This window comes from Homo sapiens, chromosome 1 (genome assembly GCF_000001405.40).
Source record: "Homo sapiens chromosome 1, GRCh38.p14 Primary Assembly".
Taxonomy (NCBI): domain Eukaryota; kingdom Metazoa; phylum Chordata; class Mammalia; order Primates; family Hominidae; genus Homo; species Homo sapiens.
In genome coordinates this window covers 37399201-37520401 of record NC_000001.11, presented here as the reverse complement: position 1 = coordinate 37520401, position 121201 = coordinate 37399201, and the positions used below count along the sequence as shown (strand labels likewise).

The 121201-nt window shown below is 48.6% G+C and overlaps 2 protein-coding genes, 1 long non-coding RNA gene and 2 other non-coding genes across 18 annotated transcripts, besides 20 other annotated features; 3 read left to right on the top strand and 2 right to left on the bottom strand.

Moving 5' to 3' along the window:
* Positions 1441–1940: an enhancer, noted in NCBI's record as "H3K4me1 hESC enhancer chr1:37984063-37984562 (GRCh37/hg19 assembly coordinates)". NCBI's record gives its function as "activates a minimal SCP1, AML or CMV promoter by ChIP-STARR-seq in naive H9 embryonic stem cells {active_cell/tissue: H9 hESC(naive)}" and the evidence as "EXISTENCE:reporter gene assay evidence [ECO:0000049][PMID:30033119]".
* Positions 5452–6051: a silencer, noted in NCBI's record as "silent region_672". NCBI's record gives its function as "represses an Ori minimal core promoter by ATAC-STARR-seq in GM12878 lymphoblastoid cells {active_cell/tissue: GM12878}" and the evidence as "EXISTENCE:reporter gene assay evidence [ECO:0000049][PMID:35858748]".
* On the top strand, positions 5636–30409 carry MEAF6 (MYST/Esa1 associated factor 6). 8 transcript variants are annotated; one of them, NR_073090.3, is made up of 9 exons: positions 5636–5745; positions 6864–6979; positions 10860–10947; positions 11079–11124; positions 18406–18598; positions 23666–23695; positions 23798–23855; positions 24484–24517; positions 26295–30409. NR_073090.3 is itself a non-coding variant. In NM_022756.7 (8 exons), the coding sequence occupies exons 1-8, from the start codon at positions 5656–5658 to the stop codon at positions 26301–26303; spliced, it is 606 nt and encodes a 201-aa protein (NP_073593.2). In that variant the 5' UTR covers positions 5636–5655; the 3' UTR covers positions 26304–30409. The 8 variants fall into 8 exon arrangements, 5 of the variants coding, with proteins under 5 accessions (NP_073593.2, XP_047283998.1, NP_001257804.1 ...); NR_073092.3 differs by lacking the exon at positions 23798–23855 and adding an exon at positions 15181–15269; NR_073091.3 differs by lacking the exon at positions 23666–23695.
* Positions 19408–19467, top strand: MIR5581 (microRNA 5581). Its single transcript, NR_049844.1, has one exon. It is a non-coding gene; the product is annotated as a microRNA 5581 (primary transcript).
* Positions 35935–36064: an enhancer, noted in NCBI's record as "active region_769". NCBI's record gives its function as "activates an Ori minimal core promoter by ATAC-STARR-seq in GM12878 lymphoblastoid cells {active_cell/tissue: GM12878}" and the evidence as "EXISTENCE:reporter gene assay evidence [ECO:0000049][PMID:35858748]".
* Positions 36025–45822, bottom strand: ZC3H12A (zinc finger CCCH-type containing 12A). Of its 7 annotated transcripts, none has more exons than NM_001323551.2 (6): positions 45773–45822; positions 44463–44943; positions 39973–40112; positions 38567–38801; positions 37862–38052; positions 36025–37665 (listed from the first exon to the last, which is right to left on the bottom strand). In NM_001323551.2, the coding sequence occupies exons 5-6, from the start codon at positions 37962–37964 to the stop codon at positions 36791–36793; spliced, it is 978 nt and encodes a 325-aa protein (NP_001310480.1). In that variant the 5' UTR covers positions 37965–38052; positions 38567–38801; positions 39973–40112; positions 44463–44943; positions 45773–45822; the 3' UTR covers positions 36025–36790. The 7 variants fall into 7 exon arrangements, with proteins under 7 accessions (NP_001310480.1, XP_011540500.1, NP_079355.2 ...); XM_011542198.3 differs by having other exon boundaries at positions 37862–38048; NM_025079.3 differs by having other exon boundaries at positions 37862–37968.
* Positions 39824–40650: an enhancer, noted in NCBI's record as "H3K4me1 hESC enhancer chr1:37945353-37946179 (GRCh37/hg19 assembly coordinates)". NCBI's record gives its function as "activates a minimal SCP1, AML or CMV promoter by ChIP-STARR-seq in primed H9 embryonic stem cells {active_cell/tissue: H9 hESC(primed)}" and the evidence as "EXISTENCE:reporter gene assay evidence [ECO:0000049][PMID:30033119]".
* Positions 39824–41477: a biological region, named in NCBI's record as "H3K4me1 hESC enhancers GRCh37_chr1:37944526-37945352 and GRCh37_chr1:37945353-37946179".
* Positions 40113–40172, bottom strand: MIR6732 (microRNA 6732). Its single transcript, NR_106790.1, has one exon. It is a non-coding gene; the product is annotated as a microRNA 6732 (primary transcript).
* Positions 40420–40714: an enhancer, noted in NCBI's record as "tiled region #4732; HepG2 Activating DNase unmatched - State 1:Tss, and K562 Activating DNase matched - State 5:Enh". NCBI's record gives its function as "activates a minimal TATA promoter and a strong SV40 promoter by Sharpr-MPRA in HepG2 and K562 cells {active_cell/tissue: HepG2 | K562}" and the evidence as "EXISTENCE:reporter gene assay evidence [ECO:0000049][PMID:27701403]".
* Positions 40488–41027: an enhancer, noted in NCBI's record as "active region_768". NCBI's record gives its function as "activates an Ori minimal core promoter by ATAC-STARR-seq in GM12878 lymphoblastoid cells {active_cell/tissue: GM12878}" and the evidence as "EXISTENCE:reporter gene assay evidence [ECO:0000049][PMID:35858748]".
* Positions 40651–41477: an enhancer, noted in NCBI's record as "H3K4me1 hESC enhancer chr1:37944526-37945352 (GRCh37/hg19 assembly coordinates)". NCBI's record gives its function as "activates a minimal SCP1, AML or CMV promoter by ChIP-STARR-seq in primed H9 embryonic stem cells {active_cell/tissue: H9 hESC(primed)}" and the evidence as "EXISTENCE:reporter gene assay evidence [ECO:0000049][PMID:30033119]".
* Positions 42868–43167: an enhancer, noted in NCBI's record as "active region_767". NCBI's record gives its function as "activates an Ori minimal core promoter by ATAC-STARR-seq in GM12878 lymphoblastoid cells {active_cell/tissue: GM12878}" and the evidence as "EXISTENCE:reporter gene assay evidence [ECO:0000049][PMID:35858748]".
* Positions 44878–44977: an enhancer, noted in NCBI's record as "active region_766". NCBI's record gives its function as "activates an Ori minimal core promoter by ATAC-STARR-seq in GM12878 lymphoblastoid cells {active_cell/tissue: GM12878}" and the evidence as "EXISTENCE:reporter gene assay evidence [ECO:0000049][PMID:35858748]".
* Positions 45628–46087: a silencer, noted in NCBI's record as "silent region_671". NCBI's record gives its function as "represses an Ori minimal core promoter by ATAC-STARR-seq in GM12878 lymphoblastoid cells {active_cell/tissue: GM12878}" and the evidence as "EXISTENCE:reporter gene assay evidence [ECO:0000049][PMID:35858748]".
* On the top strand, positions 45959–65523 carry LITATS1 (lncRNA induced by TGF-beta and antagonizes TGF-beta signaling 1). The gene is made up of 3 exons (NR_038842.1): positions 45959–46258; positions 63943–64035; positions 64490–65523. It is a non-coding gene; the product is annotated as a lncRNA induced by TGF-beta and antagonizes TGF-beta signaling 1 (long non-coding RNA).
* Positions 46548–46647: a silencer, noted in NCBI's record as "silent region_670". NCBI's record gives its function as "represses an Ori minimal core promoter by ATAC-STARR-seq in GM12878 lymphoblastoid cells {active_cell/tissue: GM12878}" and the evidence as "EXISTENCE:reporter gene assay evidence [ECO:0000049][PMID:35858748]".
* Positions 64455–65654: an enhancer, noted in NCBI's record as "MED14-independent group 3 enhancer chr1:37920349-37921548 (GRCh37/hg19 assembly coordinates)". NCBI's record gives its function as "activates an origin of replication core promoter dependent on BRD2, BRD4, P300/CBP and CDK7 cofactors, and independent of MED14, by STARR-seq in HCT116 cells {active_cell/tissue: HCT116}" and the evidence as "EXISTENCE:reporter gene assay evidence [ECO:0000049][PMID:35650434]".
* Positions 64563–65084: an enhancer, noted in NCBI's record as "H3K27ac-H3K4me1 hESC enhancer chr1:37920919-37921440 (GRCh37/hg19 assembly coordinates)". NCBI's record gives its function as "activates a minimal SCP1, AML or CMV promoter by ChIP-STARR-seq in naive H9 embryonic stem cells {active_cell/tissue: H9 hESC(naive)}" and the evidence as "EXISTENCE:reporter gene assay evidence [ECO:0000049][PMID:30033119]".
* Positions 65085–65606: an enhancer, noted in NCBI's record as "H3K27ac-H3K4me1 hESC enhancer chr1:37920397-37920918 (GRCh37/hg19 assembly coordinates)". NCBI's record gives its function as "activates a minimal SCP1, AML or CMV promoter by ChIP-STARR-seq in naive H9 embryonic stem cells {active_cell/tissue: H9 hESC(naive)}" and the evidence as "EXISTENCE:reporter gene assay evidence [ECO:0000049][PMID:30033119]".
* Positions 67652–68442: an enhancer, noted in NCBI's record as "H3K27ac-H3K4me1 hESC enhancer chr1:37917561-37918351 (GRCh37/hg19 assembly coordinates)". NCBI's record gives its function as "activates a minimal SCP1, AML or CMV promoter by ChIP-STARR-seq in naive H9 embryonic stem cells {active_cell/tissue: H9 hESC(naive)}" and the evidence as "EXISTENCE:reporter gene assay evidence [ECO:0000049][PMID:30033119]".
* Positions 67652–69044: a biological region, named in NCBI's record as "P300/CBP strongly-dependent group 1 enhancer GRCh37_chr1:37916959-37918158".
* Positions 67845–69044: an enhancer, noted in NCBI's record as "P300/CBP strongly-dependent group 1 enhancer chr1:37916959-37918158 (GRCh37/hg19 assembly coordinates)". NCBI's record gives its function as "activates an origin of replication core promoter dependent on BRD2, BRD4, P300/CBP, MED14 and CDK7 cofactors, with strong dependence on P300/CBP, by STARR-seq in HCT116 cells {active_cell/tissue: HCT116}" and the evidence as "EXISTENCE:reporter gene assay evidence [ECO:0000049][PMID:35650434]".
* Positions 108772–109272: an enhancer, noted in NCBI's record as "H3K4me1 hESC enhancer chr1:37876731-37877231 (GRCh37/hg19 assembly coordinates)". NCBI's record gives its function as "activates a minimal SCP1, AML or CMV promoter by ChIP-STARR-seq in primed H9 embryonic stem cells {active_cell/tissue: H9 hESC(primed)}" and the evidence as "EXISTENCE:reporter gene assay evidence [ECO:0000049][PMID:30033119]".
* Positions 109273–109773: an enhancer, noted in NCBI's record as "H3K4me1 hESC enhancer chr1:37876230-37876730 (GRCh37/hg19 assembly coordinates)". NCBI's record gives its function as "activates a minimal SCP1, AML or CMV promoter by ChIP-STARR-seq in primed H9 embryonic stem cells {active_cell/tissue: H9 hESC(primed)}" and the evidence as "EXISTENCE:reporter gene assay evidence [ECO:0000049][PMID:30033119]".

Below are 121201 nucleotides of genomic sequence, written 5' to 3'. Positions count from 1 at the left end.
GCCCAGGCTGGTCTTGAACTGACATCAGGTGATCTGCTTACCTCGGTCTCCCAAAGTGTTGGGATTACAGGCGCTACAGGCACGAACCACCGCGCCTAGCCTCTTTTTTTTTTCTCTGTCGCCCAGGCTGGAGTGCAGTGATGCAATCTCAGCTCACTGCAACCTTTACCTCCTGGGTTCAAGCGATTCTCCTGCCTCAGCCTCCCAAGTAGCTGGGATTACAGGTGCCCACGACCCTGCCCTACTAATTTTCGTATTTTTAGTAGAGAGAGGGTTTCACCCTGGTGACGGGTCTGATCTCAAACTCCTGATCTCAGGTAATCCACTCACCTCAGCCTCCCAAAGTACTGGGATTACAGGTGTGGACCACCGTGCCCAGCCTATGCACATTAATTTAACTTAGATGAATGGACCAATTCTTTGAAAACTATAAACTACCTTGTTATGGCTTGGATGTTTTGTCTCCAAATCTCATGTTGAAAGTGATCCCCAGTGTTGGAGGTGGGGCCTGGTGGGAGGGATTTAGGTTATGGGGGTGGATTCCTCATGAGGGGCTTGGTGCTTTCCCCACAGTAATGAGTTCCTGCAAGAGCTGGTTGTTAAAAAGAGCCTGGAACTTTCTCTTCTCTCTCTTGCCATGTGACACACTGGCTCCCCTTCACCATTGGCCATGGTTGTAAACTTCCTGAGGCCCTCACCTAGAAGCCTGCACAACTATGAGCCAAATACATCTCTTTATAACAGTCTCAGGTATTCCTTTATAGCAATGCAGAACAAACTAATACAGGAAGTTGGGATGGAGGAGTGGGGGATTGCTATAAAGATACCTGAAGATGTGGAAGTGTGTCCGGAATTGGTGGGTTCTTGCTCTCACTGACTTCAAGAATGAAGCCACGGACCCTCGCGGTGAGTGTTACAGCTCTTAAGGTGGCGCGTCTGGAGTCTGCCCCTTCTGATGTTCAGATGTGTTTGGAGTTTCTTCCTTCTGGTGGGTTCGTGGTCTCGCTGGCTGAGGAGTGAAGCTACAGACCTTCACGGTTAGTGTTACAGCCCTTAAGGCAGCGCGTCTGGAGTCTTTCGTTCCTCCCGGTGGGCTCGTGGGCTCACTGGCTCCAGGAGTGAAGCTGCAGACCTTCACGGTGAGTGTTACAGCTCTTAAGGTAGCACGTCTGGAGTTGTTTGTTTCTCCCGGTGGGCTCGTGGTCTTGCTGGGTTCAGGAGTGAAACTGCAGATCTTCGCGGTGAGTGTTACAGCTCATAAAAGCAGCGTGGACCCAAAGACTGAGCAGTAGCAAGATTTACTGCAAAGAGCGAAAGAACAAAGCAGCCACAATGCGGAAGGAGACCCCAGCAGGTTGCCAATGCGCCTTCTGGCAGGCTGCTTTTATTCTCTTATCTGGCCCCACCCACATCCTGCTGATTGGTAGAGCCCAGTGGCCTGTTTTGTCAGGGCGCTGATTGGTGCGTTTACAATCCCTGAGCTAGATAGAAAGGTTCTCCACGTCCCCATCAGATTAGTTAGATACAGAGTTTGGACACACAGGTTCTCCAAGGCCCCACCAGAGCAGCTAGATACAGAGTGTCGATTGGTGCACTCACAAACCTTGAGCTCAACACAGGGTGCTGATTGGTGTATTTACAATCCCTGAGCTAGATATAAAGACTCTCCACGTCCCCACCAGACTCAGGAGCCCAGCTGGCTTCACCTAGTGGATCCCGCACCGGGGCTGCAGGTGGAGCTGCCTGCCAGTCCTGCGCCATGCGCTCGCATTCCTCAGCCCTTGGGTGGTCGATGGGACTGGGCACCGTGGAGTAGGGGGTGGTGCTCGTCAGGGAGGCTCGGGCCGCACAGGAGCCTATGGAGTGGGTGGGAAGCTCAGGCATGGCGGGCTGCAGGTCCCGAGCCCTGCCCCGTGGGAAGGCAGCTAAGGCCCGGCGAGAAATCGAGCGCGGCGCCGGTGGGCCAGCACTGCTGGGGGACTCAGTACACCCTCTGCAGCCACTGGCCCGGGTGCTAAGTCCCCCATTGCCCGGGGCCAGCAGGGCTGGCTGGCTGCGCCGAGTGCGGGGCCCACCAAGCCCACGCCCACCCGGAACTCCAGCTGGCCCGCAAGCGCCGCACGCAGCCCGGGTTCCCGCTCGTGCCTCTTCCTCCACACCTCCCTGCAAGCTGAGGGAGTGGGCTCCGGCCTTGGCCAGCCCAGAAAGGGGCTCCCACAGTGCAGTGGGGGGCTGAAGGGCTCCTCAAATGCCACCAAAGTGGGAGCCCAGGCGGGGGAGGTGCCGAGAGCAAGCGAGGGCTCTGAGGACTGCCAGCACGCTGTCACCTCTCAGAAGCGGCTTTGGAACTGGGTAACAGAGAGAGTTTGGAAGAGTTTGAAGGGCTCAGAAGACAGGAACACAAAGAAAAGTTGGGAACTTTGAATGGTGGGTACTGGTTGCAGTGAGCTGAGATTGTGCCATTGTACTCCGTGACAAGAGAGAAATTCTGTCTCAAAAAAAAAAAAAAAGAAAAATAAATATTGTAAAGAAATGAATAGGCAGTTTGGCAATTCTTTTTTAATATAGTTAAGCACAAAGCTGGATTTAGTGTGGAGCCAAATTTCACATCCATGCTTGTATTGCTTCACACTATGTTTACTGTTTTGCATGGATAGTGCTGGCACTGGAGTACTTATTGGTCATGTGCCTAGAGTGAATTTCTTGATTTTGCAGGATGTATGGTGATATTGGTGGACTTAAGGATATTGAATTGTGTATTAGGAATAAAATATTATGTGGAGTTTTGGGGGCTCTGGGTAACACTGTAGCCTCCAGGGTAGATTGAGTAGGAAAAATTTAGAGTTGGTTTCCTGTTTATTTGTTTTTGTTTCTAATTTTCATTCGTTTGCTGTTTATTCTCCTCTGGGCCTTGCTTGTGTATGCATATATATATCGCTTCTTGGCCTTTTGGCTAAGATCAAGTGTGTATTCATATATATAAAACCATGATTTTTTTTTTTTTTAGTTTCTATTGGAAGGCTTTTATGTGGTTCTGTGAATAGTTATTTTGTTTCCCATGCGTTTCTAGCAGGTCATCATTTGTTCCATTTATCTGGAATTCCCAGGCTACCTTTGTCGGGCCTCCGGGAATTGATGGAGCACACCAACTTTTTTTTTTTTAAGATGGAGTTTCACTCTTGTTGCCCAGGCTGGAGTGCAATGGCGCAATCTCGGCTCACTGCAACCTCCACTTCCCGGGTTCAAGCTATTTTCATGCCTCAGCCTCCTGAGTACAGGGATTACAGGTGCCTGTCACCACGCCCGGCTAATTTTTTATATTGTTAGTAGAGACGGGGTTTCACCATGTTAGTCAGGCTGGTCTCCAACTCCTGACCTCAGGTGATCCACCTGTCTTGGCCTCCCAAAATGCTGGGATTATAGGCGTGAGCCACCTCGCCCAGCCAGCTTTTTGTTTTGTTTTGTTTTGTTTTTGAGACAGAGTCTCACTCTCTCACCCAGGCTGGAGTGCAGTGGCGATCTCGGCTCACTGTATCCTCTGCCTCCCCGGTTCAAGCGATTCTCCTGCCTCAGCCTCCTGAGTAGACGGGATTATAGGCGCACACCACCACACCTGGCTAATTTTTTGTATTTTTAGTAGAGATGGGGTTTCACCATGTTGGTCAGGCTGGTCTTGAACTCCTGACCTCGTGATCCGCCCGCCTCGGCCTCCCAAAGTGGTGGGATTTAGCCACCGCACCCAGTGGCTTAAAAGTTTTTTTACTTGTTTGTTTTTTGGTTTACACTAGGAATATAGAGGTACTTCCTCACCTTGAAAAACAGCATCTACAAAACTCCCACAACTAATGTCATACTTAATGGTGAGAGACTGAATGCATTCGCCACCCCCCCTTTTTTTTTTTGAGACGGAGTCTCGCTCTTGCCCAGGCTGGAGTGCAGTGGCGGGATCTTGGCTCACTGCAAGCTCCGCCTCCCGGGTTCACGCCATTCTCCTGCCTCAGCCTTCCGAGTAGCTGCGACTACAGGCGCCCACCACCACGCCCGGCTAATTTTTTTTGTATTTTTTAATAAAGACGAGGTTTCACTGTGTTAGCCAGGATGGTCTTGATCTCCCGACCTTGTGATTCACCCGCCTCGGCCTCCCAAAGTGCTGGGATTACAGGCGTGAGCCACCGCGCCCGGCCTGCATTCCCCTTAAAACAGGGAACAAGGCAAGGATGTCTAATGTTATCACTTTTATTTAACAGACTACTGGAAATCTGCACAATAAGGAAGAAAAAGAAAAAGCACTCAGCTTAGAAAAAAAAAAACTCCCTATTTATTTGCAGATGAAATTATTATCTATGTAAAAATTCCAAGGAATCTATACAACCCCCCCTAAAATTAGTAAGGGAGTTCAGCAAGATGGCAGGTTACAAGATCCGCACACGAAACCAGTTATTCAGAATGCAGCACAGAGGGACAAAAAGATGGAAAATATAGACGGTAGGTTAAAAAGCTTCTTATGTTCGAGTTCCAGAAGGAGAGAGAAATGAGACAGGCATCTGAAGAAAAATGACTGCGATTTCCCAAAACTGGTGGAAGATACCAACCCACATATTATAGAAATCCAAAGACTTCCAAGCAAGAAACAAAACAAAAGGAAGAAAAAATATCCCACTTAGACTTATGATAGCGAAACTGCAGAACAGTGAAAGATGGAGAGCTGAGGACGGAGAAATCCACAGGGGCCAAGTGAAAACAACGTTTACACCTTGGACTTAACGATAAAAGCGAACTCGTACTTGCACAGTCATTGGCGCCTGCCAAACCCCTTACACATATTAGGTGATTTACTCCTCACAGCAAATGTATTAGGTAGATTCTATTACTGCTTGTATTTTACAGATGAGGGAGTTGAGATTTGGTTATTTGCCCAAAGGAGCACACTTTATCGATGTAGCGATAGGATTTTGAACAAGGTAGTTCTCGCTCCAGTTTTGTGCCCTTAACCACTACACATACTTGTTTCTCCAAAGGGCACTGGGAAAATGGGAAGCCACTGAAAGACTTTAAACCGGGGAGTGATAACATTTGTTTCTGGAAGATCCTGGCACCACTGTGGATAGTGGATTAAGTGGGGCTAAAGGTGGAAATAAGCCGCTGGAATAATGTAGCCCCAAACAGGGAGGGCCTGAATGAACTAGTGAGGTGGCAGAAGGCGCAGGCACAAGCAAATGGATTCGCGAGCTCTTCCGGAGTCGAGTCCATAGAGCTTGACCTGGGATCGCGTTTTACTCCAGGTGCAGAGTGAGGAAAACCGCGTTTCTGACGCAGGCAATTCGGTGGATAGTGAAAGTCATTCACTGAAGTGGACTGAAGCGGGGCGCACAGGAGACTCGGAGGCCTGAGGACGAGCTAGGCTTTGGACGCGGTGGATTTGTGGCGTCTGTAAAGCCGGCGGCCAGCCGAGGGGCAGGAAACGGCAGAAAGCAGAAGCCGCATCTCTAGAGCTCTCCGAGAAGGACCTTCGAGAGCCCCGGCCTTAGCGAAGCTCGGCACGGCGCTGCACGCGTCTCCGGAAGCCGCGCGCGCAGGCGCAGAGCGGGGGGGCGCCCCCTGGCGGCGCAGGGACCGCCCCCAACCTCGCGCCGCCGCCGCCCGCCTCAGCCCAACATGGCGATGCACAACAAGGCGGCGCCGCCGCAGATCCCGGACACCCGGCGGGAGCTGGCGGAGCTCGTGAAGCGGAAGCAGGAGCTGGCGGTGAGGGGCTAGGACAGGGGTTGCACGGCATGGGGCTCCGCGCCCGCCCCGCCTCCAGGCCCCAAGCCCGGCCGCGCTAGGCCGTTTGTTACTCCGGGGGCGCGGCGCGGCGGGCCGGGTGCTCGGCGGCCTGAGGCCGGGTGCGCATTCTGCGGCCCGCCGGCGGTTCAGCTTCCCGGCTGTGCGAATCCGGAGCCGGGAGAGAGCCGGGAGCGCGGGAGGGGGAGGGGAAGCGGCAGCCGCAGGAGGGGGCGTGGAGGGAGGACGGTGCCGGGGCCCGGGGAGAGGGCGCTAGGAAGGGCGAGCGTCAGTGAGCCGCGGGGGTGGGCGAGGCGGGCTAGTCCGTGATCTTTGCGGGGAGGGGGTGGGGAAGGAGGCTAGTGTGGGAGGGGGACCCAGTCACCCCGTCTGGACTTTGGAGGCTGGTGGGGAGCGTGTTCTTTTTGGTACTGGGAGTAGATCCGTTGAATGGAGGTTTTTGATAGACAGGGTTGTGATGTGTTTGGGAACATCTAGAAGGTGACAGGCGAGGGAGAAGAACACATTCCGGAGAATTCAGAATTGTGACAGGCACCCAAGGCCCAATGCACTCTGGTGGCTAAGCTCTTCCTGCCCCCGCGTCTCGGCTTGGGCACCCGGGAGGCCCCTCTCACCTGAAGCTGCCCTTCTAGGTTTCCATAGCAACTGGCAGCCCGGTGTCGGCGGCCTCTCTTGAGCCTGCGGGGAGGGGAGCGAGTTGACGCTGAAAGGCTGCTCACCTTTCCCTCTCCTGGTAGCGATACCTTTTGTGCGTGGGAGTGGACATCGCCCAAGTTCTGCGTTAGCCTGGGCTCTTGACTCATGGTTTCCGTGAATCCTCTAAAGTATATGCAAAATTTCGCGTGTGTGTGTATTTTTCTGGAGACATGCTTTATACATTCAGGGGTCCATCACCCCCAAAGGTCTAGACTGTCTTAGTCCTAAACGGCTCCTCCTCCCCGTATCTTCCATCTCTCCACAGGGTGGTTTAGTGTGGGCAAGCTTGCGTTTACGAGTCTAATATCAGGATTTCATTTTGGCCAGACTTAAGTGTTTGCATTTAAAAGGTATCATTCATGTCCTTGTTTTTCATCTCTCAGGAAACATTGGCAAATTTGGAGCGACAGATCTATGCTTTTGAGGGAAGCTACCTGGAAGACACTCAGATGTATGGCAATATTATTCGTGGCTGGGATCGGTATCTGACCAACCAAAAGTGAGTGTCGAAAGCCTGTAGTGTTCCTATTGTGCCCTAGTAACGTTTGTTTTTAGGACTGTATGCTCTTAGTGGCAACTTTGCTGGAGGCAGTAGTAAAGTAGTGGTGTGATCTGGACTTGAACTCTTGGACTCTGGCTCAGGCACTGCCTCACCGAATAATCTTAGACAAGGCTCACATCTGTAAAATAGCGAAAGTTGGGCCTATGGCACAGGGTTGTGTGAGGCTTAAATACAGTATCTTTATACAATAGCATTCTATTAAATTTTTTACACATTTTAATCAGTCATGAGTTCTACCCTCACAGTATTTTTCTTTTCTTTTTTTCTTTTTCCTCCTGAGTAGCTGGGATTACAGGTGCGTGCCACCATGCCTGGCTAATTTTTTTATTTTTAGTAGAGACGAGGTTTCTCCATGTTGGCCTGGCTGGTCTCGAACTCCTGACCTCAGGTGATCTGCTGCCTTGGCCTCCCAAAGTGTTGGGATTACAGGTGTGAGCCACCACGCCTGGCCACTTTTCTTTTTTCTAAGAGACAGGGTCTCACGCTGTTGTCCAGGCTGGAGTGCAGTAGCACGAACTTAGCTCACTGCAGCCTCAGACTCCTGGGCTGAAGTGATCCTCCCACCTCAGCCTCCCAATTAGCTGGGACTACAGGCACACCATACTGTACCTGACTAATTAAAAACTTTTTTTTGTAGAAGTGGGATCTCACTTTGTTGCTCAGGCAGGCCTGGAACTCCTGGTTTCAAGCAGTCCTCCTGCCTCAGCTTCTCAAAGTGTTGGAATTAAAGGGGTGAGCCACCACGCCCAACTGACCCTCACAATTTTTGCCATACCTGTGTGCCAGCTGTACCACTGCTTACTTAGTAATATTATTTTTAAAAAATTTCTAAACTTTTAGAAAATCTTCAAATTATAGGAAAATGGGAAGAATAGTATATGAACACTTGATACCCTCCTACCTATATTCACAAATTGTTAATGTGTTGTGACATTTGCTTTCTCTTACTTTCTATAATATATATTAATATAAGCACACATCTATATTTACATTTCACATTTTTAAATTGTGAAATAATTATAGATTCATAGGGAGTTGGCAGAATGGTCTCTTGTACCCTTCATCTGGTTTTCCCCAATGGTTGTGTTTTATGTAGCTATAATACAGTATCAAAGCCAGAAAATTGACATTGGTACAATGTATATATATAGTTCTGTGTCACTTTATCTTGTGTGTAGATTCATGTAACCACAATGAAGTTACTGAACTATTCCATTACCACAAAGATCTTCCTCATGCCACTCCTTTGTAGTTATATCTCCCAGTCCCCCTACCTTTTTTTCCCACTTAACGGTTTGAAAGTTAGATGCAGGTAAATGACACTTTGCACCTAAATGTGTCAGTAATTACCTCCTGAGTATAGGGCCATTTCTTCTACCTAACCAGTTATTATACCTAGAAAATCAATACTGCATTAATAGTATCTAATACATAGTCTTTATTAAAATTTCCTCAATTGTCCCCAAAAATTCTTTGCTAATTTGTTTTGATCCAGGATTCAGTAAGCATTCATGCATGCATTTGGCTATTATGTCTTAAGATTGAGGAGAGTCACCCTTTTGGTGGTGGTTGTGGTGGTATTCATGACATTGCCTTGTAGAATGTTGCAGTTTCCTGAGATTTTCTGAGGGCAAAACTCATGACTGATTAAAAGGGTCCTGAAAGATCCTTTAAACATTTTTGCAAAAATCTTACATAGGCAATTGGTGTATCCTTTGTTATCTATCTCTAGTTTATCAGGAGGCACATAATGTCACATTGTCCTATTATTTGTTGCTGCTAAGTTTGATCATATGATTTATCTGCTATAAAAGTTCATTTTTTCCCATTGTGATTAACAAGTAATTTTGGATGTTATGCTTTGAGACATTATGAATATACTGCTCCCTCTAAATTTGTATTCAGTTGTTTAGTATACACCGTTGATTCTTATCTGAATCCGTTAGTACACTGGAAGTTGTAAAATAGTGATTCTCTAATTGTATTATTCCCTTTATATTTATTACTGGCATTCTGAAAAAGAGTCTTCCTTTTTTGACTTCTGTTTCTTTCATTCTCCCACATTTGTCCCAGCTGTGGTCAGAGGGAGCCTCCTCAAGCTGGCTTGTTTGTCGTTTCAACATGACCCTATTACTTTTGGAGTACTCCATTGCTTTCTGGCCTAAGAGATGTCCCATACTTACCTTTTGCATTTTTTGTCCCAGACCTGGTATCAGCCATTCCTCTAAGGAACCCTGGTTCTTTCTTTAAATTTGAGAATTAAGTTTATTTAAGAGACACTTCATATCACTAATCTGTTCTCCACTTTTTAAATAATAAGCATTAAAATAAATATATATTGGCCGGGCATAGTGGCTCACGCCTGTAATCTCAGCACTTTGGGAGGCCGAGGCGAGTGGATCACCTGAGGTTGGGAGTTCAAGACTAGCCTGACCAACATGGAGAAACTGTCTCTACTAAAAGTACAAAATTAGCCGGACGTGGTGGCACATGCCTGTAATCCCAGCTACTTGGGAGGCTGAGGCAGGAGAATCGCTTGAACTCGGGAGGCAGAGGTTGCAGTGAGCCGAGCTCGCGCCATTGCAGTCCAGCCTGGGCAACAAGAGTGAAACTCCGTCTCAAAAAAATATATAAATAAGTAAATAAGGTAAAATAGATACGTATTAAAATGAAAGTGTGGCCAGGCACAGTGGCTCACACCTGTAATCCCAGCACTTTGGAAGGCCAAGGTGAGTGTATCACTTGAGGTCTGGAGTTTGAGACCAGCCTGGCCAATATGGTGAAACCCTGTCTCTACTAAAAATACAAAAATTAGCCGGGCATGGTGGGGTGCGCCTGTAGTCCCAGCTACTTCAGAGGCTGAGGCAGGATAATCACTTGAACGCAGAAGGTGGAGATTGCAGTGACCCTGGATCGCACCACTGCACTCCAGTCTGGGAGACAGAGTGAGACTCTCAAAAAAAAAAAAAAAAAAAAAATGGCTAGGTGCAGTGGCTCATGCCTGTAATCCCAGCACTTTGGTAGGCTGAGGTGGGCAGATCATGAGGTCAGGAGTTCGAGACCAGCCAGGCCAATTTGGTGAAATCCCGTCTCTACTAAAGATACAAAAAAAGAATTAGCTGGGTGTGGTGGCACGTGCCTGTAATCCCAGGCTACTCTGGAGGCTGAGGCAGGAGAATCGTCTGAACCTGGGAGGTAGAGGTTGCAGCGAGCTGAGATTTCCCATTGTACTGCAGCCTGGGTGACAGGGCGAGACTGCGTCTCAAAAAAAAAAAAAAAAAATGTCTGGGCGCGGTGGCTCATGCCTGTAATCCCAGCATTTTAGGAGGCTGATGTGGGTAGATCACCTGAGGTCAGGAGTTCAAGACCAGCCTGACCAACATGGCAAAACCCCGTCTCTACTAAAAATACAAAAATTTGCCAGGTATGGTGGTGGGCACCTGTAATCCTGGCTACTTGGGAGGCTGAGGCAGGAGAATCGCTTCAACCCAAGGGGCAGAGGTTGCAATGAGCTGAGATTCTGCCATTGCACTCCAGCGTAGGCGACAGAGCAAGACTCCGTCTCAATAAATAAATAAATAAGTAAATAAATAAATAAATTTAAAAAATGAACATGTGAAGCAACTAAATCTCATGTCTCACAGTGGGACATGTACCATATATTGGAAAACGTTGCTTTCTGTGTTCAGCATAAAGGTCGTTTGGGCCAGTCTGAGTGACATGGAAGCTTCCTGCATGGAACATGAGTCCTGGGGCATCCCCAGCTTGAGCCATAGACATAGCTTGGTGCTCATAATGAGTTTCTTCTGTGTTTTAGAAACTCCAATAGCAAAAATGATCGAAGGAACCGGAAGTTTAAGGAAGCTGAGCGGCTCTTCAGTAAATCCTCGGTTACCTCAGCAGCTGTAAGTAGTGGTGGTGGGGGAATCTTTCTTTGGCCTGTTGTTGGGGAATGTGTTTTTTCTTTACCTTCCTCTGGGAGTGCTCTTCTGAGGTCTGTGGTCACTTTTCTAGTAACTGGTGGCTTTTCTTTTAGGCAGTAAGTGCATTGGCAGGAGTTCAGGACCAGCTCATTGAAAAGAGTAAGTTGATGTTTTTATGTTTCTCATCAGTTTATTTTTAAGCTACCATCACCCTTACACTTAATTCATCCAATTGTGTATCTGAGGACTGCATTTCTTATGCTCTTCCCTTTTCCCTCTTCTTCCTGGAAGTTTTGAAACTTTTAGGGTATCCTTAATCATGTTTTTCTCCACTCCCCGACCCAGACAAGGTCTCACTATAGCCCAAGCTGGAGTACAGTGGCATGATCATAGTTCGCTGCAGCCTCAAACTCCTAGGCTCAAGCAGTCCTCCTGCCTCGGCCTCCCAAGTAGCTAGGACCACAGGCATCTGTCACCACACCTGGCTAATTTTTAAATTTTTTAAAGAGACAGAGTCTCACTATGTTGCCCAGGCTAGTCCATAATTCCTGGCATCAAATAATCCTCCCACTTGAGCCTCCCAAAGTGTTGGGAGTAGAGGTGTGAGCCACCATTTGTGAACAATCGTATTTTTTCCTTTTGAGGAAGAAATTACTGTACTCTTCTTGCCTCTTCTGTCACATGAAGATTGGCTTTAGCATCTCAAAGAGACAAAGATATATTTCATTACTGATAAATCTTATAAATTCTTAGGGAATTAAAGTTAAAACAATAACTTTTATGGAAAATTTCAAATATATCTTATAAATCCCCATGTACCCAATTTAATAATTCTTAGAAAATGTTCATCTTGGCCCAGTGCAGTGGCTCACACCTGTAATCCCTGCACTTTGGAATGGAGAGGTGGGAGGATTGCTTGAGCCCACAAGTTCAAGTTCAAGACCAGCCTAGTCAACAAAGCAAGACTCTGTCTCTACAAAAAATTAAAAAATTAGCCAGGCTTGGTGGCATATGCCTGTAGTCCCAGCTATTAGAGAGGCTGAGGTGAGAGGATCACTTTAGCCCAGGAAGTTGAGGCTGCAATGAGCCATGATCGTGTCACTGCTCCAGCCTGGGTGACAAAGTGAGACCATGCCAAAAAAAAAAAAAAAAAAAAAAAAAAGAAATGCTCATCCTGTAAATAGGATGTACCTGTATGTTCTTAAGTATAAAATGGAAAATAGTGCTATTTACTCTGTAAACGAATTATATCTTATTTTTTATACATAAGCCATACAGTCTAATTTCCAGGGATGGGTTATAGATTTGTGCATTTATCTTTCTGAGTCAGACTCAGTGTAACCATATTGGATGTTCTCTCTGTGTATTTCATCACCTTGAAATACGACCTGTTCTCGGTATTACTGTGTACTTCTTTCAGAAGGTATATCTTGTTGTTGGATCTAGTTCTTTTGTTGGCATTGGTACAATGATATGAGGAAAAGGGATTTTAGTAGTTTGGGAATTAGAAGTATTTAATTATTATCTCTATGTACAGATTTCTAAATTTGTTTCTCTGCCCTTAACCTCTTTCCTGGCTTTACTTCTGCATTTCGTCTTTTTTTTTTTTTTTAAGACGGAGTCTCGCTCTGTTGCCTAGGCTGGAGTGCAGTGGCACGATTTTGACTCACTGCAACCTCCGCTTTCTAGGGGCCTCCCAAAGTGCTGGGATTACAGGCATGAGCCACTGCGCCCGGCCTGAATCCTGCATTTCCTTCTAGACATTTCCACTCATAATCACTCAAATATTTGATCTAAAACAGAATTGTTCTGTTTCCTTCAGAATTTGTCTTCACAGATTTTTTGTGATGGTACTTCACTTCTCCCTTATTCAGAACTCTGTAGACGTCTTTGACTCCTTTCTGCCAGCCTCATCAATTATACCAAGTCCTTTTGATTTTTCTTTTACTATGACTCTCCACTAAATCTTTTTTTTTTTTTTTTAAATCTTACTTCTTTTTAATTAATGCCACTCTAGAATGTAGAGCTAAACTGGTTAAGGAACACCCTGGACCTCACTCCTGTGAGTTGAGATGGAATGATATCTGACTTAGTTTTCTTTCTTTTTTTTTTTTTTGAGGCAGAGTTTTGCTTTTGTTACCCAGGCTGGAGTGCAATGGCGTGATCTCGGCTCACTGCCACCTCCGCCTCCCAAGTTCAAGCAATTCTCCTGCCTCAGCCTCCCAAGTAGCTGGGATTACAGGTGTGCATCACCATGCCCAGCTAATTTTTGTATTATTGGCAGAGATGGGGTCTCACAATGTTGGCCAGGCTGATCTTGAACTCCTGACCTCAGGTGATCCATCTGCCTTTGCCTCCCAAATTGCTGGGATTACAGGCGTGAGCCACAGGGCCCGGCCCTGACTTAGTTTTCACATGAGCCTGTAATCTTGCCCTGGCTTAGCTGATCATTCAGTATATGGCTGTTTACCTGTCTACCTGCAAGAATAAGCTGCACCCAGGTACTTGTCAGGGAAAGACTCAAGTTACTGCTTTCAGAAGCTTGGCTAAGACAAACACTTATGTATTAAAGATTTTTGGCTGAGTGCAGTGGCTGGCTCATACTTTTGGGAAGCCAATAGTCCCAGCTACTCAGGAGGCTGAGATGGGAGGATTGCTTGAGCCCAGGAGTTCAAGGCTGTAGTGAGCCATGACACTCCAGCCTGAGTGACAGAGTGAGACCTTGTCAAAACAAAACAAAACAAAAACCTGAAAAGGCTGGCGAGATGGCTCACACTTAAAATTCCAGCACTTTGGGAGGCCGAGGTGAGAGGATCTCTTGAGCCCTGGAGTTCAAGACCAGACTAGGGAACATAGTGGACCCTATCTCTACCAAAAACAAAACAAAACAAAACAAAAGTAGCTGGACGTGGTGGCACACACCTGTAGCCCCAGTGATTCAGGAGGCTGAGGGAGAAGGATCACTTGAACCCAGGAGGTCAAGGCTGCAGTGATTGTGCCACTGCTCTGTACTCTAGCCTGGGCGACAGTAAGACCCTATCTCAAAAAAATAAAAATTAAAAAAATTATAGTCCAATTTATATATTTGTTTTTGTTAGATTTTCTTTTTTGGTCATATCTGAGAAACCATTGCCTAACCTAGTGGCATCTAAGTTTTTTTTTTTTTGAGACGGAGTCTCGCTTTATTGCCCAGGCTGGAGTGCAGTGGCACTATCTTGGCTCACCACAACCTCCACCTCCTGGGTTCAAGAGATTCTCTTGCCTCAGCCTCTCGAGTAGCTGGGACGACAGGCACGCGCCACCATGCCCAGCTAATTTTTGTATTTTTAGTAGAGAATGGGTTTCACTCTGTTAGCCAGGCTGGTCTTGAACTCCTGACCTCGTGATCCGCCCACCTTGGCCTCCCAAAGTGCTGGGATTACAGGCTTGAGCCACTGCGCCCGGCCAGGCATCTAAGATTTTTAGTTTTAGCTCTTACATTTATGTCTGTGATCCATTTTGAGTTAATTTTTGTGTATGTTGTGAGATGGGGGTACAGCTTCATTGTTTTGCATGTGAATATCTAGTTGTTCCAGCACCATTTGTTGAAAAGACTTTCTTTCTTCATTGAATTGTCTTGTCACCCTTGTTGAAAATCAGTTGACTGTAAATATAAGGGTTCATCCTGGGACTCTGAATTCTAGTCCCCTGATTTATACGTTGATACCAGTACCACACAGTGTTGATTACTGCAGCTTTGTGTAGCATGTTGTTTTTTTAGTGTGAAATCAGTTTTCTTGAACATCAGAAGGGCAGTATTGGCCAGTATACTTTTTGTATAATAGCTTCATAGCTCTAGGCAGGGAGTCCAATCTTTTGGTTTCTCTGGGCCACATTGGAAGAAGAATTTTCTAGGGCCACACATAAAATATACTAACACTATAGCTGATGAGCTAAGAACAAAAAATCACAAAAAAATCTCACAGTGTTTTAAGAAAGTTTACAAATTTGTGTTGGGCCATATTCAAAGCCGTCCTGGGCTGCTTGCGGCCCATGGGCCTTGGGTGGGACATGCTTGCTCTAGAGTTTCCTTTTCTGTTGCTTTCCTAAAATGTGTTCAAATTAGGGTTTCATGTTTTCTGAGATTTGGCTATTTCTCTCTTCTGCTTTTTTGGAACTGTCTCTTTCCTTTACTTCTTGTACCCGTATGCTACTCAATTTAAATTCTCTTCCTAGCAGATTATAATATGAAGACCATAGAAAGAAGAAAACTGGGCCAGATACGGTGGCTCATGCCTATAATCCCAGAACTTTGGGAGCCCAAGGTGGGTGGATCACCTGAGGTCAGGAGTTTGAGACTAGCCTGGCCAACATGGCAAAACCCCGTCTTTACTAAAAATACAAAAATGAGCCGGGCATGGTGGTGGGTGCCTGTAATCCCAGTTACTTGGGAGGCTGAGGCAGGGGAACCGTTTGAACCAGGGAGGTGGAGATGGCAGTGAGCCAAGATCGCGCCACTGTACTCCAGCCTGGGCGTGACACAGCAAGACTCTGTCTCAAAAAAGAAGAAAACTGGTCCCTTGGTTCTGCTACCACATGACCTTTTTTGACAAGTTTTAGAAATAGATAATGTGTGTGTGTGTGTGTGTGTGTGTGTATATAAATTTTTTTTTTTTTTTTTTTTTGAGATGGAGTCTTGCTCTTGTTGCCCAGGCTGGAGTGCAGTGGCGCCATCTTGGCTCACTGCAACCTCCACCTCCCGGGTTCAAGTGATTCTTCTGTCTCAGCCTCCCAAGTAGCTGGGATTACAAGTGCTCACCACCATGCCCGGCTAATTTTTTGTATTTTTAGTAGAGGTGGGGTCTTACCATGTTGGCCAGGCTGGTCTCCGACTCCTGACCTCAGATGATCCACTTGTGTCGGCTTTCCAGAGTGCTGGGATTACAGACATGAGCCACTGTGCTCGGCCAGATAATGTATATATTTAGGATCCTTCAACAGTTGAGTAAAGTGAAAGTCTTCCCTCACTCATCCTTACCTATTAAAAGTTTAAAGAAATTCCTTTCAGGAAAAATAAGTATATATATAAAGGAAATACAAATATACCTGTATTAATCTGTTTTCACACTGCTATAAAGAAATATCTGAGACTGGGTAATTTATAAAGGAAAGATGTTTAATTGACTCACAGTTCTACATGGCTGGGGAGGCCTCAGGAAACTTACAATCATGGAGGAAGGTGAAGGGGAAGCAAGCACCTTCTTCACAAGGCAGTAGGAGAGAGAACACGCATGAAGGAAGAACTTCTAAACACTTCTAAAACCATCAGTTCTTGTGAGAACTCCCTCACTATCACAGGAATAGCATGGGGAAAACCACCCCCATGATCCAGTCACCTCCCACCAGCTCTCTCCCTCAACATGTGAGGATTACAATTCGAGTTGAGATTTAGGTAGGGACACAGAGCCAAACCATACCAATAACTATATTCTTTTTTTTGAGATGGAGTCTCGTTCTGTCACCCAGAGCGATCTCGGCTTATGCAATCTTGGCTCATGCAATCTCCACTTCCTGGGTTCAAGCAATTCTCCCTGCCTCAGCCTTGAATAGCTGGGATTACAGGCGCCTGCCGCCACACCTGGTTAATTTTTGTGTTAGTAGAGATGAGGTTTTGCCGTGCTGACCAGGCTGGTCTTGAACTCCTGACCTCAGGTGATCCACCCACCTCGGCCTCCCAAAGTGCTGGGATTACAGGCATGAGCCACTGTGTGCAGCCTTTTTTTTTTTTTTTTTTTTTTTGAGACAGTCTTGCTCTGTTGCCCAGGCTAGAGTGCATTGCAGTGGTAAGATCATAGCTCACTGCAGCCTCAAACTTATGGGCTGAAGTGATCCTCCCACCTCAGCTTCCTGAACAGCTGAGACTCCAGGCATGTGCCACCATGTCTGGCTAATTTTTAATTTTTGTTTTTATAGAGATGAGGGTCTGGCTGTGTTGTCCAAGCTGGTCTTGAACATTTGGCCTCAAGCCATCCTCCTGCCTCAGCCTCCCAGAGCACTGGGATTGCAGGCATGAGATACTGTGCCTAATCTATAGTCTTAAAAATATATATGTTTATACAAGTTGTTATTGAGCTTGCTTTTATTAAGGTAATCTACAGTGATGTTTTAAAATTGAGAATATGTGTCAGCTGAAGATTATTACTGCATTTTAAAAGTATTCTTAGCAGAATGCGTGGCTCATGCCTGTAATCTCAGCAGTTTGGGAGGTTGAAGCAGGAGGACTGCTTAAGCCCAGGAGTTTGAGACCAGCCTGGGCAACATAGTAAGACCCCATCTTTAAAAAAAAAAGTATCCAAGTGTGGTGGCATGTGCCGGTAGTTCCAGCTACTGGGGAGGCTGAGATGGGAGGATAATTTGAACCCAGGAGTTTGAGGCTGCCATGAGCTATGATCACACCAGTTCACACCAGTGCACTCTAGCCTGGGTGACAGAGTGAGATCTTGTCTCGAAATAAAATGAAATAAAATAAAACTTACCAGGCTGGGTGTGGTGGCTCATGCCTGTAATCTCAGCACTTTGGAAGGCTGAGGCAGGTGGATCTCTTGAGCCTAGGAGTTCAAGACCAGCCTGGGCAACATGGCAAAACCACATCTCTACAAAAAATAGAAAAATTAGCAGGGCTTATGCTTATGGGCACCTGCAGTCCCAGCTACTTGGGAGGCTGAGGTGTAAGGATCATCTGAGCCCAGGAACTGAAGGCTGCTGTGAACAGAGATTCCACCACTGCACTCCAGCCTAGGTGACAGAGTGAGACCCTGTCTTAAAAAAAAAAAAAAAAAAAAGACTTACGAGGTTCAAGTTCAACAGAGCTTAAAGGTTAAACAAACAAACAAAAAAAAAACAAGAAAAAACAATGGAAAACTTATCAGAGTAATTCAGGAATGGGCTGTCTTCTCCCTCTTTGGCCCCCCCTTTTTTTTTGTACAGTCACTGTAGTTTTTTTTGTACATCACTGTAGATTACATTTAATAAAAGCAAACTCAATAACAACTTGTGTAAACATATATATTTTTAAGACTATAGATCAGGCACAGTATCTCATGCCTGTGATCCCAGTGCTCTGGGAGGCTGAGGCAGGAGGATGGTTTGAGGCCAAGTGTTCAAGACCAGCTTGGACAACACAGCCAGACTCTCATCTCTATAAAAACAAAAACTGCCCTTAGAGCTGTTCTCTCTGGTTACATTGTTTCAGATTACATGCTTTTTCAGGACCTTTGGTCACTTGGATCCTTTGTATGTATCTTCTCTGTCAACATGTATCTTCTCTGTCAACATGTATCTTCTCTGTCAATTAGAGGATAGGGAATGGTTTTTTTCTACCTATTAGTGTTCATGTTGATGGACAGATTGCCTGAGGAGTACTGATGATGCATTTGGAAACTTGTGTTTTATTTCCTTCAGGGGAGCCAGGAAGTGGGACGGAAAGTGACACTTCTCCAGACTTCCACAATCAGGAAAATGAGCCCAGCCAGGAGGACCCTGAGGATCTGGATGGATCTGTGCAGGGAGTGAAACCTCAGAAGGCTGCTTCTTCTACTTCCTCAGGGAGTCACCACAGCAGCCATAAAAAGCGAAAGAATAAAAACCGGCACAGGTCAGTGGCAGGGATCCCACCCCCGCAGCTCCCATGACCATTGCTGTGAAGGGAATTGCCTAGAATAAAAACTCTTTAGGATTGCTGCAGACTCTTTCTGTTGCTGATGGCAAGAAAGTCATTAGGTCCAAGTGAACGGGCTAATTTGCTCAAAGGGAGGAATTGGTGGGCATTAGAGTAACCCTCAAGGAAGACTCCAGGACATTCTTCTCACTGTTTCTAGTGTAGAATAGTTTTATTCCATAAAAACCTTGTTTCATATGGTGAATATGGAATACTTTTAGAAGAGGAAAAGGAGAAATAGAAATGGAATCTGTGTAATAGTATTTGAAAAATGCCACTGGTACTTATTGGGAAGCTGTAAAGTGGGATAAAGTCTTCTGCTGGTAATTCTGATCTTTGCCTACTCTTATTTCTTTGTGGATGGAGAGAACTGATTTGACATGCCTTTTTTTCTCTTTAAATACAAGTTTTTTTTATTGCTTGTGATTTTTCTGTTTCTGTATTTCTCAGCAATATGCTGACTTCAGATACTGGAGGAACAGTATAAAGCCTGTAAAATATGAGAGTGTCTTCATAGGTAACGTGTAACATTGGTGCACCATGTTTTTTTGCAGTACATAATGAGATAGGAATGACGTCAGTGGACAGAGAGGCCAGGTGTCACCCAGAGAGGGTTTCAGCATTCACTCTGCCTGGGGTTTGTATGATCATGCTGGGGATTGTTAACTCAGATAATTGGAAATTATGCAGCTTGACCTAAAGAGTATAATGTCCGGTTTCTAGAGTAAGGAGTTTTGCTGGCCTCAAGCCTTCCAGGAGAAATGGAGACCCTATACATACCTGTTTCCATGCCTCCTAGAAGTTCCGAAGCCAGGGTAAGAGTTCTCATTCTAGAAACTGTACATTCGTTCTACTCCTCCTGGAAGACTGCGTGCTGAGCAGGTGAAAGGGGGCAATGCAAGGGATGGGTGGCATTCCCTGTTCTCCAGTTTGCTTCTGGATTTGGTTTACAAATCTGTAGGGTATTCCTTCATGCACCCAAGGTATTAAACTTGTTAGCTTCATGGATATGACAGTGCCTGGGGGTAATGTAGGATTAACTCTACCTGATTTGAACCTCCTTGATTGGCGTCAGCTGGTTCTTCAATTATTTTAAGAGTTTTTCTTGTTGATGGTAATGGTGTTTTCTAGACTGCAGAAATAGTATTTCCTTCAAATAATGACTGAGGACTGCTGCTTAACATTTTTCTGCAAACCAGAAGTCACCATCCTAATCGCATAACTGTAGTAAGAATTAGCAAAAATTGTATATCTACCTCTTCATATATTTTTGAAAGGCTATAGGTTATTTGACCAACTGTAGTAAGACTGGTGCTAGCTTATCACGAATAACAGAGAAATATATTCTTAAAAATTTTTTTAATTGTCAAGATAATTAAATGTCATGCTCTGTATTGCTTTTATTAAATTTACTCCAGTGTCATTTTTTTTTAATTTTTTATTTTTTTCAGACAGTCTTGCTCTGTCACCCAGGCTGGAGTGCAGTGGCACGATCTCAGCCCCTGCAGCCTCTGCTTCCTGGGTTCAAACGATTCTCCTGCCTCAGCCTCCTGAGTAGCTGGGATTACAGGCGTGCACCACTGTGCCCAGCTAATTTTTGTATTTTTAGTAGAGACACGTTTCACTGTGTTGGTGTGAACTACTGGCCTCAGGTGATCCACCTGCCTCGGCCTCCCAAAGTGCTGGGATTACTGGCATGAGCCACGGTGTCTGGCCTAGTGTCATTTTAAAGTAGTGATTATTTTCTTATTTCATAGTGTCTAGAGTAGGGAGGAAACTCTTTGAAAGTTTCGGGGACTTTTTCCCATTACTGATTAATAGTCTGTAGATAGCTGTTTATTTCAGGTAGTTCTTCATTTCCACTAATGATGTTATTAGCTGGTGACTGATAAAAAGGAGTTAAAGAGGAGCTAAACTTCATTTTCTTCTTGCAAGTTTCTAGCACATTTCCATAGGAACAATACTTCTTCCTATCCTAGGAGCTATCTCCTTCCAGAAAAATAGTAGTAGTTGTAAAAATCTTCGATATTAGTTACTGCTTCGCAAATAGTGTTTTCTGTTTGGAAAGCAGAATCCTGCTTTTTATTGCTGTCCTTTTGTCTTCCCTCTGATTTAATATCTGGCTGATCTCCCTTGGCCTTAGGCACTCATCTGCCCCAAGAAAGGAGAGTGAAGCTGATTTGTTTCCTTTCTAGGGAAGCAAAATTCAGTGTGCCTGAATGGCACACGAGCGGTCAGTTAAGGCTCTTGGACTCCTGCCATCTTTAGTCAGGAATTGTGTCTGCTCCAAGTCCCTTACTACTGCTGACTGATATCTCAGTAGGGCTGGCAGATTGGGGTGGGGACAGAGCATGGTGTCTATGTACATTGTTAAGTTTGTACCCAGTATAGTACATGTTTATCCTCCAGTGTGCCATACCCCATATAGTGAGATGAGTCAATAATAAATTATTTCAGCAAATGTTTGAGTACTTACTGTGTGCCAGACACTGTTTAGTGGTGAGCAAAGGTGGAAATAAATATGGCACTTAAGCAAAAGGAAATAACTTGAATTTGCCCTCTTCAGGAATATGAAATTTTTTTTTTTCTTGAAACAAGGTCTTGCTGGATTGCCCAGGCTGGAGTGCAGTGGTGAGATCATGGGTCATTGCAGCTTTGACCTCCTGGGCTCAGGCAATCCTCCCACCTCATCCTCCTAAGTAGCTGGGAGTACAGGCATGTGCCACCATGCCTAGCTAGTTTCTGTATTGTTTTGTAGAGATGGGGTTTTGCCATGCTGCACAGGCTGGTCTTGAACTCCTAGGCTTGATCCTCCTGCCTCGGCCTCCCAAAGTGCTGGGTTTACAGGCATGAACCACACCACACCCCGCCAGAATATAAAAATTTATCAAATAATTTTTAGCATCCATAAGTGATCACATTGTTCTGAATTCTTATATTTTACATGATACCTGAACAGTATGTCATTCCTGGTATCTTTAAAGAAAAAGTTGAAATAATACCATATAGTGGCCAGGTGCTGTGGCTCATACCTGTAATTCCAGCAATTTGGGAGGCTGAGGTGGAGGGATCACTTGAGTCTAGGAGTTCGAGACCAGCCGGGGGCAACATGGCGAGACTCCCGTCTCTACAAAAAAACACAGTAATTAACTGGACGTGATGGCATGCCTGTAGTCTCAGCTACTTGGAAAGATGAGATGAGGCTGGAGGATTGCTTGAGCCCAGGAGGTTGAAGCTTCAGTGAGCTACTGCACTTCATCCTGGGTGACAGAGGAAGACCCTGTCTCAGTAATAGTAATAATAATAATAATAATAATAATAATAATAATAAAAAATAACATAGCTACTCTTATAAGTTTCTGTTACTATAAAAAATTACTTTAGATAGTCTGTAAAGTTTTGATTAACTAGATACAGTCTATTTTGATTTGTGAACAAAGTCAAGTCAGGCTGAAAGTGAAATATTTGATAATTCCTAGTTTCATACACCTACTGTATACTCTCCCAAATGTCTAAAGTGAAACTATTTTGTGAGAGATATTGACATTAAGCTTTCTTCCAGCTTTACTCTTGCAAACATTGTCTAGGAGGAAATGTAGCCATTTGCATATTGTTTTAGCACCTAAATGTAGCCATTTGCTTATTGTTTTAGTCTGGAAGGTGTTGGAGCCGGTGAAGGAGCAGGTGTCATGCTCCAGGTTAATGTTTGCTTTGGAGGCCTGCCCAGATCATGGCCTGCTAGTGGTGATGGCACAAAATGGTCTCCTTCTCTGTACTGCTCCTTCCAGATCCCTGAGACTTGGGTGCTTGTGGATGGCAGCTTTCCCTTGTTTTAATAGGGGTGCTGCAGGCTGGGTGCAGTGGCTCATGCCTGTAATCCCAGCACTTTAGGGGGCCGAGGCAGATGGATCACCTGAGGTCAGGAGTTCGAGACCAGCTTGGCCAACATGGTGAAACCCTGTCTCTACTAAAAATACAAAAATTAGCTGGACCTAGTGGCAGGCGCCTGTAATCCCAGCTGCTAGGGAGGCTGAGACAGGAGAATCGTTTGAACCCAGGAGGCGGAGGTTACAGTGAGCCAAGATTGCGCCATTGCACTCCAGCCTGGGTGACAAGAGCAAAACTCTGTCTCAAAAAATAAATAAATAAATAAATAAATAAATACGGGTGCTGCAGACTTTTGTGTTTCTTAATTATAGCCCTGATATAGACAGTTAATTGCCATCACCTACTTAGGTGGCAGAGCAATACTGTTCTTCATTTTCTGGAACAAGGTTCCACCACTGAAGTTTATTCATTCAACTTTGGGCTTTTAGGATGAATGCTGTAGAAAAGGAGCATGGTGTTCCCTGGACATGTTTAGAACATATAACTTGAGGGAGGCTGAGGCAGGAGAATGGCGTGAACCCGGGAGGCAGAGCTTGCAGTGAGCCAAGATCGCCGCCCCTGCACTCCAGCCTGGGTGCCAGAGCGAGACTCCGTTTCAAACAAACAAACAAACAAACAAACAAACCCATATAACTTGAGTAAAAATTTGTGAAATGTTTTCCTTTTTTAAAGTTTAGACTGTGTTGTAGTTTTTTATTTTAGTGAAAGTATATTATGCTGAGTTGTTAGCACTCTCTTCAAAGTGCCTTTCATTATATAACTAAACCTTTCTTTCTCTGTTTCTTCTAATGCCCTAATTATATTTTTCAATACAATTAAATATTTTAAAAGTTCTAACTCCGAATTTGGCAGCTAATAAAAGGGCTCCAGGTGTCTGAGTTTTCTAATGAAATAACTTTTTCTTTCATAGTCTAGTCTTCTGATATGAAATCCATTGAAGGAAGGGAATCTTCTGACCACAAAATCTTTGGTGCTTTGATGTTTGATACTTTGTTGCTTAAGATTCTTAAAGCTGATTTTGTTTCTACAATTCTTGCTAGGGTGGCTAATCGACTAATTTATTCAATTAGTATATTAATTTCTATTGCTTTCTTCCTTTCAAATGCTGCCCCTCAGCCCGTCTGGCATGTTTGATTATGACTTTGAGTAAGTTTGATTTGAATTAGTATTTGTGCTGTGTTTAGTGTGTAGACACCAGTATGCCTTTTTGAGACCTTTCTAACCCATAGTTTATCTGTTTAATTGTAGGTATGTATATTAGGTTAGGCTGGGAAGTTTTTTTTAAAAACAGAAAAACGTGATGGAGGTAACATTTTATTTAATAACTTAAGCAAAATTAAGTAAACTTCACTTTTATGCATTTTAATTTCTTTTAAAATAGATAACCTTTACTTTAACTCATATTTAAATTGATTTTCTGGCTTTGCTTCATAAGGAGAATAATAGCTTAAGATCTTGATATTTTGCTTTGGAAAGATTTAAAAATTGAAATTAATTTAATTTATTTTGTGTTTCGTGTTCAGAAATACAAACTCCTAGTCTCTTTCCTGTTGTTAATCACCATGTGTCTCAGTAATTTTCAGTGATATAGTTACAGAACTAACACATTAACATAGAGCATGCCCTCTTACTTCAGTCTTTTTAACATGTAGTTTTGGAATTGTTTTAAAATTATATGGCTTTTGTAGCTGCTGTATACATTTCTTTTTAGAGTCAGCTAAGTTTGCCTTAGGGCAAAAATGTGTGCTCATAATTTTTAATACTTGCTTGATAATATCTGGGTAAACAACTAAATATGACATAGTCTAATGAAGAATGTGGATTTTTCTTAACCAAATAGTCTTTGTTATAGCTTATGCCCTATGCAGTAGCTGATTGTGGGACCCATTTTCTGTAAATTAAAATGGAAATATCTTTTATCTTTTCTGTCACAGGATTGATCTGAAGTTAAACAAAAAACCACGAGCTGTAAGTATCAGCCGGACCACTTCAGAGAGGCTGGCAATTTTGTAGATGATTAGAAAAATGTATTTGTCTTCAGAGCTTGAGTGTTCCTAACCTGGAGTCATAACTCTTGATTTAAAGTCTGGGGTGTCCATCTGGATATACTTCAACTTTTAGGTGGTTTTTTTGTTTTTTTTTTTTTTTGTTTTTTGTTTTTTTTTTTTGAGAGACAGTTTCTTGCTCTTTCACCTAGGCTAGAGTGCAGTATCATCACAGTCACAGTTCACTGTGGCCTTGACCTCCTGTGCTTGGCCTCCCGAGTAGCTGGGAATACAGGTACATGCCACCTTGCCTGGCTAATTTTTGTATTTTTTGTAGATATGGGGTTTCACCATGATGTCCAGTCTGGAACTCCTGGACTTAAGCAATCCTCCTACCCCAGCCTCCCAAAGTGTTGGGATTACAGGTGTGAGCCAACGTGCCTGGCCTATGGTTTTTGTATTTTAAGGAGAGAAAGAGGTCACATACTTTATTTATTTATTTATTTATTTATTTATTTATTTATTTATTTATTTTTTGAGACGGAGTCTTGCTCTGTTGCCCAGGCTGGAGTGCAGTGGTGCAATCTTGGCTCACTGCAACCTCCGCCTCCCAGGTTCAAGTGATTCTCCTGCTTCAGCCTCCTGAGTAGCTGGGATTACAGTGCGTGCCACCATGCCCAGCTAGTTTTTGTATTTTAGTAGAGACAGGGTTTCACCATGTTGGTCATGCTGGTCTCAAACTCCTGACCTCGTGATCCACCCGCCTCAGCCTCCCAAAGTGCTGGGATTACAGGCGTGAGCCACCGCACCCGGCCGGTCACATACATTTTTAATGATGAAAAATTCCCTTTAATTAAATAATAAATTGTTAATACTAGCTCTTTTTTTTTTTGGACTGGTGAATTCAGGTGCTCTAATAAGAGCAAAATTGATGTTTCAATCCCTTTATGGACTCAGAAGGCAGACCATTTTCAGATGTGAAATATTGTACATTATATTTGGAATAGAATCTTTTTTTAAATTTTTTTTTTGTGTGTGTGACAGGGTCTGGCTCTGTCACCCAGGCTAGAGTGCAATGGTGTGATCTTGGCTCACTGCAACCTCTGCCTCCCAGGCTCAAGCCGTCCTCCCACCTCAGACTCCTGGGTAGCTGAGACCACAGGCATGAGCCACCACACCTGGCTAATTTTTGTGTTTTTTGTAGAGACATGGTCTTAATTTGTTACCCAGGCTGGTCTCGAGCTCCTGACCTCAAGTGATCTGCCCGCCTGGGCCTCCCTAAGTGCTGGGATTATAGGCCTGAGCCACCACGCCTGGCCTGAAATACAATCTTTTTTTTTTTTTTTTTTTTTGAAACAGAGTTTCACTCTTGTCACCCAGGCTGGAGTGCAATGGCGCGATCTTGGCTCACTGCAACCTCCGCCTTCCAGGTTCAAGCGATTCTCCCACCTCAGCCTCCTGAGTAGCTGGAATTACAGGTGCCCACCACCATGTCTGGCCAATGTTTTGTATTTTTAGTAGAGACGGGGTTTCACTATGCTGGCCAGGCTGGTCTCGAACTCCTGACCTCGTGATCTCCCTGCCTCGGCTTCCCAAAGTGCTGGGATTACAGGTGTGAGCCACTGTGCCTGGCCTGAAATATAATCTTTAGCTATAGAGCAGTCCCCTAGTAGAGTTGTTTATGAGATTTTTTTTTTCCTTTAGGGTCAAACAACTGTTCTGCCGAGAGTAAGTTGGGACTTTTGTTTTTCTTTCTTTAGGACTATTAGAAGACACATTAGTGCAGAAGCTTCCAGGCTGTAGAGCCCTGCTTCCCTTCTCTGACCTCACAAAGATAAACATCCTTCACCTGAGTTCGTGGCCATCCACCTCTGCTCTCCCAGACCCAGTGCCTGTGACTTTGAGTAGTTTGTTCTAAATGTGGTGACAAACAAGTCATTTCTGTAAGACATTGGGTCTTACTTTATGTCATTTTTAGTAACAGAACTGCAGGAAGATGAAGACAATGTTGTAATCCCAGCAAGTTGCTAACTGTGCGTTTCTCCCTTCTTAGAATGAATGTCTCCCCCAAAACTGGCTGGCACCAGCTTCATCTGTGATACCCTTCAAGAAATGTTCTCTGGTTTTGTTTTATGCTGAAAGTAGAACACAAGTCACATTTCAGATGGAGGCTGTAAATATCTGGCATTTTCTTATATTGTTTTATGTTTTCTTGTTTTTCTCTTGTTGTTTTTATCTTATTTTCTTTGGGGTTTTTTTGTAATGCCTTTGTACAGCTCATACTTTCCTGCTGACATATCTGATCATCTCTTTCATGCAGTTGCCAATATTCATAACTGAAAATAATCTGGTTTATCATAAGTAAAATGGGAAACTTGCCTCTGTTTTTTGCAAGGGGAGGTAAAGAGTGTTTAGTAATTACCTATCTTAAATCTTTCTGAGTTGGTAGTAGATTCATGTTCAAGGAACAGGAAAAATGGAAAAACATAAGTTTAAATCAGTTCTTTTTAAATAACTTTTTATTCTTTTGTATAAATAAAATTTCACAGGCTTCAAATTCTCATGCTTTACTTTTAAACCCGAGATTGTTTTTTCACTTATTTATTCATATCATGCCTTATGGAAATTTCTTTTTCTGTATTTTCTCTCTTTGCTGGTATTCACCTGATTAAATATTGCTCTAAAAATCACCATGGCATATGGAAAGTCTCAAAATTATACCAAAAGTGATAACTTATGTCGTTCTTAAGTGGAGTGAAAGGATAGCATCAGTGAGAGCCAGTGTTGCCCACCAGGTCTCCCTTTCTTGGAGGGCTTGTTGGGGCTGAGGAATCTGCTAGTAATCGTTACCTGCCTCTAGTGCTGTGGTGAACTTGCGACAGGGTCTGGCTGCACATTGGAATCACCTGAGAAGCTTTAAAATACTCATGCCTGGATCCCATCCCTAGAGACTGGGGTACAGCCTAGTTATTGGGAATTTCTTTAAAAGAGTTCCTGGGATTCTGATAAGAAGCCAGGTTGAGAACCACTACATTAGAAGACTGAATGGTTTAATTTACATCCTATGTTATGATTGGTCTAAGGGATAAGATTTGGGGTCTAACCTTTCCTTTCACTCTAGTTAGTCATAGTCCTTGACTTATGCCTATATCTTTGTAAGAAATAGTATGTTTCATTTGTGATAGTATTGGTAGGGCTGAATATGGATGGCATCTACTGTAAAACAAGTCTACCTTGTCAGATGTGCAAAAGCTTTCACTCTTGTTCTCAAATAAACTTTTGTGGGTTTTTTTTTTTTTTTTTTTTTGACTCTGGCTATTTAGATCTTTGACTGTGTCTTTGGTAGCAGAACTCCAGTGTCAGGATTTTTAAGGAAATAGTTTCTTATATTTAGATTATTCCTTAAAAAAAAAAATCCTAGAAGCATTCTGTATTTTTTGTCTGTTGGTCTCCTTTGCTGGGAGGGAGGAGTGGGATGCCTACAGTTTCCTTCCTTTTGGGGAAAGCACACAGCAGACCTTAAAATATTTTTGACTCTTGGGCTGGGTGCGGTGGCTCACACCTGTAATCCCAGCACTTTGGGAGGCCGAAGCGGGCGGATCACGAGGTCAGGAGATCGAGACCATCCTGGCGAACACAGTGAAACCCCATCTCTACTAAAAATGCAAAAAATTAGCTGAGCGTGGTGGCGGGTGCCGGTAGTCCCAGCTACTCGGGAGGCTGAGGCAGGAGAATGGCATGAACCTGGGAGGCGGAGCTTACAGTGAGCTGAGATAGTGCCACTGCACTCCAGCCTGGGCGACAGAGCGAGACTCCATCTCAAAAAAAAAAAATATTTTTGACTCTTAACAGTTTGAGATTGCTAGAGATGGAATAGTACTGCTCTGTTGCGCCACTGCACTCCAGCAGCCTGGGCGACAGAGCGAGACTCTGTCAAAAAAAAAAAAAAAAAGAAAGAATAGTACTGCTCTTAAAAAGATTATTTACGTATTTATGAAACTGCAGTGGGATGCCTAGTTTCCTTCCCTCTGAGGAAAGCACACAGCAGACCTTAAAATATTTTTGACTCTCATAGTTTGACATTGCTGGAGACAGAATAGTACTGCTCTTAAAAAGATTATTTAAGTATTTATATATTTTATTTATTTATTTATTTATTTATTTATTTATTGACAGGATCTTGCTCTGTCACCCAGGCTGGAGTGCAGCGGCCTGATCAAAGCTCAGTGCAGCCTCGAACTTCTGGGGTCAAGCCATCTTCCTGCTTCAGCCTTACTAGTACCTGGGACTATAGGTGCATGCCACCATTCCCAGCTAATTTAAAACATTTTTATTTTGTAATGATGGCTTCTTGCTATGTTGCCCAGGCTGGCCTCAAGCAGTCCTCCTGGCCTCAAGCAGTCCTTCTGCCTTGGCCTCCCAAAGTGCTGGGATTATAGGTATCAAGCAATTCTCCTGCCTCAGCCTCCCCAGTAGCTGGGACTACAGGCATGCACCACCATGCCCATCTAAGTTTTGTATTTTTAGTGGAGATGGGGTTTTGCCATGATGGGCAGGCTGGTCTCGAACTCCTGACCTCAGGTAATCCACCCACCTCAGCCTCCCAAAGTGCTGGGATTACAGGCATGAGCCCTGGCACCTGGCAATATAGAGTATTCTTGACATCTTGACCTGTGCAGTAAAGAAGATAATTAAAATGAGCGATAAATAGTCTAAGCTTGAAAGTTAAAGAGCCTAAGCTTGAAACACTCTGTGACTTAGTTTTTGCATTTATTCTGTCTTCTATGCCCCCCAACCTTACTCCAAATTAATGAGGCATTATTTTATTTATTTATTTTTTTGAGACAGAGTCTTGCTCTGTCGTCCAGGCTGGAGTGCAGTGGCACAATCTTGGCTCACTGCTACCTCCGCCTCCAGGGTTCAAGCAATTATTCCGCCTCAGCCTCTCGAGTAGCTGAGACTACAGGCGCGTGCTACCACACCCAGCTAGTTTTTTTTTATTTTCAATAGAGACCGGGTTTCACCATATTGGCCAGGCTGGACTCAAACTCCTGACTTCGTAATCCACCTGCCTCAGCCTCCCAAAGTGCTAGGATTACAGGCGTGAGCCACTGCACCCGGCCTAATGAGGCATTATTGCTTAAAAATTCACATCAAGCTGGGCATGGTGATATGCACCTTTAGTCCCAGCTGCTTGGGAGGCTTAGAGGCAGCAGGATCGCTTGAAGCCAGAAGTTCAAGGCTACAGTATGCTATGATCATTTCTGTGAATGGCCACTGCACTTCAGCCTGAGTAACGTAGCAAGACGCTGTCTCCAACAGAAAATTGACATCTGAAGCCTTGACTACAGGGGGACTATACTGGTTTATGTGAAGTGTGGGGAGAGAGCAGGATTGTGCTTCTTTGTACACATTTGCTTCTCCCAGGATAGTGTCATAGTGCCTAGGAAGGTGATGTGTGTGTCAGATACAATGATAGTGAAAAGAAGGGATTGGAATTTTCATACCTGTGTCAGTCTAAATGAGCATTACCTTGTCTGAATTGTCTAAGTGGTAAGCTTCGTGATTTGAAACAGTTTTCACTTTGAAAAACTGCTTCCGTGGATTAAAAGTTGTCACCACTAAAGTGGGCTGTGGTGGAGTCGATGCTGATCCTCACTTAGGGCAGTGGCCTCCAAGGGGAAGAGGGCACACAGGATGGCTGGGTGGGGGTGGGAAGAAAAGATTAGGCCTTTGATTTATATTCATTTTGAGGCTCAGCCTTATTTAGTTTCTCACTTTGGATGTATTTTATATATATACATCAAATATACATCAATATTAGTTCATTAGTACATGTAGGTCATTAATTTATAAATAAAAGGTTGAACCACAATAAACTGCTGATAATTGTTTTTGATCTGTAAAAGTGGCAGTTATCATAGTTTAACAGCATATACATGTTGGAGGTGTATATGCTTCAAGTTTTTACTGTTTGTGTACAGAAAATAAACTTTGGAGACCCCTAGCCCCCTCCTCAGCTCCCAACCCCCACCCTGATAACTTATTTCTGTATCCTGGGTGTGGGGATGGGAGGACTTTAAAATATTTAATTAATTTGAATACATGTGTCTTAGTCTGTTTGAGCTGCTATAACAAAAATATTAACTAAATGGCTTATAAACAACAAACATTTCTTATAGTTCTGGAGATTAGGAAGTCCAAGATCAAGCCACCAGCAACATCCAGTATCTGGTGAAGGTGTGCTTTCTGGTTCACAGATGGTGCCTTCTAGCTGTGTCCTCACATGGTGGAAGAACAAGCTCCCTTAGGCCTCTTTTTAAAAAATTTTTTGAGACGTGATCTCACTTTGTTGCCCAGGCTAGGGTGCAGTGGTGCAATCACAGGTCACTGCAGCCTCAACTTCCCAGGCTCAAGTGACCCTCTCACCTCAGCCTCCCAATTAGCTGGGACTACAGGTATGTGCCCTCACACCTGGCTAGTTTTTTTTTTAATGTTTTGTAGGCAGGGTCTTGGTATGTTGCCAAGTCTGGTTTTGAACTCGGCTGAAGTGACCCTCCTTGCCTTGGCCTCCCAAAGTGCTGGGATTCTGGATGTGAGCCATCATGCCAGGCCTCAGGGCTCTTTTATTTATTTTTATTTTTTTAGAGACAGGGTCTCACTTTGTTGCCCAGTCTGGTCTCAAACTCCTGGGCTCAAGCCATCCTTCTGCCTCAGCCTCCCAAAGTGCTGGGATTACAGGCGTGAGCCACCACACCTGACTCCTCAGGCCTCTTTTATAAGGACACTAATCCCATTTATGAGCATTCTGTCCTCATAATTTAAGCACCCCAAGGCCACTTCTCTTAATTCCATCACTTTGGGGGTTAGTATTTCAACCTATGAATTTTGGGGATACATAAACATTCAGACTGTAGCAACATGCAAATAGCATGTGCTCAAATGGCACTGAAGTATATTCAGGGTAAAGGAAGTGCTCCTGTCCCTCAGCTATCAGTTTCCTTTCCCAGAGGCAACCCCAGAGTTCCATTATGTCCTTCCTGAGGACCTTTGTACGTGTATGAGCAGTAGGCACACATGCATGTGTCTGTTCACAGAAATGGTAGCATACTGTGTATACTGTTCTCTCCTTGCTTTTTTCATCTAGCAGTCTAGCACAGAAAACATTCCATGTGTACAACTGCCTCGTTATTTTTATTGGCTACTTTATATTCTGTTGCGTGTGTATACCAAAGTTTACTTAATCAGTCCTCTGTTGATTGCATTAATATTGTTTCCCATCTTTTGCTGTTTCAGACACTGTCAGATTAAATAGCCCTAGATGCATAATTTTGCAAGTAAGAGTACTTGTAGGGTAAATTCTCAGCAGTGAGGCCAGGCATGCTGGCTCATGCCTGTAATCCCAGCACTTTGGGAGGCCAAGGCAGGAGGATGGTGGGAGGCCATGATGGGAGGATCGCTTGAGCCCAGGAGTTCAAGACTAGCCTGGGCAACAAAGTAAGACCCTGTTTCTACAAAAAATAAATTAGCCAGGTGTTGTGGTGTGGGAGGATCACTTAAGCCCTGGAAGTCGAGGCAGCAGTTAGCTGTGGTCATGCCACTGCACTCCAGTCTGGGTGACAGAGTGACTTTGTCTCTAAAAAAAGATTCCTTGAAAAAAACAACAAACATAAAAAAATAGCTGGGTGTGTTGGCTCATGACTATAAAATCCCAGCACCTTGGGAGGCTGTGGTGGTTGGATTTGCTTTGAACCCAGGAGTTCAAGACCAGCCTGAGTAACTTGGTGAAACCCCATCTCTACAAAAATACCAAAAAATTACCCAGGCATAGTGGCACATGCCTGTAGTGCCAGCTACTCGGGAGGCTGAGGTGGGGGAATCACCTGAGCCCGGGAAGTTGAGGCTGCAGTGAGCTGTGATTGTGCCACTGCACTCCAGCCCGGAAGACGGAGTAAGGCCCTGTCTCGAAAAAAAAAGAATGTTTATATTTTTTTCTCCTTTCCTTTTTATTCCTTCAGTTCCTGAGAGTTTTTCTTGGGATATTTGTTACCTGGAACAGTTGAAAGTTTCTAGAGCTTTAGACTTTGTAGAAGGCATGACAGTGACCTCTGGTGTTTCTTTCCAGGGCGGAGCTGCAAATGCCATTAAGAATTCCCTGTTTTTGGCTTAGCACTTTACTTCCCATGTTATTCTCCTTAAATTATTGTTTTCAGATCCTGCTGGAAGATCTTTGTGTCTAGGCCCTTCATTTCCAGGCCAGAGCTGGTGGGCAGGCCCCTGCTCCATGGGTAGCAGTACCAGGAAGCACCGGCAGGTGGCAGGCACGGCCCCACAAGCAGCCCACGAGCAGCCAGAATTAGAGCCTTTGCACCATTCCCAGTGACTTGACCTCCCAGCAATGTGCCCAACTTAGTGTGGGGTGGGGCGCCTGATCCTTTCCTCCCACCTCGTTTTGCTGACATCTCTTAAATGGATGAGCAGTTGAAGATCACGAGCAGCTGCCTTGAGAGGAGCTTAACAAGGCCACACCTCAGGATGACAGCCTAGGGCCTCTTCCCCTTCAGGAACTAGCTGGAAGGATTTACATGCCATGGCCTGGGATGGCTTGGGTTTCCTTAGTTGTAGGGCCCTACTTCCTGCCTCTTTCAGGCAAATCTCCCACACCCTTCCCATGAACTGGGAGGTCCCCAGAACAGGCCCTTGCCACCCTCTACTCCACCCACTCTGCTATGGTCCAAGAAAAAAAAAAAGCCAGAAGTTTGAGAAGCCCTGGGACAAAAGTGCTAGGGTCCTTGGGCTGCCTTCTTTTGGGGAAGCGTCCTCTAGGGACCAGCTGGGCCCAGGGCTGAGGCTGATTGCACCACTTCCTTCCCTGCAGCTCCTAGAGATATGTGCCCCCCAAGTCCCACTTTCTCTGCTGCTCACTCACTCTTGTCTTGGTAGAGGCCTGCCCAGCACCTCCCTCAGGGCTAGGGTCTTTCCCTTCTGTGTACAGAAGACAAATGCTGGCTTTTCCAGGAGGCATGGGGAAGGGAGGGCTGAGAGCTTTGCTGGGGGAAGATGAGGGAAGTGGCAGCTGCGGTGAGGAGTACTGGCCCCTTCCCAGACACCACCTGTCCCCCCCTGCAGGAGACTACAACGAGGGGGGTGTGAGCAGCACTGGCGGGGATGGGGGGATTGGAGAGCTGCTCCCCCGGACCTCTAAAGTTCTGCTCCTAGCTTAGGTCCCAGGTCTTTGGGGACTCCTGAGTTTCCCCCACTCTAGAGAAGTGGGATGGGGACTGGGCTGAGACATCCAGAGCAGGGATCTTTCATCCCATTGTGGGCTCGTTTGCTCTCTGCTAGGGAGGCTGGAGGTTTTCTGAGGACAGATTGGCCATAGTCACCCTGGCTTCACTCCAAGAGGGGTTAACCCATGTGTGCGAGACAGAACTCGCAATAAAACTCAGGGTTCGGCCCCTGCTGGTGAGAGCCCAAGGGCAAGGTTGGGGGGCCTGTGGGGGGGTGGGGGAGGGCAGGTGGGAGGCTGTCCTCTGTGAGCTCCCCAGGATCATTTCCCAATAGTGCCAGAATTTGCATACTTACTGGTTTCCTCATCAGCTTCTGGCTCCTGGAACCAGGAAAACAAGAGGAGGAAAGAGCAACTGGGGCAGCTCCCCAGAATTTGATCTTTTCCAGCATGCAGGAGTCACATTCCATCCCTGTCCCCCTCTCAGAGGGAAGCTGCCTCTGAAGAGGCAGGAAGCTGAGGCTCTGAGAGGGAAGTGGGTTGCCCAGGGCTGCATCGCTAGTGATGGGGGCTTGAATCCAGGACCCCTCCCTCTCCTCCTTTCACAGGAACTGAGTTATTCTCTCAAATCTAGAAAGAGGCAAGGACCATTGTGTCCCTTTTACAGGTGGGGAGACTGAGGCCCTGTGAGCAAATACCACCTACCTAAGCTGCTTGAATGGGCAGTGGAGCAGGAGGTGATGGGGAGAACTTTGGAGTTAAAGCCCAATTCGTGGGAAAGAAACACAGCTGGGGCACTGGGCCTGGTAGCCTCGGAGTCACTCTGCCTGGCAGACTGAGAAAGAGGCCTGAAGGGGCATCTAAGCCTGCCTGGAAAGCACAGGATGCAAGCTCAGGCCAGCGGGGCATGGAACTGACCAGTCCTCCCTAGATCCCAGCCCCTCAGGCACCTGCCACATGAGCTCTGCCACCCTTGCCGGGGCTTATCAGTGAACCAGCAGGGCCAGACTTGGCCTCCAGACACGGCACAGCCAGTCAGGACCTGCTGCCCACTGCCCATCCCTCCCCACACACAGCAGAAGCAGCAAATGGCTTAGAGTTCAGCTCTGGTCAAGAAGCAAGTAAGCAAGTATGAACTCCCAAGGCTGTGGCCAGCTGGCAGCTGGGATGGGAAGAGGGGTGAGAACATTCCCTATTTTTTCCAGGCAGCCTCAAGGCTCCACTGTGGTGTGCAGAGACAGCGGGGGCTTGGCAGGTGGGGTTGCTGGGCATCTGCTGCTGACCAGGTGGGTAGGGTGGTCCTTTCAGCTGCCATGCTGGAGGGATTCCTTTTTTTTTTTTTTGAGACAGGGTCTCACTTTGTCACCCAGGCTGGAGCACAATGGTGCAATCATGGCTCACTGCAGTCTCCACCTCCTGAGGTTCAGGTGATCCTCCTACCGTAGCCCAAGTAGCTGGGACTACAGGTACAGGTGTATGCCACCACACCCAGCCAATTTTGTATTTTTTGTAGAGATAGGCTTTCCCTATGTTGGCCAGGCTGGTCTCGAACTCCTGAGCTCAAGCAATCTGCCCACCTTGGCCTTCCAAGTGTTGGGATTACAGGCGTGAGCCAGCATGCCTGGCCTGGAAGGATTCCTATGTGGATGTTGAAACCTAGGAGAGTTGTGAGGTGTGGGGCTGAGGGTACCTTCACCTCCCCCATCCCTGCAGGGCCCTGAGTTGCTGCAAACTAGTGTCCAGGCCCACCCCTCCTGCCCCCCTGGTTTGGGGACCAGAACCAGGACTCAAGGCCCTGCCCCAGTCTGTCCTTCCTCTGCGGGACCTTGGGCAAGTCATTCAGCATTGCCAAGTGGCTGATAATGAACTGGACAGTCTGGTATTTTAGCTTCCTGTCCCACAAAAACAAACAGAAGCCCAAGTATATTGTAAGTAAGATTTCTTTTTGCAGATAAAACTGGACTCCAAATCCTTTTACACTTTTGCTGCCTAACTGCCCCCTCCAGCCCCCTGCCCGCTCGTGCGTCCATGGGCACCTCCTAACAAGGCCCAGACCAAGGCCTCGGGAAAGATGCCCCATCCCCAAGGAGCTATGCATTCCTGGTGAATGTTTGTTAGAAATCTTCCTTCCAGAGAAGGGTCAGGGAGCTGGTGTGGAGGGGCTTCCTCCTGGGGTGAAGGAGGTCGGGGTGCATACCTGCTGGCCTTTCCTCACCCAGAGGCCAGCCCAAAGCCCTGAGCATAACAAAGACAATCACCTCTTGAAAGGGCTCACAATGATTGTACTTTATTGATGTGTTACAGGAGGTAAGGACTTTCTGCTTAAAATATTTAAAATTTACATGTGCACACAAACAAACACAGGTTCCCCCACCCATGGGGAAGGGCGAGATGACTCTGAATAAAGGATGGAGGAGAAGAAGAGGGTGTAGACGGAGGGCCCTTGACCCCTACAGGGGCAGCAGGATAAGGAATAGAGTGGGGCAGAAGGTGGGTTATTAAGAAGCATCTTGCTTACTGACATGAAGCCACGTGCCCAGCGAGAGCACAGATGAGGCCTCATTGGCGTAGAGGAGGCCCTTGGAGGGCAGGCACACGGTGCCCAACTAGCCAGCCAAGGCCAACGTCCCAGGGGTAGGGCGGAAGTGGGGTGGCGTGCACAGGGCACCCAGCCCAGGCCTCTGCTGCCCCCACCTCCCTCCCCACCCTCTGAGAGAAAAGACGGTTTGGGCCTCAGCCACGGACCGACGCCGTTACCGGCAGCGTCTCCTTAAACTACAGAGATACAATGTGTATCAACAGGGTGATCGCTTCTGACCCACTGAGGCAGACAGCTAGAGGTGCTGCATGGGCCAGAACCAATCCTACAGTATCTTTGGTTTGTGGGTTTCCTTCCCGACTTGAATCCTCCCTCTGTCCAGCCTCTGGGGTGGGCCTCAGGGCTGGGAATGGGCTGCTCAATGGCCCAAAGCCCAGCCTGACGGCCCTTGGAGGCTGGGGGTGCTGCCCTTGCCAGCCACAGGCAGCTTACTCACTGGGGTGCTGGGACTTGTAGGAGAGGATCTCGGCAGCCAGCTGCTGGGGGTCCAGGAGCTGTGGGAAGCGCCCCATCACAGCCTCCACCAGGTGCGGGGGAAACACACCACACAGCTTAGTATACACGCTGGCCTGCTCCTTGGCCAGGCTGCCTGCCCTGCCCCACGGGCTCCTGCCAGCCCCTGGGCTCTGCACTGGGGGCTCCTGAAGGACTGATGTGGGTGGGGGCAGTGGGTATGGTTCAGACCAGTACTCTCGAGGTGGAAAGGCAGGGGGCGCGGGTGGGTAGTCGGCAGGGACACTGAAGTGGCCAGCACCCATGGCCCGGCCAAAGGCAGAGAAGGCTGCGGTGGCTGGGAGCTCAGATCCATAGGGACTGTAGCCCGTGTAAGGGGCTCGGGGTGGGCCCGGCTCACCAGGGCCTCCTCCTCGAACCCCCCAAAGTTCCGACATCTGGCTCTCCAGGGAGCCAATGCCCGAGTCCAGGCAATCCTGGGAGACGTACGGGAGTGAGTCCAGCGTCTGTGGGAGCCAGTCTGTGGGCCCAAAGCTGCTGCCACTGCCCCCGCTAGGTGCGAGGCTCCTGCCTGATGGGGCATAGGTCTGTGTTAGACCCTCTTGGCGGGACCCTGGGGATGCCTGGGCCCCCAGCTTCTTCCCATCCAGGCTGCACTGCTCACTCTCTGTTAGCAGAGAGCTGGACTGGGATGAAGGTGAAGGCCGCCGGCCATTTTTGTCCTTGCTTGGGGCTCTGGGGGGTGAGAGGAGAGCATTGGCACGGAGCTCATCTGCCACAGAGCGCTGGGGGCAGCTTGGCCGCTCTGGGTGGAAGAATCGGCACTTGATCCCATAGGTGCATTTCCTTCCTGGAAGAGGAATCAAGAGGGACTCTAAGCAGGGGCACTTCAGAACCAGGGATGAGAGCAGGGAAGGGGTGGCACAGGAAACGGGGTTGGGTGGTCCAATGGTGGAGGTCCCCAAGAGGAAAACAGGGCACAGGCAGACAGGTGAGAGGAAGGGCAGGAGTGAGGAGGGCCGGGGAGGGCAGGCTGGGTTCCATACCATAGGGACACGGCTGCTTCCTGTGCTCCAAAGTGAGTGGCTTCTTACGCAGGAAGTTGTCCAGGCTGGGCCCGTGCCGGCCCAGTGGGTCATCAGGGGGCATAAACCTGCAGAGGGTGCAAAGAACTCTCTGGAGGTGGGAGCCATGCAGGGACTTCTAATTGCTGAGAAGGGGCCGATGGCAAGCCTTGCTGGGAAGAATAGGAGAGTGACACCTAAAACTGGGGCCTGTCCAGGACCCCGCAAAACTGCTCTATGGGTGGGATCATACCAAGGGAGGAGAAAGGGATCCCCGGTCTAGAGGGCCACAGCCCATGGGCACCTTTAGGGGAACTCCCTCTCTGAGGTCGTCGGGGGATGGCAGCCCGCACCCACTGGCCCATGGCCTCTGCTCGAGAGATGCCATGTTGGTTCGTAGAGAGGCCACCTGGAACCATCAACCACATACATCCCCTCATAAGTGCTACGGCTCTATCTCCCAAATTAGCCACTCTCTCCACCCCACAGCCTGCCTGGTCCCGGTCTGATTTCTCCTATGTGGTGAGCTATCCGTCTCACTCTCAAAGCTGCCTGGAGCCAAGACCCGCAACCTCCCATGGCCACAGGGCCCCGCAGAGCCCAGCCCCCAGCTCCACCCTTGCCAAGGGCACCTCTGGCTTCCCCTGTGGACCCCAAGTCTGTCAGGGCCTCTGGGAGGGAACATACTTGTCATTGACGAAGGAGTACATGAGCAGCCGCTCCTCGATGAAGCGCTTCCACTCCTGCCGCTCGCCTTGGAGGTCACGGTATGTGTCGTTGGAAACCACGATCCCGTCAGACTCGTAGGCCAGCTTCACAATGAATCTGTCGTCATAGCACACCACCCGCTTGCCACCCACGCGTCGTGATGGTGTGAACACCAGGATCTTCTTCTTCTCCAGTTCCCGCAGGATGTGCTGGTCTGGGAGGTGACGGGTGCACACAGGTCAGGGCCCAGCGGGACCTAGAGCCAGGCCTACAGGGCTCCCTAACCTGCTGATGGCCACACACAGGAGTGGTTAACGCCAAGGTCACCGGGGCAAGAACTAACTCTGCTGAGGCCTCTTCCATGCCCCAGCCCCTCCCTTGGCGTGGCACAGTTTGCTGCCTGAAGACCAAGAACATCTGAACACAGGCGGCAGGGCCTGCATGGCAGAGGCTCCAAGCACAGAGCTGGCCTTGTTCCTTTTCTCCTTCTGGACATCAGGCCTGTTCAAGCCAGATGTGGTCTTGGCTTTGGCTTTCATCCAGCCTGTTCTGAGGGGTCCGTGAATGAGCCGCAGCTTGCTCTGGGGTGGGAGAAGTATCTTGGCTCTGTCCCTTGCATTGCCAGGACAAGGTCGCTAAATCCCATGGTGGGAAAAGGTCAGGCCACTCACCATGCCCCACCTGGGGAGCTGCTGGGACCACAGGGACACAGAAGTGTGCAAGTGGAAAGGGCCCCTCTTCCTGGAGCCTACAGTCCCAGACAGGCTGCCCCCAGATCTCAAGACTTCTAGAGAAACTGATTCAGTTTTTACCTCCAAAGGCTGGGGGCTCTTGCAAGAACAGTGGTAACAGCTAACATACACTGAGCATCTACCATGTGCCAGGTACTCTTCTCAGCACTTACCGTGTGTTAACTTATATGACCTCACGAGGAAGGCAATGCTGTCAACACCCCCTGCTGACACCGACCCCATGTTTCAGATGAGGAGCATGTGGCTCAGAGCAGGGCTAAGAGGGGTCCCTGTCCAGGCCAGGGCGCCAAGAGGGGACAGAGCCAGGATTCCAACTCTGGCTGTCTCGACTCAGAGCCCACAGGCTTAACCACTATGTGATACTGCGCTTCTGCCACTGGGGATGTTGAAAGAGCGACCTGCCCACCAGTAGGATGAGGGAGGGGCTCCAGATCTGAGGCAGAAGACTGGACAAGGTGACCTCCAATGACCACCATTCAGAGCAGGTTGCTAAGGACAGAAAAAACTGAGAAAAGAAATGCTGGTCCCTGCTTGAGTTCTAGAAGTTGTAGGTCACTCCCAGAGGGTCTCTCTTGGGGAGAACCAGGGCTGCTGGGGCAGTAAGACCATCCCACCTCCAGAGGCACCACTCACCTGTGATGGGCACGTCGGGCCGAGGCTGCTCCTTCCTCCAGGATGGCACAAACACTGTGATGTCTGTGTGGCCCCGCTCCAGAAACCAGTTCACTGCCAGCAGGATGCCCCGGCAGGAGAAGACCTCCTTGTTCCCATGGCTGGGAGGGAGAGGACAGGGTTAGCCCACACTGATGGCCAGCCTGCCACCCCCTAGGCCTGAGCAGGAGGAGGGAGGTGGTCACACCCCACCCCTGCCCTGGCTTTGGTGGTGGTAGTGAGCAGTCCCTTCCCCTTTGGAGTCACCAGCCCCTTCCCCTTTCCCCAGGGCTCAGGCCCTGGCCCTCTGCAGGTGGGGCCCAAGGCCAAGGCCTCCATTCCCAGTGCCAGTTCCCACAGCTCCAGGATGGCCAGGCCCCGCTGGGACTTTCCCTGAGGCTCCATCTCCTGAAAGTGAGGAAGCGCCCAGGAAGCTGGCAGCACTGCTCCCCACGGTGGGGGAGGGCCAGGCCACTTGCAACACACCTGGGGGTGGGGGAAAGGTGCCGCGAGACTTCTGGTTCCTGCCCCACCCGGCGAGCTGCCGGGACCACAGGGACAGATGTACACATGCACACTGAGTCACCACCCCTCCCTCGCCTCTTGCAGCGTGGGTGGGGGCGGGGGAAGCACCGGCTGGGCTGACCGAGGAGAAACCAGATTGTTCCGGATTAAAGTTCAGTCCTCACACACACCTCAGGGACTGGGGCCTGAGAAAGGCAAAGGGGAAGGGGCTGGCGACTCCAGCCTTCAGCATGGGACAGAAAGCGCCGGAGTGAAGCAAGTTCCCCAGGAGCCTTTCAGTCTGAAAGTGAAAGGATACTGCTTTTCCTCCCAAGATGGCAATTCCCCCAAATGCCTCTTCACCCCAAGGCAGAAAGACCATCAGGAAGATGCTAGGGGACTCTTAGCAAGGACAGCTGAGTAAGGCATGGGCCCTGCCTTGGTCTCAGACGAGGCCGCGCCCCACCCACAGGTGGCTGCACCCAGAAGGAAGCCTGGCAGGGCTCCTGGGCTGCCGCAGCTCTCCGTTCCTCTATCTGAAAATGGGCCCAGCAGTCTGCAGCTTCCTTAAGAGGGGTCAGTCAGTGGGACAGCTTTCCTGGTGGCTTCAGGCCAAAGATGGCCCTGCAAAGTAGGGGTTCCAACTGGATTTCCTGAGGGATGGGGGACTGGGGCTTGGGGCTCCCAGGTAACACTAGGTGTCATGGAAGAGCTCCTAGGACCAGCAGCCCCACGTCTCACTGCCCCCTCAGTGAACAGCTTAGACTCTCGTATTTGGCAAATAAAACAGAATAAATGTTACGCAAAAGAGGCAAGTCCAGGGCCAACCACATCCTGTGGGTGTCTTTAATGGGAGTGGGGGAGGTAAGGGGTGATAGCTGGAGCCCTAAGAGAAGCTAGGGAGGGAGGTGGGGCAGCTGGGGGCCATGGAGGCTATTTGGGGGCAAGACTGGGGCACCAGGGTCTGAAGGTCTCTAAATTGTAGGGGAGACAAAGTCCAGCCCAGGGCAGCACTCATCCTTCCCGGTCCCTCTGCCACATCTGCCAGCCTGCTTATAATAAAAGTTCCCATTTGCTGAGAGCTGTGAACCAGGCCCTGTTATAAGTGTCTAACACTGAATCATCAGCAAGCTTGTGAGGAGGGCACTATACCATCATCAACTCCTTCCCTGTTTTTCAGATGAAAACTGTGGTCCAGAGAAGGCAGCTTAGTCACCAGGGTCACACAGCAGTTAACGGTGGAAGAGAGACGCAAGCCCAGGGCCTATGCTTATCACTACCCTGTACGTCAATGCTCAGGCAGGTACGAAGGCAGGCACAGACCCTGATCGCAGGGAATGAGCAGGGATTCGCAGGCACTGAGCTCCCGCTGGTGGCCAGATATATGGCTTCATTCTTATAGGGCTTGCTACCGTGAAGGAAAGGAAGGTCACCTGGCTAGTGGTAAGAGACAGTCAGAACTCGAACCCAGGTCTGGGCCACTCGGTTGCCTTCCTGTCTCTAACAGAAGATCCAGAATTTATTTGGGAGAACAAAGCTCCCAAAATTGAGTTTGAACAAAGTGTGTTATGAGAGACAGGTGGCGAACGGGAGAAACAATGCTGCTGGCAAACTCCTGCTCTTCCTTCAGAACCCTTGTGAGATGTCACTGCCTCTGAGAAGCCTTCCCTGACCTGCCACAATAGGTCAGGTCCCTGGTCTGTGTCTTCACAATGCCCAGTGCTTCCCCCATCACATCACCCCCCTTCCTTGGGCCTTCTGGCCTGCCTCTCAAAACCATGGCAGCTGGGTCATCCCAGGCCTGGCTCCTTGTCTCAGGTATGCAGTGTGCGCATGTATCCGCCCACCTGCCTCCCTCCGGGCACATGATCCTAGGCTAGTATCTTGGAGCACTGGGAACTAATGGGATGCCAGGGCTCTCAGGGCAGTGCACTGCCTGTGGGCACTGAAAATCTTGGCTGGGACAAGTCGGTTCTCAGCAGCCCTAGCACCTGAATATTCCCTCAGCAGATGGAAAAACTGATCAGTGGGCGCTATCAGAGCCCTCCTCCTGGTAGAGCACATGAGGCCTGGAGTGCCCCCCTACAGCTAGCTTTAGTCTCTTTCACTGCACTGGAGGAAGCGCTGCTGGCACAGGAAAACCAGACATCCCTGCCCCCATTCCAGTTCTCTTTGCCTGTAAGGTCAGGGTCCCCCAGCCGGGCTAAGCAGACACTGATAGGATGTGTGTGTAGAAGACTCCAGCTAGGCTGCTCCTGCCCCAGGACAGAAGGCAGGGCTGGGCCAGCCTCCCCAGGTGAAAAGATATGCCTGGGCTGGGCCTGGCGAGTGGAAAAAAATTCCCTTAGAAGGAAACAGAGGTGAATTTCCCCATGATTTGCATATGATGGGGGGGCTAGCCCGCCTGCCCCTGGGGAGGGGGGGTGGCCGGGCAGGAACCGAGTAGCAGCTGAGACAGGAAGTTTGAGGCTGGAATTCCCCTCCTGCCACTACCCCAGCTCAGAAACCCCCGAGGTGGGTGCGTGGCTCTGCTTCTCAGGAGCAGGCTCCTCTGAGCACCCCTCATCACAGCCCCTCCTCCCATGTCCCTCCTCCTTCTGGATACAAACACATACTGCATATGGCTGCTCCCAGGGCTCAGCCGCTCCTGGCCCATACCTCCAGAGGAAGGAGTCACACAGATCCAACCTAGCTCCTAGCCCAGCTACATGAGGCTGGACACTGAGAGGGACCCCTTCTAATCTCGAAGCATGGGCTGTGACCTGCTGCCTCTTGGCATGGAAACTGGATTTTCTCAGCCTCCCATCCAGGCTCAGCCCAAGTCAGAGAGAGGAAGACTGGCCTGAAGGTGACAGAAGGAGGGAAGAGCACTCAGCTGCATGCCTGCTGAGCTGGGCCAGGGCCAGCTGGACAGTGAACTTGTCCCACAGGGGCCACAAATTAGGGAGGGCAGAGGCTGATGTCATGCCAGCCTTGGGCAGCCCACCTAGGAGCTCCCTCAGGGCAGCCAGAAAATCATCCCTTCTCAACCCTGTGTCTGGGGTCTCCCCGTCCATGCCAACAGGAACTTTTCCCTGTGAGCCATCCACCCAGCACTGACTCATCAGCCTGCCTTGGAGGGAACTGGGAAAAAAGTGGGGCCAGAGGGTGGAGCCTGGATTGACGGGAGAAGTCTGGGTTTCCCAAGGTCAGCAGCAGCCCTGGCTTCCCTCTCTGCCCCTACCTCCCCACCCCATTCCTGTGCTGGGGGATGGGGGTGGGAGTCACTGGGGGCTGAGTCCTGGCTCTGGCCCCGGGGAACCTCCAGAGACTGGTCCAGCCCAGGCTGCTTCAGCTGAGTCAGTAGGGATCCAAGTTGCAGCTCGCCTGAGGCCAGAGCATCAGGCCACCTGCCCACAACCCATGTAAAGCTGGACCCAGCCTTGAGGTCACTCTTGGACACAGTCACTGGACCTGTTTTCGTGGGAGCCCAGGTCTGAGACAAGAAGGCCTCAGAAGCCCAGCCCCTGAAATAACAACAACAACTGCTACTACCACTGCCTACTACCACTACTATGGTTCCTGAACGCTTGCTCCTCTCCGGGATCCGCACACTCCCTCCTCACAACACCCACCTGAGATCAGGTTCCGAGGGGTGAGTGAGCAGCTGCCCACGGGCTGGTCCCCTTTACAGCCCTGCCTCACATTACAGGAGAGGAGTGGAGACACAGTGCTGGCCTCAGGGAGGGACCCACAGCATAAGGTAAGCTCTGCGGACAGAGGGACCTGGGCTGGAACCCTGCCTCTGTCACTTACCAGTAGCGCGACCCTAGCCTCATAAAAGGCTTTCCCTCCCTCTAGACCAGTCCCTAAGAAGGAAGTCACTTCTTCCAGCCCACCAGAGCTGCAGAGACAGTCATCCTTCCATGTGTCCTGGCCACAGGAGAGATGCGAACCTCATGTGTCCTGGCCACAGAAGTGACACTTACCTCATGGCCACGTTGCTCCCATCGATGACCACTGGTCTCAGGTCGCTGCCCTCCTTTTCCTCTTCTGGGAGTGGAGGCTCCAGGTTGGGAGCCTTAGGGGTGCCACCACCCCGCGGGACTAGAGGGAGCTGAGGGCAGGGGTCCGGTGAGGTCTGGCGCTCCCGCTCGGTGGCTGTCCCGTGTTTCACCAGCTCACCCAGCACCGTGTTGGTGTCTGCCTGGACGCCCAGCTTCTGCAGGACGCTGTGGATCTCCGTGGATGAATAGCCCAGCTTCCGGAAGAAGTCCACCTTCATCTGCAGTTCCAGGGCCGAGGCCTCCTCAGCGGCCAGCTCTTGACCCGGCCTTGGGGTGCCCTGACGGCTGTGGCTGTCCTCAAATTCCCACAGACTCATGGTGGGGCTGGCTTCCAGGACAGGCTTCTCTCCACAGGGGCCACTCATAGCTCAGACTCCTGGAAGGCCCCGCGCCACAGCTCCTACTGAACAACCAACAGGGTTAGGGACGGTGAATAGCGCTCTCTCCTAACCTCCCTCCCAAAACCACATCCAGCAGGATGAGGGATTGGTGGCACTACACACTGCATCGTGTTATTAGTTCAGGTTGTCCTCTCAAAAGCTCTCCCAGCTAGGCATTCCCATTCCCATTCTATAAAGGGAGAAACTGAGGCACAGACATTAAAAACGTGCTCAAGGTCATCCAGCTGTTAGCTGGTGGCTCGAAGATCGGAACTTAGTCTGAACTAAGACTGGAACTACCCCAGCTGTAAAGCCTCGAACCCCCACGCCAACCCAGGGGACCCAGAAGGCAGGGACGGGGCTCTCAGATGGAATCCTGGGGCTGGAAGTGCGTTGCGGGGCCCAAGGCTTCCCCACTGAGGCCACCACTTTCGCCCACCCGTCCGGCACTCAGAGCTCAGGCCCAGGCAGCGCAAGGCCCATGGCCGGACTCCCGGAGCCGGGGAGGGCAAGTTTCTGGGGTGACCCGTGGGGAGAAAAGTTGCTGGAAAACTTTGGTTGGCTGCCGGGAGCTGGTGACGCCGAGGCTGTCCCGGCCCGAGACCCGCGCTTGCTCGGCCCGCGATCCCGATCAGGAACCTGGTGCTCTTCCCCGGCTCTCCCAACTTGGGCAAAGTTGGAGGGGTCCTGAGGCCCGGCGGGCCGGGGAACAGGACCCCGACCCTTCCGTCCCCTCCCCTCTCCACCCCTCCCGTCCCCTCCCGTCCCCTCCCCTCGGCTCGGCTCGGACCCCGCCGGAGCGCTCCCTGCCGCTTCCCCGCCGAGGCCCGCACCCTCCCCGCCGCGCCTCACCCCGCCATGCGCCAGCGGCGGCCGGCGGCGTCTCCATGGGGCCGAGTCCTGGGGGTAAGGACGGCGGCGCCTTTATATGGGGCGGCGCGCGGGCAGGTGGTGGTGAGGCACTGACGCGGAAGCGGGCAAGGGGCGGGGCCGTCCCGGGAGACCGCCCCGGGGGCGGGGCTGCCTCGCCCCTTCCTGCTCCGCTCCTCGCGTCGCGGCCCCGCCCCCGCGGCCGCTGCGCGCCGGACGGGGCCCAAGCGGGGGTCGGAGCCTCAAGGCTGCGGCGGCGACGAGCTCCGAGCGGGACACTGAACGGCCCGTATGCGCAAGATAAGCACGGACTGAATCAGGTACACGCACCTGCCGGGGACGCACTGACCGAGGTGCGGACGGCGGTACCAGGACAGGTAAAGCCGCGAACACTCGGACCTAAGAACTTGACAGGTACACCCTGCCTGATGAAGCTACGTACGGCCAGGTGCGCATCGAGTGAATCAGGTACGCGGAGGTTGGTCCACGCACCTTGGAGGCAGGTCCATGGTTATAGACAGGTACATCCAGACAGGCACTTTTCAGATGGAGTCAGGCCCCCTCAAGACACACTGTGCTTAAAGCCGTCACACAGAGGTTGGCCACCCCCGGGGCCAGGTACACTTTTCCTGAAATCTGTACTTTACTAGGACCAAAAGGCAGGTTCAGTCAGCAGATGCACAATGACCGAGGCAGAAAACCAGGCAAAAGAGGGCCATTTACCCCAATCACCACATGAATACTGTCCACACAAGAATACTGTCACCCATACCGCAGAACTCACTGAGCGCCCCCACTGGAGGAGCACCCTTGCTCCATGAAGATGCTTTTAGTTTCCCAGGTCAGACCTGATCCCTCGCATGAGCACAGCACTTTACAGGCTTACACTCACGGGCTTACAGACAGAGGTCATTATGCTGATGTTACCCTTGAGAAATTCTGCAAAGGCTAAACTGCCCCAGCTGGAAAGACTCGAACCAGGATGGAGAGCTCCTATTCTAGTGCTCCTATTATTTGCCATTTTTGTGAACCACGAGTGACTGAGGGCAGAGGGGAGCCTGGCTTCCTATGTGTGTGTGTGTGTGTGCGTGCGTGTGTGTGAGTGAGAGAGAGAGAGAGAAAACACAGAGCCCACACGCTGGAGGACAGAGCCACATGCCACCAGTGCTTACTATGTGCCAGTCCTTTGTTACATTCTCTCTACCTCATCATAGGCATGTATCCTATAAGTGCTAGTGTTATAATAAATACTTGTTTATTGTAAAAGACACCATAGACACAACTGTACATGTACAGCTTAAAGAATAATAGTAATAATAAAAAAGCCATGTATCCATCACCTAACTTAAAAAATAGACCAGTGCCAGTACCTTGAGGCCCTCTGGGTGCCCCCATCACAGCCTCCTGCCCACATCCTGAAGAACTAGTTTCCTGAACTTTAATTGTGCTAGTCATTCTCTTGCTTTTTCTTGTAGTTTTACCACCTCTGTATGCATCCCTAAGTGGGATATTGTATAGTTTTGCTATTTTTTACTTTGTGTAAACGGAGTCATTCCATAATTATGTGACTTCCTTTTTCATACAGCATTATATTTTTAAAAATCCATTTTGATTGCCTGCATACCTGTAATTTATTTTACTACTGAATAGTGTCCCATTTTATGAATATACCACTGGTTACTTATTCAGTCACCTGCTGTTGGATGTTGTTTCTAGGATTTTTTTTCTATTACAAAGACTGTGCTTTGGATATTCTTGTATGTATCTTAATGAAATTGTACAGTGGAGGAAATGGATGTTCAGAGATTCAGAAAGGTGAAGTCACCTGCTCAGGCTCTGGGGGCTGGTGGAGCTGGAACTCATGTAGCTCTCTCCAAGGCAGTCCATCTCCCCATCCACACCTGCTTGTTCGGGAGGCCACCAAAGACCCCAGGGAGGCAGGCGTGTACGTCTCTATCTGGACCCTGAGGCTGTTCCTCTGGGCTTGCTTGCTCTTACCTAGCGGTGTTCCTGCTTTGTTGCCTGGTCATCTTTGAAGACCCCAAAGTGTCCCCTTCTCTGCTCCCCAGGCACAGCAGCTCCAGGGGCTTGGCAACCCAAGGAGAGAGGAAACACAAGGCCCCCTGCTGCATGCCAGCTCACATCCCATGCTGGGCACCTCACATGCTTGCTGTCACTCCAGCTGAGTGCGGTGCCGGCGGCACCCCTAACCTCACAACAGTCCCTTTTACAGATGAGAAGAGCTCAGTTATGTTAAGCATTTATTCGCTATAGCAACTACCTTTAAGATAGTAAAAACATTAAGTGATGTGTCCAGGTTAATAATGATAATGACAATACTAATCAATCATAGAGATAATGCCTCCCATTTATAGAGTGCTCACTGGGTGGCAGGCACCAGCTAGCGCCTTGCAGACACTTTCGGGCCTCTGCTCTGCTTCTTCCTTGGCTTGGAGTGCCCTTCCCTCTCTCCCACCCAGCTGCTTCCTAGCCAGTTCCATTCATCTTTTGGATGATGTCACCTCCTCTGTGAGGCCAGCCAAGACTCCTTTGATGCTGGTTGTACCCTCCTAAGTGTCCCCACAACACCCTGCCTATGTCCCAACGTGTTAGATTGTCTTTGCCAGCCTGAGACCTCCTCTGGAGCTGCAACAAGACCAGACTCTGCTCCTGCTCCCAGACCCTCTGCTGCCCAGCCCTGTGCCAGTAGGAGCCAGCAGGACTAGGCGATGAGTCATGCTGCTCCCTGCCCTCCCAGAGAGAGCCACAGTCTCGCTGTCTTCCGGCTCATGCTACTTCCCAAGAAGCCGACTCTCCTCTACAGAACCCACGGCTTCTTTGGGGAACCCCTGCTCCGTTTACAGCTGGATTTTGCAAACTTTGGCCCTAATCCCCAGGAGTTCTCTGAAGCCGAGCCCACACAAACCCCTCTGCCTCTCGTATGCCTGTCTTGGCAGCTGGGCTGGCTAATTTCCTTCTTGGAGCCTGCCTGGCCTCCCACCATCTATCTGCCTGTGCCCAGCCAGCGTAGGTGGGGTCTGCAAAGCTTGTGGACTGGTCACTGCCTGAGGGTGGTGGGGGGTTGGGAGATGAGGTTGGAGAGGGAAAGGTCCCAGGAATGACCTTGGCTTTCAGTTGCTTCACTGGGCAGCTCAGCCTGGGGAGGACCCGGGAACTGGGCTACCTCTGTAGAAAGGCTGGGCAGGCTGCCCTCAAGCCTTAAGGGAGTGGCTGCTGAGGTGATGTTTAAATTCAACAAGGCCTCCTAGAAGTGAAGAAAGGACCAGATCCCTCCCATGTTTGAGACTCCTGGTATATTTCTTTTTATTTTTTATTTTCGAGATGGAGTCTGGCTCTGTCGCCCAGGCTGGAGTGCAGTGGCGCGATCTCAGCTCACTGCAAGCTCCGCCTCCCAGGTTCATGCCATTCTCCTGCCTCAGCCTCCCGAGTAGCTGGGACTACCAGTAGCTGGGACTACAGGTGCCTGCCAACACACCTGGATAATTTTTTTGTGTTTTTAGTAGAAACGGGGTTTCACCGTGTTAGCCAGGATGGTCTCGATCTCTTGACCTCGTGATCCGCCCGCCTTGGCCTCCCAAAGTGCTGGGATTACAGGCATGAGCCACTGCTCCCGGCCAGACTCCTGGTATATTTCAAAAAGACATGTCACAGCAGGGCTACAAAAATCAATGTATGTTTTAAACGGTAACTGAACAAATTAACTCTTTTTTTTTTAAATCATGCATTCAAATGCGGTGCAATATATTTGGACTATTGACAAGATAATTGGAGAACTTGTATTAAAAATACATTATTTCCTTGGAGAGATGGCTGATTTTAGGGCTGGGACAGGGAAAGGATGAGCCGGCAGTGTGCTGTGGTGCCAGGGATTTAGGAAGCGCTCAAAACACAAAAGGATGGGAGTGCGTCAAAGGGATCCAGGAGCCAGAAGAGCTCCCTATGGCCAAAGCTGGAGCAACTGAGCAAGGGAATAAATAATAGGATAATATTGAATTATAACCTAAAGTATAAAATAAATATTTATACTGATATAAATAATTTTTTTGTTTTCAGAGCCAGGGTCTTGCTCTGTCGCCCAGGCTTGAGTGCAGTGCCGTGATCATAGCTCACTGTAACCTTGAACTCCTGGGCTTAAACGATCCTCCTGCTTCAGCCTCCTGAGTAGCTAGGACTACAGTTGTGCACCACCACGCCTGGCAAATTAAAAAAATTTTTTTTGTAGAGATGGGGATCTCGCTATGTTGCCCAAGCTGGTCTTGAACTCCTGGCCGGAAATAGTCCTCCACCTTGGTCCCCCAAAGTGCTGGGATTAAAGGCATGAGCCACCATACCCAGCCCTGATATAAATAAATTGTTGAATCAATAACCTACTGGGGGAGAAGAGGCAAGTCTTCCTTACAGAAGAATTTCCAATAATGAATGCAGATTGTTTCTCCTCTAGGAGGTGGAGCTTAATTATTCCTTTCCCTTCCCTTTCCTGTACACTGGACTCAGGACTTGCTTCTAAATAATAGAGTAGGGAAAGAGAAGAATAGTAACTATACAATGGAGAAACCTGCAGACACCACTTTAACCAAGGGCTCAAGGTTAACATCACCAGTGATAAGTCTAGTGGCTATCATGTAGCTAACCCTGCCCCCTCCACACCATGCTATATGACCAGAAGGATACTTCACCTCTGTCATATTCTTTCTAAAACTCCATAACCCTGGAGAAAAAGGTCAGACAAACCCAAATTAAAGGTCATTCTGCAAAATACCTGACTAGGACTCCTCAAAACTGTCAAGGTTGTAAGAAGCACAGAAATAATTAAAGCATTGTGAAAAAGAAAAAATCAAAAGCATAGAAAGACAGCAACAGCCACGGACCAGAGGACACCGGACATGCTGCCTAGATGCAGGATGCCACTCTAGGTCATGTCGTGGAGCAGAGAGAGCAGGAACAGAGAGGCTGGTGAAATCCAAATAAGGTCTGCAGTTATGTTACTAATGATGGACCAATGTGGGATTTTTGAGTTTTGAGAAATGTACCAGGGTGGTGTAAGATAACATTAGGGGAAACTGAAACTGGAGGTTGGGTATTCTGGAACTGTCTGTACTATCTTTGCAACTCTTCTGTAAACCTAAAGTTAATTCCAAAATTCAGAAGTTAGGCTGAGGCAGTCACATCACCTGAGGTCAGGAGACCAGCCTGACCAACATGGTGAAACCCCGTCTCTACTAAAAATACACAAATTAGCCGGGCATGGTAGTGGACACCTGTAATCCCAACTACTTGGGAGGCTGAGGCAGGAGAATCACTTGAACCAGGGAGGCAGGGATTGTAGTGAGCTGAGATCGCACCACTGCACTCCAGCCTGGGCAACAGAGCGAGATTCCGTCTCAAGCAAAAAACAAACAAACAAAAAACAAACAAAAAAACCCCAAAAACCCCAAATTCAGAAGTTTATTTGGTAACTATATATATGTGTGTGTGTGTATATATATATATATATATATATATATATATATATATTTAGTTACCAAGAGAAATGTACCAGGGTGGTGTAAGATAACGTTAGGGGAAACTGAAACTGGAGGTCAGGTATTCGGGAACTCTCTGTACTATCTTCGCAACTCTTCTGCAAACCTAAAGTTAATTCCAAAATTCAGAAGATATATATATATATATTTACCATATATATAATTTTATGGGCCTTACAGATGGTGTGTTTTGGTGATAGGTCACCCATCTCTTTTCAGTTCTATTGGTCTGCATCCTGTGACTGAGTACAATCCTATCTGGAGATAGCATCTGAAGTCCAAACTTGCAGCCTTTTTGGCTATGGAGCCCTGGCCAGCTCCTGTCTCTCTTCTCTCTCAACCAACCCCCATGCTGCTACCCCTCCTCCCTGTTTCTGAACCCTCAAATCAGACTGCTAGAGCTAGGAGGTCTCATAGAGATTGATTAGCCTAAATCCTTTGTTTCTTTTTTTTTTTTTTTTGAGATGGAGTCTCACTCTGTTGCCCAAGCTGGAATGCAGTGGCATGATCTCAGCTCACTGCAAGCTCCGCCTCCCGGGGTCAAGCAATTCTCCTGCCTCAGCTTCCCACATAGCTGGTATTACAGATGTGTGCCACCACACCTGGCTAATTTTTGTATTTTTTTTTTAGTAGAGACGGGGTTTCACTATGTTGGTCAGGCTGGTCTCAAACTCCTGACCTCAAGTGATCCGCTGGCCTCCACCTCCCAAAGTGCTGGGATTACAAACATGAGCCACCACACCTGGCCTTGAATTTTGTTTCATAGATGAGGAGACTGGGAGAGAAAGAGGAAAGGGACTTGCCCCCGGCCACGTGCCAAGTTAATTTGGACAGAGCCAAGAATGGGACTAGCCAGGCTTTCTCTGTCCCGGGATCTCTGGCCCCATTTGCCACAGAGATGTGGGTCAGACCCACACAGCTCTGAAGTATTGTTGATTCACTTGGGGACCTGATTAGGGCAATGCTAAATTCAAAGGAAGGGCTGAATCCCAAGTATTAGTTGGAAAGAATAGTTTAGAGTGGAAATTTCTGCTTTGATCTCACTGTGCACGCCCTTACCAGGTGAATCTCACCAGTTTTGAAGGTCCAGGAAGAGGCATGGCCTGAAAGTGGATAAAAGATTGAGTCTGTCTCTGCCCCCTACTTCTGCCCCCAGAGCTATTGCAGTAAAGGGGCCAGAGAAGATTCTGCAAAGCCCTTAGCATGTGAAGAGGGGTTGGGTCCCCAGTTTTGGGGTTGAACACTCCCTAATGTGCACTGGGGACACCACTCTGGTGATAAACTCAGAGCTGCTGGAGAGCCCCCATAGCCTTTCCTGAAGCCTAGAGAGTAGGAGATGGGGCTGAGGTGGCCCTGCCGCTGAGGCTGCTACGTGGACATTCATCCCTTCTGGCCTAGGAGGGGGAAGTGCCTCCCTTGCTGTGTTTCCATAATGAACTGGGATGGTCTGTGCCACCATTGTCTCCCCACCTGACTGTGGCTCCTTGAGGACGGCCCTGAGTCTCACTGTCCTCTGCATTCCCAGCACAGGACCTGGGACGGATGTTGGTAAATGTTTGCTGAGTCAATGCACGCATGAGCTGAAGTGGTTCCAGTTATGTTTTGCTGTGTACATGTCTGTTGTACCGTCTTTACCATGTCCAGCTCGTGGACCTCCCCTTGCATCTGAAAAAAGCAGTCACGGGGAACTCGGCTGGAAGGGAGCTCAAGGCTTACCTAGGGTCTCTAGCTGAGCCATCTGTGAAGGTTCAGATGGGAGTGGGGAACTAGAAGCTGAACATAGATGAACTTGCGACCAGGGCAGATCTAACCGGAGTCAGGAGCTTGCAGTGGCTGGGCTGACGTCAGCTCATGGGGTCAGTGTGGCCACCCACAGATGGGGTGGTCATAGTGAGCACCTCACAAGATATGGGGATCACTAATGCACAGTTCACATGGTGGTCATCTGTTCTGATGGCAGTTAGAGATACCACTGGCCAATAAACATGCCGTAGGAGACTTGCTGGTGCTGGTTGTCTCTCCCGCCGCCTTTGCTGGATTCCCCATTCCTAATGGTATTGGAAATTTCTCAGCCATGTAATCTGGTCAGAAGGGACCCTATTCTAGCGGTGGGGCCTAACTGCCTTAAGCAAATCAGAATATTTCTTTCTTTTTCTTTTCTTTTTTTTTCTTTGAGTTGGAGTCTCACTCTGTTGCCCAGGCTGGAGTGCAATGACTCTATCTCGGCTTACTGCAACCTCCACCTCCCGGGTTCAAGCAATTTTCCTGCCTCAGCCTCCCGAGTAGCTGGGATTACAGGCACCTGCCACCAGGCCCAGCTAATTTTTATATTTTTAGTAGAGATGGGGTTTCACCATATTAGCCAGGCTGGTCTCCTGGCCAGATTGGTCTCGAATTCCTGATCTCATGATCCCACCTGCCTGAGCCTCCCAAAGTGCTGGGATTACAGGCGTGAGCCACTGTGCCTGGACTGCAAATCAGAATGTTTCTTAGTTTTTTTTTTTTAGTGAGATGGGATCTCACTGTGTCACCCAGGCTGGAGTGCAGTAGCATGATCTCGCCTCACTGCAGCCTCTGCCTCCCAGGCTCAAGTGATCCTCCCACCTCAGCCTCCTGAGTAGCTGGGATCACAGGTGCATGCCACCACAGCCGGCCATTTTTTGTATTTTTAGTAGAGATGGGGTTTCCCCATGTTGCCCAGGCTGGTCTTGAACTCCTGAGCTCAGGCAATCCAGCTGTCTCGGCCTCTCAAAGTGCCTGGGATTACAGGCATAAGCCGCTGCACCCAGCCAAATCAGAATATTTCATCCTTCAGGCTACAGCAATTGGTCAGAAAAAGGTATAGGTCCCAAATCAGGCCAACCAGAGTGAATGGGTCTCAATTCTGAGTCTTTTCTTTGAGCTAACTGGGAAACCAACTACTTCTTGCTAATTACAAAGGAGAAAAGCAAGTATTGCCAGGAGCTTCTGGCAGCCACCTTGTGACACATCATAGGAGACAGAGCCAAGAGACTGAAAGAAAATAGGTTCTTGGTAACAGCTGCTGGATCAAGCCTTACTTAAAGCTACCCCTGGTTCTAGGCTTGTTGGTTATCTAAGCCCACAAGTTCTGTCACAACCAAAGATATCCCTTTTAATGGTAATAATAATTACTTAATTACTAAGTATATAATAATTACCTAAATACAGCTTAGGAGATAAAATCTTAGAAAATATGAGATCTGTTTGGCAATAGTAAAACACTCATAGTGAAAAGGTCAGCAGAATGCTGAATCAGCTCAAGCTCAGCTACCTCACACATGACAAATATAAGACCTAGAGAGGTCATGAGACTTGTTCAAGGTTTTACAGCTGCTTAGCAGGGCCTCCTGATCCACAGTCCACTAATTCTTAATTGTTTTTCTTTTCTTTTTTTGAGACAGGGTCTCACTCTGTTACCCAGGCCGTAGTGCAGTGGCGTGATCTTGGCTCACTGCAACCTCCGCCTCCTGGCTCACTGCAACCTCCGCCTCCCAGGTTCAAGCGATTCTCTTGCCTCAGCCTCCTGTGTAGCTGGGATAAGAAGCGTGTGCCACCCTGCCCAGCTAAATTTTATATTTTTTTGTAGAGATGGAGTTTCACCATGTTGTCCAGGCTGGTCTCGAACTCCTGGACTCAAGTGAGCCACCTGCCTCAGCCTCCCAAAGTGCTGGGATTACAGGCGTGAGCCACCATGCCTAGCCTAATTCTTAATGTTTAATGGTAATTAGAATACTTGAATTTCTGTGCATTCCCAGTGAAATCATCACTACATGTTTTCTCTCTTGTCTTGCCTATCTTTCCAAGAGGCAGAGAAGGAATGTTAATATTTGTCTTTATTTTGTAAACAGGGAGGTAGAAACCCAGAGAGGCTTAAGGATTTGCCAAAGATTACAGCAGGGTAGTGGTGAAGCTGGTCCTAGGAGCCACATGTGCTGAATGCCATTTAGGGTTCAGCCCCTCCACCCCACCCCTTATGCCAGCCACTTCTGCTTCCATGAGAGCAGGAGTAAAGATTAGGGATAGGGTGGGGACCTTTCCTGGCCTTGCTTCTTAGTGGACAAGTGATTAAAGAGGACATTGCCTTGTACAGGCCAAAGAAGTGATTATGGGCCTTGAGAGATAAGTCCTTCCCCCCATCCTTAGGAAAACCAAGGTTATGAGGCTCAGAGAAAATAGGATATTTCTATTGCCAGAGCCTCCAAAAGGGAGGCCAACCTAGAGAGATGGGAGGCTGTATGCATGGGTTTCTGGCCTTACAATCCCTGTGACCCCAGCTCTGACACCTACCCTCTCCTGCCCCCAAAGCCTTCTATGGCTCCCTAACCTTTTCAGCAGCCACAGGGCTGATGTGTTTGGCTGCACAGGTGTTGCACTGAACAATTTTGGATTCTGATCTGTATGGCGCCTCTGGAGTTGTGCAGTTCACAGCTTGCACAACTGTACACGGCAGGCCTAGGTTGCCTTTCTCAATGTTTGGACATTCAGATCATTTTCACAGCAATCAATGAATGACCTTACAAACCCTTTTTAAAAATAAATTCATTTCATCATTTTTACAAGCTATAGAAGATATGTTGAGAAAATTTATTTTATTTTAGATCAGTCTGATCCCAAGGATTGTATTAGAAAGTGTATATGTAAAAAGATGCATTATTTTTAAAGGCTACTTTTGATGATTTTCTACTTAATAAAGGGATGCCTACTGTTTAATAGAATTTATATCTGTCAGGAGAGTTTTAGGGAAGAAAGAATTAAATTTTACGAGGAAAAGCAAGGTTTACAGACAAATAAATTAAAAATAAGTTGTCAGGCTTGATTTGGGAACTGAATGTTTACTGAAATTATTATTGTAGATCGAAATTTAACTACATGCTATGAATTACAAAAATAAATATACTTTCAGGCCAGGTGTGGTGGCTCACGCTTGTAATCCCAGCACTTTGGGAGCCTGAGGCAGGTGGATCACTTGAGGTCAGGAGTTTGAGACCAGCCTGGCCAACATGGTGAAACCCCATCTCTACTAAAAATACAAAAACTAGCTGGGCGTCGTGGCACATGCCTGTAATCCCAGCTACTCGGGAGGCTGAGGAGAATCACTTGAACCCGGGAGGCGGAGGTTGCAGTGAGCTGAGATTGTGCCACTGCACTCTAACCTGGGTAACAGAGCAAGACTCCGTCTCAAAAAACAAACAAACAAAAACAAAAATAAATATACTTGCAATTCATGGTGGTTTAGAACGTTTGCATCTTATACTTCATTCTTGTGATTTATTTAGTTGTTTTAAAAACAAACTTTGTGCTTGGTTTCTAAATGAAGAGATAAGAGAGAAGATATCACCTCCTCAAACAACCCATTTCAGCTATGAATAGCTGTTATTTCCAAAAGATGAAAAGCTAAAATGACTACATTTTCTCTTAAAATGTTCATTTTTGAAGTTCTAGATTTTTTTTTTGGTCGGGTGCGGTGGCTCATTCCTGTAATCCCAGCACTTTGGGAGGCTGAGGTGTGCAGATCACCTGAGGTCGGGAGTTCAAGACCAGCCTGACCAACATGAAGAAACCCCGTCTCTACTAAAAATACAAAATTAGCCAGGTGGCACATGCCTGTAATCCCAGCTACTTGGGAGGCTGAGGCAGGAGAATCGCTTGAACCTGGGAGGCGGAGGTTGCAGTGAGCTGAGATCGTGCCACTGCACTCCAGCCTGGGCAACAAGAGTGAAACTCCATCTCAAAAAAAAAAAAAAAAAAAAAAAAAAGTTGGTTTAAAAAAATTTTTTTGAACAGGTGATCCATTAACAAGGTAGAGGTTCAAAAGGTGCAGGGATATTTATGGTAGAAACAGGATCCCTTTCCCCTGGTCCTGGTCCTGGGAAGTGGCTCTGCTATCTAGGAACAAGCAAAGTTAGCAGTTTCTTATGTCTCTTCTCAGATGGAATCTATGCGTCCAGGAGCAAATGTTTGCACATATATATTTGGCTTTGTTTCTTTCTTTTTCTTATTTCTGAGGATATCTTGCTCCAGATTTTTTTCTCTCTTTTCCTTTTTTGTTCTTATTTCTGAGGTGTTGCTCTTTATTTTTATATAAACGAAGCTCTTTCTATAACCAGCTGCACCTTGCTTTTCTCACTTAAAAATAAACCTTTGAGATAATTCCAATCAGTACATGTTAAGCTGCCTCGTTACTGTTAATAGCTGACAAACATTCCATTGGAAGAATGTACCATAATTTATTTAGGCAGGTTTTGACTGATTAAACATTTTGTTTTATTCCACTCTTTTTTTTTTTTTTTTTTTTTTGAGATAGGGTCTTCTGTCGCCCAGGCTGGAGTGCAGTGGTGTGATCTTGGCTCACTGCAGCCTAACCTCCCAGGCTCAAGCCATTCTCCCACCTCAGCCTCCCGAGTAGCTGGGACTACAGGCATGCACCACCATGCCCAGCTAATAATTTTTTTTTTTTTTTTTAGATAGAGTCTTGCTCAGTTGCCCAGGCCGGAGTGCCATGGAACGATCTCGGCTCACTGCAACCTCCGCCTCCCTAGTTCAAGTGATTCTCCTGTCTCAGCCTCCTGAGTAGCTGGTATTACAGGTGCCCACCACCACACCCTGCTAATTTTTGTATTTTTAGTAAAGACAGGATTTCACCATATTGGCCAGGCTGGTCTTGAACTCCTGATCTCAAGTGATCCACTTGCCTCAGCCTTCCAAAGTGTTAGGATTACAGGCATAAGCCACCGCTCCCAGCCCTGGCTAATTTTTGTATTTTTTGTTGAGACAGGGTTTCGCCATGTTGCCCAGGCTGGTCTCCAACTTTTGGGCTCAAGTGATCCTCCTGCCTTGGCCTCCCAAACTGTTAGGATTACAGGCGTGAGCCACCACACCCAGCTTCTCGTTACTGTTAACAGCTGAAAAATATTCCACTGGAAGGATGTACTATAGTTTATTTAGGCAGTTTTTGGCTGATAAACATTTAGGTTTTTTCCAGTCTTTACTATCACAAACAATACTGCAATGTATGCCTCCGTCTGTGTATCACTTTGCAACTGTGCAAATACGTAGCAGGGTAAATTCCTCTTGCTGAGTTAGAGTTTGTTGATTTGGTAGGGCTGCCATCACAAAGTACAAACTGGGTGGCTTAAGCAACAAATCTATTGTCTCAGTTCTGGAGGCTGGGAACCCAAGGTCAAGATGTCAGCAGAATTGGTTCCTTCCGAGGGCTGTAAGGAAGAACCTGTTCCATGCCTCTCCCACGGCTTCTGGTGGTTTGCTGGCATTCGTTGGCATTCTTTGGCTTGGAGAAACATCACCCCAATGTTTACCTTGATGTTCACATGGTGTTTTTCCTGTGTATATGTCTATGTCCAAATTTCTTGTTCTCATAAGGACTCGTCATATTGTATGACCTCATCTGAATGAATTACATCTGCAATGACCCTATTTCTAAATAAGGTCACATTCTGAGGTACTGGGGCATAGGACCTGAACATACGAATTTTTGGGGATGCAATTCAGCCTATAACAAAGGGTATATAACCATTTACTTTTAGAAAAATATTGCTAAATACCCTCTTCATAGAAATTGTACCATCGGCTGGGTGCAGTGGCTTACGCCTGCAATCCTAGCACTTTGGGTGGCTGAGGTGTGCAGATTGCTTGAGCCTGTGAGTTCAAGACCAGCCTGGGCAACATGGTGAAACCCTGTCTCTACGAAAAAAGAAAAAAAAAAAAGCTGGGTGCGGTGATGTACATCTGTAGTCCCAGCTACTTGGGAGGCTGAGGTGGAAGGATCGATTGAGCCTGGGAGGCGGAGGCTGTAGTGAACCATGATCACACCACTGCACGGCAGGCTGAGTGACAGAGTGAGACCAAGAAGAAAGAAATTGTACTGTTACCTTCCCAACAGCCTTGCCAACACAGTGGGCCATCACACATTTTGATTTTTGCCAGGCTGGTAGGTGGAAAATGGTGTCTCATTGTATTCCAACGTGCATTCCATTTATAAGTGTGGATGAGAGTTCTCTTATATATTTAAGACCAATTTGCCTTGTTTTTGCATCCAGTTGTTTACATCATTTGCTTCTTTTTCTTTCTTTCTTTTTTCTTTTTTTTTTCGAGATGTAGTCTCGCTCTGTCGCCTAGTCTGGAGTGCAATGGCGTGATCTTGGCTCACTGCAACCTCCGCCTCCTGGGTTCAAGCAATTCTCCTGCCTCAGCCTCCCGAGTAGCTGAGATTACAGGTGCCCACTGACACTCCCAGCTAATTTTTTGTATTTTTAGTAGAGATGGCGTTTCCCTATGTTGGCCAGACTGGTCTCGAACACCTGACCTCATGATCTGCCTCCCTCCGCCTCCCAGAGTGCTGGGATAACAGGCGTGAGCCACTGTGTTTGGTCTCATTTGCTTATTTTTCCATTAAATTATTGGTCTTTTATCCTTATTGATTTGTAGAAGCTCTTTAAGTGTAAAAGAAATTAGCTGTCTGTGATATGTTTCCGATGTTTCTTTTCCTGTTAGTCAATTGTTATTTGACTTTGTATAAGAATTTCTTTTTTCTTTTTCCTTTTTTTTTGGAGACAGGGTCTTGCTCTGTTGCCCAGGCTGGAGTGCAATGGTGTGGTTCCAGCTCACTGCAGCCTCAATTTCCTGGCTCAAGCGATCCTCCCACCTCAGCCTCCCAAGTAGCTGGGACTATAGGCACACACCACTAGGCCCAGCTAATTTTTGTATTGTTTGTAGAGATGGGGTTTCATCATGTTGTCCAGGCTGGTCTCAAACTCCTGGGCTCAAGCAATCTGCCCACCTCGGCCTCCCAAAGTGCTGGAATTACAGGTGTAAACCATCATTCTCACCTTTTGTTTTTTTTTTTAACCAGGAAAAAATGTTCAATTTTTTTGTATACAAACATCATTTTCTTTTATGGTTTTGGGCTTTTCTGTGATATTTAATAAGGTCTTTTCTTGCCGGGCACGGTGGCTCACACCTGTAATCTCAACACTTTGGGAGGCCAAGGCGAGTGGATCACCTGAGGTCAGGAGTTCAAGACCAGCCTGACCAACATGGAGAAACCCCGTCTCTACTAAAATACAAAATTAGCTGTGTGTGGTGGCATATGCCTGTAATCCCTGCTACTCGGGAGGCTGAGGCAGGAGAATCACTTGAACCCGGGAGGTGGAGGTTGCGGTAAGCTGAGATCACACCATTGCACTTTAGCCTGGGCAACAAACGCAAATCTCCATCTCAAAACAAACAAACGATGAACAAAACAGAAGGTCTTCTCTATGATTATGATACATATTCTCTTATTTTGTTAAATGCACTTACGGTTTCATTTTTATGTGTAATTTTGACCCACTGAAATTTATTTTGGCATAAGGTAAAAGGTAGGAACCTGGCTGGGCGCAGGGGCTCATGCCTGTAATCCCAGCACTTTGGGAGGCCGAGGCGGGTGGATGACAAGGTCAGGAGATTGAGACCATTCTGGCTAACACGGTGAAACCTCGTCTCTACTAAAAATACAAAAATTAGCCAGGCATGGTGGTGGGCGCCTGTAGTCCCAGCTACTTGGGAGGTTGTGGCATGAGAATTGCTTGTGCCTGGGAGGCAGAGGTTGCAGTGAGCCGAGATCTGACCACTGCACCCCAGCCTGGGTGACAGAGTGAGACTCTGTCTTAAAAAAAAAAAAAGGCTGGGCATGGTGGCTCTCACCTGCTGTAATCCCAGCACTTTGGGAAGCCGAGGCGGGTGGATCATGAGGTCAGGAGATCGAGACCATCCTGGCTAACATGGTGAAACGCCATCTCTACTGAAAATACAGAAAAATTAGCCTGGCTTGGTGGTGGGTGCCTGTAGTCCCAGCTACTTGGGAGGCTGAGGCAGGAAAATGGCATGAACCCAGGAGGCAGAGGCAGAGCTTGCAGTGAGCCGAGATCGTGCCACTGCACTCCAGCCTGGGTGACAGAGCAAGACTCCATCTCAAAAAAAAAAAAAAAAAGACATGTATTCCATGGGAAAACTCTTTGAAAACGTTGGGCTTCATCTAAGGCAAGCTTGTCCAACAAGCTTGGCCCAGGACAGCTTTGAATGCAGCCCAACACAAATTTGTAAATTTTCTTAAAACATTATGAGACTTGTGTGTGTGTGTGCATGTGTGCGTGTGTTTAGCTCATCAGCTATCATTAGTGTTAATGTATTTTATGTGTGGCCCAAGACAATCCAGTTCTCCCAGTGTGGCCCAGGGAAGCCAAAAGATTGGACACCCCTGATCTAAGGGGTTGAGTCCTAACCACGCTACCTCCCAGTGCTGCCACCTTGAGTAACTTGCTTCACCTGTGTCACATTTCCCTTCAGTTTTAAAATGGGGGTAATAACGGGAAGCTTTTGTAAGGCCTCAAGCTTCTGTAGTTTGGAGGGCTCTCTTACAAATTCCAAAAGGGAAACACTTCCCCTGCAGGGTCTGGGAAGGGCCCCTGCAAGTGAGAGGACCTGAAGGTTTAAATGTCCTCAGCATCACTGAAAACCCACCTTTGATCATGGTATCTACTTAATAGGGCCCTGGGGAGTACGGAATGTGTCTTAAGTATCTGGCATCTAGTATGAGTGTGGTGAGTCCATTCCCAGACTACAAACTCAGGTGTGCAGGGAACATCACTCCCCCCAACCACATGCTTCTGTTTTTTTTTTTTTTTTTTTTTTGAGACAGAGTCTTTCTCTGTCACCCAGGCTGGAGCGTAGTGGCGCAGTCTCGGCTCACTGCAATCTCCACTTCCCAGGTTTATGTGATTCTCCTGCCACAGCCTCCCAAGTAGCTGGGATTACAGGCACCTGCCACCATACCCAGCTGATTTTTGTATTTTTAGTAGAGACGGGGTTTCACCGTGTTGGCCAGGCTGGTCTCAAACTCCTGACCTCAGGTGATCCGCCCGCCTCGGCCTCCCAAAGTGCTGGGATTACAAGCATGAGCCACTGTGCCCGACCCCATGCTTCCTTTTAATTAGGAACATCACTTCCTTTACATGCCACAACCTACCTGAAGTTTTGACGCCAAGCCCCCACTTTCACTGAGCTGGCAAACACGCTCCTTTGAGTCACTCTTGAAGTTTTAAGTGCACCTTGCTCTGAAGCAGAGTCAAGACCTGGGAGTGAGGGGAAAGATTTGTTGTCCCTTGGTTGTCTGTTCATCCCGATCATGGCTGAGGCATCTAATGTCCCTTTCTGAAGGTGGCCTCATATCTTCAGCCCTCCACTGCTTCTGAGCCGTGCATGGGACTTGGGGATCTACGAGGGGCCCAAGGAGTGCCATGTAGCACTCCTGCTTGTGAGGACAGCTCTGTTGGTGGGTCTGCCGGCTCTATTCTAGGTCACATCAGAGATCTTCCCGAGAATAACCCATGCTGGCTAAAGCATCGGATTGGGTGCAGTCAGAATTGAGGTCAAATCCTGCAAAACCTGTTTTCCTCATCTGCAGAATGGAGAAGATGCTAACAATACCTCCCTCATCGAATTGGTGTGAAGAATTCAATGTCTTGGTGTTTGTAAAGGGCTTAGGATAGTGTCTGACATGTAGTCCATGGGATGTCTTGATGCAGGTCATCATCTCACCCTTGTTCATTATTGGATGGAGAAACCAGGGTCCCAGAGACACTGGCCGGCTGGGGCAAGATCACCACTCATTCCTATCAACAGCTGGGTTAAAGGTGCAGAAGACATGCTTATTCGATTTGCAGGTGACCCAAAACTAGATGCAGTGGCTGGTATTTTAAATGACCAAACAAGAGCCCAAAATCCCCTAAAGCGGATGAGATGATGGACTAACCCCTCTACGGATGGATGTAAAATTAAAATTTTTTGCATGAAAGAGATTTTGGCTGAAGGTTCATTGCACATTGAGATGGTTGCCCCAAATGATTGTGGTCTCAGGCTGAGTCTGTAGAGGTACAGGTTGACGATGAGGGAGGTGATAGCTGGAGGGTTGTGCTCAACTCTGGTTGTCGTACATTTGAGGAGACAGGGAGAGACCAGAGTCCAGTTTGTGGAGGGTAAAGGTTAGTGAGGAACTGGGGATACTGATCTTGCAGAAGAGAAGACTCAAAAGGGCAGAGGCAGGAACAGTGGTATAACCCTGCCTGGCTCCAAGGGCAGAACTGGCACCCATGGAGATAACAGGGGCCTGAGAACCAGCTCTGTGGCTATCAGAACTTTCCCACAGTGAATCAGAGTGCCTTCAGAGGTGGTGAGCTCCCCATCACCAATGGTATGCAAGCAGAGTGAGGAAAGGATTCCTGTTTCCAGCTCTCAGATGGTTTTATCAACAGCAAAAAAACTAGACCCTACTGATAAAAATTTCTGTTGGCTATATATACACATATAGTTAACAAATATGTAATCCATATTTCCCCTATTTTAAGGTTTATTTTATTTTATTTTTGAGACAGGGTCTCACTCTGTCACGCAGGCTAAAGTGTAGTGCAGGATCTTGGCTCACAGCAGCCTCTACCTCCCGGTTTAAGCCATTCTCCCACCTCAGCCTCCTGAGTAGCTGGGACTACAGGCTCCTGCCACTACACACCTGGCTAATTTTTGTATTTTTTGTAGAGACGAAGTTTCGCCATGTTGCCCAGGCTGATCTCAAGCTCTTGGGCTCAAGCAATCCACCTGCCTTGGCCTCCCGAAGTGCTGGGATTACAGGTATGAGTCACCACGCCCAGCATACTTTAAGAAAATGAATATTATAGAAATTGGGACTAATTTACAATCAATGCGTAGGTTTACTGTATCCTTCCTTCCTGAAAAGTTGTTATTTGAATCAAAATGAAGTATATGATTGAGCAGGTTTTTCTGACACTCTGTTTTTCATCTTTCAATCTGTTTTTCACTTTTGTCATTAGAATGTATGTCTTGAATTTAAAAACAAAGTATCTAAATAAATAACAAATATTTTAAAAATCCAGCCTTCTTAGTGAAGCCACACTCAATCTATTGAATACATCTTCTGCTGACATTCCACCTTGTCGCCGCCATCTTGGCCTCTGAAATAGAATGGAGACCGGCTATTAAACCAGTTTTTAGCAAATTCGGAGCAGCAGGTTCTTGGCTGGGGGAAAAAAATTCCACTTATCAAGAGATGTTTATTCCTTCAAAGGGTGAGAACCTACTTCTTCATAAAGAGAATTTGGAGGGAGCTTTTTGTTCTGCGGGGACAACATCTGGATTTGAATACATCCATGCTCAAAAGGAGATTTCTCATAATGGACCCAACTGAAAGCACTCAGAGTACAAGGACCGGTGAGCTTTCAAAAGGAGACACTTCGGGAGACTCGCCAGGGGCCCTCGTATCCCCGGCAGCGCGAGTTTTGGAGGTCAGTGGAGGGCTCTCGCATCATGCATGTAACTTTCATACTCAAAAACTTACCTTCATCCTGCATCCCTCACCCCCCTGCAGAAACTTGGGGCTTGAATTCATTTAAAAACATTTGCGGTTTCAGAAGCCTTCTTTTTATTATGAAGCTGCCAAGGAGATCTTAGAATGAAAGGCATTTTTAGAGATGAGAAAGAAGGAAGCCAGGCCAAGGCTGGGCCGGCTCTCAGCCGTGGGTCTGTAAAGGTGACACGTGGGACATGGCCACCTGCAGACCCTGCAGGCGGCTGGGCAGAGGCACCCACAGGGACCTGGGTTTGAATCCCTGCTCTGCCAGTCATTTCCACAGCGATCTTGGGGGAAGTTGTGTAACCTCTGGGCCCTGCGACGCCCTTTCCTGGAGCCTGGAGCTGGAACGAAGCCCCTTGGAGCCCTGACATCAGAGGTGACGTTAGTCTTCGCAGGCAATGACTCGGCGGAATGTGATGCCACTCCCTAACCCGTGTCCGGACTGGCAGAGTGTGTGCCGCCTCCCACCAGGTGGTCTGGCTGCTTTGATGGATCTCCTAACTTCTCTGCACCCCAGAGCCCTCAGTGCTGGCCAGACCTTCACTCACTCCTGGGTGACAACCCCGTTCTCAGATAGTGGGTCCCACAGGCTGGCCTGTGGCGCCCCCTGCTGGTGACTGCAGGGAGAAGGATGCCCTAAGCCAAAGGAAGTCCTTCCTGGGGTCTAATCTCTACCTTTTGCATGATGAGGCAGCTGAGGTGGCTCGCTTTCTCCTCCACCCCAGAAAATAAAGTCATATGGAGTCCAAGCAGTTATTTTTCTCTGCTAGGCCAGTCCATCATAAGCCCCAAATGGAGGGGCCCCTGGAATGAGCCCTATGCAGGCCTTCTATGGACAAGGGCCCTTCAGGGAGTAGGGCTGTGGTGAGGATGGGGTGCATGTGTGTGGGCTCTCACCTGGGTGTGGGAAGATCAGAGGGACCCCACAGGTCAGTGTTTGCAGATGAAAAAATGAAGGTAGGAGCTGGGCACGGTGGCTCACGTCTGTAATCCCAGCACTTTGGGAGGCCAAGGCAGGTGGATCACGAGGTCAGGAGATCGAGACCATCCTGGCTAACATGGTGAAACCCCGTCTCTACTAAAAATACAAAAAGTTAGCCAGGTATGGTGGCGGGCTCCTGTAGTCCCAGCTACTAGGGAGGCTGAGGCAGGAGAATGGCGTGAATCTGGGAGGCGGAGCTTGCAGTGAGCCGAGATCGCGCCACCGCACTTCAGCCTGGGCTACTGAGCAAGACTCCATCTCAAAAAAAAAAAAAAAAAAAAAAAGAAGGTAGGAAGCTTCAGCCTGAAGGTAAAGTTTTGGGGCAGCTCCAACCCACTGCCCTCCTGGGACCGGTTTTATCAGCGTTTCCCTGTAATTGGTGAAAGGCCTTCAGTTAGCCATTTCTCTGAAGATTAGAGAAAGCAAGAGAGATGTGAGTTAAACACAAGGCGGGACTTCTCAATGATGGGGGATGTCAGACCTCAGAAAGGGGAGCAAAGGAACCTTCCCACTGAGGGCAGCCTCCAGTGAGGTGGGGTCCAGGCCAGGCGGGTGAGATGGCCCTCAACACTGTCCATCTGGAGGGGCCTGGGACTAGGTTGTAGTCTATGGGGGTCTCAGGATGGAAAGGCCTCTTGAGAGGCTCCTGGTGGCTGGGACTTTTGTGGATGGGATGGTGAGGACGGGCAGGGGGAGAGACTGAGGCCCAGAGGCATTGCCACCCCCATCCTCCCCCGCCTGGTAAACTCATCTTCCTGACTCATTGGCTTGCCTCCTCTGCGGACACTGCCTGGTCCCTGTGCAAGGTCACGTTGCTTGCCCTCCACGAGCTCCCGTCCTGCTGCTGAGCTCATGTTCTGTGATGGCAGCCTCTGTGTCCATCCTCCCTGCTGGACTGTGGGCTCCACACCGGCTGAGACCTGACTGTCTTGCTCCAGCCTGGCTCTAACTCCAGCACCTGGCACATCTAATCTTGCCTGGCATGTCCTGGTGCTCAGTGGCTTCAACTGAGAAGAGGCCCAGGGTCTTCCTTGGTCCAGCTAAGCCTGGCTTTAGAAAGGATTGGGGCAGACGTAGGGGAGGCAGAGCCCCAAGTCTTGATGGATGGGTGACCTGGGCACTCTGACTTTCTGCACAGGGCTACCCCTTTCCCCCATTGAGACACCCTCCTAACTCAGCTGTAGGCTCTGACACCCCACTTCTGGCTGGCTCTGGCTTCCCACACTGGAACCATCCCCTGCATGGCTGCCTTGCTTTGTCTGCCTGGGCTCTGACACCCATATCAGGCTGACCCCATAGGGGTGACAGCCCCTCACTGATTTGTACTCTGACACCCCTGGGCCAGCCTGCCTTCCCCAGTGGTCCCCCTCCTCACTCTGCTAGGAATCCTGCTGTGTTCATCCATGGTTCCCCCATTCCCTTGCTCTGCTGCACATAATAGTTTTAGGACTGAATTGTTGAGGAAGGAAAGGAGAGAGGAGGAACAGAACTCTGTTTTTGAAAAATTATTTTAACTGTGGACATTTTTGTGCGAGAAAAATTTTGGACAGAATACTAAATGGAGCTGCTCTGGTTGAAGAAAGAGTGAAAGAGAGGGAGAAAGAGAAGAGAATGGGAAAGGACAGACAGCAGAGAGGAGAGGGAGAGGGGAGAGAGAGGACAGGGGAGGGAAGAGGAGAGGGGAGGGGAGGGGAGAGATGAGGGGAGGGGAGGGGAGAGGAGAGGAGGAAGCCCTTCAATGCCCCTGGAGTCCTGCCCACTTGGTCCCACTCCCTCAGAACTCTCATCTGTCATTAAGCTCTTGGGGTTCCTAGGTGTGCAGTTTGGGGACCACCGGACAAGAATTCTGCCTCAAATAAAATGAGTGCCACTTAGCCGCTAAGATGTCTTCTCTGAGCTTTTCTGAGAAGCAGCCCTGGAGGCAGCGGGCTCACCACCTACCCTGAGTAGCTTCTGAGCCTGGCAGCAGTCACCTGGAGCTTGAGGGTAGCAGCTGCCTCTGCCTGGAGGAGGCATCTCTGAGCAGGGCCAGGGGGCCCTGGACAGGCATTGGAGGTGTCCTTCCGGGCCTGGTGGAAGTGGGCTAGGGGCTGTGAGTGAGAAGACTTCTATAGGCCGAGGCACTGGGTAGACACCTCACCCCCAGCCATCTGTGGACCCTTTGTGACCCTTTATGCTCCATCTCTGTCTCCCCCACAATCACCGGAGAAACAGGATCTGGGAATTCTGCCTTGGTGGCCGAAGCAGAAGTCACTGCCCTCCTAATGCCACTCATCGGACCACACAACACTTTCACCGCCAGTCCTTGTGTGATTTGATCTTTGCAAATCAGAGATAGTACTGTTAATAATTTCCCTGCAGGAAAGAGGAAGTTAAGGATATGAGGAATTGCCGTCAGGATCAGAGGTAAGGCCCGGAATCCCAACAGACTCCCATTCCCAGCACCTTCCGGGCACCCGCCTTCGAGGCCTTTCCCCTCCCTGCCGCTTTATAATGCTAATTGAGGGAATGAGTTTCCTTGGCCTGAGAGTGGGCTAGGGCTGGGGCTGGGACCCAGGGCTTAGGCAATCCCAAGGGTCTGGAAAGGAAAACAGGTCAGGAGTAGAACCCTTTCCCAACACCATGGGCCAGCTCCCAGGCCCCATCTTGGGCGTGGGGGATTTGGAGTAGGATGACCATATAATTAGTCATCCAGATTAGGATACGTTTGGGAATGAAAGGGAGTGTCATTAAAAGTTACCCTAGGGCGGCCGGGCGCGGAGGCTCACGCCTGTAATCCCAGCACTTTGGGAGGCTGAGGCAGGTGGATCCAGAGGTCAGCAGTTCGAGACCAGCCTGGCCAACATAGTGAAACCCCATCTCTACTAAAAATACAAAAATTAGGCTGGTGGCTCACGCCTGTAATCCCTGCACTTTGGGAGGCCGAGGCGGGTGGATCACCTGAGGTCAGGAGTTTGAGACCAGCCTGGCCAACATGATGAAACCCCATCTCTACCAAAAAATTAGCCTGATGTGGTGGCGGGTGCCTGTAATCCCAGCTACTCGGGAGGCTGAGGCAGGAGAATCGCTTAAACCCAGGAGGCAGAGGTTGCAGTGAGCCAAGATGGTGCCACTGCACTCCAGCCTGGGTGACAAGAAAAAAAGCTGGCATCGTGGTGTGCACCTGTAGTCCCAGCTACTCAGGAGGCTGAGGCAGGAGAATCGCTTGAATCCGGGAGGCAGAGGTTGTGGTGAGCCAAGATCGTGCCACTGCACTCCAGCCTGGGCAACAGAGCGAGATTCCATCTCAAAAAAAAAAAAAAAAAAAGTTACCCTAGGGCAATAGCTGAGAACCCCCACGAGGTCATTCTGTGATGGAACCCCTGCCCTGCCCTCCCCCTCCGCAGCTTCAGACCCCCACACCCTCTCCTGCTGCTGTGTCTCCAACTGATGCTGAAAGTAAAAGCCGCCACTCACTGGCCGGTTACCTGCCCAGCACTCCACAGAGCTTGTTTTTTGTGACCTTCATGACAGCTGTGAGTCTCATTTTATTGATAGAGACACTGAGGCCCAGAAGAAACTGGCCCAAGAACACACAGGTGGTGAGTGGTAGAGCTGGGATTTGAACCCAGGGAGGCTGGCTTTCCTTGGAAGGATTATACGAACATTTTAATTGGTTTGGCCCACAAGAATTGAATTGCGAAGGAATGAGGCTTCCCAAGCCTTTCATCAGACCGTCCGCAGTCTCTTGTAGCTGTCTTCAGCTCAGGGACATCATTAAAAGGAACTTTGCAGCTTGGGCAACAAGGTGAAATCCTTTCTCTACTAAAAAAAATTTTAAAAATTAGCCAGGCGTGGTGGCGCGAGCCTGTGGTCCCAGCTACTACTTTGGAGGCTAAGGTGGGAGGATCACCTGAGTCTGGGAGGCAGAGGTTGAAGTGAGCCGGAATCGTGCCACTGCACTCCAGCCTAGGCGACAGAGAAAGAACCTGTCTCCACAAAAATATTTAAAAATTACCTGGGCGTGTTGGCACGTGCCTATAGTCTCAGCTACTCAGGAGGCTGAAGTGGGAGAATTGCTTGAGCCCAGGAGTTTGAGGCTGTAGTGAGCCATGACACTCCAGCCTGAGTGATAGAGGGAGACTCCGTCAAAACCAAACAAAACACAAAACAAAACAAAAACCCAAAAAGGCCGGAGAGGTGGCTCACACCTGTAATCCCAGCACTTTGGGAGGCTGAGGTGGGAGGATTGCTTGAGCCTGGGAGTTCTAGACCAGCCTGGGCAACATAACGAGACCTTGTCTCTACAAAAAAACAAAAAAAACTAGCTGGGCATGGTGGCATATGCCTGTGATCCCAGCTACTTGGGGAGGGGTGCTGAGGTGGGAGAATCCCTTGAGGCCAGGAGGTCGAGGTTGCAGTCAGCTTTGATTGTGCCACTGCACTCCGGCCTGGGTGACAGAGCTAAACCCTGCCTCCTAAAAAAAGGAAGTGGGTGGCGGGTATGGGGGAGGGGGATGTGTGGGCAAGGGAAGGAGGGAGGTGCACTCAGCAGGGGCAATGTGTAAGGAGTATGCAATGGAAGGGAGGCAGCCGGATGTCATTAGTCAAAGTTAACATTTGTTATGGACCTACTGCATACCGGGCTCTATTTAAAGTGTTTTCAAGGTACTATTCTATTTAATCTTCATACCAACCCTATAAGCTGGGTTGTTTTACAGATCATCACTACGAAGAGCAAAACAGGCCACTTGCCCACCTTGACAGAGCTGGTAAGTGGCAGAGCCAGGACCATCCAGACGGCTCAGCTTCCAAGCCAGCAAGCCTCATCGCCATGCAGTTTGTCCCCAGGGAGGAAGGATGCTTCTGGTCCCAGGGTCCAGGATGCTCTACCCTCCTTCCTCTAGGATATCCAGGGGGCCAGCTTTAGTGAGAGGAGAGTGCATGGTCCAGCCTTCTGGGGGCACCCAGAGTGTCCCCTTCCACTCCCAGCTTCCCACTTCTGCTCCACTGTCTCCCTGCAGGAGGCTCTGGGAAGGCAGAGATGGAGCTGTGGTCCCCACCGCCTTCTGTGGCAGCTCACTTTCATTCATTTTCTTTAAATGCTTCTCACTCTCTGTTTTTAAATCTAATTTTTCAGCTTCTTTTTCATCTTCATTCAAGTTGCTTTAATGAAACGAAAATGTGTCTGTTTCCCTCTGCTGGAGCTGCCCGGGGAATTTCAATATAAAACAAACAAGTTGGCTTTTAAAATTAAAATTTTATGGGTGGCATTTCCTCATTTAATGGGTGGCACAAAAGAGTGGAGTAAAACCAATTAACATGGGGTTGAGACTCGGTGTTCAGAAAAACTAAACAACAGGAGCGCGGTGCGCCAGGAGCCAGGAGCAGTTCCAGCAGAGGCTGGGGAGGTGCGCGGGTGAGGCAGTTGTGGAGGCTCCCCCCACTCCCTGGCAGCTGTGTGCACCCAGGTCGGGCACTAGCACATACAGGGATGCCAGCCTCAGCTCCCCACCCAGCTCTACCCCCAGGACCCATGCCCAGGGGTTGGTGTGCACATCTACCTTGCACATTCAGATGGCAGGCGATAGTGGGGGCTGAGAATGTGGAGGGGCGGGGGAGGCTGCCTTGGAGCCCTGGGGTCCTGGACACTGTTGTCTGGAGAAGCATTAGGAAGTAGCTAAGGCCTCTGCCAGGGCCAGCATTCATTCGGATAGTTATCCTCTGACGCAATCTGAGTCCTACTCACGAGGGCCTCATCTTCATCATGGCTATGCCCCAGGGCCCAGACCGCACCAGGAGTGTGGCAAGTGCTGCATAGATGCTGGATACCTGGATGAATGACTTCATTCCGGCAAACAATACTAATGGAAATCCTGCTCTGCTGTGACTCCCTCAGGGTGGGTGTCACCCGGCATAGGGTGTGTTTGGGGTAGAAATGGTGAAGATACCACAGGAGATCTGAGGAGCAGGGGCATGCCTGGGTGGCGCTGCAGGGAGAGAATGGCTCTGTGGAACTGGCAAGGGCAGAGTGAACAGGGCTGGAGAAGAGGCAGTCCGGGCAAGGGCGGGGTGGGGAGGGAGCTGAGAAATTGAGGTGGCTGAATCTGGCCTGGAAGGAAGTAGGGGTAAGAAGATGAGTCTGGAGAGACCAGTCGGGGCTGGCTTGTGAAGAGTGGCAGGTTGCTTTGACTTCATCTCAGGGCAATGGGGACTTGCTGCAGGCTCAGAGCAAGGTGATGTGATTCCAGGTGGCTTCAGGGACACTGACTCTGGAGGCTGGTGGGAGGGAAAGGAGAGTCCCGCCAGGTGTGCTGGCATCCCTGCAGGCTGAGCTGAGTACTTCAGGCTGGTTGGTTAAGGTGAACTGTGGCTGCTGGGGGTGGGGAGGGAAGGCAGGGATGATGGTGGGGCCTTTCTCTGAGCTGGAGAGCCTGGAGGAGGAGCAGGTTGGGAAAGTGGAGGGGTTCAGTTGTGGCAACATCAGCAGCCCCCCAATATAGACCCAACTGTGCTAAGGATATAGGAAGGAGATTTCAGACTGGCAGTGACAACTAGATCCCATAAATATAGGGAGGGATATGGTGCCACAGCCCCCTAGGACTCCCGCCAGCCCCAGGAGCCTCCCAGGAATACAGGCCTCCCAGCTTCGGGGCAAAGGGCTCAGGCCACCTCTTTTGTTCCCTCCATCTCTTTCCTTCCCACACTGGCCCTTTCTGTCCCCCAGTGGGGCAGCGTTCTCCCCACCCTTTCTGTCCTCTGACCTTTCATTCTATGGGAAGGACCACTCTGGTTACAGGAACCCCCAGAGTGGCAAAAAGATGGAGGAGGCCAAGGGCATCACCTGCCCAATGTCAGGAGATTGAGCTGGTTGCCATGGCCACCGCCAGCATCCTTAGTCCTCCCCAGTCAGGCCTTCAGACCTGAAAATACACTCCCAGAGTCGTGCAGACTGTGGGCCCCGGGCTGACCTCCAGCAGGGGCATGGCCAGTGGGTGCCAGTACTAATGGAACTCCTGCTCTGCTTCGACTCCCTCGGGGTGTGTGTCACTCAGGAGGGTGTCTTTGAGGGAACATCTATGGTCAGAGGAAGAAGGGCTTCCTAATTCAGGTCTGTGCCGATCCATTCCTGTCAAAGTCCATCCAAGGTGTGTCAGACAACCCAGGTGATGGTCTCTCTGAGAGCAATCTGAGAACCTGTCTGAGTTCCTCTCTTTGAGGCCTGTTTGAAGGCCTACAGACTGTCTGGGTTGGCCCAAGGGCCAGTAGCACAAAACTAATATGGATGGCCGAAGGCCAAGGCTGGCACTGACCCTTCTCCCTTCATACAACAAAGAGTGAATCTGGCTAAGCTTGAAGTAGGTTCTTGTGGCCAGGGGGCTGGTGGAGTAGCTGGTGTTTTTCGTTTGATGATGGATTTTGTTTATTCCAGACCACAAAAAGTTGGCCAAAGCCCCCCTTCCCCCCCGACCATTTATCTGTACAGCTGGCTGGCTGACCTTGACATCTGGCAAAGGCAAAACACTTCTTGAAGACCTCACTGCCTGCCCACACCTCCCTGGGGAAAGAGACACAGTTGTGCCCTGTCTGAAATGGGCTTTTAAGTACGAATAGGGAATTCACCTGGTGAACAAGGTCAGGAAGAACAGTATTGACCGAGTGATACCAGTGAAGACACAGAAATTCAAAACAGTTCTCTGTGGGCCAAGAGAACAACTACATCAGTTTTTCTGGAGTCCAGAACTTGCAAGAGCTTGACATTCGAGTATCACATGAAATCACGTAAGAGAAAGGGTCTTACAAACTAGCATACTGCACAAAATGAGGGCTCACTGTTACCGCCCATCTCTCCTGTTTGTTATGGGAACCAAGTGAGTCGAGATGTGTGAAGTTGCGTTGTAAGCTGGAAGAGTGTTTATGAAAATGTTAATTAATACATTTAGAGAGTAGGTAGATTAAGTGTGAGAATGTGGAGATAGAACAGACAATTAAAATATCTGCTAATTTTTCTCTTGAATTCACATTTTAGGAAATGTTTATAAACTGAGAATTCTAATTACTTTTCTCCTTCACACCTCTTTTCAGATGAATACATTGTAAGAGAATTATAGTATCTGTTAAAAATATTGCCAATCCCAGTGTATCAGTTGGGACTCCTTACAGGGAAAGGAACAGGAGATCCACTGCAACTTGGATTAACCAGTAAAAGGAATGTGTGGTCCGTGTGATTTGGAAGTCTGGGGGTGTATTAGTCTTTTTTCACACTGCTGTAAAGATACTACCTGAGACTGGGTAATTTATAAACAAAAGAGGTTTAATTGACTTACAGTTCTGCATGGCTGGGGAGGCCTCAGGAGACTTACAATCATGGCGGAAGGTGAAGGAGAAGCAAGTACCCTTTTCACAAGATGGCAGGAGGGGGAAGGAGAGAGAGAGAGGAGAGAGGGAAGAGGGGAGGGAGAGAGAGAGGGAGAGAGACAGGGAGGTAAAGAGAAGGAGAGGCAGAGGGAGAGAGAGTGGGAGGGATCAAGGGGGAGAGAGGGAGAGAGATGGGGAGACTGGGAGAGTGGGAGAGTGGGAGACAGAGTGAGAGAGAGAATGAGCAGGGGAAACTGCCACTTTTAAACCATCAGATCTGGTGAGAACTCCCTCACTATCATGAGAACAGCATGGGGGAAACCACCCCTGTAATCCAATCACCTCCCACCAGTTCGTAATTGACACACAGGGATTACAATTAGAAACGAATTTTGGAGGCGGGGCGCGGTGGCTCACGCCTGTAATCCCAGCACTTTGGGAGGCTGAGGCGGGTGAATTACGAGGTCAGGAATTCGAGACCAGCCTGGCCAACATAGTGAAACCCCGTCTCTACTAAAAATACAAAAAAATTAGCCAGGTGTGGTGGCACATGCCTGTAGTCCCAGCTACTCGGGAGGCTGAGGCGGGATAATTGTGTGAACCTGGGAGGCAGAGGTTGCAGTGAGCTGAGATCATGCCTTTGCACTCCAGCCTGGGTGACAGAGTGACACTCTGTCTCAAAAAAAAAAAAAAAAAAGAAGAGCCGGGCGTGGTAGCTCACGCCTGTAATCCCAGCACTTTGGGAGGCTGAGGTGGGTGGATCACTTGAGGTCAGGAGTTCAAGACCAGCCTGGCCACCATGGTGAAATGCCACCTCTATTAAAAATACAAAAATTAGCCAGGTGTGGTGGCGTATGCCTGTAATCCCAGCTACTTGGGGGGCTGAGGCAGGAGAATCACCTGAACCAGGGAGGCAGAGGTTGTAGTGAGCTGAGATTATGCCATTGCACTCCAGCCTGGACAATAAGAGGGAAACTCTGTCTCAAAAAAAAAAAAAAAAAAAAAAAGTTTTGGGTGGGGACACGGCCAAACCATATCAATAGGTAAGACGAACTTCAAAGGGGATTTGATCCAGAGTTTGTTACTCAGGCTCAGGCTTGCTTCTCCTAGGCTTTTCCCTCTAAATCCTGGGAGAGAGAGAGAGGCTTCTCCTTGGCCAAAAATTCAGCACAATTCCTGAGCTGCACTTCTGATGGGTCTAACTTGGGTCAGGAGCGGGGGGAATGCCAGGCCTTAGTTCTGCATAAAGTGCCCATCACTGAAAGAATCACTGTGGTACCAGAGGCAGGTGAAATGGGTGCTGGGAGCCCACCAGGATGCCTACTATTCCTGGTTGCTCAGGTAGACCACTGGGTTTCAGATGTGCCAACCTGGAGTTGTGTTCAATTTCCTGCCCTCATTGCTGATTCATCATCTAGAATTTCTCTTCTCTGTAGTTCTTCCTTTGCAGCCATGATCCTGGGCCAGGCCTTGTCCCATCAATCCACACTCAAACTACTACCATAGTTTTTTTTTTTTTTTTAGCTACTTAGTCACTAGCCTCTTTCCTTGCCAATACATCTTCTTCCCCTATAGCCGCTCAAAAGCTTAACACATTTAATCACAGCAAAGAACACACATCACAGCTGATGTGATAAGACAAAAAACACAATTTCAAAATTTATGGGAAAACTGTCATCATGTGCCAGAGACACAATTTTATAACTAGAAAACTCAATGAAAGTAACTAAAAACAATTAATTATAGCAAATGAAAAGTTTAGGCCAGGCCTGGTGGCTCATGCCTGTAATCCCAGCACTTTGGGAGGCCCAGGTGAGAGGATCATTTGAGGCCAGGAGTTAGAGGCCAGCCTGGGCAACACGGTGAGACCCCATCTCTATAAAAATGAAAAGAAGTTAGCTGGGCATGGTGGTGCATATTATTCAGGAGGTTGAGGTGGGAGGATCACTTGAGGCCAGGAGTTGGAGACCAGCCTGGGTCACAGAGCAAGACTGTCTCTATTTTTTTTTTAATTAATTTTTTTTTTACACTGCAGGAAGAGACCCTGTCTCTTAAAAAAAAAAGTTTAGTAAGATGTCAGATACAAAATAATAAAAATTTAAAGCTTTCTTCTTCTTCTTTTTTTTTTGCAATGGCACGATCTCGGCTCACTGCAACCTCTGCCTCCTGGGTTCAAGCGATTCTCCTGCCTCAGCCTCCTGAGTAGCTGGGATTACAGGTGCGCACCACCATGCCTGGCTAATTTTTGTATTTTTAGTAGAGATGGGGTTTCACCATGCTGGTCAGGCTGGTCTCGATCTCCTGACCTCATGATCCACCCGTCTTGGCCTCCCAAAGCGCTGGGATTACAGGCGTGAGCCACTGTGCCCCAGCCAGCTTTTTTCTATAATGGCAATAATCAGTTTTAAAATATTGTAGCAGGTTATCTGAATAAGAGGGTCTTTTTTTTTTTTCCGACCTAATGAAGCTCAGTTGGGGATAGTTGTTTTCTAGAAATCATGTTAATTTTAGGGGTGTAGACACATGTGAACTTGAAGCACACCCCTTATTTTATTTCATTTTTAAGTTTTCTGTTTTTGTTTTTGTTTTGAGACAGCCTTGCTCTGTCACCCAGCATGGAATGCAGTGGTGAGATCATAGCTCTCTGCAGCCTCAAGCTTCTGGGTTCAAATGATCCTTCCACCTTGCCCTCCCAACTAGCTGGGACTACAGGCATGACCCACTACACCTGACTAATTTATTTATTTAGTTTTGTAGAGATGGTGGTCTCACCATATTGCCCAGGCTGATCTCAAACTCCTGGTCTCATGGGATCTTCCCACCTTGGCCTCCCAAGGTGCTGAAATTACAGGCATGAGCCACGGTACCCAACCTCTTCTCCTCTCATTTTAATAAAATCACTGGGACAGGTCCTTTATAGGAATAAGGCAAACACCACCTGCTTGTCTGGGAAGAGCCCTGGAAGAACTGTAAGTGGTGGAATGCAAACTGAGATGTTAAATATTCTGTTTCATAATGACTGCGTTTCAAGCAGAGTTTGCTATGGATGTGACCTGGTTTTATGGCCTGGGTGGGAGCAGAGAAGAACAGGGATTTTCAGGTGTGGGGAGGCCTGAGGAAGCTTTCATTGGTGGCTGTGCTCTCCCATACAATAGGGACCCTGAGAATGGGTGTACAGTCCAGGGTCCCAAGGGAACACTGTGTAGCTGTCAGTGTAGCCGTGTAGGAACCCTGACTGCAGCAAATGAAGACAGAAGGAGGAAAGACAGTGGTGGGGGTGGGGGAGCAGGGAGACAGAGAGAGAGACAGACAGACAGACAGACAGACACACAGAAACAGAGACAGACATACATACACACACAGAGACAGAGAAAGAGACAGAGAGAGAAAAAGAGGCAGACAGAAAGAGACAGGCAGAGAGAGACACACACACAGAGAGACAGAGAGACAGACAGACACACACACACACACAGAGACAGACAGACACACACAGAGACAGAGAGAGACAGAAAAAGACAGAGACAGACACAGAGAGACACAGAGACAGAGACACCGACAAACACAGAGAGACAGACAGACACGGAGAAAGAGAGAGAGAGACAGAGAGAGACAGAGAAAGAGACAGACAGAAATAGAAACACAGAGAGAGGGAGAGACAGAGAGAGACAGACAGAGACAGACACAGAGAAAGAGAGAGAGATAGGGAGAGAGAGAAAGACTGACAGACAGGGAGAGACACACACACACAGAGACAGAGAGAGGGAGAGTGGAGGGAGAGAGAGAGAGAGAGGGAGAGTGGAGGGAGAGAGAGAGACAGAGAGAGGGAGAGTGGAGGGAGAGAGAGAGACGGAGAGTGGAGGGAGAGAGAGAGACAGAGAGAGAGAGAGTGGAGGGAGAGAGAGAGACAGAGAGAGGGAGAGTGGAGGGAGAGAGAGAGAGAGAGACAGAGAGAGGGAGAGCGGAGGGGATGCAAGAGAAGCCGGCAGGAGAAGGAGCGGTGAGACAGTGAGTTGAGAAGTGGCCCCAGGACTGTGTGTGGAACATACAAGCACCTGTCTGGATCCCCCAGATGCCAAAGTATAATTCTCAAAATATTAAAACCATAATTCTCATGCAATACACAGTGAGCACCATCAAAATATTATTTAGCTCAATGAGAGAATCTTTAAACAAGGTGGTTCAAAGAAGAATATGAGAAACTCGCATGAAAAATGATGATGGAATAAGATACTAAATTAGATATGAAATTGGTTGATAGCCTATAGGACATTAAAACCATAACCTTTTGGGATTATTTTCTCTAGTGGATGGAAATCACTTGCCCCTTACCAGTTTTCTACAAGTAAACATCTAATTTTACAGAGCCTGGGCCCTAAGCAATAGTCAAATAGACTAGTCAAATAGAATGTCGAACATTCTCGTTACTCTAGACAGGCTTGTTGGCCAATGCTTGGGGCGTGGAGAGGAATTAAACCACATTTTTGCCAGTTTTAGAATCTCATGGAGAAATAGACCATGTTTGGTTTGGGTTTTGGGGGTTCAAAGTCATTTTAAATGGACTCTGAGAAGAAATATGAGCCACACTTGGATCCCAACATGGTGAGGTGGGGCACAGAGAAGCAGCGTCACGTGGTACCCGTGGCCTGGGGACAACTTGTGGGGGTGAGGAGATGGCCTGTACCCACCGCTATGCCGGGCTTCGAAGCACCTCTCCTTAGACTTCAGAGTCGCATCAAGCTTTTCGTTTTCTGGAGGGTTTTTTTTTCTTTTAAAACTTTTATTTGTATTTATTTATTTATCTATTTACTTTTTGAGACAGGGTCTCACCCTGTCACCCAGGCTGGAGTGCAGAGGCATGATCACGGCTCACTGCAGCCTCGATCTCCTGGGCGCAGGTGATCCTCCCACCTCAGCCCCCTCAGTAGATGGGACTATAGGAAGGCACCACCACACATTTTTCTATTTTTATTAGAGATGGGGTTTCACTATGTTGCCCAGACTAGTGCTTTTTTTTAAAATTAAAAATTTAAAATTGTGTTAAAATATACAAAACAAAATCGATCGTTTCAATATTATTTTATTTATTTATTTAGACAGAGTCTCGCTCTGTTGCCTGGGCTGCAGCAGCCTTGAACTCCTGGGCTCAAGTGATCCTCCCACCTCAGCCTCCTGAATACCTGAGACTACAGTTGTGCACCACCACACCCAGCTAATTTTTTGATTTTTTTTATTTTTGATGGAGATGGGGTTATGTTGCAGTGTTCTCAAGCTGGTCTCAAACTCCCAGGCTCAAGTGATCCTCCTGCTTTGGCCTCCCAAAGTTCTGGGATTACAGGCATAAGCCACTGCATCCAGCCTACAATGCATGTTAAAAGGTTAAGCACAGGAGGAAACAGTAAAACAGGGTGAGGGGGATTGGGAGCGTGTGACGGGGTATTGGGTCAGAGTTGCATCATTGGGAAGACATTCGATAGTCTTGAAGGAGGTGAATTGTATTGGGAGGAAGGGTTCCAGATTGGTGAGAGTACATCAGTTATGTCTGAGGTCAGAGTGAGTGAGGGGGATGGGTAGTGGGAGAAGAACATGACCTTGGAGGCCATTTTAAGAACTTAGGTTTAACTCCAAGTGAGATGGGAAACCATGGTAGGATTTTGAGCATAGAAATGACATGATCTGACTTTTGTTTTATTTTTATTTATTTATTTATTTTTTGAGACAGAGTCTCGCTCTGTCACCCAGGCTGGAGTGCAGTGGCACAATCTCGGCTCACTGCAACCTCCGCCTCCTGGGTTCAAGCAATTATCCTGCCTCAGCCTCCTGAGTAGCTGGGACTACAGGCACGCACCACCACGCCTGGCTAATTTTGTATTTTTAATAGAGACTGGGTTTCACCATCTTGGCCAGGCTGGTCTTGAATTCCTGACCTCAGGTGATCCACCCGCCTTGGCCTCCCAAGGTGTTGGAATTACAGGCATGAGCCACTGCACCCGGCCTGACTTATGTTTTAAAGGATTCACATTGGTCTGTGTGTTGAGAATAAATTGAAGAGGGGTTGGAGAGGCAGGGACAGAAACGGGGAGACCAGTTAGAAGGCTGCCACAGTAATCCTGGGTCACAGGTACTGTGGTTCCAGTGGCTGGTGGATCATTACAGCACAGAGCCTGGCCCCTACCCAGCCTCCTCAGCAAATCTTCTACCTCTACCCCAGCCGTCATCTGCTTGAGGGGAAGCTTGGAAGAGAACCACTGTTACTGAGGACCTACTATGTGCCAGGCATTGTTTTAGGTGCCTTGTGTTGATGACCTCATTTAATCTTCAAAGAGACTTGTGAAGAAGTGGTTGTTCCACAGACATTTCAAAGCCCATGCTATGGACTGAATTGTGACCTCCCTAAATTCCTAAGTTGAGGCTCTAATCCCCAGTGTATTTGGAGATGGGGCCTTTGGGGTATAATTAGGTTTAGATGAGCTCAGGAGGGGGTCCCTCGTGATGGGATTAGTGTCCTTATAAGAATAAACACCCTGGAGACTCCCATCCCCCACCATATGAGGACACAGCGAGAAGGCAGCTGTCTGCAAGTAAGGAAGAGAGCCCTCCCCAGGGACTGAATCTGCTGGCACTTTGCTCTTAGACTTCCCAGCCTCCAGAACTGTGAGCAATAAATATCTGTTGTTTAAACCCCCCAGTCTGTGGTATTAGTTATAGTAGTTGGAGCTAACTCAATAGAGCCCATTTTACAGATAAGGAAACTGAGGCTCTGAGGTGTTAGGTGATCTGACCAGTCAGTTGTGGGGTGGCAGAGCATTGGGCTGGGCTGTGATGGGAGACTTGGGAGTCAGAGAGATTAGGGCTTGAGGGAGACCTGCCTGTGGGGTTGGGGGCCCTGGCATTGAGGAGTTGCAGAGGGACAAGGCCAACTCTCAGGGGTGTCTGGGCCTGGTGGACTCCTGCCTGGGGTGGGGAATGGGAAGGAGGAAGTATCTGGGAAAGAAAGCTTCGATCTGGGTGGTTTTGGGGGGAGTTCCTGCCTCAGCCTCTCTGTGCAGTTTCCCAGGGCCTGGCTCTAGCTTTTCCAGGCATGTGGGGGGTCTGCCTGGGGCCTACTGAGGCCCTTCCTGCTGCCTCTCAGCCTTGCTGGTGGCTCGAGCTGTCCAGGCTTGTGGTCCTGGAGGTGGCAGGTGGTGGTGGTGGGGGATGGAAGGGGAGGAGGGAGGCGCTAGGGGTTCAGTCATGACTCCCTGGGGCCTGTTCATTGCTCACTCTCAGAGAAGGTGGTGAAGAGGGCAGAGTGTTAATGACAGTAATTGCTTTAATTATTTTTTTGGTTTGGAGAGTCATAAAATGCAGCAGCTCGCTTAGTGCTAATCATGGTAATTAGGAGGGGCTGGGGGCTGTGCTTGGACTGCAATTGTTAACTAGGGGGAAGTAACAGCCTGCAAAGACACAGAAGCAAATGCTCAGTCCTCCTTTCTCCTCTCCCCCTTTCCCTCCTATCCCTCTCCTTTCAGCCTTTTATCTCCCCACCTTGCTTCCCTCCTTCTCCCTCTGCCATGCCTCCTCCACCCCGCCCCTTCAGAGGGAGGCCTCTTTGATGGTGGTGGCAGTGGGCGGCTGTAGGGATCCAGGGACTGACCTCAGGTCTGGGGAGAGTAGCTGTTCTGGGGAGAGGGGGAGAATCAGTCTCAAGCAGAAGTCTGTTCTCCCCTGGGCAGCCTCCTGCAGAGCTCCTCTAGGTCTGAGGAGCCTGTGACAGACCAAGTGCCTGTGCCCTTCCAGATGAGCCAGGAGAGACAGCAGAGGTGCTCCCTTGGGCGCAACTGGGGGCAGATGCAGGGAATGGATGGACGTTGGGCTACCCTCTTGCTTCCCTTTACCCATCAACAACCAAGAAGCACACACTGAGCCACTTCCTGAATACCTACTGTGTGCCAGGGTGGAGATTCTTTGGGGGAATCGGACTCTGCCTTGTCCTCAAGGAGCTGGTATGGAAGAAGTAAGGACCATCCAGGGTGGCATCAGAGGCACAGAGCCCAGGCTGATGGTGTCAACCTTGGTAAGTCAGGGAAGGCTTCCTGGAGGAGGTGGCAGGGCCATCAGGGGAGACTTCCCAGAGGGAGCAAGGTTGTGCAAAGTGAATAGTGGTTTCCTGGATGTGAAGGGTAGGGATTCGGGTGGAGGGAACAGCATAGGCAAAGGACTGGAAGGAGGGTACAGGAGAGAGGAGAATGGGAGTTACAGCATGAGAAATGGCTTTAGGCTAGATTGTGAGGGGCCTCAAAGACCCCACCATGGGATTTGGGCTTGACATGCTAGCTTCTGAGACTCTATTTGCCTAGGGTTTGGGGAAGGGTTGGAGTCAGGAAGTTTTTTTATGAGGAGTGAATGAAAACATGTAGGCGAAGCACAAAGTGGGTGCTCTGTGGATGATGTTGACAATGATAACAAGGTGATCAGCCAAGGATAGTGTCCCAGGGATACGTAGACATGCTGCTGCAGAGACACAAGTAGACACAGACATGGGAGCTACCATTACACAAAGCACAGAGACAAACACACACCTATCCTCACCCCAAAGACATGTACAAAGTCAGGCTTGACACACCAGATCCACAACTGTGAGTTCATCTTTGAGGGGTTTGCTAAGGCCAGAGGTGTGCCCCAACTCCTTGACCTTGTAACTTTGCTCCCTGGGACCGTGGGCTGCATGGCTGGGGCCGAGTCAGGGAGAACATCCTCTGCAGGTCACCCCAGCATTCCCTCTGCTCTGTCAGAATGTGACCCTTGGCACTACAGCTAGAGAGCCTGAGGCCAGCTATCAATAAGAATTGTCTGGCTGAGAAGCCAGTGGTGGGGCAGCTTTCTGCAGTTAGGGCTGCCACTTACCACCCCAGGCCTGAGTGACTGGTGAGGCAGACACACCTGGTTTGGGGCAGGGAGCTGTTCTACCCCAGGCCAAACTCTTATCCTCTCCCAAGACCAGGGTCTCGGAGTCACCAGGGGCCCTCCCCTGGTATGCTTAGACAGCTCCCCTGGTGAGCTCAGTGTGATGCCTATTATGGGTGGTGCATGTAAATATCTGCTGTGGATGATAAGTGCCTTGCAACCGGAGGGATAGTGATTAGACCTCAGGGGCTACTTCTAGATTGTGAGGGGGTGTGAGGAACAACAGAGGAGTAAAAGGAACAGCAGCAAGGAGGATCCTGGGATTTGGTGAGGGGCTACATTCCTGGGAGATGTGGTAGAAGGAGCTTGCTGTGTGCCAGGCACGATTCCGAAGCATGTTACATGTGTTAACTCCATTAATCCTTCTAACACTCAGTGAAGCAGGTGTCTTGAGTATCCCATTTTACAGATGCAGAACTTAAATACTTTGTGCAATTCACACAGCTTGGAAGTGGCGGAAGCTGATAGGAGCCCAGACAGATGGACCTCAGAATCTGCTCCATCATAGCACTCACTGATGGTCTGGCCCTGTCTGTTTCTCCAGACTGGGAGCTCCTTGAGTACGATGCTAGTGACTCCTTCTCCCTTGTGTTCCCAGGAGCCAGCACGGGGGAGTATCTGGTAGTTGCTCACCACGTCTGGAAGGAAGAAAGGAAGGACATAAGGAAGGGAAGAAGAGAGGGAGAGACAAAGGAAGAAAGTATTGGAGGGCGGGATGTGGTGGCTCACACATGTAATCCCAGAACTTTGGGAGGCCAAGGCGGGCAGATCACTTGAGGTTGGGAGTTGGAGACCAGCCTGACCAACATGGTGAAACCCCATCTCTACGAAATATACAGAAATTAGCCGGGTGTGGTGGCGTGCATCTGTAGTCCCAGCTACTCAGGAGGCTGAGGCAGGAGAATCGCTTGAACCCAGGAGGGGGAGGTTGCAGTGAGCTGAGATTGTGCCATTGCACTCTAGACTGGGCAACAGAGTAAGACTCCATCTTAAAAAAAAAAAAAGTGTTAGAGGCAGGGGCTTGTGCAGAGGGTCTTGGGGCATTTCAGACCTACCATCCTGTCCCTGTATTGCATTCCCTGCCTGTTGGGTGCCCTCCTATGCCTGCCACCACCCCTGGATCCTCCAGGTCTCCCGAAGCTCAGCTGCCTCCTTGTCCAATTTCATTTTCTCACCAGACAAATGAGGGGCTGGATCCGCCTTTCCATTCACACAGGCAGTTGTCAGCTGCAGTGGCATCTGTTCTTGTTGGAAAAATTAAGAAGGAAGTGAAAGAAGCCACAGCCCTAGAGCGGATGGCTAGGGAATCTGGGTCTGGCCTCTCCTGCGAAGACCTTTCCTGTCTCCCGTAGGAGGTGCCTGGGAGGCAGCTCAGGGCCGCAATGGACATGGGTTCTCCACCAACATTCTCTTCCCTTGAGAGGGAAGTGTGGGCCACAGGCAGTGGCTCACATCTGTAATTCCAGCACTTTGAGAGGCCACGGCGGGTGATCGGGTGGATCATTTGATCCTAGGAGTGGGACCAGCCTGGGCGACATGGCAAAACCCCGTCTCTACAAGAAAATTAGCCGGGCGTGGTGGCACGCACCTGTAGACCCAGCTACTCAGGAAGCTGAGGTGGAGGATCTATTGAGGCCTGGGAGGTGGAGGCTGCAGTGAGCCACTGTGCCACTGCACTCCAGCCTGGGCAACAGAGCGAGACCTTGTCTCAAAAAGAAGACAACGACAACAAACAAACAAACAAACAAACAAAAAACCGGAAAATGTGGTTAACATGGTTAACAGTATGGCCTCTGGAGCCAACTCCTGGGCAGGATCCCAGCTCTAGACTGACAGCTGTATGTTTGCTTGGGCAAGTTATCTAACCTCTCCGTACCTTAGGTTTCCCATCTAGCTCATAATAATGTTGTGAGGGTTAAATGAATTGATATATGTAAAACATGTGGAATCGAATACACATCTGGTACCTAGTAAGCATGTGCTTTAGTAGTGTCATAGCTGTTATTTTTTCTCTTCCTTGCCCTAGGGATTGCTTCTCTGAGGGAGGCACTCAGCCTACTGGTGTGGTGCACCCAGAGACAGAAGAGCTTTCTATGGACTGGGCAGGTTGGAGAAGGCTTCATTAATTCTACAGACCTTTATCGATCCCAGGTCCCTGAACCTCCCCCGCCCCACCGGGAACCCCAAGTCTAGAGCGGAGGGAGGCAGACACATAAACAGAGAATCAGTATAAGAGGCAAGTATGTAATGTTCAGGGGAAAAGAGGAGGTAGTGGCTAATGGATATGAAGGCTGGTGGAGGGAGGAGGTCAGAGAAGGCTTCCTGGAGGAGGTGGCATAAGTAGAAAGTAGAACTGCGAATGACAGTTTGCCAGGCAGTCCCAGGGTGGAAGGCCTTCCGGGAGACTAAGAAGAGATGTGCTCTGGGCAGCAGGAGCCCGGCTGTGAGGAGCCTGGGCTTTATCCTAAGGGCAGGAGGGAGCACCAAGGGCTGTGGAGTAGCAAGGACATAGGCAGCTGGAGGAAGGTGGCTTGGGCAGCTGTTGGAAGATGGCTGGGCATGGGAGGACTTGTCAGTTCCCTTCCTTATTCATCTCTGCAGCCCCAGCTGCCAGGACTGGTCAGTCCAGCACAGCATTGCTGGCTACCACTGAGTAGATGAACAAAGGAAAATACCTGTGATCATCTAGGCCTGAGACAGCTGGGACCAGAGAGGTAGCTGGGGTTTTGTAGGAGGGTGCAGAGCTGACGGTTTGTGGACTCTTGCAGAAGGTGTGGGGACTTCTCTTGAGGGTCATGTGCTTCTGGCTCCCCTAACAGCTCAGCCTGGGGTTGCCCTGTGTGGGAGAGGCAGGTCATGCCAGCAGCTGGGCCTGACTGGCTCTGTCCAGCAGGGGGCAGCCGCAGTGCGCAGATGGGCGTGCCCGGCGCCTTTTCTAAGTGCCACCAGCACTTAGAAAAGGGTCTTCGTGGTGGGTGGGTCGGACCCAGTGTGGCAAGGGCTTCCTTGGCGAGCTGAAGGGCAGAGAGGGGGCACCTTCACACCCTCAGGATCTTGTTGATTGGGGCAGTCCTGCGGAGACCAGGGATGCCCGCAAGACCCTGGGAAGCCTAAGTAATTTTCAACCCTGGGAGCACATTAGAGTAGCCTGGGGAGTGTTAAAAACCCACCCAGGCCTGGTGCCCTCCCCAGATCCATGAATCAGAGTCTGAGGGTGGGGCTCAGGCACCAGTCATTAAAAAAAAAAAAAAAAAAAAAAATCTCCCCTGGCCAGGTGCGGTGTCTCACGCCCGTAATCCTAGCACTTTGGGAGGCCGAGGCGGGTGGATTACCTGAGGTCAGGAGTTCAAGACCAGCCTGGCCAACATGGTGAAACCCTGTCTCTACTAAAAATACAAAAAATTAGCCGGGTGCAGTGGCGTATGCCTCTAATCCCAGCTACTTGGGAGGCTGAGGCAGGAGAATCGCTTGAAATCGGGAGGTGGAGGTTGTGGTGAGCCGAGATCACGCCATTGCATTCCAGCCTGGGCAACAAGAGTGAGACTCTGTCTCAAAAACAAAAAAACCCAAAAACAAACAAACAAACAAAAAACTCCCCTGGCAATTCTCTTTTGTTTGTTTCTTTTTTTTCTTTTATTTTTTTAATTGAGACGGGGTCTCACTCTGTCACCCAGGCTGGAATGCAGTGGCACGATCCCTTGGCAATTCCAGTACGCACTGAATTGCCCAGTGGCAGGGGTTTGAGAGGAGTGAGCCAACAAATGTCAGGACCTTCTTTTCCCTCCTGTGGGGTAGGTCTGGGTCATTTAGATCTCATGCCCACTATAGTCACAGCAGGGGGTCCGACGGCCCTTGGCCCTTGGCCTCAAGGCTGAGAGAAGGTGGGGAGCAGGGTCGCCTGCAAGGAGACACCTGCTCCCACCTGCCAAGGATGAGGCATTCAGAGTGGCTGTGGGGTGTGCTCGGGAGTGTGTCTCAGCACCGCTGCGCGTGCGGGGGCACATCCCTGTGTGCAGGTGCTGGGTACCTACGTGCATGCAAGTGTGTCTGTCCGGCATGTGAAGGGGCTTTTGGGGCTGGTTCTGTCTGCCTGGCATGCTGGCTTTTGCCTCTGTGCTTTGTGTATGTGTTGGGACACGAGTGTTGCTCTGCGCCAGCAGCTGTGAGCTGTCTCTGTCTGCAGGTTGTCTCTGCATACACGTTGCCTCTGTGTCTTTTGTGTGTCATGGTGTGTGGCTATCTCAGGGCTGGCCTGTGCACATCTGTGTTCTTGGGTCTTTTAGAGCCAACGACGAATATGAAGCTCTGCTGTTTGAAGGTGTTTTTTCTCTTTCTTTCTCTCCTTCCAGCCTGATCAGTATGCTGCTCCCGTGCAGCCTCCCCAAAGACCACACACAGGCGAGTTCTGTGTGGACAGAGTCAAGTGTGGGCTTAGAAAGATCCACCACAGCCCCTCTAGGAGTAATACCTCCAGTCAGCCTCCCTCTAGGTGTGCAGCCGGTCTTGCTGGCCAGAGCCTCCTTGCGGCCGATGCAGCCAGCAACAGGCACCGTCGGCCCACCGAGCGTGCCAGGCCCACCGCCCCTCCCTGCCCACCATGTTGGAAAGGCCATAGGAGGGATCTCAGCTAAGCAGGGCCAGATGGAGACAGAAGGACCTCCCAAGCAGGCCAGTTTGGTGCCACTTTATGTCAATATTCTCTAAATATTTGTACAACATTTATTTAGTGGAGAAGGTAAAATGATATTCTGTTAGTTAAAAAAAACCCCAGTATATCTGCTTATAATAAAAAATGGAATTTATTGCATGCACCAAGCATCACATACATGTTAACTTAGCCTTTGATATCGGAGTTTTCCCATCATTTATAATTGGATGTACATTGTGATTCACTAAGGATGGAGGTAACTGTTACATAGCTGTGGATACGTAGTTTGTTCCCAGAGACATAACTCTTTTTTTGAGACGGAGTCTCGCACTGTTGCCCAGGCGCAGTCTCGGCTCACTGCAATCTCTGCCTCCTGGGTTCAAGTGATTCTCCTGCCTCAGCCTCCCGAGTAGCTGGGATTACAGGTGCCTACCACTAGGCCCAGTTAATTTTTGTATTTTTAGTAGAGACGGGGTTTCACCATATTGGCCAGGCTGGTCTTGAACTCCTGACCTCAGGTCATCTGCCCACCTTGGCATCCCAGTGCTGGGATTACAGGCATGAGCCAACGCGCCTGGCCCCAGAGACAGAAGTCTTTATCAGGCATTGTTTGGTTTGAAAATTTCAGCCAGCTCTGCAGGCCATGTTTACCCTAAACCAGTACTGCCTTTTTGTGAGTCAGACAAAGGTGCCTCATTCAGGCAGCTCCAGCCCCGTGGACATGGATATGCAGGTTTGGGAGTGGAGGTTGGCTGGGACCTCCCTCAGCCCTGTGTGTGGTGTGTAAGGGGCACCTGCCTGTGTGTGTGTGGTGGGCAGGCCAGCTTAGATGTGGGAGGGTGGGTGGTGTGTACTGGTTTGTGTGTTTTCATGGTGTGTCTGATGTTTGAGTACAAGGAACGTATATTGTTTTGGGTGGTGTGGGTCTGGATGGGGTGTGAGTTGCATGGAGTGTGTGATGTCTGGGTGTTTCCGGGGTAGTGAAGAATGGGTTTTGTGTGAGTGGTGATCATTTTTGGGGACATGGAGGTCAGTATGATATGAGTATCCAGCTGGTGGGATGTCAAGTGCATGCAAGGCAGGTGCCACGTGTGTGATTGTGGCATGTGCCTTCTATTGGGTCAGGTGAATTGGGTGTGCCTGTATGTGTGAGGGTGTGTGGTGTGTAATGCATGCCTGTGTGCGTGACTATGAATGGGATTCCCTGGGACAGGTTCAAGGTCTCAGCCCTCCAGTCTAGCACTTGCAAGCCTTGGCCAGGCCTCCCCAGGGCTCCTCCCAGCCTTTGGGCTGCCGCTGAGGTGGGGTGGGCTCTGAACTGCTGCTGCCCCAACCATACTGACCTTGGGAGGCCAGCAGGGTCCTGTCTGTGGGCTTGAAGGAAGCAGTCCTCTACAGTGGAGGGACAGTTGGATGGCAGTTTGCACAGGAGCTGTGCCCTGGCCCAGGAGACCACCTGGCCAGGGCACAGCTCCTGTGCCTATCTGGCGAGCCCAGTTGAGATTCTACTTCCCCACCCCTTATCCCAGACCGCTGTCTGGGTCACCACCACCTGAATGATTGCAGTCACTTTTAATTTGGCCTCCTTGCCTCTCCCCTGCACCCCTTCCCCTCCTTCTCCTATCCACTCTGCTAGCCACCCTGTGGCCAGTATGGTTTCTCAACACTCAAATCTGGGCACAGCCTCTTCACTTAAAACCCTTCTGTGGCCTCCCTACTGCCCACAGGATAAAGGCCAAGCTCCTTGGCCGGGCATTCAAGGCCCCTACAACTGGCCCTCATTTGCCTGTCCTAACTCCTCCCTCCACCCACACCATGCCCACGATGCTAAGGGCCACCTGGCACTATCTCCTTGGATGCCAGTGCAAGGTCCAGCCTCCAGCTCTTTCCTGCACTGAGCCTCCTACCCCTCTGGCTGGTGCCCTGTCCTCACCTGGCCTGGCCAAGCCCACAGCTTCCATCCCTGGAAGCCTCCCCTGCCCTTTTCAGGTGGAGCTGCTGGCTCCTTACCCAGAGTTAGCTTCAATCCTGGATGCAAGCTGCCCGCTGTGCATAGTCACAGTCAGCTGGGGTGTGTGTCCTCACTGAACGCTGCCTCCTCTGGGGCTATCTCAGGGATGTGCCTGGGTCAGCCTAGCCCCTCAGAATCTGACTCCAGATTCTCGGGGATCCACCCTGAGTGGGGCTCCAGGGCCCACTCGCCCACTGGTGAGGGCAACGCTTGGAGATGGTGGCGTTTTCTCTCGTCTCCGTTCAGGCAGGCGGCTGGCCTGAGCTGCCTTGAGACTGGAAGAGACTTTGTCTGCAAGACACTTCTCCATTCAGGTTTTATTTCCCTAAAGCTGAAGCCTCCCCTGGGAATTAAGCTGTGTGATCTGGTGGGAAAAGTGAGGGAACATTGAAAAGAGGAGGGATTCCCCTGACTGCAGGGAGGATGGTTACAAACTCTGGAGACTGGGAGGGAAGGAACATCTGGCATTGCCCAGGCAGAGGGGCTTGTGTCTGTTCCCCTGCAGGGCCTTGTAGGAGGTAGGATTTCCAAGGGGCTCTTTGGGTCCCAGCCTTGCCAATATGCTAAAGTAGCCCTGGGGTTGGGGGTCAGTGGGTGTCTGTCTCAGTCCATTTGCATTGCTATGAAGGAATACCTGAGGCAGGGTAATTTTAAAGAAAAGAGGTTTACTTGGCTCATGGTTCTTCAGGCTGTACTGGAAGCATGGTGGCGGCAAAGGTGCTGCCCCAGGTGAGGGCTGCAGGATGCTTCCACTCATGGCAGAAAGGAGAGGGGACCTGTGTGCAGAGATAACATGTGTAGACAAAGAGAGAGGGAGAGGGGGAGGGAGGGAGAGAGAGAAAGGAAGCGAGGGAGAGAGAGAGGGAGGGAGGGAAAGAAGGAGGGAGGGAGGGAGAGAGGGAGGGAGGGAGAGAAAGAGGGAGGGGGAGGGAGAGGGAGGGAGAGGGGTGAGAGAGATGGGGGAGAGACAGAGAGGGAAGGGGGAGAGAGAGGAAAGGGGGAGAGAGAGAGGAAAGGGGGAGAAAGAGAGAGGAAAGGGGGAGAAAGAGAGAGGGAAGGGGGAGAGAGAGAGGAAAGGGGGAGAAAGAGGGATGGGGGAGAGAGAGAGGGAGAAGGGGAGAGGGAGAGAAAGAGCGGGAGAGAAGAGGGAAAGGGAGGGAGAGAGGGGGACAGAAGAGGGAGAGGGAGCGAGAGGGGGAGAGAGATAGGGAGGGAGAAGAGGAGATGCTAGATTCTTTTCAACAACTAGTTCTCAGGGGAACTAAGAGTGAGAACTCACTCACTCCCACAAGAATGGCACCAAGCCTCACGACCCAAACACCTCCCACCAGGTCCCACCTCCAACACTGGGGATGAAACTTGGTGGGGCCAAACAAACCCTATTTAAGCCATAGCAGCGTCTCACAGCATCACTGTGGAGTAATGGCCACCATAAGCAAGTCCTCCCCACCCTGAGCCCTGGCACGACACTGCCAATTCTTGAAACCCAGGGTGCAGTGGTGACGGCAGCTGCGTATGGTGGGAAGTAGGCTGTGAGCAAGTCACAGTGCCCCATCTGTAAAACAGAGATAAGAATACGATCTGCCTCTTGATGTCAAGATTAATGAGATAATAATGGTCATCTCTTAAAAGATTGTATCTACCAAGGGCTGTTCACAGAATAACACATCTAATCCTCTTGACAATCCTATGTGGTAGTTGCTATCATTACCCATTTTATAGAAGAGAAAGCTGAGGTATTGACTCATTCAAGTCTTAAATGGGGGATTGGATACAGGTGGTCTGGCCCCGAGCCTGGATTCTTAACCACTGCCCCTCTGGTTGAGGGAGGCAGAATCCTTAAACATAGTAAGTGCACAAGAAGTGTTAGCACCGGGCAAGGGAGAACATCCACTTTCAGCAGCACTCGCCTATGATGGATCAAAGCCGAGGGCTGTTGTCACCATGTGACATGTGCCAGATCCTTTCTGGACTGAACTGGAGACCCTGGACCTATGAGCAATGGGATTTGCTGTGTCCAGCTGTGTATAACCACTGGACTCATCCTCCATCCCGCCCTTGGTAGAGTGCTAGTTTTCATCTATGAGTAAAAGAACCACAATAAACTGTCTTCACCCTTTCTGGCATTAAAAAACCTTCAATTTTCCCCTTCAGTGAACTACTTGGTGAATATCTTCACTGGCATATGAACTTCTGGTACATTAAAATACTCAGGGTTTTTTTTTTTTGTTGTTGTTGTTTTTTGAGATGGAGTCTTGCTTTGTCACTCAGGCTGGAGTGCAGTGGCATGATCTCAGCTCACTGCAACCTCCACCTCCTGGGTTCAGGCGATTCTCCTGCCTCAGCCTCCCGAGCAGGTGGGATTACAAGTGCACACCACCACACCCGGCTAATTTTTGTATTTTTTAGTAGAGATGGGGGGTTCATCATTGTTGGCCAGGCTGGTCTCGAACTCCTGACCTCAAGTGATCTGCTTGCCTTGGCCTCCCAAAGTGCTGGGATTATAGGTGTGAGCCACTGCGCCCGGCCTGTTTGTTTGTTTTTGTTGTTGTTGTTTGTTTTTTAAAGAAATGGGGTCTCACTGTGTTTGCCCAGGCTGATGTGCAGTGGCACAACTGTAGCTCACTGTAACCTCGAACTCCTGGGCTCCAGAGATCCTCCTGCCTCAGCCTCCCAAGTAGATGGAACTATAGGCGCATACCACCACACGCAGCTCATTTTTAAAAACACTTTTTGTAGGGACAGGATGTTGCTATGTTGTCCAGGCTGGTCTTGAACTCCTGGCCTCAAGCAGTTCTTCTGCCTTGCCCTCCCGAAGCACTGGGATTACAGGTGTGCACCACCATGCCCAGCCTTTCAGATTTTGTTTTATTTTGTTATTATTTAATTTAGTTCTGCTGGTCTTTGTTTTGCTTCTTGACGTTTCTCAATAAATGTTAGCTATGGTATAGGAATCTCAATCTGCATACTTAGGTATGTAAGAAATACCATTTTTTTTGCCTCTTTCTTTTCTTTTCTTTCTTTCTTTCTGTCTTTCTTTCTTTCTTTCTTTCTTTCTTTCTTTCTTCCTTTCTCTCTCTCCCTTCCTTCCTTCTTTCCCTCCCTCCCTCTTTCTTTCTTTCCTTCCTTCCTTCCTTCCTTCTTTCTTTCTTTCTTTCTTTCTTTCTTTCTTTCTTTCTTTTCTTTCTTTCTTTCTTCTTTCCTTCTTTCTTTCTTTCTTTCTTTCTTTCTTTCTCTCTTTCTTTCTTTCTTTCTTTCTTTCTCTCTCTCTCTCTCTCTCTTTCTCTCTCTGTCTCTCTCCCTTCCGTCCTTCCTTCCCTCCCTCCCTCTCTCTCTTTCTTTCTTTCTTTCCTTCCCTCCTCTTTCTTTTTTTTTTTTGATGGAGTCTTGCTCTGTCACCCAGGCTGGAGTGCAGTGGTACGATCTCGGCTCACTTCAACCTCCGCCTCCTGGGTTCAAGCGATTCTCCTGCCTCAGCCTCCCGAGTGGCTGGGATTACAGGCATCCGCCACCAAGCCTGGCTAATTTTTTGTATTTTTAGTGGAGATGGAGTTTCACCATGTTGGCCAGGCTGGTCTGGAACTCCTGACCTTGTGATCCGCCCGCCTTGGCCTCCCAAAGTGCTGGGATTACAGGCGTGAGCCACCGCACCTGGCCTTTTTGCTCCTTTGAAACCAATTTTACGGTCCAATATTGAACCCCCATTTCTTCCTCTAGGAATGTGTGAAATTCAGGCTCAGATGCTCTTGGGGCTAAGTTGGAGATGTGCATGCGTGTGTACGTGTGTGTGTGTGTGTGTGTGTGTGTGTGTGTGAAAGAGGTGCAGGTGGGGGTTCCTGTAATAGAAGTAGTGTGAAGCTGGGAGCAGACAGGCACCTGAGGGTAGGGATTACTGAGGGTGCCCCCTTAGGAGGGTGGAGTAGATAGACAAGAAGCAGTGAGTTGGTGTAAGGCATGCCACTGAGTGGGAGCTGCTGAGTTCGTGATCCCGAGCCTCATGAACTGTCCCACTAAGGAAGGTGTGGCTTGGTGTTTCTCCTTGGGGATGTGTCTAGGACGTTTCTGCAGACTCATCCATAGGAAGCACACTGCCCTACTCTGACCCCCTCAGAGGACTCTATTTGGGTCTCTGTGAGGGCACTGATCACAGCCTCGGTTAGTGTCTTGGGCTGTGGTGTTCATTCTATTTAATTCAATTCAATTCAGTTTGATTCAATTCAATTCAACAGTGCTAGACTCTGTGCCAGACACTGAATTAGACTTAACTCCTGCCTTATGGGGCCTGTAGTTAAGTGGGGCTCTAGGTATGTAGACACAGGATTACCATGCACAGTACTGCCATGACAGTGGGGTACCAGGGGCATCGGGCAAGGGTTCCTAACTCAGGCTGTGGGTCAATGAAGTCAGTGAAGATGCCAGATAGTTGTGGTGCCTCAGCCAAGACCCAAGGGATGAAGGGGAGAAGGCTGCGGGTGACTAAGGTGTTTCAGGTATTTCAGGCAGGGATGGTGTGTAGTGGAGACTGGAGGCCAGAGAGTGTGGGGCCTGGAGATAACTTCTCTAGGTCACAGAAGGATCTGGAAGGTCATGGGGAGATGGTAAAGGAGGAAGTCAGAGGGTTGGGCTGGGGCCTTGGCATGCAAGGCTTTGGAGGCCTTACATTTAAGAGTTTGGGCTATACCTGGGGGCGATGCAGAGCCCTTGAGGGAGAGTGATACATGTGCAGTCTTTAAAGAGCAACTTGTGACTGGGCATGGTGGCTCATGCCTGTAATCCCAGCACTTTGGGAGGCCGAGGTGGGCAGATCACCTGAGGTCAGGAGTTTGAGACCAGCTTGGCCAACATGGCGAAACCTCATCTCTACCAAAAATACAAAAATTAACCAGGCGTGGTGGTACACGCCTGTAGTCCCAGCTACTGGGGAGACTGAGGCAGGAGGATCACTTGAACCCTGGAGGTGGAGGCTACAGTGAGCTGAGATTGCATCACTGTAATCCAGCCTGGGTGACAGAGTGAGACACCGTCTCAAAAGAAAAAAAAAGCACCTTGTGTGTAGTGTGAAGGGTGGGTGTGAGGGTGTGCTGGTGAATGTCTAACAATGGTCACTTCAGAAAAAAAGCCTTTTGGCCAATTGCTGTGGTGTAAAATACTCCCACTGTGACTGTTCTCGAGGTATCAATGTGATGTTGCTGAACACAGAGTTGGGATGAGATGCTAATGGTCTGATCTCCTGAGCTGGCACAAGCTGGCTTCAGCACACCGCTGGTTGGAGTGGAGCAGGGAGGCCTTATCTATTTCCCTAGAGTGAGAGAGTGAGGGAGCTCTTCTCTCATTCCCTGTCTCCTCTCCCAGCAGCGACCATAAGCCCTGCACAGAGTTAGCACTGAGGCCAGAAATATTCTGGAAGGACAAACAGTGGAGAAGAGCCCTCAGGAACGTCCTATGCCATTTCCTGATGGGATCCCTGAGAACTGGCTCTCGGGAGGAAGTCAGAGGCAGGAAAGGGTGTCCATGTGATCAGATTTCAGGGCTGAGGACGGGAGGAGGGCATGCTGGGATGGGAAGCTGATGAGCTGATGATAATAATTATGACAATTATGCAAAATACACAAATAATAATTACAGAAAATCATGATTATTATTTGTGGGTGTGAGATGTCTCCAGCTTTTTGGAACTGCACAGAAATGTTGGATGCCTCTTTTCTTGTGGGTGTGTGAGTGTCACATTCAAGCTTGGGCTGTCTGGCAGGAGCTGGGGTTTCCATCCCTCTCCAGACAGCTGTCTCCTGCCCTGGGTCTTGGTGGGATCCAACCTTCTTCACACAGTGCCAGGCCTGAGTGAGCTAGATCAAGTTCAGGAAAGGCAGGGCCTCCTACTTCTAGTTCCCACCTCAGAACCTCACTGAGGACACAGCCATGGGAGGGCTGAACAGGGATAAGGCAATGATTAACCTAGAAGAATAATTCAGAGGCTCGGGAGCCATGTGTCTCCCTGATGAGCTGGTCTCATGATTCATGGCTGATTAGATATCTGACCCAAATAGTGTCAATTAGACTCTCTTTTCTGGAAATATAGGGCTGGGACTGGGAGAGAGCAGGGTTTGTCTGTGAGTGATTGCATCTCTCACTGGGAGGCTGGGATTGGGCAGGTTCTACCCAGCAACCAAGTGGACTGTGGAGTGGGAGAGAGAAAGGACTGACATTCCTGCTGGCCTTCTGCATTCCAGCTCCAGTCCTCTTCCACGAAGTTCCTTGTATCTTTGTTGTAAGAGCCCCAGTGATGTCAGCTTGAGGTGGTGTCTGTTACTTGCAGCTAAGATTCTAAGCAGGGATGTATTGCAAAGAGCCTTGCATGTTTTGGTTTTATGGATCAGAGGTCCTCTCAAGCTAGCTCACTCGAGACACTAGTGGCATAATAAGGGCACTCGTGGAAATCCTACAAGAGAAACTGTCAGGGCTGGGGCCCGCAGGAAACTGAGGCAGACTGGATTTAAGATGGCGCCAGGACCTCAGCATCGGGAGGGAATTTATTAACTCTATTAACACAACTTGTGGTCAATTCCTTGTGGCTGCCTTTCCTGTCCTGCTAACACTTCACCAACTCTTCTCTTTTTCCTTCCATTCAACCACCTGAGAGAAGACATTCAATTGGCTCAGCTGATGACTATTTTCTCTTTGCGGAGCCTTTTGTGTCAGGCCATGTGATAGGCTATGAGATAGCCTATAGATGGGCTGCCCTTGTTTCAGGTGCTCATTCATGGTCCAATCAGATGCCATCTCTGAGCTGGCCGTCTGGGCGGGGTAGTTTTAAACGGAAGTTGATTTTGTCAGCGTGGAGGCTGGTGAGTCCTGTGTGAATGCCAGGCTCGGTACGTAATTCAGCAGGTGATGGTGAGGCCTCTAAGGTTCTTGAGGATGTGATATGGTCAAAGCTGAGACTTGTGAATATTATCTGGTTGCAGAGAAGAGGTTGGTTGGAGGGTGAGAGGACAGGCAGGGAGGCAAGGTAGGTGGTTGCTGCCTTAGTCCAGTGAGAGGAGATGAGCTGAGCTGGCCTGATCTAGAGCGTGGGCCAGGCCAGGACCAGGGTAGGCAAGTGAGGCTCTGGGGACACCACATTTAAGTGGCCCTGCTCCCTCTCAGGGCCAGCCCTTGCAGGAGCCTCCTGAATTTTGCTTCACTCATCCCATCCTAGAACTGGCCCTGGGCAGGGTGATGGAGAAGACACCTGAATGTATGGGCTCAATAACTGGTGGGTTGCAGGTGGTGAGGAGAGGGACCCTCCTTTCTCTGGGGAATGCTGAGGCTTTTGGTGGTGTGGGCTGGAGATCAGGAAGCCAGGCCCGGAGATGGGGAAGCAGGAGGAGGGAATTTGGGTTTGTGGAGGAGGCTGGTAAGTTCACTTTGGGGTCTGAGGAGTTTGCGATGCCTGTGGGAGGTTGAGGGCAGGGTTTCTAGTAGACAGATGGGAATGTGGGTCTGAAGCTTGGAGAGAAGTCCGAGCTGTAGAGGTGGGCTTTGGCAGTGTCAGCATAGAGTTGATCCTGAGGCACCATGTGCAGAGTACTGGGCACCCTACCTGGCACAAAGCGTGTGCTCAGGAAATGTTTCATAAGTAATATGGGAAGTCATGGGAATCCACTTGATCCTTCGGGGAGTGTTGTAGGGAGGAATGGGTCTCTAATGGTGAAATGTCAGACAGCTGACAATAGCTTCTGGGTTAGGGGGCATTTGTGAGTAGGAGGGGATTCTTTTGGAGCTCCTTACATGACCCCATGCTTGTATCCACGGATGCACCCTGTTCTCAAGGATCCCTGGAGCACAAATGCCTGGCTGAAGGGCTGAGGACTGATATGGTTTGGCTCTGTGTTCCCACCCAGATCTCATGTGGAATTGTAATCCCCAGTGTTGGAGGAGGGGCCTGGTGGGAGGTGATTGGATTATAGGGTCCCCTTGCACTCGTGATAGTGAGTTCTCACGAGATCTGGTTGTTTAAAAGTGTGTAGCACCTCCCCCTTTGCTGTCTTTCTTCCTCCGGCTCCTGCCATGTAGATGTGCCTGCTTTCCCTTTGCCTTCTACCATAATTGTAATTTTCCTGAGGCCTCCTCGGCAGCGTGGAACCATGAGCCCATTAAACCCCTTTTCTCTATAAATTACCCAGTCTCAGGTAGTTTTTTTATAGCATTGCAAGAACAGACTAATACAAGGACCAAGAATCAGGGGACCTCCACCTTTGTCTCTGACTGTGACGGTTGCTGCTTCTTTAAGAAGTGGCTTCCTGGTAATTACCCAGAGGTTATGCCTGGTCATCAGTGGAACTGGTAGCATAAAACCCCCACACTTGTGTGAAGTCTTAGGTTTTTTTTTTTTCCAGGGTGGTTTCACATTCATGAATTCATTTGAGATCTATTACTCTCTTGTGAAGGAGAAAGCCCAGGGCTCATCATCCCTGTTCTACAGGTGAAGCAACTGAGGCTCCAAGAGGTTAAGTGGCTAGCTGAGAGCCACAAAGCTCTGGTCAGGAAAGGCTGGCTTGGAATCTAGGTCTGCTTAAAAAAATACAGTCTCCTGAATCTAGAAGTCATTATGTACTCTAGGCTTTCCTTAGATATATAATAATAAGATAACATTGGAGTTAAATAAATGGCTAATGTTTATTAGAGACTTAAATGATGGGTACTGTATTTTACATTTAAACCTCACAACAATTCTATGGGATAGGTACTATCATCCATCTATTGGCAAGAATGCAAAAAGAATGTCCAGTTCTGGCCATGATGTGGGAAGAGGGCTTTTGCATCCATTGCTGGGGACTGAGAATTGCCGTGAGTGCTAGGGAACAAAATCAGCAGTGGCAATTAAAATTTAAAGTACGAACACCCTTGATTCACAAATTGTTCTTTGGGGAGTCTAGCCTGCGGGAATAAAAGCATCAGAACATAAGGATAAATGCACAAAGACATTTACTACTGCACCATCTGTAGTCATGAATGAAACAGTCGAATATCTATCAGGAGGGAAATGGTTAACTGATGGCTGCGGATGGTGACCCAGCTAATGACAGGAGGGAGAACCTTCCAGATGCACTGACCTCAAGGGTGGTTCATGATGTGTTAAGTGAACAAAGCAAGTTTGGAGTAATGTGAATCCTATTTTTATTAGATACATAAATAGAAATTTATTTTTTATTTATTTTTTTGAGACAGAGTCTCCCTCTGTCGCCCAGGCTGGAGCGCAGTGGCTCGATCTCAGCTCACTGCAACCTCCACCTCCTGGGTTCAAGTGATTCTCATGCCTCAGCCTCCCGAGTAGCTGGGCTTACAGGTGTGTGCCACCACGCTCAGCTAATTTTTTGTATATTTTTTAGTAGAGATGGGGTTTCACCATGTTGTCCAGGCTGGTCTCGACAAGTGATCCACCTGCCTCGGCCTCCCAAAGTGCTGGGATTACAGGCATGAGCCTCTGTGCCCGGCCAATAAATAGAAATTTAAAAAGCCCACATTTTTTTTGTTTGTCTGTAAGGGTCTAGAAAATTACAGCCGGCCCTCTTCATCAGGGGGTTCTGTATCCATAGATTCATTCAACCAACTACAGCTCAAAAATGTAAAAAAAAAAAAAAAAAAAAAAAAAAAAGAAAAAATATTTAACAGTAAAAATGAATACAAATAAAAATACAGTATAGCTACATAGCATTTACATTGCATTAGGTATTATAAGTAATCTAGAGATGATCAAAAGTATATGGGTGGGTATGTGTAGGTTAGTTGCAAGTACAATACCATTTTATATTAGGAACTTGAACATCTGCAGATTTTGATATCTGGGGGGGGTCCTAGAACGAATCTCCCTGTGGATACTGAGGGATGATGGTATATGAAAAGATGTGTCATCTGTTGTAACCTCAGGGAGATAAGATTGAAGGCAGGGAGGAGAAGAAAATGAACTTTTCCCACATATCTGCATTACTCAACTGGTATAGCTGGAGAGTCATGGGTGGCTCCATAGAGGTGGTGACATTTGAGTTGAGTGTTGAAGAATGGTTGGGAGTTTGCCAGCCAATGAGGCTGGGAATGAGGGTAGGGAGTGGCATTTTAGGCAGAGGCACAGAGATGTGGAAGCACATGAGTGGAGAAAGGACAGCAGTGTTGTGTGGCTGCTCACTCATGAAGAATGTTGCTATGAAGATTAAAATGAGAGAATGCAGGCCAGGCGCATTGGCTCAAACCTGTAATCCCAGCACTTTGGGAGGCTGAGGTGGGTAGATCGCTTGAGCCCAGGAGTTCGAGACCAGCCTGGGAAGCGTGGTGGAACTCCATCTCTACAAAAAATGCAAAAATTAGCCAGGTGTGATGGTGTGTGCCTGTAGTCCCAGCTACTCAGGAGGTTGAGATGGGAGGATCTCTTGAGCCTGGGAGGTTGAGGCTGCAGTGAGCCCTGATCGTACCACTGCACTCCAGCCTGGGCAACAGAATGGGATCTTGTTTCAGGAAAAAAAAAAAAAAAAAGCATATGGAACCCCTCGGAAAGGCCACTGGATCTTAGTTCTTGCTCCTGTGAAGCAGTCTAATTCTTGTCATATATTGGAATATGGATTAAGGATCATGTGTGGCAAATGCACGTTAGGTATGGAGTGGGGTGGAGGGTGGTGGGGCATGTGGGCCTCCTCTTCCTTTGTCTCCTTCTTTATTCCTTTCTCCTCTCCTTTAACTCCTTTGTTTTCTCCCCCAATCCCCTCTTCCTTATTTCTCTCTCCTCCAATTCCCTTTCCCTCCCTCCCTTTTGCTATCTTTTTTTTTTTTTTTTTTGAGATGGAGTCTTGCTCTGTTGCCAGGCTGGAGTGCAGTGGTGCGATCTCAGCTTACTGAAACCTCTGCCTCCTGGGTTCAAGTGATTCTCCTGCCTCAGCCTCCCAAGTAGCTGGGACCACAGGCACTTGCCACCAAGCCAAGCTAATTTTTGTATTTTTAGTAGAGACGGGGTTTCACCATGTTGGCCAGGATGGTCTCGATCTCTTGACTTTGTGATCTGTCTGCCTTAGCCTGCCAAAGTCCTGGGATTACAGGCGTGAGCCACCGTGCCTGGCCCCTTTTGCTGTCTTAAGTCCACTCCCTTCAGGTGCCTCTGTAGGGAGAGGATCACAGTGGAGGGAATGTCTTGCTGCGGAACAGTCAGCTGGGCATGCTGTGACCCTTCTCAATCCCTCTGATCTGGCAACTCAGGCAGGACCACAGGCTGTGATGCCAGATCAACCTAGGTTTAAATCCCAGCCCTACCACTTACTAGCTGTGTGACCTCAGGCAAGTGATTCAATGTCTCTGAGCCACTGCTTCTACGTTTATAAAATGCATGTAATGATTTTCTCATAAGGTCGTTGTCAAGATTAACTGAGAAAAGGTTTACATGTAGCATTTTCAAAGATCTAGAGACAAAAATATTTTCTTATTTCTTCATCTCCTTTTAGCTAGAGATGATTCTGGCGAACTCTTTGAACCTCTGATGTTTTGTTTCAGGGACTTCCTTCCTTCCTGCCTAATACTGGACCTTGAATTGTGGATTAGCCATAGTCAGTGTTCAATTCTCTGCATGTTGCAGGCTGCTTCTGCCCTTTCTTCCACTCTAACCCAAAGAAGCAAGTGAATCAAAATAACTCCAGGCAGCAGAGCCAAGATGGAGGAGGACAGCTCTGGGATGGCTAGGGCCCGGGCCCCCTGGGGTGGATAAAGGGGGTGACTGCGGGGGCTGGGGCAGACAGCTGAGGACTTGGAGGCACCACTCTCTGATAAGGGGGTTGTTTCCCCAGCACTCATAGGGGTCCCTTCCTGGCTCTGTGTGTATGTTATGAGGGACATACACACTGGAGAAGGCCCCTTTGTGGTGATGGAAAGAGTTATGAGTTATTAATGGTGTTTGTAGTTGTAAGCGCCACTAACAACCATAATCATGTGCATTGTAATAATGTGTGTAATGAAAGCTCCAGCAATGAATTAATAGATCCATCATGACTTTGATGACCATGTGAGCGTAAGCTAGTGTACGACTTTATGTTAACAGGCCCGGTACAACCTGGCAGGGAGACGGGTGGCTGAGGGAAAGAAAGGGCCTGGGGCTAAGAGGCAGTCCTGGAATGGGCAGACCCAGGCATGCATCTCTGCTCAGTATCTTCAGAGCTGTGTGACGTGGCACTGTTCCGTTACCTCTCTGAGCCTCAGTTTTCTCATCTAAATTAGAGATGATAATATTCCATCTCCTACAGAGGTGTGATGGTTAAATGAGATAATGCAACTGAAATAGGCAACACCTCTCAGCACCTCTCTTGCTTACTCTCTCCAGCTAGGCTGGTTGCATTACTGCTCTGAGGAATGGCACCTGTGCACCTGCTGCAGGCCCTTTGCACTGGCTGTTCCCTCCACCTGGCATGCTCTCCCCATATTCATAGTCATGGGTTGCTTAGTGATGGGGATGGATTCTTTTTTTTTTCTTTTTTCTTTTCTTTTTTTTTTTTTTATGTTTTGAGACAGTGTTTCACTCTATCGCCCAGGCTGGAGTGCAGTGGTGGAATCTTGGCTCACTGCAAACCTCCGCATCCTGGTTTCAACTGATTCTCCTGCCTCAGCCTCCTGAGTAGCTGGAATTACAGGCATGCGCTACCACGCCCGGCTAACTTTTGTATTTTTAATAGAGACAGGATTTCGCCATGTTGGCCAGGCTGGTCTCAAACTCCTGACCTCAAGTGATCTGTCCCCCTCGGCCTTCCCATGTGCTGGGAATTATAGGCGTGAGACACCGCACCCGACCCACTACTGTAGACTTTATAAACCCCGTACACTTAGGCTACACTAAATTCATAAACTTTTTTCTTTTCTTCAATAATAAAAATGTAACATTTTTACTCTTATCTTTTTTTGATTTGTAAAAACTTTTGGACTGTTGTAATAACACATAGCTTAAAACATAGACATATACAGCTATATGAAATTATTTTCTTTGTTTATATCCTTATTCTATATAAGATTTTTTTCTTTTCATATATACCTTTTGTAAAAACTGTCAATTTAGGCTTTTTTCTATTATAAAATTATTTCCTTTTCTTTTTTTTTCTTTTTAGACTTTTTTGTTAAAAATGAAGACACAAACACACACATTAGCCTAGGCCTACCTAGGGTCAGGATCATCAATATCACTGTCTTCCATCTCCACATCTTGTCCCACTGGAAGGTCTTCAGGGGCAATAGCATACATAGAGCTGTCATCTCTTCTGATAACAATGCCTTCTGGAATAGCTCCTGAAGGACCTGCCTAAGGCTGTTTTACAGTTAGTTTTTTTTTTTTTTTTTTCATAAGTAGCAGGAGTACACATTGAAATAACAATAAAAAGCATAGCATAGTAAATACATAAGTCAGTAACATTGTCGTTTATTTTCAAGTATTATGTACTTGTACATAATTGTATGTGCTGGACTTTTTTATTTATTTATTTTTTTTGAGACAGAGTTTCGCTCTTGCTGCCCAGGCTGGAGTGCAGTGGTGCGATCTCGGCTCACTGCAACCTTCGCTTTTGGGGTTCAAGCGATTCTTGTGCCTCAGCCTTGCAAGTAGCTGGGATTACAGGCATGTGCCACCATGCCTGGCTAATTTTGTATTTTTAATAGAGATGGGGTTTCACCATGTTGGCCAGGCTGGTCTCGAACTCCTGACCTCAAGTGATCTGCCCTCTTTGGCCTCCCAAAGTGCTGGGATTACAGGTGTGAGCCACCGCACCCCACCCATTGTGCTAGACTTTTACACGACTGTGGCAGCGCAGTAGGTTTGCTTACACCAGTCCTACCATAAAGGCATGAGTAACCTGTTGTGCTATGACATTTCCACTGCTTGATGTTATGACAGCTACCGTGTCACTAGTGATAGGACATTTTCAGGTCCATTATAGGCTTATGGGATCACTGTTTGTGTATGTGGTCCGTGGATGACCGAAGCGCTGTTATGTGACACAGGGCTGTATTTACATGGCTTGCTTCGCCTTCTGGCAGGTCACTCCTTAAATGTCACCTTATCAGGGGGAACTTTCTGACCTCCTTGTCTAAAACAGCAACCCACGCTCTGTTCTCTCTGCTTTATTTTTATTCATAGCTCTTACATATTTATATGTAGTGGTTTACAACTTTCTGGTCGGTCTCTGCCTGTAGACTGTATCACAAGAACAGGGACTATGTTTTGCTTATGGTGGAATCTCGAGCACCCAAAACAGCACCCAGGGTATGGGAGGCACCCAGGAAATATTGAGTCAAGGAAGGGATATCTCCATGACAGGCATAGGGTAAGTGCTCAATAAATGGCAACTGGGGTAAAGCCATGTGAGCAAATGAACAGACACCATCGCAAAGGAGAAGCTATGAGGAAGCTCCTCTGCAAAGGCTGCCTCTGCACAGGAAAGCCCAAGGCATCTGGTTTTCTGCCCTTCTCTCCTCGCTTGCCTCCTTTGCAATCGTTGAGAGAACTGTAAAGCTGCCAGTGATCTTGGACAAGGCTTCCTCCTACACCACGGGGTAGGTATGCCAGTCTTGGGGGTTGTAGAGTGGTAGTGCGGAGGTTTCTGAAGAATGAGGTTCCTGGCCCTGAGCAGCGAGGAGAAGCGGTCTTAGGGTCCTCCTGCCAGGCTTCTGGATTCTGTCTAAAGTGTCTCCAAAACTGGTGTGTGCTTGTGTGTGACTGTGGGGGAGTGTGATGAGTCACCATGCGGATGCTGGGCTGTGTGTGTATAAGTCTATATCCTGCGCTTGGTTCCTTGCACAAGTGTGTGGCTGTTTAGCGTGTGCTTGCTTATATGTGTTGGGTGAACAATCGTGTGTGTAACTGTACATGTGTGCTGGGTGCAGACCTGTGTAGAAGGTATGACAGGGTGTGAGGGTGCGTGGGTGAGTATGAGTGCCTTGAGGCACAGCTTAAGGGTGAGCTGTGGGAGTGTGTGCATGAAGTTCATGGAGAGGCGTGTGTCTCCGTGTGAGCAGGTTTGAACATGTTTTATGTGTGTATTCTAGTTGTGAGAGGGTGTTGACAACCAAGTTTGCACACATGGATTGTGTGTGAACTTACCTATGAATGAAATTCTGTGACTGATGGATGAAGGGTTTCTGGGGCCAGGGGTAGTTTGTCCATAAGGACTTGGCTACTGAAGACACCAGTTGTATCATTTTGCTTGTGCTTGTGTTTCTTTTCTTTCTTTTTTCTTTTTTCTTTCTGAGACAGAGTCTAGCTCTGTCCCCCAGGCTGGAGTGCAGTGGCGCGATCTCGGCTCACTGCAACCTCCACCTCCAGGGTCAAGTGATTCTCCTGCCTCAGCTTCTCAAGTAGCTGGGATTATAGGTGCATACCACCACACCCGGGTAATTTTTGTATTTTTACTAGAGACAGGGTTTCACCATGTTGTCCAGGCTGGTCTCAAACTGCCGACCTCAAGTGATCCACCTACCTTGGCCTCCCAAAGTCCTGGGATTACAGGCGTGAGCCACTGCGCCCGGCCTGTGCTTGTGTTTCAAGCTATCCTGACACAGGGCCATAGAAATAGGAGTGGATCTCTTGGGAATATCTCTGCTGATTGCCGTCATTTCATTAGAAACACAATTATTTCGTAAGGCTGGGCTAACGGTGTTGGAAATAGCCAAGTGCAGCGCTGGAGTGACAGGGACCACATCCCATTTGATACTAATTGGTTTGATGATGGTAATTGTTGTATTGCAGACAGTTGTGACTATCTCCTAATTTAATATAATCAATAAGGTAACAACAGCTCAATGCAAATGAGATGTGGGGACCCATGGGGCCATTTGTAAGTTATGTTCTTAATGCATTTTCCTAATTAGCTGTAGCAGATTCCCCCCTCCCCCACCTTCTCTGGAGTGTGAGAGAAGTGATCATCTGAGATGCCATGCTTCGCTTTCTCCAAACTTTCACTTTCAGAGAGGCTCAGGGAGAGCTCATCCTGGAGCTCCCAGGAACCCCAAAGGCTTTCTTAGGACCAGCTGAAATGGAGTCAGGGAGTCAACAGTTCAATAGGATACTTCCCTTCAGATTCATGACACCCCCCAGCTTGAACCTATGTAGTTTCTCTGCTTCTTCCATCTGATTGGAAGGTTCTCCAAGACAGGGGTTGTACTTCTTCCCATCAGACTGGCCACTTTGTCACTCAGGGATCCATGTCTGTTTCACTGAATAAAGGCTCCAAATGCCGCTGCTGGTGTTTTATTCATGACAAGCCCTCATGGATGTGCGTGTGTGCATGTATGTGTATTGCAGTGTAGCCCAGACAGTGTGTCAGGAATGCAGCATGCCAGCAGGGATGTAACTTAGGTAGTGGTTAAAAGAGACTCTGGGCCGGGCATGGTAGCCTACACCTGTAATCCCAGTGCTTTGGGAGGCCGAAGTGGGAGGATCATTTGAGCATAGCAGTTTGAGACCAGCCTGGGAAACATAATGGGACTCCATCTCTACAAAAAATTAAAAAGTTAGCTGGGCATGGTGGCATGCACCTGTGGTCCCAGCTACTCAGGCTGAGGTGGGCCTGGGAGGTTGAGGCTGTAGTAAGCCATGATTGCACCACTACACTTTGACCTGGGCAACAGAGTGAGACCCTGTCTAAAAAAAAAAAAAAAAAAAAAAAAAAAGAGTGGTTCCAGACTGCCTGGGTTCAATTCTCAGCTCTACCTTTTACTAGCCAGAATGACCTTGGACAAGTTACTTGCCCTCTTTGTGCCTCAGCTTCCTCATTCTATAAATGGGGAAAATAATAGTACCTATTCATAGATCTCTTGTGAGATTTAAATGAGTTAATATATTAACTAATTTTAGTGTTTATTAAAGTTAAAAAAAGTTCCTTAGTCCCATTAGCTACATATAAAGTGCTCAATACCCACATGTGGGCAGTGACTAGAGTCTTAGAGCAGATAAAGAATATCTCCATCATGGCAGAAAGTTCTATTGCACAGTGCTGCTGTAGACCTTTGGTGTGGAATGGGTTGAACTCCAAGGAGGTCCCACACTTCTCTAGATTTGGGTATGGATGCACCTGTGCTTTCCCCAAATTCTTATTCAGTGTGTTGCACAAACTCCTCTCCTGTTGGCAGAAAGAGCCCAGCTCTGTGCCACCTCTTGTCACGTTTCCTGCACCTGATGCCCAGGTCTGGAGCCCCAGTTGCTGTTGTACCAGATGGCCCAGGAGTTATTAATGAGAGACTGTGTGTGTGTTCCTGTGCTGGATCTGTGTGCTGTGATCATCATTTTGGGGCTTTCCTTGGGGAAGTAACAAATGGCATCCCTGCCCAGGAGTCCTCTGGCAGGGACCATCTCATAAATCAGTGTGAAAGGCTCCTAGTCCCTGTGGAGTCATCCCACAGCCCCACAGCTAAGTGACCCAAAGACTCTGTGGCTGCCATGGCTTCACTTCCTACCACTGCCTCCCCAGATGTCTGGGCCTCTTGGGTACTGGACTGCCTTGACTGTCAGCAGCCCCAGGCCCCAGTCCTGGTTCTACCATTAACCAGTGGCCTGACCTTGGAGGAGTCTCCTTTTCTCTCTAGGCCCCAACTTTCTCATCTGTAAAGTGGAAGAAGGGAAGGACCACTACATGATCTCTGTAATGCAGAACGGTGACAGTGAGAGCTGCCTCACATGAGGGTGATACCTGCCCCTGAGAAGTGTAGTATCTGGGATCCATAATCAGTGCAAACTTCCAGCCCAGAGAAAAGACCACAGGCCTGAGAGTCCAGGGCAGCATGGACCACCTGTTTTGGAATCACTTTCTTAAAAATCCAGATTTGTGGGCCCCACTGTGGATCTGCTGACTCGGGATCTCTGTGGATGATGACTGCATTTTCATTGCATTGCCCCAGTAATTCTTGTGCATTGTAATGTTTGAGAACCTTTGGCCTAAGGGCAAGTACTGCATCTCCAGTGCCCTTGCTTCTGGGGAGGGAAGGGCTGAGCACATCACTGGGTGGAGGGTTGAGGGGAGAGACTGGATGGGGGAGGGGTGGTGAGGAAAGCTGTGTCTTCAAGGGGGGCCTAGTCCAAAGCCACATTCCAGCCAGTTTGGCAAACTGGGGTCAGGTCTGGCTCAGAACAGAGCACAAGCCGGTAGGTCTGATCTGAGGGGAAAAGTGGGAGCAGAGGCCTTCTTTTGAGGTGGGGTTGCTTCTCTGGGTTTTTGGAAACAAGATCTGGCCCTGATGGGGTGGGCTGCAGTAAGTGGGCAAGAGGGAGGTTGGTTAGTGTAATGGTCAAAATGCACAGTTTTGGGAGCTACACAGCATTTGGTTCAGGTCCGGGCTAGGTAGCATCTTAGCAGTGTGGCCTTAGGCAGGCCACTTAACCTCATCTGTGGAATGGTGACAGTGACATCCACCTCACTGGATTAAATAAGACAACATGCGGAGAAGCCCCAGGCACATTGAAATACTTACATGTTCTTCTGTTTCCCCAGCCAGCCTCCTGCATCCCCCTTGGCAAGGATCAGAGTAACATGGAGACCTGGGTAGGATTTAGATAGTAATGATAACTGCCCCTTGCACCACATTCTAGAACTTACCAAGTACTTTCCTGTCCTTTATCTCATGATAGTATGGGGCAACACTGATGGGAAAACTGAGGTTGAGAGAAATTCAGTGAGTTGCTCAAAGTCACTCACTGGGACATAGGAAAGGGGAGGGGTATACTTCTGCCCTGAGACCCACTGTGCCAACTGATTGCTGCTGGTGACAAAGCCTTCTGTGTTAGCCCATTTTGCATTACTATAAAGGAATACTGGAGACTGGGTAATTTATAAAGAAAACAGGTTTGTTTGGCTCACAGTTCTGCAAGCTGTACAAGAAGTGTAGTGCCAGCATCTGCTTTTGGTGAGGCCTCAAGAATCTTCCAATCATGGCAGAAGGCAGAGGGGGAGCTGGCATGTCACATGGCGAAAGAGGGAGCAAGTGAGGGGGGAGATGCTATCTCTTTTAAACAGCCAGCTCTCTCATGAATGAATAGACTGAGAACTTACTCATTACTATGGGGACAGCACCAAGCTATTTATTAGGGAACTGCCCCCATGACCCAAACACCTCCCACTAGGCCCACCTCCAACACTGGAGGTCATATTTCAACATGAGATTTGGAGGGGACAAAACATCCAAACCGTGTCTCCTCCCAAACCCCTTAAAGACAGAATTTGTGAGCCCACGTGTGGTGGGGTGGAGCAATAAGGAGACTCCCAGGGAATTTCTGCTTGGTCTGGGCTCCTATTTAGCTAGCTGATGTGTAGGCAAGGATTTCTGGACTGGGAAGCTGTTCTCTACCATTCTGTTTAGGGTGCACTGGTCAGGGTGGGTGTGGAGGGGTGGCTCTGTTTCTCCTGCATCTGACCTTTTGGCCTGGCCTCTTGGGTGCCCAGCCAAGGCCCAGTGCCCCTCCCTGTGGCTGATTCACCACCTCCAGCTGTGTTTTTGGGAAATGAATGGAGAATCAGGCTGCCAGGCTGGGAAGGACTGGGGCAAATAGACCACACATGTAGGTAGCAGTTAGCATAACTGGCCGCATGGTTCTGGGCAGGCAGCTGGCAGAGGTGTTAGGCCAGGGCAATCATGAATTGGGGCAGGCTGGGGGGAGTCCTGGTCAGGTAGGAAGTGAAGCTGGGCAGGCAGCTGGCTCTGCAGTTGGCTGAGGTCGGAGAGGACATAGTGTGGGCTGACAGCTGGTGTGGAGGATGGAGGCGGTCAGGAACCAGCCTCAGGGAAAGGCTCCAGCACCACGGACAGCTCTGGGGAGGCGTCCTTCTGTTGTTCAGATCCCGCCGCAGTTTGAGACCTTTACCTGAGAGTCACTTAAGCCCCTATATTTCTGTAGTTGTTCAAGAGCCTTTGCACACCTCCTTCTTAGCGTGGTCTTTAAGAAGTCACTCTAACAGCTCTCCAGCTCTGTTTCCAGAGGAATGCCCATGACTTTGACCTATTTGGGGTTTCCCTGAGGGGTTCACATCTTTCAAGAGTCCAGTTTGTTGGTGGGTGATCCTGTCATTCTCTGGGGTGCACATATTTTAGGGCCAGGGCCTAGCCAGGGACCCAATCTTGATTGTAAGTAGGCCAGCGAAGTCTGACCTGGGTTGGGGGAGGGATTCCCTGCTTCCCCTCAGCCCAGTCATGGTCCCCACCTCCATCATGTCCCCAGTGCCCTGTACACATGAATCTCTCCCAGCTCCTCTTTTTCCTCTCCTTTTGCTTGTGACTGCTTGAGTGAATCAGGGCTGAAGATCAGAAGTCCCCAGTCAAGGAGCTTTCCCCACTAATGAGCTCTCCGAGGGCCTCTGACAGCCCCTCCCTTTGCCCCGCCCCACCCTGTTCATTTATTTATAACACAGGGCACCATCCCCCACATCGCCAGAGAAGAAAGGGCCAATCAGCTTGCAGTGCTGCCAATCAACGTGAGAACGGGGGAGGGCAGAAGAGGATGACTCAGAGAACTCGCGTGGGGGCAAAGTGAGAAGTACTATAGGCTCTATAATTTATCTCAGCATATTTTCATCTAGCCCAAGCCTCTCACATTGCAGATGAGGTGTCTGAGGCCCAGAGCAGTAAAGTGACTTCTTAAATCCACACAGCCAGTGATGACCAAGCCAAGAACTGGAACCTGGGTGTGTTGATTCCCAGTCCAGCACGATTTCCACTACAGAACGTCTTTAGAATGCATTTGTCTTGAAGACTGAAGTGAGGTCTGTGTTTCAATTGACAGCTTGGTATTTTTCTGTCTGTCAACACTTTGATAAATTTAGAAGAAATGGACTTATGTTGGCACATCTGCGAACTAGCGAAAAGATCAAGATTGTCACTGTGATGGTATCTTCACTCTACCACGTTGGAACAAAATAGCAGGTGACATGAACATTTTCAAGGTGACATGGTGTCTTTAAGTTGTAACAGATTCTAACATAATTTGACTTGTGGGTAGAAGTTACGATGGGTATGCCTGTATTGAGTTGACCTGTAGATCAGAGTCACTATTCCTTACATAAGGTGCATAGCTTTTCCCACTATTGACAAGACACCTGGAGGAGGTGGAGAAGTCAGTCTGTGCTTTGAGGGGTTATCATTGTCATTTATAATGATGGATAGAGAGGCATTTGGTGGTTAGTGTTCTAGTTGGACATAGGCCAGGAGAAGCAGAATATGGCACAGTCTATATAAGCCTGACATCCTAGGCCTTCAAAATCTCCTTTTCCATCCATGGATGCATTTCTCTTTCACCATCAAACACTGGAGGACTGGAGATACCCAACTGTCCTAGGCATGAAGAGTCTACTGGGGCTATTTGAAGATGATATTGATCCAATTTCCTGTACTAATTTTTTCCCCCTACACAATCCCAAAGGCCAAAGGGTAGGAGCCTTGGGGGCTTCCTCTGGGGGTTTATCTGATGGATTAGTGCCCATGATCCTGGCAGGAATTGAGGAGGGTGCAGAAGGGGCCTGAGTTCAGCAGCCTGAGTGCTGGAGTACAGACCACTTGAGTGGAGAGGACTTAGAGGGTGGTTTTTTCTTACACTGTTTCCTTACATCTGAGAGCAGAACTGACTTTCCCCAGCAAGATTAAGCCCATTGAAATCTTCCTCCTGAACTCAGGCTTTCCTACTGGACACCCCCATGCAGACGTCCACATCATGTCTCAAAATCAGCTCATTTTCCTCTAACCTTGCTCTTACCCCCGTGAACCAAAACAAACAAACAAACAAACAAACAATAACACCAGTCAACCAAACAAACAAAAAACAATCACTCTTGTCCAGGCCTGGTTCAGTACCCCGGATGGATTTGTCTAAGGTGCCATGGGTGAGCCACTGTCACCTTAGAAGATGACATTGAAGCCCCCATTTCTCACTTTTAGCTTTCAGCCCCCTTGCTACCCTCTGTATCCCTTTGCCTTTTATCTAGATTCTCCATGTATTTTTTTAAGTTTCTTTGACTTATTGCCTAGTGCTTATGATGTGTCAGGTACTATTTAAGTGCTGTAGATGTATCAATTCATTTAATCTTCATAGTAGCTCTATGAAGCAGGAACTATTATCTCTATTTTACAGATGAGAAAACTGAGACAGAGGTTAAATATTTTGCCTAGGATCATACACTAAATAAGCAAAGTCTGCAAACTCTGTTCTCTGAGCACTATACTACATTGCCTCCCAAATGCCAAACCCATGAGGCATTTGGTTTAGTTTTTTTTTTTTTAGTTTCTGCCTTTCAGATGGATGACCTTGGCTTGCCCAGCCACCTGCCCACCCACCCATCCATCCATTCATCCATTCATCTATCCATTCAGCTACCCAGTTCTTCATTCAACAAGTATTTATTGAATATATCTACTCTGTGCCCAAGATTCTGCCAGGTGACAGTAGAAGCAAAATCAGACACAGTCCTTGCTGTCCTAGAGCTGAGAGACTTATGGGGCAGACAGATAATACATTAACACACCAATGAGTGTGTATTTATAAGTAGACATAGGTGCTCTGAAGGACAGGGTTGCAGCGCCTTTGCATCACAGCTAAGGCTGCCAACCCAGGCCATGCATCCCATTTCCCAACTTTTTTTTTTTTTTTAATGACAAGGTCTCTCTCTGTCACTGAGGCTGGGGTGCAATGGTGTGATATAGCTCACTATAACTTCAAACCCCTGGGCGCAGGCAATCCTCTGGCTTCAGCCTCCCAAGTAGCTGGTACTACACATGTGTGCCACCATGCCCAGCTCATTTTAAAACTTTTTATAGAGATGAGGTCATGCTATGTTGCTCAGGCTGGTCTCCTGGCCTCAAGTGATCCTCCCGACTTGGCCTCCCAAAGTGTTGGGATTACAGGCATGAGCCACTGCATCCAGCCCTATTTTCCAATCATGACCCACATCTCTGAACTTTCATCAGATACAATTTCCTAAGCCTAATAGTTTTCAGGAGTTTCCACCAGTCCAGGATCCCAATGTAATGTCCAAAGTGTCTTCCTTACCTGCCACAGTTTCCTTGGGATGAATAGTGTCTTCAGGTGTGGCCAATCCTAGCTCTTCTCCCAGCTCAAGGGAGGTAAAGTTTTATTGCCACAAACCTCCTTGGTTATTTGATCATAGATAGCATTGTTTTCCACTTGGAGCAGTGGTAGAAGCTTTTTTTTTTTTTTTGGCACGAATCTCTTTGAGAGATTACCAAAAACTAAGAACATTCTTTGCAGAAAAAATGCCTTCCTGGATTCCCAAGCTAGTCAAAAGTAGCCCCAAGTTTGCATCCCAGATTTTAGGACACTTTTTCTTTTTCTTTTTGGAGTCAGAGTCTCACTCTGTCACCTAGTCTGGAGTGCAGTGGTGCGATCTTTAGCTCACTGCAGCCTCAACCTCCTGGGCTCAAGCGATCTTCCTGCCTCAGCCTCCTGAATAGCTGGGACCACAGGTTTGTACTACTATGCCTGGCTAATTAAAAAAAAATTTTTTTTTATAGCGACAGGATCTTGCCATGTTGCCCAGGCTAGTCTTGAACTCCTGGACTCAAGTGGTCTGGAGGACACTTTTTAAGGCTAAGTGGATTGTGCTGGCTGCATAATCAGGTGACACCCCTGGAAGTTCACCTCCTGTTGAGATACAGGTGCTTCACCTCCCTCACCTTAGCAGAATTCACTAGTGTTACTTCATCTTGAGTGGTGATTAAAATCATTTATTGTGGGGCAGGGATCTGTTTGAGAGACTGACAAAAATGCACATACTAAGAACAACTTGTGCATGATTTTGAGGGGTTTACAGACCTCCTGTAGCTTATCCATGGATCCTAGGTAAAGAATTTCCAACCTGAGTTTTTCTGGCTTCTACCTCTTGACACAACTTCTGTACCCTTGGGCAGTATCCATGCTCAAGTAGCTGGTCAGTGTCTGGCGCATTGCGTGGGTTTCCCAGGAGGGTCTCTAAGATACCATTCAGGATGCCAGGGACCAGTCATGCAAGGGCCAGCACTGATTCTCAGAGATGGAGATGCCTACTGGTGCTCCTATAGACTAGCTGCAGGTCCACATAACATGGCTGTCAGCTTCATGTCTTCCAGCATAGCTGCTCATCTCCTGTGTGCATCTGCTGCTCTCTGTTAACTGGGCTGATTGAGAGACACCCAAGACTAATCTCACTAATTCTCAGCAGGCAGTCTGAGTATGCAGTACAGGGAAAGCAAGCATGAGATACATGTACTACCCCTCCTGACCCAGCACCCACGACACTCTGCTAATCAATCACAGCGTTCATCCCCACTGGGCCCAGATATGGTCTTATAATCCTTCTCAAATGGTAATTTAGGTAGACACCACCAATCCATCAGAGTTGGCATGTAGGATGAAATATATTTGCCATCCTAGCTGCAGGTGATATGGGTTGGGCTCTAGACTCATCCCTTGCCGGTCTCAGATCCCACATCCTAGCTGGCCTAGAATGCCAGGCCTCTCTGTTGGTCTTGGAGAATCCTCAGACACCATCCATCTGGTTAGCCAAGATGTACCCCTGAGGGTGATCCTAGGTCTCCTTCTTTATTCCCCCATACTAATTTGCCCATTCTTCAGCTAAAATGTCTGCAGCATCTTTGTTCTCATCCCAGGCTCACTTTAGGGATCCCAGATCAGACCCTCATTACCTCTAGTCTGGAACTGCCAAGAGTCTCTCTTTTTTTTTTCTATTTATTTATTTATTATTATACTTTAAGTTTTAGGGTACATGTGCACAATGTGCAAGTTAGTTACATATGTATACATGTGCCATGCTGGTGCGCTGCACCCAGTAACTCGTCATCTAGCATTAGGTATATCTCCCAATGCTATCCCTCCCCCGTCCCCCCACCCCACAACAGTCCCCAGAGTGTGATGTTCCCCTTCCTGTGTCCATGTGTTCTCATTGTTCAATTCCCACTATGAGTGAGAATATGCGGTGTTTGGTTTTTTGTTCTTGCGATAGTTTACTGAGAATGATTTCCAATTTCATCTTAACTATTTCTTGTCTCCATTCTTACAACCCTTCTAATCCATGCACTATACTTCCTCAAACATACAATGCACATATTACACCCCTTTTTGAAATCCTTCAGTCCTTTAAAAGAGGAAATCCATATATAGATGAAAACCATGGCATAGATAGCCATTTGCAGTCTGGCCCTGACTTCTTTTCCAGTTTCACTCCTTACCATTCCCCTGTGCTCTAACAAGATCTTGCAATGCACCATTTCCTGATATTCCAGACTTTCCCAGGCAATCTTGTCCTGGTGCATGCTATTTCTTCTGTCTAGAATGCCTCATCTACTTCCCTCTCCCAGCCTTTTTCTCTGCCTAGTGGACTCTTCTTTCAATACCTTTCTCAAACGTTGTCTGCTCTGTGAAGTTCTATCTGTTCCATGTTGGGTTTGGAATTTCCACTGCCCCTTCCCTCACTCCACCAGCTTCCTGTGCATGTCTGTATCCTGAAATCTTTAACTCTGTTTTGCTCTGTCTAGTAATTACCTGTTTACTTGTGCAACAGTGTTCCATGCATCCCTGCATCTTAGCACCCAACCTAAGACAAATCACAAAGCAGGGAACTTGCTGACATGCACTGTGTGTAACTTGCAGTGGGTGAAGACCTCCAGCCCCCTCTCCCTACCCTAAGGCAGCATTTGCTCTATCATCATATCTTGCCAAGTGAAAGCAGCCTTCACCTTTTAAACGATGGCTTTTCTCCTCCCCACAGAAAGGGTTCCTCATTGAAATTCACCAGGAATGGGCAGTTTCTGACAGAGTCTCTTGGCTGGCCCGTGATATAGCTGCCAACACCCAGCACTCCTGGAAGCAGAAGGGCTTTTGTTCATAAGCCGCAAGCATACATTTTACCACTTCCCGAGATCCCAGGGGAAAAATAATCCTTCCCCTTTTTCCATTGGCCTCTCCAAGGCCCCTCTGGCTTCCCTTTTCTTGGCTGGGAAAATGAAGGGTCTGGGGGGGCCCCCAGTGATGGTGGAAATGGGGGTTTGTGAGAGGCCTGTTCAAAGTTGGGGTTGGGGAAAGAGCTGGTGGACTGGGAGGGGTTGGGGACTTCAATTTAGACCAGGGGACCCCAACCTACTGGTCCATGGCCTATTAGGAACAAGGCCACACAGCAGGAGGTAAATGGTGGGCAAGTGAGCGTTACTTGCCTGAGCTCCACCTCCTGTCAGATCAGTGGTGGCAGTATGTTCTCATAGAAACACAAACCCTATTGTGAACTGTACATGTGAGGGATCTAGGTTGCACGCTCCTTATGAGAATCTAATGCCTGACAATCTGAGGTGGAACAGTTTCATCCCGAAACCATCATTCCCACCCCAAGTCCATGGAAAAATTGTCTTCCACAAAACCAGTCCCTGGTGCCAAAATGGTTGGAGACCACTGATTTAGATGGAGCTCATGCAGGGCAGGAGACTCATCTGCATTATTTGACATAGACAATGGGCTCCTGGGTGAGCCTAAGTGGTCTGCCGGATTATGGTAAGATGGTGCTTTTGGAGATAATAACAATAACATTACTAAAAATGATATATCATCCACATAACCCTGACTCTGAATGCTTTTCAGAGTGCTGCTGCTCTGAATGCTTTCAATGTATTAACTCCTTTAGGTCCTTAGTGCCAACCTTTGTAGTAGGTTTTAGTATTATCCCCCTCTTACAGATGAGAAAGTGAAGGCCACAGAGAGATTACCGTGTGCTAATCTTTCTTAGGGTAAATGGGGAAACTGAGGCTGACACCACTGGAGGGAGGTCATGGATGAGACTGTATTGTGAGCATAGGAAGAAGAGGAGTGTTGGAAACCTTGGCAGCCTGGCTGTAGCTTTGAGAAAGTCACTTCTGTAAACCTGTGTTTTCTACTATGCAGTAGGGTAATTATGCCTTCTTGGAAGACTTAACATAAGGATTGGATGAACTCATATAAGTAAAATGCCCAGCACATTAAAGATAATCAATAAACCATAGTTGCCATTATTAATCACCTAATTGCTCCCTCCTTTGTGCCCTTACTGTTTCATACACTTCTCTTCTAGAAGCTTATTAGACTATTTTAACTGTCTTGCTGGTATTCTCTGAACATGTCTGTCTTGCTGGTATTCTCTGAGCCTCTCTCAAAGGCAAGACCAGCTCTTATCTACCTCTGGGCTCTCTAGCTGGCAGATGGAGGTTTCATATGAGAAAATAGGCCTGGAAAGAAAGGCATTTGCCCAAGTGGACAAGCTGGGAAGTGTCAGGACCCAGGTCCTGCTGCAAGATGCTGCGCAGACTATTTCCTGATCCACGATCAGTGGGGCAGGAGGTGGAGGATCCCATTCCAGGGCCTGCGAATGCCTGGGTGGGAAGCCCCAGGTCCTTGGCACCTTCCAGAGGGGAAAATGGGAATGACAGTCAATGAGCCCTGTTAGGCCCAGGGAGGAGAAGGCTGATAGAGGCTGGATGAGACAGGGCTTAGTGAATGATCAGATGTGAGAGGGAGGGAGAGGGAGGAGTCGAGTTTGACTGCCAGGTTGCCTTGGAATACAGGACACAGATACAGGAGTTTGTGGAGTGGAGGAGAAGATGATGAATTAGGTTTTGAAAATGCTCGGGGGAAACAGTTCATGGAGCAGGCCCTTAAGGGTCGCTAGCAGGCATTTGACTCTGAGGGGATGTGGGCAGGGCACCGACATCTGTCCCAACCTGTGATCCTATGACGTGGTACTGCACTGAGCTGGGTGAAGTATAGCACTGAAGTTGGATTGTAGGACTTAAATCCTGGCTCTACATTAACATACTATGTATGTGACTTTGAGCATGTTACTTAACCTCTCTGAGCCTTAGTTTTATTTTTCTGTAAACGAGGTGATTAGGAATTACCTCCTAGCATGTTATTGTGAAGGCCAAATGAGATAAAATGGGTCAATGATGGTGCCACAGTAAGAGTTCAATATGTAATGTCCATTATTATTATTATTATTGACAGTGTCTTGCCCTGTTGCCCAGGCTGGAGTGCAGTGGTGTGATATCGACTCACTGCAGCTGCAACCTCCCGGGTTCAAGTGATCCTCCCACCTCCGCCTCCTGAGTAGCTGGGACTATGGGCACCTGCCACCATGCCTGGCTAATTTTTCATATTTTTTATAGAGATGGGGTTTTACTGTGTTGCCCAGGCTTGTCTTGAACTCCTGGGCTCAAGCAATCCACCTGCCTCGGCCTCTCAAAATGCTAGGATTACAGGTGTGAGCCACCATGGCTGGCCAATTTTTTTTTTGATTTTTAGTAGAGATGAGGTCTTGCTATGTTGCCCAGGCTTGTCTTGAACTCCTGAGCTCAAGCAATCCTCCTGCCTTGGCCTCCCAAAGTGCTGACATTATAGGTGTGAGCCACCACACCTGGCAGTGTTCATTACTGTTATTAGCTGCTTCTGCTGCCAGAATGCTGACTTTCTCGCCATTGGCACCCTTTTCCATTTCAATCTCTCCTATCCCACCAGCACTAGGTACCCAGAGGCCCATAATAGGTGCTCTCAACCTCTTCATCTTTCAGAGACTCTTGTCCTTAAAACGTTGCCTCTGGCCCTTTTGGGCAACTGACCAAGGAGGAGCAGAGAGTTGTTATTGTCCTCTTTCAATGAGATGTCACTTCAGTTTTAACTGTGCCTTCATGCCTTGACCCACAGGTGTGACTAATGGTGGGAATGAAGCTATTTCAGGGGCAGAGGGGTCTTTTTGGTGCTGGTCAGACAAACATATCCAGAAGTTATGTTATCTACTATGCCTTCGTGTGTGGACACTGATGATGAGTATAAAACTCAGACTAAGAGAAGATCTGGAACTTCTCACTTGGGATTAAGAGTGGGGTGCTTTATGCTCCTTTGGTTGAGAGGTCTTTTGAGGAGATCTGCAGTTCTCACAATAGGACTAGGGTACCCAGGCATTGTTCCATCTGTCCCTCTCTCCTGCCCCCAGGTTCTGAGAATGCAGGGAGACAATGGACAACTGCCTGATGCATAGCACGTGTTTAGTAAATGTGGAAGAGAGTAAGGAGAAAGCCATTACCTGAGGATCAGGAAGCCCACATTCAAGTCCTGCCCCTGCCTTTACCAGGCGTCTGCTCTTAGACAAGTGACTTCTCTTCTCTGGGCCTCAGTTATCTATAACACAGGGATGATAATACTTGACTCCTTCAGCGGACCAAACGTAGACCCATATGTTCACTTGGTTAATGCAGAAATAGAAGCCCAGACTGCAGAAGGGGCTTGCTCTGGGTCATGAAGCCAGAGTTTAGCTGCAAAGTCAGTTATGCGGAAAAGCCTAGTCAAGTGTTACAAGAGAATAGGGATCACCTATCAAGGTGCTTAGGCTTTTGGACCCAGGGAAGGGAAGGAAAATCACCCTCTGTTAGATGACTTACAGCTATACTTTCCAAGCCAGTGGGAGTTTCTGAAGGTGGCTGTAAGGCTCAGGGAACCTGATGGCGTGTATGTGTCTCAGGGGTCACAAGCCCTGGTCATATTAAAGATGTAGGCTACCTTTGAAGCTCTTCTCAGTGACTCTCTTGCAAAGTTTTAGGTCTCAACTCAGCTGCAAAATGAATGAACTGCTCATCTCGCCAGCACAGAGCACATTTGGGCCAAACTCCTTGCTCAGTTTTATGGGGCCAATACATCTGCGGAATCACTTACCCGTCACTCTGCAGACGGAATGCATGATTTCGGAAAACTTTCTTTTCCCTTTTCCCAAAAAAACTTTTATTCCCTGGCGGAAATGGTTTATCAACGTCTTTAAAAAACCGCTCAGATCTTCTTGGCAACCCCTGATACCATAAAAGAGTGGCTGTACGAATGCAAATGAATTGGAGGGCATTAAAAAAACTCTCTTGCTTCGGCAGCTGAAGTGGAGAAGGGCCGGATGATGGATAGCACGCGGCTTTCTGCTGAGCGATTTTATTCTTTTTATGCCTGCCAATGGCTGATGTATTTCATCTTTTGTTTCCTTTACTGCCGCTTAAGAAACCACCCTCAGGCTGGGGGTGTGCCCCTGCGCACCCACTTGTTTCACCCCTCGGGGAGGACTCCGGCCAGCTGCTCTGCATTCACCCCTGATTCAGGGAAGGCAGGGATGGCCCAGCTGGAGGGGGCCTTGAGGGAGCACCCCTCCTGGAACTGCTGAGCTCGGTAGAAGAGGCTGCTGAAGAGGCGGAAATCCTTTCTGCTTTCTCAAGGGACATATGCCTCATTCCACGCCACTCCACTCCTGTTTATTGAGGCCTACTTTGTGCTAGGCACTCTGCTGGGCTCTGTGAGGATACCAAGAAGTGAAGGACACAGCCCTACCCTCCATGATCTTACCATCATTTTAGGGAGGAAACTCACCCCAGTTATACACACGGACATGCATGTAGTGCAGCCTTCCCACAGGGACCCACACTTAACCCCATGTGCACAGGCACGTGCTCACACTCATCCACACACCATACAAATGCATGTGGGTACCCCACCCCACACAGGAAAATAAGTGCACACATCTGAGCATGCATAGAAACACACACACACACAACCAAGACCCAATAGCTCTCAAACCTGTGTGCATTCATACACATGCACACAAACACACACATGCTCCTGCATACTCAGAGATGAGAAGTTAAGCAATAAAACAAAATTATGTGTGATTCAAAGCTGGAATGAGTGGGCAGATGAGAAAGGATTCAGGGAGGCTTGCAGAGGAAATAATGCTGCTGTGGGAAATTTAGTCTCAGTTTAGTCTCTTAGTACCTGTGTGGCCTTGGTCAAGTCTCTTAGCCTCTCTGAGTCTCAGTTTCCTTATTTGAAACTGAGGTCCTTCCAGATGCAAGACCCCATGACTTTGTGAAGTTGGTTCAGAAGTCAGTGTGGGTTGCTGTAATAGTAGTAATAATAATGACAGCTAATCTGTATTGAGTATTCACCAAGTGCCACATCCTGTGTTAAGCACTTTATATACACTATTTTTTTAAATCCTCACAGCAATCCTAGAAGATGAGTACTTTTATTAGCTGTGTTTTACTGGTGAGAAACTGCGACTCAGAAAGGTGTAGTTACTAGCCTACGGTTACACAGCAAATAGAGGTAGAGTCTGAATTTGAACACGGACAGGTTGGCTCCAGGGCCTGAACTTTCAGCTTTGTTGAACATACACTGAGTTGAACTTGTGCTGGCACTGGGGACCAGGAGATGAACAACATACAGTCCCAGCTCATCAGAGTCCCACAGTCCAATGTGGAGGTGGCTGCCTGCCAGACTGTCAGCATGAGCTGCGTGGCTTCATGCTGGGGAAGCTTGAGCTCCTGGAGACTCATCTCTCCCTGAGCCATGTGAGAGAGGCTATTCTGCCCATCCGGGTGATAGGGCGGCTACCTCAAGGAAAGAAGGTGATGGGGAAAGGCTTTTGCCCTGGCCTCGGTCTGAGCAGCTGGGTGCTCCCTGGACAGACTCCAGAGTGCTGGGAT

What these genes read in the sequence shown, in the direction of transcription:
- ZC3H12A (NM_025079.3), bottom strand. Translation starts at nt 44,905, where the DNA reads ATGAGTGGCCCCTGTGGAGAGAAGCCTGTCCTGGAAGCCAGCCCCACC. An exon ending in GCCCGACGTGCCCATCACAG is followed by an intron (nt 38,802 to 39,972) that starts GTGAGTGGTGCC and finishes GTCACCTCCCAG; the next exon opens with ACCAGCACATCCTGCGGGAA. An exon ending in TACTCCTTCGTCAATGACAA is followed by an intron (nt 37,969 to 38,566) that starts GTATGTTCCCTC and finishes CACCCTCTGCAG; the next exon opens with GTTTATGCCCCCTGATGACC.
- MEAF6 (NM_022756.7), top strand. Translation starts at nt 5,656, where the DNA reads ATGGCGATGCACAACAAGGCGGCGCCGCCGCAGATCCCGGACACCCGG. An exon ending in CGGTATCTGACCAACCAAAA is followed by an intron (nt 6,980 to 10,859) that starts GTGAGTGTCGAA and finishes TCTGTGTTTTAG; the next exon opens with AAACTCCAATAGCAAAAATG. An exon ending in AAGAATAAAAACCGGCACAG is followed by an intron (nt 18,599 to 23,665) that starts GTCAGTGGCAGG and finishes GCTGCCCCTCAG; the next exon opens with CCCGTCTGGCATGTTTGATT.